The 143,095-nt window shown below is 48.7% G+C and overlaps 2 protein-coding genes across 6 annotated transcripts; one reads left to right on the top strand and one right to left on the bottom strand.

Annotated features, from left to right (window-relative positions):
* Positions 1–23,685: 23,685 nt before the first annotated feature.
* On the top strand, positions 23,686–101,638 carry PFKP (phosphofructokinase, platelet). Of its 4 annotated transcripts, none has more exons than XM_060293694.1 (24): positions 23,686–23,887; positions 37,865–37,938; positions 38,847–39,018; positions 43,237–43,283; positions 55,325–55,402; positions 58,190–58,379; positions 59,633–59,798; positions 60,819–60,863; positions 61,050–61,158; positions 64,866–64,961; positions 66,260–66,352; positions 66,965–67,090; positions 68,600–68,664; positions 69,173–69,242; positions 69,530–69,676; positions 71,903–71,973; positions 73,525–73,612; positions 74,228–74,380; positions 94,442–94,606; positions 95,748–95,809; positions 96,129–96,240; positions 97,240–97,339; positions 101,085–101,187; positions 101,281–101,638. In XM_060293694.1, exons 1-24 carry the CDS (start codon positions 23,773–23,775, stop codon positions 101,426–101,428), a joined length of 2,595 nt encoding a protein of 864 aa, XP_060149677.1. In that variant the 5' UTR covers positions 23,686–23,772; the 3' UTR covers positions 101,429–101,638. The 4 variants fall into 4 exon arrangements, with proteins under 4 accessions (XP_060149677.1, XP_060149676.1, XP_030734184.1 ...); XM_060293693.1 differs by having other exon boundaries at positions 43,177–43,283; XM_030878324.2 differs by lacking the exons at positions 38,847–39,018; positions 43,237–43,283 and having other exon boundaries at positions 23,687–23,887.
* Positions 101,639–102,252: 614 nt separating this feature from the next.
* PITRM1 (pitrilysin metallopeptidase 1) lies at positions 102,253–133,746 on the bottom strand. 2 transcript variants are annotated; one of them, XM_030878320.2, is made up of 27 exons: positions 133,658–133,746; positions 131,374–131,479; positions 129,286–129,392; positions 128,982–129,133; positions 128,318–128,432; positions 128,143–128,239; positions 127,323–127,483; positions 124,939–125,065; positions 124,598–124,686; positions 123,780–123,908; positions 123,080–123,193; positions 122,837–122,933; positions 122,189–122,323; positions 120,866–121,004; positions 110,774–110,890; positions 109,314–109,446; positions 108,466–108,586; positions 108,278–108,354; positions 107,874–108,039; positions 107,480–107,580; positions 106,077–106,197; positions 105,726–105,782; positions 105,173–105,285; positions 104,012–104,137; positions 103,071–103,216; positions 102,737–102,839; positions 102,253–102,654 (listed from the first exon to the last, which is right to left on the bottom strand). In XM_030878320.2, the coding sequence occupies exons 1-27, from the start codon at positions 133,708–133,710 to the stop codon at positions 102,561–102,563; spliced, it is 3,096 nt and encodes a 1,031-aa protein (XP_030734180.2). In that variant the 5' UTR covers positions 133,711–133,746; the 3' UTR covers positions 102,253–102,560. The 2 variants fall into 2 exon arrangements, 1 of the variants encoding a protein (XP_030734180.2); XR_004043989.2 differs by lacking the exons at positions 102,253–102,654; positions 102,737–102,839; positions 105,173–105,285 and having other exon boundaries at positions 103,077–103,216.
* Between the last annotated feature and the right edge of the window lie 9,349 nt (positions 133,747–143,095).

Below are 143,095 nucleotides of genomic sequence, written 5' to 3'. Positions count from 1 at the left end.
ACCTCCTAGAGTAATGGAAATAAAAACAAAAATAAACAAATGGGACCTAATGAAACTTCAAAGCTTTTGCACAGCAAAGGAAACCGTAAACAAGACCAAAAGACAACCCTCAGAATGGGAGAAAATATTTGCAAATGAAGCAACCGACAAAGGATTAATCTCCAAAATTTACAAGCAGCTCATGCAGCTCAATAACAAGAAAACAAACAACCCAATCCAAAAATGGGCAGAAGACCTAAATAGACATTTCTCCAAAGAAGATATACAGACTGCCAACAAACACATGAAAGAATGCTCAACATCATTAATCATTAGAGAAATGCAAATCAAAACTACAATGAGATATCATCTCACACCAGTCAGAATGGCCATCATCAAAAAATCTAGAAACAATAAATGCTGGAGAGGGTGTGGAGAAAAGGGAACACTCTTGCACTGCTGGTGGGAATGTGAATTGGTTCAGCCACTATGGAGAACAGTATGGAGGTTCCTTAAAAAACTACAAATAGAACTACCATATGACCCAGCAATCCCACTACTGGGCATATACCCTGAGAAAACCAAAATTCAAAAAGAGTCATGTACCAAAATGTTCATTGCAGCTCTATTTACAATAGCCCGGAGATGGAAACAACCTAAGTGCCCGTCATCGGATGAATGGATAAAGAAGATGTGGCACATATATACAATGGAATATTACTCAGCCATAAAAAGAAACGAAATTGAGCTATTTGTAATGAGGTGGATAGACCTAGAGTCTGTCATACAGAGTGAAGTAAGTCAGAAAGAAAAAGACAAATACCGTATGCTAACACATATATATGGAATTTAAGAAAAAAATGTCATGAAGAACCTAGGGGTAAAGCAGGAATAAAGACGCAGACCTCTTAGAGAACGGACTTGAGGTTATGGGGAGGGGGAAGGGTGAGCTGTGACAGGGCGAGAGAGAGTCATGGGCATATACACACTAACAAACGCAGTAAGGTAGATAGCTAGTGGGAAGCAGCCGCATGGCACAGGGATATTGGCTCGGTGCTTTGTGACAGCCTGGAGGGGTGGGATGGGGAGGGTGGGAGGGAGGGAGACGCAACAGGGAAGACATATGGGAACATAGGTTTATGTATGACTGATTCACTTTGTTATAAAGCAGAAACTAACACACCATTGTAAAGCAATTATACCCCAATAAAGATGTTAAAAAAAAAAAAAAAAAAAAAAAAAAACAAAAATAAACAAATGGGACCTAATGAAACTTAAAAGCTTTTGTAAAACAAGGGCAACTACAAACAAAATGAAAAGACAACCCTCAGATTGGGAGAAAATATTTGCCAACAAATCAATGGACAAAGGATTAATCTCCAAAATATATAAACAGCTCTGCAGCTCAATGTTAAAAAAACACAACCCAATTAAAAAATGTGCAGAAGACCTAAATAGACAGTTCTCCAAAGAAGACATACAGATGGCTAAGAAGCACATGAAAAGCTGTTCAACATCACTAATTATTAGAGAAATGCACATCAAAACTACAATGAGGCATCACCTCACACCAGTTAGAATGGGCATCATCAGAAAATCTGCAAACAATAAATGCTGGAGAGGGTGTGGAGAAAAGGGAACCCTCTTGCACTGTTGGTGGGAATGTAAATTGATACAGCCACTATGGAGAACAGTATGAAGTTTCCTTAAAAAACTAAAAATAGAATTACCATATGACCCAGCAATCCCAATACTGGGTATATACCCAGAGAAAACCATAATTCAAAATGACATATGCACCCCAATGTTCATTGCAGCACTATTTACAATAGCCAGGTCATGGAAGCAACCTAAATGCCCATCGAGAGATGAATGGATAAAGAAGATGTGGTACATATATACTATGGAATATTACTCAGCCATTAAAAGGAATGAAATTGCGTCATTTGTAGAGATGCGGATGGACCTAGAGACTGTCCTACAGAGTGAAGTAAGTCAGAAAGAGAAAAACAAATATTGTATATTAATGCATATATGTGGAACCTAGAGAAATGGTACAGATGCACCAGTTTGCAGGGAAGAAATAGAGACACCGATGTAGAGAACAAAAGTATGGACACCAAGGTGGGAAAGTGGCGGGGGGTGGGTTGTGGTGCTGTGATGAATTGGGAGATTGGGATTGACATATATATACTAATATGCATAAAATGGATAACTAATAAGAACCAGCTGTATAAAAAAGTAAATAAAATTCTAAAATTCAAAAAAAAAAACCAAACAAACAAAGCCTGGCAGATTTTTTTCCTAATTATCCTCATAATGGTGTTTCTGTCCAGCCGTTTGTACTGTAGCACTTCAGAAGCCGGCTCATGCCGTTTCACAGTCTGTTACTCAAGCCTCCCAAGCTCACCCAGGTGGTGAACAGGGGAGTGGACACTAAGCCTGGTCAGGTGGGATGAAGTCCTCTGCCCCTCCGATGACATCGCAGAGCTCTGATCGTGACACTCATTCTGTGCTTGTCATTCCTGCCCCTCCCAGCCCATGAAGTACCACCCCCGTCCTGTCTTCATAAACATGTTAAATGTTTGTGAAAAGGCCAGCGTGCTCCAGAGAAAGAGAAGCAACAGGATATACTGATATCTTTTTTTTTCTATATATATAGAAAGAGAGTTATTTTAAGAAATTGGCTCATGTTATTGTGGAGACTTGGTAAATCCCCCTCAGGATGGGGGAGGCCAGAGGGCTGGAGACAAGAGCAGAGTTGCAGCTGGAGCTCAAAGGCCATCTGCTGGACAATTCCCTCTTGGTCCAGGGAGCTCAGTCATTGTTCTATCCAGGCCTTCAACTGATTGGACAAGGCCCACCACACAAGGGGGTGCACCTGCACTACTCACGGTCCACCGATTTAAATGTTAACCTCATCCATAAACAGATTCACAGAAACATCAAGAATGTTTGACCACATTTCTGGGCACCATGGCCCAGCAAATGTGACACATGGCAATAACCATCATAGCCAGCTAAGGAAAGAGTCCCTTCAGAGAAACCACCTACAGCAAGGGGGAAAATGGAATGTAAAAGCAATGCCCACACAACGTGGCTACACTGAGTTGTCTTTATATATTCATCTATTTCTGCGGCCTCGGATTTTCTTAGCTGGACTGAATGACCACAAGGAAACAAGCAGAAGGGCATTTGAAAGGAAAGGAAAGCTCAGAGTTAGGAACCACCCAAAACCCACATCCTTCAGAGTGCGATCCAAGATGTTTTTCCATCTCGGAAATGAGTCTTGCCTCCCCTCCCCTCCCCATTTCTAATGTAATTTTCCACAGATTCAGGAAGGGGGAACTAGAAAGGGAAGCAGACAGTGCTGGCCCCTCACCCAGCTGCGTGGGACGAGACAGGAAAAAAAAACTCAGTTCTGTTCCCGGCTGCAGTGAGAAGTTGTGTAAGAACAGGAGGAACTGGGCAGTCCAGGATTGGGATGGATGCCCCCGCAGCGCCAGGCAAGGATGCTCATCTGGTTTAGTGCTCGCTCTCTGTGTAACATCGCTGCCTGAGCAGCCGGGGTGAGGGGAGACGGGGTCGGGAAGGGCAGGGAGAAAGGGACGGGCACTGCTCACCATTACACGCACCTCAGCGAAGAAATCCGCACAGTAAAGCCACATCTTGCCTTCGTAACATCTGGAAATGAGGGAAAGTCATTTTCAGCCCCTAAAAGGGGTGGGGTTACCCAGAGCTGTGTCTTGGTTGCAAAAATACACAAGCTCAGCGTTGACATCTCACTTGAATATTTATTTTTTTAACCCACTAAACCTATTTCTTTCATTTTCTGTCAGCTGCTCTAGAAGGAGAAGAAAAATGAGAAGGACATCCACAACTGAAAGCAAAAAAAAAGACATGGAAATTGGGCATGGACCAACCTTCCAGAGTCTTGTAGATTTTGTGTGGACCTAAGCTGTCTACAAACCATACCATGATAGAGTGATGCTACCCCCCAAAGATGTCCATGCCCTAATCCCTGGAGCCTGTGAGCACAGGACCCAAAGGCAGAAAGGACTTTATAGGCGTAATTGTGTTAAGGGTCATGAGATGGTGAAATTATCCCAGGGGATCAATGTGATCACAGGGGCCATCATGGGAGAGAAACCTGAGAGAAGCAGCTACACTCCCGGCTTTGGAGAGAGATGGGCCCTCAGCCACGGGAAGCAGGCGCCTTGATGCTGGGAAAGGGAAGGAACAGGCTCTCCCGGGGCCTCCAGAAGGAACCACCTGACGACTCCTTGGTTCTAGCCCCGTGAGACCCACTCTGGACATCTGACCCCCAGAACTGCAGGATGTGAAATGTATGCTGTTTTAAACCACTGAGTTTGTGGTCATGTGTTACAGCAGCAAATAGGAAACTGATACACTCACCTGATACCGAGGAGGAGCTAAACAGTTTCCCACGATGATCTGGGCACAAACTAGACCACTGCGAACACCTTGGAGTGAGCCTGGTGGTGACCTCCAGCCGCAGCAAGTGCTGGAAGTGACTTGGGCTGCGAGTAGACCGGACACAGTACCAGCTCCACCAGCTGCAATATAGCGGTACCCGTAATACCTGTCACGGTTCTGTGGCTGCTTACCTGCCTCCTGGAGACTCGCCCCTGCCTGAGAGGCAGTATTGTACTGTGGTTGACATCGCCAATCCGGGGCCAGATCTGAGTCCCAGACGCACCTGTTCCTAGCTGTGCAACCTTGGGGCTTATTACTTAACCTCTCTGTGCCACGATTTCATCTTCTGCAAAATGAGGAAATTAATGTGACCTGTTGTAGGGTCAAGTTTCATTTTCTATCGGGTAAAATTGCTCATTCCTCCAGGACTGGGAAAGTGGCTAAAGGCATCCTGGAAGTTTCCACCTCCCAGGCACTGGTTCCAGAAACAAAATGCAGAATAAACGTGACACTCCTCAGAGGAGTAGCTTCTCTTGAGCAAGCATCACTGACCCTATTTACAAGCTCCCTGGGTCAAAATGACACTTATCCCATCATCTCCCACAAGGGCCCTGGGAGGGAGCTGGGGTCAAAAATATTAATAATTGTAATAACGGAAACAGAGATTTTGTTCTTGCTACCAGATTTTAGTTGGCTCTACATTGCCATTGTATTACATTTAAAATGTAAAAATTGTAAATTGTTATAGTCCATCCTAAAATAGCTCCATCCACATGTTTCCCATTAAGCCAGAAGTGTAAGGTTTACTGGGCTTCACTCTCATTTAGAACATCAGATAATAGCAGTGAACAACAATGACCCAGAACACCAACATTTAAATAATTTAGAACCTAAGGGATTGCTTACAGAAAGATAATGGTATTGATTCTTCACAGACATGAAAGAAGTGCTTCTTGACTTGAAACATAACCTACTGCTTTGATTCCTTTACAGTCTTAACCACCAACATTAAGTTCTAGAAGAAACAAGAACACTCACCTTACTGGTTAATTGAACACTTACCTTACTGGTCAAATTGCTGAACGCGCATCCAAATGGAATGTGTTTCCTACCTGAAAACTAATGACACAACCGATAAACCATTAGTGCCTAAAACTCCGTGCTGGGTGATGGTAGAAAGTCAAGTTCGCGACGGCCCCGACCTTGGAAAGTAACTTACAAACTAGTATTGGATAAGATATGTGCATATTACAAAGTAAAATATAATCACCAAAAAGCTGCATAAATGTTAATGTGCTCCGGAAGAGGAAAACGGATCTTGGAGGATAAGGGGGAGGTAGACTTAAATCATCTTATAGAACCTAAGATGCAGTGACCTTTCCTTGGAACCTGTCAAAGAGTGAAAATATGAATTGCTGCCATCAATAAATAGTGTGTTATTCCACAAATACTTTGGAAGATATTTTGAACGTGATCAGTGGTGTGTCTGGGGAGAAAGAAGAGACCATCTATATGGTACCATTCCTGTTCATCCACACGCAAGAGTGTCTGTTGCCCAGAGATGCTGCCCCTGTCATTTACGGAGCCTGGTGGATTAGAAGAATGGAAATCTCATGGCTCAATTATTTATGTGCAAGAAGGTAGTTTCCAAAATTCCTTGCCTTTAGCCATACTTTTTTCCTACTCTTTTTGCCTTATTAATACTTAATCTGTTGTTAATTAATAGCTATTTCCAAAGGGCTACAAAAGCCCAGGTGCCATGCTGGATGGTTAGTGCACTTTCTCTAGTTATGTCAGTAGCCTGACAGGTTGGCTTATTCTTGCTTCAAAGACAAGAAGACACAGGGGAAAAGGCAGTTAAATCCATTTCTGAAGTTCACCCTGCTAGTAAGTGGCTCAGCTAGATGCCAACCAGAGTCTGACTCCAAAGCCCAAGCTCATTATCTCTAAATTATTATTATATTTAAAAATATGTTGGGCTTCCCTGGTGGTGCAGTGGTTAAGAATTCGCCTGCCAATGCAGGGGACATGGGTTCGAGCCCTGGTCCAGGAAGATCCCACATGCCGTGGAGCAACTGAGCCCGTGTGCCACAACTACTGACCCTGTGCTCTAGAGCCCATGCTCCGCAACAAGAGAAGCCACAGCAATGAGAAGCCCACGCATTGCAACGAAGAGTAACCCCTGCTCGCCACAACTAGAGAAAGTCCGCGGGCAGCAACGGAGACCCAACACAGCCAAAAATAAATAAAATTATTTAAAAAAATTAAAAATTAAAAAAATAAAAATATGTCATTGGTTGTATGGAGAGGTCCTTGAGAGCAGCAGCAGAGCGTGTAGCTGCTGCTCGGGCCAGACTGCCCACACCTGACCCTCCCAGCGGTAATTGTGGGCAGAGTCACAGAGGTCAGTCACTCAATGCCCTTGTCTAGTTAACGGGGACTAACAGGACCTTCCTCACAAGGTTATGAGGATGATCATAGGAGTTAGATATGCTTAAAGGGCTTGGCATAGCGCCTGGCCTGGAGCATCACAGTCGTTGGGAAACTACTCAGCACAGTGCATCCCAAGACCACACTTAAGTTGACATCATGTGACTGAGACCCAGGACTTGCTGTGCTGAGCTTCTTCAATAAAAGCTCCCCAAACGGGGCAATGTTATTCTGAATTGTATCATATTAGTATCTGCACAGTATCTGTTGGGTGTGACTTATAAACATAACCAACACAAGGGGAAAAAAAGATCGCAAAAGAGCAAACTCATGAGTTTGCTTTTTACCCTCGATAATGGATACAGCCCATGTCTCCCAGCACAATGTGGAGCCCTTTGGAAAAGACCCTTAAAGGACATAAATTCTTTCCTGGGTCAATAAGTATGACAGATATTTAGGAAAGACTCTCAATTATCTCAAGGTCAAATATATGAGGCATCTTCATTTAACAAAGTAGAAAAAAATGAAGATACAGTAAAGGGTTTTAGTCGGAAGTTCCTCTTTGTGTGTAATTTTAAAATAGCTTTGTTTTAATAAGAGAATTTGAGGAACGTGGAGGCATCGAGTGAGTCAAAGTGACCCTTTTCCTCTAAGGATTAGGAAAAGTAGTGAAGCTATCATTCTCCTGTCCTTTCTGTGTAACTCTGAATTCCATTTTGTCACTGTGACTAAAGTAGTAAAGCTGAGAGTGTGAACTTTCAATGTTGACATTCTCAGCTTCCCCTTCTAAAAAAATTTAAAAACTTGAAATTAATAAATAGCAAAATTCCCAATGTTCTCAATGATCACATCAGAACCCAACCACTCCTTTAAACATTAGACCGACTGTTCCTAAGATTTGGGGCATTTTGTGTGTGTGTAGTTTTAAATCAAATCATTCTTTTAGGACTCTTTCCCCTCCCCCCATTTTAATATTTAATAAATCAATTTTTCTATAAACATGGGAACTTCATGTCCAGAAGGAAAGCTCAGCTCCAAAAGGCATTCATCATGATTCAGCATCATCTTAAAAAGATTCCTCAGAGGACTCAGAGTAATAATTCATGTCTCTCTAAGGCAAATATTGCCATCATTAGACCCAGAGAAACACTTAGGGCTGAGTAATGATGGTTTGAAAAATAATGCAGTGTATTTATATAACACAACTTCCTCAGCCAGAAATTGTCTTGCTAAAGTCCAGATTCTTTAAGGGGGATGTTAACATGATGCTTTGCATTCCTTGGCACCAAATTCTTCACTGCCAACAGCCAATGTCAACCCAGGACATCTAGAGCAATTCATTTAAGTGGAACTTCATGAAAACAAAAAACAGCAAATTATTCACCATACTCAATAGAATACGAGCCATAGAGACGTTAAAGGGACTTTGGTTCTATTTACTCAGAACTTCTCGATAATCAGGGATCACCTTTATCTACTGTTACTCAGGAACATTCTCTCCTGGTCAAGGCTACATTTGCTCTGGGTCCCACTTAATTCTCAGACCCCATCAAACTGAGAAGTCTACTTCTTCAAGGTTTATATTCCAAAATGTAGTCTGTGCCAATAAACTTGTTCCAAGTATAATCTGTATATCCAATTGATTTATGCTAAACTGTACTCCTCTCTGATATGTTCTGGAAGATTTGGGACATGGCTTATAGGAATAATGCATCTCTCATCTGAGTGTGTGCCCTCTGTTCCCCTTGGAGGATTTGTTTTCTTCTTTCTTCTGTGGCAACGAGTGTGGGGTTTCAAGCTCATTTTTATTAGGAAACCACTTTTACCTAGAAGAGGAATTGAGAATGAGTCCTTCGTTTGAGTAGCACTGTGATGTGTCCTACGTGATAACACCAGACTCTCTCTCTCTCTGTCTCTCTCTCTCTCTCCACGCACACACACACACACACACACCAGTACTATTCAAGAACACCGCTGTTTATTTCAAGCTCAATGTCATGTGGGTTAAACACAATTATAAAGCATCTGAGACTTGATGATTATATTTACACTTTGGCTGACCAGATGTATAATGAGAACCATTCACTAGAGGACTCTCCATAACATTATCGCTTTAGCATTATAAAAGAGAGTTTCAACATAACCATGATGAATAACGACTTTTTTTAACAGAACAACACCATCTGTGCTGAGAAGCAGTCGACTTCTGAGTAAGGGAGATTTTTCAGCAAATTTGAAATTTAAGATTCTGAAATAAAATACCGTTTGTCTACATTTACAAGTGACTGATGCTATACATTTATTATAATAAATTCATGGTTGTGCAAGTTATTTCCTGCTAAGGGAAAATATTTTGTACAGATATATTATCTTATAAACACTTAAGCAATAATGAGCCATTTCATTCTCAAAGCAACTCTGTTGGAGCATAAGATGCAGAGTTCCATAGCCTCAGCCTTAAGCATTTCTCTTTGAATTTAACAGAATATCCGTATTTTCACACCTTACAGAATGCATTGCTTACATCTTTCTAGTCTCATTTGTACATATTTCCCTCGTGAAGAAAGAAATACTTTCTAGAGAAGTTTTAAAATGCAGGTTTTATTATTATTCAGGGATGGCGGGGCCAACAGGTCAGGAGACCCTGTCCTTGACAAGATGGTTTTCTCCTCACAGCTCCAAGAGGAGGGGGCAGGCCACACCAGCAGGGCCATGAGGGGGGGCACCAGGGTAGGTGGGGAGGCAGAGGGAGGGGGGATATGTGCATGAGAGCCAGGAGTGGGAAGGCAAGTAAGCTTAGGATTGGCTACTTTGAATAATTTCGATGGGTTCTGACCAGAAGGGGCCAATTGTTGGATACCTGGCCCTGGGTGACTAGGGCAGGGGGGGAGAGGCTGGATATCTAAGAGCTCAGGAAAGGGGAGGTTTGGGGTTTGGGCTCTGAGTTTGTTGGTTTGCAGACAAAAGGCACACTCCCAAGCAAATCCTTTCATACGTCTAGGAATCAGCTACGCTGGGGGGTGCCTGGGGTGGGCATTTCTTCCAGGTACCTAAAGCCCCATATGTCCAAGTATCGGGAAGAAAAGCATGCTTAACACAATAAGGAAGAATGAGTATATGAACCAATGCCGGTAAGGATTGCATCATTTTACAGCCTTGAGGAATAAGGCTTCCAGAAGAAAGCAGGAAATGGAATTTTAGTGAATGGTAAATGGCATTGATACACAAGCCCACAGCCATGGAGGTATTTGAGGGGGAAACAGAACAAATTAGCAATTCAGGATAGTGAAAGTATTTATATAATGCAGTTTAGAATCTCAGACTCTAGAACATTCATGTAGATTCATAATGAAGGTCAGTACATCAGAAGCCACAAATATCAAATAGTGAGGAATAAAAAATTTCGTTTTCTATCACTGTCTAATAAAAATAAAAGAAGTAGGTCATGAATACAAGATGGTAACCAAATACCATCTGTTCAAATATAGATAACTCTGAAATTATGGTTTATTTTTAAGGTTTTGTTTATCAGAAATTAAATGCTGGGGAAGGACTTTTCTAGAATTGCCAGCTAGATTCATCGGACCCAGGGTCCAGGGTCCAGGATGAAGGGCCTGGCTGGGATTGAGGGTGGACAGGGTGCCTGGTAGGTGAGGGCCCGGCTCTGCTGTCAGGCTGTGTGGGTTCTAGTCTTGGCTCCTTCATTACTGCTGTGTGGCCACCTGAAAGTTTGTAGCCTCTCTGAGACTCAGCTTCCAAAGTGATAAAATGTGGGTCCTGACATCCCTGCTTTATAAGAGGGTGATGAGGGTTAAATAAATTGTTCAAATTGTTCAAACCAGTGTCTTGCACACAGCATGTGCTAAATAAACTTCAGCTCTACTTATATGGCAATAACACAATTCTAAAACCCCTGGGAGATTGCCTGTGTGTTTTTAACTGTCCATCAGGTGATTCTATCCTGTGATGAGCAGATTAACTAATGAAGAAAGGGCCACGATGAAGGTTCCAAGGTCAGAGTGAAGGATGCTGCAAGATCTGAAACCAGAAAGAGGAGAGAAACCAGCAAATTTGTGCCCATGAGCCCAGCATTGTACGCGTGATCTCATCCAATGGTTTGGTTACTGCTGATAAAATCTAAAAATCTCCAAGGACCAAAAAAAAAAACCAGTGAAAGGTGGTCCCAGGGGTCTTCTATGGATGTTTTTGCCTAGATGTAAAGGCGCATTTTCTAGTTTTTGCTTCAATTATATTTTGACTGCATTGGATCTTCATTGCTGCATGCGGGCTTTCTCCAGTTGCAGCGAGCGAGGGCTACTCTTCGTTGCGGTGCACGGGCTTCTCATTGCGGAGACTTCTCTTGTCGTGGAGCACGGGCTCTAGGCGTGCGGGCTTCAGTAGTTGTAGCACGTAGGCTCTAGAGTGCACGGGCTTCAGTAGTTGCGGGGTGTGGGCTCAGTAGTTGTGACTCATGGGCTTAGTTGCTCCGCGGCATGTGGGATCTTCCCGGACCAGGGATCGAAACTGTTTGCCCTGCATTGGCAGGTGGAATCTTAACCACTGTGCCACCAGGGATGTCTCCATTTCCTAGTTTTTATGGAGAAGCAGAAGTGGTCACTTTCCAGGGAAGGAAATTCTGCTCGTTTGTGAAGTCAAGACAACTTTCCGCTTTCCTGGGGACTGTGCAACCATGATGAATTGTTCCTCTTTGTTATCAATTTCTAACAATTCTCTTTTCCCCTTTGTACCGTGAAACACATTTTTTAACATTTTAATATCTCCAACTCAGGATCCATAGTACAACCAGAGGGTTTTTTATTTGTTTGTTTGCGGTCAGTACACAAAATAGTGCTTCATTGTAGAGCAGATGGAAGTTAAGTTTCAGTGAAATGCAATTTGACTGTTGTGACCCCTAAATGAACAAAGTCAGTTTACAAAAATAAGAAACTGAAACTTCAGCCAAATTTCCTCAGAAAACTTGTATCGTGATGGTTTCAAAACATGCTATCATCCAGGGAAAAAGAGCAAAATAAGACTCACGCTGCTTCCTTTCATGTATCTCTATCAATCCTAAGACACCCCAGCAATGTGGCACTGGGGAAAGGACAGACACATGGATCAATGGTAGAGCACAGAAATAGAGTCACACTTATATGGCCAATGGATTTTCAACAGAGGTGAAAAGGTGATTCAATGTAAATGGTGAGTCTTTTCAACAAACGGCTCTGAAACAGTGCAGCATATTCACTGCACAGGAAATGAAAAAAGGATAAAACTCAACCCTTACCTCACACCACATACAAAAATTAATTGTGAAATGGGGTTAGATAAAAAAATATCTTAGAGATGGCACCAAAAGCACAATCATAAACCTTCTTAAAAATTTATGAACTGAACCTCATCAAAAGTCAACAGCTTTGACCTTCAAGGTAAAGGCTGGAAGAAATTATGTGTGAAAGATATACCTGACAGAGGACTTGTATCTACAGTTTATAAAGAGTTCTCACAATTCAATAATAAGAAAACAAACAACCCAATTGAAAAGTGGGCAAAAGATTTGAATAAACCCTTTGCTAAAGTGTGGCAGATAAGATGGCAGATGGCAGATAAGCATATGAAAAGATGCTGAACACCATTGGTGGTTAGGGAGATGCAGTTTAAAATCAGTAGGAGGTACTTCTACACACCCCCAGGAGGGCTAAAATGTCAAAGGCTGACTCTGCCAAGTGTTGGCGAGGATGTGGAGCAACTGGAACTTCACACGCTACTGGCGGGGCTGTAAAATGGTAACGTGGTGCGACCATTTCGACAAACAATTTGGCAGCGTGTTTAAAAATTAAACATACACGTCCATATAACCCAATCATTCCCCTCCCAGGTAATGACCCAAAAGAAATGATAGCAGATTCCCACACAAAGCCTTGTACACCAGTGCTTACGGCGGCTTTATTTGTAACAACCAAAGCCTGGAAATAACGCCAACGGCCATCAACAAGTGATGTCCATACGATGGAAAACTGTTCAGTAAATAAAAAGGAAAGAGCTATGGATCCATGCTACAGCATGGTCGGATCTCAAAATCACAATGCTCCAAAAGAACAGCCCACAAAAGTAAAGGACATAACACATTATTTCATTTGTATACAATTCTAAAAAATGGAAATAAGTCTACAGTGACAGAAGGCGCCTCTTTCTGTGAGGTTGGTGGGGGTGAAGGAGAGAGGGCTCAGGGAAACTCCTGGGGTGATGGCCACCCCATCATGTTCTTGATGCACACAGGTCCGAACTCATGAATTCATGTTATCAATAAGTGCAGTTTACTGTGCTTCAATGATGCCTCAACGAAGCAGCAAGAAAGGAGAAAAGGACAAATGCCATCAGAACAGCAAAGAATCAAACACACTTTGTCCTTTGGAAGCCTCCAAAATATATGATAAGGCTTTACCTTCGAATTTGAAGGTATGCAGATTCACTTAAAATACTGAGCTCAGAGGTACTTCTGTAAATCTTAGTGTCCTAAAAAAAAAAAAAGAATAAATTCTGAGTTGGTTACTATTTATTTCAAACCCACACTACGTCTGAGGAAGTGCTTTGTACTGAAGGGAGAAACACCACGTTATCTAACGGGGACCCATTAATCCCTGACGACGTGGGAAATAAATTCCTTGGAAATAAATGGATTTCAAGTCTATTCGTTAGGGAAATTATTCATTCTCTTCTCATGTTTTATTGAGGTATAATTGATGCACAGCTATAAGAGGAATACATTCTGGGGATCTAATGTATAGAATGGTGACTGTAGTTAAAACTGTATTGTGCACTTGAAATTTGTTATGAGGTACGCGGGCCTCTCACTGTCGTGGCCTCTCCCATTGCGGAGCACAGGCTCCGGACGCGCAGGCTCCGCGGCATGTGGGATCCTCCCGGACCAGGGCACGAACCCGTGTTCCCTGTATCGGCAGGCGGACTCTCAACCACTGCGCCACCAGGGAAGCCCTCCTCTAATTTTTTAATCAGGGGATCTATATGACTGTCAAAAGGGCTGACTAAGTCTCCACATCCACGGTTCTGGGGCCGTCATGTGGAGAGAAAGAAGAGCACAAACGTCAGAGGTTTGCATGTATCTCTGTTAGAGGAGGAACAGAGTAAAGATGGAAGAGGCTGTAGGGGATGGCGGGTGTCTAAAGCTTAGGGGTCTTCTATAAAAGCTTAGTGAGGAAATTGCTTCTCACAGTTTAATACTCATAAAATCACCTGGAGAATGAAGTCTTAGAATCCGCATCTCTAACAGGCCCCAGGGATATAGATTCCCAGGGCACAGACGACGCTTTGAGAAGCAAGGCAGTGAGGAGAGATGGAAACAAATTCCAAAGGTTTTTTAAATATCTTGAGATAAATCCAAAGAAGAATGTAGTATTACATCACACACACACACACACACACACACACACGCACACACACACAGTTTCTCTGACTGCAGTGAAAACTTTGGCTAAGCTTAGATCTCAGTGTTCCCAGCCAGACCGAGCTGGGTCAGGAGACAGAATCTTGCCAACTGTCCAGAAACCAATGAAATCCCGTCTGCTTGGTCAGGATTTTACTTTCTCAATATTCAGTCATGGTACCACTTACATAAAGCTTATTTATTTGAAACTGATTTTCAGGTATGTATATATTCTCTAAATTCCAACTTGAACTAGGGAACAGAGTAAAGATGACGTGTCTAGATTCCTGTTATTCCCAACAATAGAGATGGAAATGTACACGCAGCTCAGCTCCCATTCCAGAATGAAGGTTCAGGTCCAGCAGCGCCTGGGGTACTGGGTCCCTGTGGGACGCTGAGCAAGTACAGCCCCGTCCTCAAAGAGCCTGGCCCTGTGCTGGACAAAGGCCCTTAGGATGAAGGGGCATTTTCCCCTGTGGACACGGATGCCATGTCGTCCTGCTCTTTATCCTACTAAGTGGCCCTTTGGAGCCTGGTCCCAGACTTCAAGGAATAACAAGAAGACACCCAGTGGGAAAGAAGTCGGGGATGGGGGGAGGAGAGAGAAGGAGAACAGATGCACCATCTCCCACATCCGTGCGGGATTTCCAAGTGATATTTTTAACAGATTTACTGAAATATCATGCACTGAAACCATGTTTTACAAACCATGAATCCCACAAAGAAAGGAGTCTTATTTGACTGTCACACCTCTGGAGTGTTTCACAAAACAGCAGTTACTCTCGCTAAATGTGATGCCTTCATATATTTTCTATCTTCCTTCTTTGCATTAAAGGAAACACCCTGGTCGCCACCCCCCAAGCTGATTCCATCGCCCAGTTGCAGGGGTCCTACCACCTGCAGCAGACTTGCCAGCCCTTCCCTGCTGCCTGAAAAGAGGCCCCGAGTGTCCTGGCCTTGTGACCACAGGGACTGCAGCTCCAGCCTGTCTAAATGTTCTTCTTCTGCCCGTCCCAGCCTCTGGAATCTGCCCAACACTGCCCCAGACAGACTCCTCCAAAGGGGTCCAGGCCAGGCTCACAGCTCCAGGGTTTGGCCGTACAAGGAAGTCCTGGACAGGGAGGGCGGGGCGGACGGGGCAGACAAGGCCTCCTTGGCAGTACACACCATCTTGCTCCGGTATGTCTTTTGGTGGAAAGTCACAGGCCCTCACTGAGTGACACCTCCATCCCGCTTCTCCCCCACCCCTGAAAAGAGTAAAGGGAACCACAGGTCTGGAGAAAGGAGAGGGTGGTGTATTAATTTCAACACCTCACAGCCCAGTACTGCAGAGGTGACAGCCTGGGTCTGTCCTGGCCCCCAGGGTGAACAGCAGGGGTGTGGGGACAGCTCTGACTCCACACCCCCAGCGCGAGGACCCCAGGGGCAGCCCCCTGCAGTCTAGACGCTCAGGGCCCCTCCCCAGTCAGCACCTGCCCAGCTCTCCTCACCTGCTCTCCCCCCGCACCTGAGTTCTGCCCCCACCTGCCAGCTGCTTCTCCTCCAACTCTCCCGATACCCTTCCTGGCCACCGCGCAGCACAGTACCCACATCCTTCTTTCCTGTGGCCTCGGTCTAGAACATTCCCAGCCCTTACCTGTCCCTCTAGTCGCAGGTCATATCACCACTCGTGGAAGCCGGTTTGAAGGCCCTAGAGACTCTGCTGAACGCTCAAACACGCTGCCACACATTATGGCCATCCTCCCTGAGCTGCGGACCCGGTGCTGGCTCGGCGACAGTGGCAGAGATGGGGCATCAAAGACACAGCAGGTGAATAGGAGGCGGAGGACGCCAAGTCCCAGGAAAGGGGTGCAGGCCTGAGGCCGAGTCCTGGGGGAACGCCCCTGATCCCGCAAAAGAGGCGAGCGCATGGCTGGGAACAGAAGCAGGGTGGCAGCTGCCCCTGCTTCGCCTCCTGAAAGCTGGGGACGCAAAGAAAGCTTGTTTAATCACCTGGTGTGTGTGTGTGTGTGTGTGTGTGTGTGTGTGTGTGCACGTGTACCTTTGTCCACACATGCATTATAGCAATGCAGAGAACAAACAGGCGTCAGGGAACAACTGACTTGAAGGAGAGCTCAGGAGTCCATAAACACAGTCTAGAGTCAGCCGCCTCCAGGGAAGGCTTCCAGGAGCACGTTTCATGGAAAGAAATCTGAGGACCCATTTGCTAATAAAATTGGAGTCATTTCTGGACCGTCACCAGGACATAGCTAACGAGATGTGAAAACAAGCTCCAAACACAGGGCCTCATTTTCAAAATGGAGAGTGAAGGGCAGAACAAGAACAGCCAGAGGATGGCATGTTCTAGAAAGAGAGCAGCCCCAGCTGTACCAGCCTCTCTCCAGAATGCTTGTGGTGCAGGGGAGGTGGTCTGGATAATCGGCCCAGGGTCTTTGGGCAAGAGTGATGAATTGTTCTTCTCTCTCTCCCTCTCCCTCCCCACATTCTCCATTTCACATTTTGGTAGAAAATTCCCATCAGATAATCCATCATCCTTTGTACTCATTCCATTGATACAAACTGCCCTCTGGTCTGTACACCAGCTCTTAATTCTTCTGCCCACCGGGGAAGGCCCACACTGCTCGTAAGAGATCCTGTTGTATTATTTCTATGACTGCAAAACACTAGAATTTAAGAAAAAGACTGTAAAACCCATAAAATCTGACAGAGAATCTCAGCATTTCCTTATTTTTTATCTATTTTATTTGGTTCCAGGTGCCAGGAAGCTCACAGCCCAACAAGCCCCCAGTATGGTAGCCACACTGAGTGTTAATACACATGCATATTCCATTTCATCACCTAAACTTTCCACTTGCATCTGACTCACCTTACTTTGGTTGTGTCCTTTATTTTTTTTGGTTGCTTGACTTAAATAAAAGAAAAAAAGTCTGAGAATAAGTTGAAAAAGACAGTTCCTGAACCCTCCACTGAGGTCAAAATCTTGGAGACAGAGTGGAAGACCAGTAGTCAAGCAGCCTGAGACCAGCACCTCCTGGGCCAGAAGCGTGCAGCCAGTGGGGGACAAAGGTTTCTGTGTGCGGCTCCAGTGGAGAGTCTTGGGAAGTATTAATAAACGTGTTCTAGCCAAAGAGGCCGAGGTCAAGTGAGGCAATGACAGAATGGGCTCATTCCTTGCCCACCTGGGGGCTGGGTGTGAGGCCCACAGGGTGGGGGAGTGAGAGTGGGGATCCATTCGATTCCCTTCGTAGGAGAATCTGAGCCTCTGACCCACTGAGCAGGGCAGACCTTCATCCCCACATCCGCCCTGTGAGTGCTGGCATATTGAAGATGCTATTTTGAATATTGGTACTTAACCGAATCGTCAGTAACCCCCATAGCTAGAGAACTATCTTCGTGTGTCTAGTGTCTAGTTACATTGTTTCCAGAAGAATTTTGTCTTCCTTGCTAATAGCAGTCCTCCTTCAGGCTGTTTCCTGCCCTACTTACTGGGTCTAAACTCCAAGCCCACAGGTATTCTGAGTGAATCAGAACATGGCAGGGCAAGGTGCATCCCAGAAGGGGCTTCAAGTCCCGTGAATCAGTAATTCGGAGTTAGAATATGTTAAACACCATGGAACAGATTGCATGGGACTAACCAGCGTTTCCCAAATGTTCTTTCTTCCAGAATCTCTGGGACACAGGACACAGGAGGCACCAACCCAACGTAATGAAAATTAAAACAAAAAAATTTGGATGCAGGAGAAACCTTGAGATTCATGCTTATTATCTGGTATTTTATTCTCCACAGAGCAAGTCTACATGCTAAGGTTCTCATTGTAACTGTGAGGGAAGGAGACCCAACGCTTTCTAAAGAGCACAAGCCCACGAACAGAAATCATTCCTGAAATGCTTGATCTTCTCTTCACTTACATTGACCATCATTATTTATGTTCTATTTTAAGGTTAATTCATGTAAAATCACAACCAAAAAACAAACAAAAAAAATCCAACCTACAGAGGGTTTTAAGAGGAGGTATTAGGAAATAGCACCATAGAGTTTAGAAAAATATCAACAAGAAGCAACCGAGTAATTGGTTTCAAAAGCTGTTTTGTTGGCTGGTTGTTTGGACAGACAGTTGGTGACATTCAGAAGTTTCAGAGAAGCTGCAGTAGAGGAAAGAGGACTTCAGGGAGTCTGAGGGAGTGGGAAAGATGTGGAAGGGGGGAGTGGCAATTTTAAACATTTTTGGTGGTTATCGTGGCACAGAAGCAGGACAGCAGCTTGAGTGAGGGGCAAACTTAAGGAATGTTGTGATTTTGCTTTCTCTCTCTGGCTCTGTCTGCCTCTGTCTCTCTCCCCCCATCTCTCATGTCTCTGTCTTCGCTGTGCAAACTCTTTCCACCTGATGATCCAATGACCCCAGAAAGGGTCCTTCCCATGGGCTCTGGCACTAAAGGCTGGGGTGGCAGTGCCTGGAGGGCCTTCATCCTATGCCTCTCGGTGACCTGGACAGAGGAAAGGAGAGAGCCCCCTAAGTGACCTGGAGAGCAGCTCCAGTGACCGGCTGCCCCCAGGGCCCTGGGGGATGAGGGTGGAGCAGGGCCACGGACTCCAGGGCAGAAGGGACTCAGATCACCTCACATGACAACAAGATTAGCCCCGACTGCTGCAGAAAAGCCTCATGATTGTGGAAACACGGCTCTAAGTGAGTGGCCTATGCTGGTGAAAGGTCTTATAGACAAAAGAATGGTCTGCTCTTAAAGAGGATCAAAGGACCACGTAATCAGTGGAGACAGCGGGAGCTCTTAAAGTGATGCTCTCCAAACAGCATCACATGGGAGGGGAGGGGTGTTCCCCCCAGACTCAGGACTAAGACCCCAGCGCTTCCCCGGGAATGGGCCCCCGGTCCCCATCTGGCCTGGGGTCAGCTTGGGCTCTAAGATAAGACAAGGTCCCAATGGTGAACGGTGAGCAGCCAGAGGGAGGCTGCACGGGAGGACTCAGCTTTCCGCCGCTTGGACCTGTGACCAGGCTCCATCCTCTGTCCTCGGCTGTGGCCTGGTCAGTCACCAGACTCATGAGTTCCCTAAACTGTACGCTACATTCAGGGGATTGTGTGTGTGTATATGTGCACATTCGGGTAGAGGAAGACATCTGTGTCTTATATGGGAATCTTAGAAGTTTTACACCCAAAAACGTTCAAAACTCGGGCTACGTGCTGGCATTGCCAATCACACACGCGTGGTCCATGTGTGCCCATCTGCGAATTGCAAAAGCACTGTTGTTTGTAGCTTTGGTTTCGGATATTTCAGCATGTTTGCCCTTGAATGCTGGCCATGAAGCACTTTGATTCTGATACAGAAGTAAGGGAGCTTTGAGAACTTGTCATCAAATTCAAATGCAAACATGTAAATACCATCAGGGACACAGGACTCGGTATAGACCATATGCAAATTGGTATTCAGCTTTAGCATCTCACAACTAAAACATAGAATGAACATATTTAAACTGAATGTATGTACTAGTCAGGCTCCTCCAAAGAAGCAGAATCAGTGATATATATATATATATGTGTGTGTGTGTGTGTATATATATATATATATATACATATACACACACATATATATATATATATATATACACACATGGGGAGAGAGAAAGAGGACAAATTCACCCTTCCTCAGGCCCTCAGCAGGCTGGCTGAGCCTCACACCTCCATGTCAGGGAGGGGATCTGCTTCACTCAATTCACTGATGTTAATCTTAATGTTAAATGTTAAATGAGATGTTAAATGTTAATCTCATTGGAAACATCCTCACCATCCCATCCAGAGACAGGGTTTTGCCAGCTATCTGGGCACCCGTGATCCAGCCTAGTTGACACATAAAATTAACCATCACATGGCACACTGCTAAAATCATCATAATTTCCTTTCCTAACTGGGAAATTCCTGTATAACTCATTTTTCAACAGACAGTCCTCTCTCCTATCCTCTGTTTTCTGAAATAACCACAATTACGGAAGTTCCTCTGAAAGAACAGGTCAGTTTCTTCTGCCTTATCAGCACCTGTGCTCTCCTGTTACGAGAGAAGTGTTGGAATTTTGAGGAAGTCTCCATTAATCAACTTTCACCAACACAGGAGAAGGAAATAGTTGTGCTGTGAGAGGGTCCAGTGCACATCACCGATGACATTTCCTGGAGGGGTTAAAACTTTTAATGGCCACCTACTTTGCAGAAATAATGAGACGGGCTTTCATTCCATTTTTTTTGGAAAGTGTTTAAATATTGACTTTAATTGGTTCAGGACAACATGATTCTGCGTCAAGGTCTTGGAGGGCATCCAACTTTTTAATATATAATTTAAAGTGTAGCTGCTAGATATAAAGCAGAATTATTTCTCAGTTTGGACAAAGACACTGAAAGACAACTGGCGGGTGGGGGGAGTTGAAGGCGGCGTTTCCTTGTTTAGCAAGTGGTTGCATTTGTTCTTGGGCTTTGTAAAGTCTAGGGAAGAAGGACAGCGAAGATGAGGCACCAGGAAAAGGGAAGATCGTTATGGAGCTGTGGTTGTAGATTAGCTCAAAGTCAGCTCAGGGCTTGGGACGGAAGGAAACTGCCAAGATGAGGGATCAGATGAGACTTTGGACCCCGGCGGATACCTTGTTGCAGCTTCTGAGACAAGGAGCAGAGCGTCCAGCAAAGCCCTGGGACGATATTCCTGTGATGTAAATGGGTGCTCATATAAGCCACAAAAGCTCGGAGTAATTTTTTAGGCAGCAATGGAGAACTAAGGCACGTGGCATGTCCTGCTGGAGGTAAGCTGTACCCTCCACATGCCTTGCAATTCTCCCTCTTGTATCAGAGAAGCCTCTTCTAAGGCCAAAGTTAAAACAAACAAACAAACAACCCCACCACCAGTTGAAGAACTACTAAAATACATGTACTGCAAAAGAAAAACAAGGGAGAGATGGCCACGTCTTTCCATAGCTGCTGCAGCCATCTGTATTTTACACCCTGATAGACTGAGCGATGGGTCAGAGCTCATGGGCCTAACTGGAAAGAATAAGGAATTACCTGTCTGAACCACAATGCCACCTCAGCTTTCGCAAAACAGACATAACCTTGGCGGTCTGACAACTCTAAATTTTATTGTTTTTAATGAAGTATAATATTTTATTCCAAAAACAATACTTGTTCATTGGAGAAAAAGACAATACCTATAATAATAAGAAGAAAGGAAATTAAAATATCTAAATTTATTTACATCTAAATTTACGCGCACATGCGCGCACACACGCGCGCACACACACACACACACACAGGTTCAAGGTATTTCTGACCCTGCTTCTTCATTTATTAATATATCCTGAATATACTTCCATGTAAATGGATATTTATCTTCATAACCATACCAGCAATAGAAAACTACTCATATATTTGTATCAAAATTTACTTAACCCATTATTTGGACTCTTAGTTTGTATCTATTGTTTTCCATATGACAGACAACTCGAGGACAAATGGCCAATCCTCTAAATTACAAAAATATCAATTTTATAAGAAGATAAAGGCCTTTTGGCTAAAATAAAATTCAATGTGCACCAATTTTGGAAAGTGTAGAATGCCCTAGAAAGGGATGGATGATTCTACAGCACAAATCCTGGGCCGGGGACACCTCTGGGCGGAGCTGCACAGCCTGGCGCCACTCTCCTGCACCGGGAGAGTGAAGGGCACCCTGGGGACACCTTCAAGATGCCCAGTATCTTCTCAGCATCACTCGCTCAGGCTCAACCCGTTAGAACAGGTGCTCTCAGGTTCTGCAGTCATCAGAATGCGTTGGAACTTGTTAAAAATACACCTTTTCTGGCAGCACTCCCAGAAACTGGACTTCCGTGGTTCTGGTGGAGAGGGAAAAACCAGGCCAGGCGATTCAGATGACCACGGGTGTTTAGAAGTTGCTCCATTACCTCCGGCCCAGGGCAGAGATCAGATCTCTGGCCTTGTCCACAACAGGTATTTGTTCATCTATTGCAATACATTTTTGATGCTCAGAGGGATGAACAGGAGGATAAGGCAAGAAAGAGCCCGGCTTAAGTGCGCGCACCCCCTCCCCCTCCTCTGTCCAGGGTGGCCCGCAGTAAACAGCTGTCAGCCGACCACAGGCTGCTCCGGGTGGACGGGACAGCCTTGACTTAACCTATTTCCCCTCTGTATCCACCTGACGCAATCCGTCGCGCAGGTCGTAGGGGATACTGTGCCGTCCCCACCAGGAACTGCTGATGCGGCTGCTTATGAAACTCCTTCCTGGGGATGACCCTACCCCAAGCTCAGCGCTGTGTGCGCCGCAAGACTGCGCCCGAGGAAGCATCCGTCCGCACATCCGCGGCTGGAAACCAGCCTAGATTAAGCTCCCGGAAGAGTTGGCTTCTTGTTCATCCATCACCCAACGGACTGGACGTGAGCGCCTCAGTCCCGGAGCTCCCAGCGGAGCTGCGAGCATCTGGCTGGCGACACAGGACATCGCGGTTTCCTTCGCAAGCACTCGGGTCTTATCGCCCCGCCAGGACTTTCCTGCCCTTCTCCCGCCCCTTCCATTCTCAGCACCCGGCCTGGCGCCAGGTGTCGCCAGGGTCCCCGCGCGTCCTCTACGACCACGTTCCTTCTCCTCCTCATGCGGCCAGAGCCTCTCTGGGGACGGAACCGGCGCTTCGTCGTCGCCAGCCAGCGACGCCCACGTTCGCCCACCGACTGGAGGATCCGCTGGTGTGTCCTTCCTCCCTCACCTCAGGCCTGAGGAAAAGCTGGGGTGCCCGCGGCTCCGAATGCCGCCCCCAGAAGGAATCTTGCGGGAACGTGCGTGCGCCTGCGACGGTTCGGTCCCCCCAACCGCCGCGGGCCCGGCGCTCCCACCTGCGGCGCTCCGCACAACCTCCCCCCGCCCCGTTTACTGCGCTCCCCGCGCTTGATGCTGCCACGCTCCCACAACTACGGTGATCCAGCCCACCTGTAGCGCCCCGCCTTCCCCCTACTCCCCCCACCTGCTGCGCTCCCCAAAGATGCTACCACCTAGCTGCTGTGCTTTCCCCCGCCTGCCGCGCTTCCCCCTCTCGATGCTCCTCCCACCTTCGCTGCACACCCTCCTAGGGTGCTTTCCCCTCCCCCACCAGGGATGCTCCGCCCACCTGCGGTGATTTCCCCACCCACCTGCGGTGCTTCTCCTTCCCTCTGAGGTGCTTCCGGCTCGTAACGCTCCTCCCACCTGCGATGCAACCCCCCCCCTAGTGGTGCTCCCTCCAGGCCAAGCTCCCTGGCCCGCGCGGCTCCCTGAAAGCTGGCGACCCCGGTCCCGCCTGCCCCGCCTACCCGCGCCCCTGAGCCCGCCCTTGGCCGCCCATTGGCGCGCGCCGCGCGGGCGGGGCCGGCGGTTCCAGTGGCGGCGGCGCGGGAGGGGCGCAGTGCCTGCTGAGCACCCTACCGAGCGCGATCTCCGGCCTGCTCGCCATGGGCGACCACGACGTCTCCCCGAACCCCAAGGGCTCCTTCCGAAAGTTCCTGGAGCAGCTCTCCGGGGCCGGCAAAGCCATAGGCGTGCTGACCAGCGGCGGGGATGCCCAAGGTGCGCCACCGCCTCCCCGGATCCCGGGCCGGAGGCGAAGGGAGGGGACTAGGGAGAAGGGATGTGGGGGTAACCGGGAGAAAGGATGGGGGTACCTGGGAGAAAGGATGGGGGTACCTGGGAGAAAGGATGGGGAGCAGGGACCAGAGAGAAAGGATGAGGCTCCAGGGAGAAGAGATGGGGGAAGCAAAGAAGAGAGGAGAGCGGGTACCGGGGATAAGAGAAGGGTGGGGGAGAAGCCCCGCGCCCAGGAACCTCGGGGGTACCTTCCTGTGGCGGGAGCGGGTGCGGGCCGTGCAGCCTCAGAAGGAGTCACTGCGGAGTCGGTGGGGGGGCGGAGGGAGGGCTATGGCAGTAGGATCCCTTACCAGGAAGGTCAGTTTTCCACCTTCACGTTTATTTTTTAAATTGCGACTGGCTACGGGGCCGCCTGGACCGCGCTCGGTGGTCATTTCTCTTCCGAGTCGTAGGATGAAGCCGGACGCCCCTCCAAAGCTTGGCTACAGCGCGGCCACTTCCGATGCCGCGGCTCCCTCCCCAGCTCCGTCACCCACTCCCTACCCCCAATGTCTTGGAAAAATCCGCTGGGTCCCTGCGACGCGTCGGCAGCCTCGCGATCCCCGCGCCGCGCGGGCGGCGTCCCCGCTGCTCCGGCGGGACGCGGCGGGGGACGCACGGGGGTCCCTGCCCGGGGTTGCCCGGCGGCCCGGTACCACCTCGCGTTTCCGCTGGGAAATTTTAAAAACGGTTCTCCTCCGCTCTAATCTCTTGTCCCCTTCCGGCTCGTCACCAAACTGAAAGCTGAAACGGGTCACTGGGCCCTCCCCGCCAGCCTCCCCTGGATGGGAAGGAACAGGAAGCGGGGACTCCGGGGCGTCACCAGCCCCGCAAGTGCGGACTCCAGCAACCGCCCCCCACCCCCAAGCGTGGAAGCTGATTTCGGGGAGAAGGGGACCCAGGCTCGGTGCCCACGGACACACGGAGAGAATATTTCAATGTAAAGCGAGGGTGACACAGAACGTGCCCCGGGTCCCTAGCGCTGGGCGCACATGGGGACGCAGGGGTTCCCAGACGCTGGGGTTTCCTGATCCCGGTGAATACCTGGGTGGGGCGACTCAACCGCTAGAAAGTAGCAGGGCTGTGCTCAGGCGGCTGCGTCCTCGGAGCCCGAGGATCGCAGGCCGGAGACGCCTCTCGAGCTAGGTTTTGGTTTTTATTTTACCTTCTTCCTCCCGTCCCGGATGAGTTGAAAGGCCCTGATGCCTCATTTTCACCACACACGGTGCAGGGATGCTTAAGTGTTGGGCCCGGCGCCCTCGCCTGCCGCCCACCCTGCCCGTGACCTTCCCTTCGCCCTTGAGCCGGGCGGGGCCGGGGGGGGGGTGCGGCAGGTGGGGCGCTAAGGCTGCAGCCCCGCCCGCCGCGGGCGCGTACGTGGTGCCTGGCCAGTCACCGCCCGTGCGCCCCGCGCCCTCGACCCTGGGCACCCAGCCTGCGGTGGGCAGGAGACATGGGGGTCCCCGGCACGTGGGTCCCTTGGAAGCCCCTCCCTGTCCTACTGAAGGTGGCGCTCGCGACATCAGTCACTGTCGAAGCCCCACAAGCCTGCCTTTGCGTCAGCGCGAGGCAGGGCTGGTCTAATTTGGTATTCTAGTAAAGTGTGGCCCCTGGTATAAACATTGAAGAGAGAAAATGTTGTGATATAAACAAGGCTGGGGTTGGGGAAGTGGCAGAGTGAAATAGATGACATCGCCCAAGTTACTTAAATGATGTGCTGGATGGGGTCTGGCGGGGTCGGGGTGGGGCTGAGAGAGGCTTCCCCGTCAAAGGGCTTCAAAAGCACGTGCCTCTGGAGAAGTGGGCTAGCCCAAATTAGGAAGCATCTTGAGTGACTCTTACCCCGGTCTTGGAAAGAGAATAAATTGTTGGCACAGGAAGAGGAACTGGTCTCTTAACCCTCCAGGCTTCAAGGTCAGAGTTTCAAGGTCATTTTAGAATTAAGGTGCTCTGTCTGTTGAAAAAAATATAGGTCACTCTTTTGAGTTCCTGTCCAAAAGTCTTCTCAACTACCTGGTAGCTGGTGCAAAGGCAACTGAGGTAATGATGCAATAGACAGAACCAGCATTTTTTCTGCTACTGATACTTACCTGCTACTTATCTCTGCAGCTTGTGAGCAGTTATGAATAATAGAGGTCAGTAAGTCCACACCTCTTCTTGTCAGTGGAAAAGATACCTTGAGAATCAAAATTATATGAGAACGTGGCTTGGTCAGTGTATTGTCAGGTTAATGGGAGATCGCCTGATGCTCGGAACTGACACATCTGGGTCGTCCCTGGAGAGCCGACCATGGCCGGGCATCTGGGCATTTTTCCTCAGGCGGAGCTGAGGCTGTAGTCTCCATTTCTTCTTGGACTTCATGCCAAGAGCCACCTCCTCTTTTGATCCTACCTGAGACCTGACTGAACAGTTGAATGCATTTCTTTCCAAGAAAGTTCACCTTAAGATGTGCACCCAGGGGCCGGTCTCGGCAGGCAGCAGCAGACTTACAGCCCCTTGGAGGAGGTTATTCCTAGAGATGCTGTCATTTATACCCATATCCTTTTACCGTCTTATCTTGACTCTAAATGGTATCAGTGCTTGATTTTCCCTGGGATAAGAGAGTTTTGCTCACAGCTAATAAAGACCAAGGAGAATAATCACAAGTCTTAATTTCAGGATAGTTTTCTAATCAGATGTGAAATTACGGTAAAATTTCATGTTGAGATGACTATAGCTTCTAGTTATTGAGCTCACTTGATGTTCTAGGAGCTTTATTGTTCTTATCTCCAGGCCTGATTACCTGGCTCCAAGACACACACATCTTCATTTCAGAGGTGACAAGAGAGGCTCAAGGGGAGAGAAGTAATCTCATTAAGGTGGCAGGCTCATAGGTGGCCCATGGTAGGATTTAAATGAAATTCTGTGAGGTCTCAACCCCAAACACTTTTCAGTAAGCCCTGCTTTTACAGTTGTAACAACTAATTAATACTCAGAGGAGCAAAGCCTGGTTTGCTCAAAATTATGCAGATGATTTTTTTCCGCAACACCAGAACTTTATTTGGTAAGGCGGGTGGCATTTTCTTTCCATTTTTCAGATTAAAAAATCAAGAAGTATTTAAATAATTTGCCCCAAATCAAATATTTTTTTTATCAAATTAGAGACAAAAACCTTAAAATTTTTTAAAAACTCAAGTGGAATTTAAGATTGTGCTTTACAAATTACATTGGAAAACAGGACCACTGTGTGAAATTCCTCATACTAAAAATACATAAACTATTTAATTGGTATAAAATGCCTTAATGATTTCTTCACTAAGTTAATGAAGAGGTAAATTATAATCATCTAAACAAATAATGAACCTAAAATTTCAGATAGATATTTAAACATGAGACAATAGCTACCCTACTTACTAGTCAAAAGAAATGGAAGATATTACATAGATTATACAGATGATTTTTACACAGTTTTGATAACAGAAAACGCGTTTGTACAGTAAGAGCATTGGGGTGGCTAAATTGATGCAACACCTGATACCAAAGTGATGAAATGCTTGTTTTCCAGTGGAATTTGTATAATATGATTATTGAACAAAATGAAAATCCCCCAGCTATATTCCTGAATCCCCCAGCCCTGGCCATTAGGGAAGACTATTTCTAAGACTAATTATTGTTTTTTTCATTCTTTGGGTTGCTTCTATTGTCACAAGGAATGTCTGCAAGTTTAAATTGATTTTCACTTTAACTAAAAATAAGTTCCAGGTCACTGGACAAACTTACCATTACTAGGTATCCACCCCCAAGCAACACTACGTCATACGCCAAAAATGACTCATTGCCTTAGACACAAATTGAGGGCTTCTGGAGGGCCTGGTGCAGCTGAGAATGCACAGAAATGGACCCAGAGGGTAGACTGAAGAGGAAAGCTGAGTCCTGTTTGGCCTGTGGCAAAGTAAGCATGAAGACATTGTTTGCAGAAAGCTCATATAGATGGAGTCTGTATAAGCCTTTCCACTAATAGGAAGAATTAGCCATAGAAAAGAATGAAATAATGCCATTTGCAGCAACATGGATGGACCTAGAGAGTATCATACTAAGTACAGTAAGTCAGACAGAAAAAGATAAATATCATATGGTATCACTCATAAGTGGAATTAATTTTTTTTAAAAAATGACATAAATGAACTTATTTGCAAAACGGAAACAGACTCAGATTTAGAAAACAAACTTATGGTGACCAAAGGGAAAACGTGGAGGCGGGCGGAGGGATAAATTAGGAGTTTGGGATTAACACACCACTATATATAAAATAGAGAACCAACAGGAACCTGCTGTATAGCACAGGGAACTCTACTCAATACTCTGTAATAACCAGATGGGAAAAAGAATCTGAAAAAGAATGGATATATGTATAACTGATACACTTTTCTGTACACCTGAAACTAACACAACATTGTAAATCAACTATACTCCAATAAAATTTAAAAAAAAAAGAGTGACTAACATCGAGTGAACATTTGCTTAGCAGTAGGCACTAATGCTTCCACACAGTGGCTCATCTGCTTCACGCACAAGCAAGTGAGCTTTGAGATGAACTGGCCAGGCTACGGGCTGCAGTGAGAAGGGGTGGCCCAAGACATATGTCCATTCACCAGGGTGTGCCTCAGCACAGTACGGGGCACTCGGCAGGTACCCAGATGTTTGCTGAATGCCTCCCTCCTGGGATCTCACCGAGTGTGGACCACTTCCTTCTGTGAAATGGTGGGCGACTAGATGTTCTGGCTGTCTTTTCTCATGAAGTCTTTTTTTTTTAATATGCTTTATAAAAATTAATTAACTTATTATTTACTTTTGGTTGAATTGGGTCTTTTTTGCTGTGCGTGGGCTTTCTCTAGTTGCAGCGAGTGGGGGCTACTCTTCGTTACAGTGTGCGGGCTTCTCACTGCAGTGGCTTCTCTTGTGGAGCACAGGTTCTAAGCGCGTGGGCTTCAATGGTTGTGGCGCTCGGGCTTTGTTGTTCCGCGGCATGTGGGATCTTCCTGGACCAGGGCTCGAACCCGTGTCCCCTGCATTGGCAGGTGGGTTTTTAACCACTATGCCACCAGGGAAGCTCTCTCATGAAGTCATTTTAACGAATTAAACCTTCACTAATCAAAAGCGCTCTTTTTTTGTTTTTTTGGCTCTGCCAAGTGGCTTGCAGGATCTCAGTTCCCCGAGCAGAGATTGAACCCGGGCCAGGGCAGTGAAAGCCTGGAATCCTAACCTCTAGGCCACCAGGGAACTCCCACACAAAAGCACTCTTTTATCTGCAGAGCTGTATCTGGGAACAACTAATGTCTCAAGATAAGAACTTAAAAACCATCCTCAGAAATGTGAAGTACTAGTCAACCAGAGCTGGGTGCTGGTTGGTTCTCCCCTGAACACGTGTTTCTTGAACACAGCATCTGGGCCCTGCTTGGGTGGGTTCCTTCCATGCCCACCCAAAACTTTGAGGGCCTGAGAGCCCAGTAAGATGAGAACAGTGGGCATCTCACCTCACACAGCTCTGGGGCCCTTGAGAACAGTGGGCATCTCACCTCACACAGCTCTGGGGCCCTTCCTGCCCTGGCTCTGAGCGCTTACATTCTGTAATGGGAACTTTCCCACTGACAATGTAATCATTAATTTAGCAAAAATTATTGGGTCCAGGAGGCCGTGCACTAGAATGTTAGTGTTCACCCCATGGGTACCGTGGAAAATCCATGCAATTGCACCCTTTTCTAGGAGTGCAAATAGCGTTGTGTGACACACTTAGATGACCTTTAGAAACTAGACATTTTGTCATCTTTCCAAAAAAGCATGTTTTCCCCCTCGGTTCCAGAAAACTGAAAGCTTTGATACAGGACTCAAACCTTTTATCCGGGAGAATTGGGGCTGTGTGAACACGGATCTGATGGGGTGCCAGGAGCAGTTACAGTAGAAATATGGGGATAGGGTAGTGACATGTTACAGGCAGACATAAGGGCACAGATGTATACCCGCCACGACTGCAATCATGTTGGAAGGTGTCTTTGCGTAAAGAACAGATGGCTTTATGTTAAGAAAAGAGCTGAGTCACCTTTTCGAGTTATTCTTTGCAGCGAGCTCTGTATGGTGGTGTATTTTATTTGTGAGAAAGCATCTTCCGGGGCCCCAGTTTCCTCCCACCCTCTCTTCCACATGTCTTCACCACCACACGCTTAGGGTGTTGGGAATCACAGACGTTGTGCTGTCAGGACAAGAGGCAGCACAGTGTGTGGCCGAGCGGCATCCTGAGCGTGAAGGGACTTCCTTACAGGGTCTGGCTCTGCTCTCCAGTCCTGGTGGGACAGGGCCTGCGATTGTTGGTTTGCAACACGAAGTGGAATCACACAATCCCTGTCTTCTCCCCCCTCTTGTTTTCTCCCCTTCCCCTTCCCTGCCTTCCCCTGCCCCTAAGACAACCTTGAGTCTCAAGCAGGACCTGCTGGAGAGAAAAGGCAGCACTACTCAGGCCCAGGGAGGCCCCGCTGCCCCCGAGGGCCCTCAGCTTCCTTCTTTATCCTGGTTGCAGACAGCTGCCTGAGGATCTGGCTGAGATGTAGATTCTAATTCTGTGGGTCCAGGGAAGGCCTGACACCCGTAGCAACGGGTCCCTGTGGTCGGCCGAGGACCTCGCTGGAGTCCTGGGTCCAGGTGGCGGTTCAGACCATCTGATGTTTCCTGGGATGGTTTTATGGTGAGGATTCTGACGGGGAGATCAGTGAATGGAGGCCTCTTGTGTAAGGGTGTGAGCAAGTGGTCGGGCCAGGGTTCTTTTGATTACAAGTGTTGAAGGCTGGCCAGGGGGACCTCGAGCTGCCATCCCTCCTTATTTTTTCAGCTCTGGTCGAATATTCTCAGGCTTTGTTTTCTCTCTCGTTAAATCGTCCCCCAGATGAGTGACGGCCTCCTCGGCCTGCCTTAGGCTGACGGTGGAGCCCCTTCTCCCACGGACGGCCCCCCCACCTGCCATGGGAGGGGGAAGGAATGACCAGCAGGAAATAGCCAGGAGCAGGCAGGGCTGGGAGAGAGCGGCTGGGCCAGTGTGGGGGGCGGGGCCGGGGCCAGGGGGGGCCACGGGGAGGACTTTGGATTTACCTCGTGTGACCTGGAAGCCACCTGGGTGCCAGCTGCTTCTGATGAGGGCGGCTTTGTGGAGAGAGGAGGGGAGGGCTGTGGAGGGGGCCCCAGTGTCCTGAGGAGCCGGACTGGGCCTTGAGGGTGAGCTGGGGGTGGGCTGTGTCAGTGGAGCCTCAGGCTGGAGCTGGTCCATGCAGCGGGAAGAAAGGCCGAGCGAGGAGCCCAGGTGGGGACAGGCAGGCTGGCAGAAGGACATTCTTGACACAATGTTCATACCAGTGAATAGTGGGAAAACCAGTGGAAAATCATCACAGGGAATGAGCTGCATTAGGATTCCGGATGGAATATGCATCGCTTCGCGCTGGTAGGTGTGGCAAGGTAGACATGCGTTGTTGGGGGTTAAAAGCAGGTTCAAGATGGAGGGAAATGGCAGAGATGAGGCTTACGTGTGATTGTGTAATTTTAAACTAGTCACCACGTTTGGAAATGTAACAGCAACAGGTGAAATTAATTTAAGCCTCTGTTTTATTCAGTCCAATGTTTCAACCCATTGTCAATACAAAGGTGATTAATAAGCTGTTTCACATTCTTTTTTCCATCTTGAGCCTTTGAAATCCAGCGTGCGTCTGCCCCAGTGCGTGTTGGTGTGGTCAGTGGGGATCCCAGTGGATGGGGGTCTAGAGGGAGGGGTGTGTGAGGCGCTCAGGTTCAGACGGTCCCTCCTGCGTGTTCATGTCACAGTCAGGGGCCATGCAGGGGAGCTCTGGCAGTGGTCTGGTGCCTGCAGTGGCCCTGGGCCTGCTGTGGTCCTCCTTCCCAGACGTCCAGATGGCCACTTGGCCAGCCTCCATCACCGTCTTCCATTCTCTCCCAAATGGCACGTCTCAAGGCGGCTGTTGCCCCTCTGCACACCTCCATGGCAACCCCCAGCCCTGCTCTGCTTTCCTTCTTTCTCCTCCACCTCTGGGTGGAATGTGTGTGTGTGTTGTGTGTTGTTTACCGGCTGCAACAAGCCCCACCAGGGCCACGACCTTCCCCTCTTTTGTCACTGCATCGCCCGGCAGTGCCAGCAGAGAAAAGACACCCCATCCGTGTGTCCTGGATGGACGGACGGATGAATAAATGAATGATTGAACCCGCTCAGAGATTTATGTCACTGACATCTAAGACAAGACTCAGTGATTTGGACACTGCAGGATGATGAGAAACCCCCGGTTGGTAGCTTACTCACAGGGGATCCAGCATCCCGACACTTTCTCCTGAGGACGTTTTTTCCCCTCCCACACCTGAATTATTAAACAAGGAAGCTTTATGGAGAACGTCAGTAGCAAGAGCAAGATAAGGTGAGCTTTAAGTTTGTTTTCTGACCTATGCTAACATCCTCGCTTTGGTACAAAGGTGAAAACTCCATATAGCCAGGGAGAAACCAGTAAGAGGATTAAGCACCAGATCTTATTTTTCAAAAGGGAATTTAAATATTGAAATTAGTCAGGGAGTGGTTATGGGCACTGAGAAATATGCAGGGGAAACAGCTCCACACGGTCATAAAGGGCTAAGTAAGGACGTTTATTAGACTCTTCAGACCACATAGGAAGTAAAACAAAGCCCCAGTTATTTTATTGGAATCAACACAGTCCTTGTTTTTAACAAATTACTTGGAGTATAATTTTATCAGAGGGACTTCCCTGGTGGCGCAGTGATTAAGAATCCGCCTGCGAGGACAGGAATAAAGACACAGACATAGAGCATGGACTTGAGGACACAGGGAGGGGTAAGGGTAAGCTGAGACGAAGTGAGAGAGTAGCATGGACATATATATACTACCAAATGTAGAATAGATAGCTAGTGGGAAGCAGCTGCATAGCACAGGGAGATCAGCTCAGTGCTTTGCGACCACCTAGAGGGGTGGGATAAGGAGGGTGGGAGGGAGACGCAAGAGTGAGGGGATATGGGGATATACATATGCATATAGCTGATTCACTTTGTTATACAGCAGAAACTAACACAACAATGTAAAGCAATTATACTCCAATAAAGATGTTAAAAAAAAAAGAATCCGCCTGCCAGTGCAGGGGACACAGGTTTGAGCCCTGGTCCAGGAAGATCCCACATGCCGCGGAACAACTAAGCCCGTGTGCCACAACTACTAAGCCTGCACTCTACAGCCTGTGAGCCACAACTACTGAGCCCGCCTGCCACAACTACTGAAGCCCATGCTCCACAACAAGAGAAGCCACTGCAATGAGAAGCCCGTGCACTGCAATGAAGAGTAGGCCCCGCTCACTGCAACTAGGGAAAGCCCGCGTGCAGCAATGAAGACCCAACACAGCCAAAAATAAATAAATAAATAAATTTAAATAAATAAACGTTACCAGAACAGAATCTCAGGAAACCTTTGGGTCCACAGCCTCCCTGACCTCAAGGAAGAAGTTATCTTAATGACTATCTTACGTGCATGATGCTTTAGTAAGAACCTATTTGAGAATATGTCACATCAAGAAAACAATAAGTCTCTTCTTTCTAGCGCACCTAAAGTAATTTTCTCACATTTTCCACTTAGCTGCTCCTTGGTTCTTTCAAGATTTGTTTATTTTTGGTTCCCATAGCAAGTCTGCACATTCCCTGAGGACGAGGGTTTTAATTTTTGCAAGTGATGAAGAGGATACTTTCCAAATACTAAGATTCTTTCTTGGTGGCAGGATGATGGTTTCCCATGGAAACAATTATGGAAGTTGTTTGAACTCCAGAGCCTGGCTGCCAAAACAAAACCAAAAACAAAAGGAAGGAAGTCAACTATGTCTGAACGTTTATTTAAAACAGCAGCTGGAGTGCCCTGTGCTCTCTGTGGACAGTCCAGGACAGGACAGCATCCAACAGAACCAGAAAATCGGCACTGCTCACCCACAAGGCCCTCAGACCCCAAATCATATGTCTGAATCCCAGTTGCGTGTGTCAAAGAGGCTGTCGGTGAAAATTGGCCTTTCCTGTGTCCTTGGCTTCTGTCCCCTGGGCCCTTCCCTGAAGGCACCCACCTGTGGGCCCAGCACCAGATAGCAGCTCTGTCCTGTCCTTCCCAAATTCAAGTGGAGAGCCGGCCCCTCCCCAAACAATTACGCAAGAACTGGGGCCCCATGGGCATTGTTTTCTCCAAGTTTCCTTCCTACTAGAGGGAATTATAACGGCTTTTAAGTTAAAAGGAAGAGTAGGGTTTACACTCCAGCTTTGCCTTTTACAAGTTTTGTTCCCTCGGCTGTTAATTTATCCACTTAGAGCCCGACTTCCTCATCTCTCAGGAGGACCCAGGCCCCGCAGGCTTTCTGGGAGCATCAGCTCAGGTGCTCAGAGCACTCAGCCCTGGTTACCCTGGTTACCACTGAGCTGTTACCACAGCTCCTCTCAGGCCCCAATCAGAAGGCGGCCAGCTCCGGGCTGCACGGGAAAGGCAGCAGGTGTAGCCAAGTTACCTTAAGGACCCTGGTATAAAAGCCTTGGGGGGTTGGCGGTGAGGCTCAGACGCGCGGAGCCTCCTCTCCAGGGAACTTGGGAGAAGTACGGTGGTCAGGACCCTCCCTGACCTGGGACCCCACCCCCACCCCCACCCCCACCCCAGGCCTGCTGCGGGCTGAGGGGGGACCAGCCCCGAGGGCACGGGCCGCTTTCCCAGGTGAGTCCAGCTCAACCCCATGGGGCAGGGGAGGAGTTCAGGCCCCAGGCCTGCTGTGAAGGTGGTCAGAACTTTCAGGCAGGGGTCACCCTGGGCATGTTTTTCTTCCACACGGGGACCCCTGGGGTCACCTCTGGATAGTGTCCCACTTGTCGTTCCTTCTGCCATTTTTTCTCCACTTGCACTTTCTAAAATCCCCCAACTCCTCTTTATTCATGCTTTTATGAAAGCGTCCCCATCCCCCACCCGCCAGAAATGAGGTCTTCAGAAGCACATGGGGGAGGGCGGGGGCCAGGGAGCCGGCGTTAACCCGTGCGCTTGCGTCCTGGTGATGGAGGGTTGGTAGGGCTCCAGCGTTTGGTGGTCAGTCTCTCGATTCCGGGGCCACAGAATAAAGTCCTAGAATCGCGGGGTCTGTGGGAAGGGGCCGAGAGGAGCTCGTTTATCCGTTCGGTTCAGGCCTGAGAGCTGAGGCTGCCTGCATGAGATGCAGGTGTGTCGCCCAGGTGGGTGTAGTGAAGGCCGGTGGGGAAGCCTTCCTGGAGGTGCAGGAGCCCCGTCCCTCCTGGAGGTTGAGCGAGGGCCCCTCCGGGACGTGGTGGCAGTTCTGGGGGAGCTGCAGTCCTGACGTGTAGATGGGGCATCCAGGTGGGACTGAGCAGGTAGGAAGAGCCCGGGGGGCTGGAGATCTCACCTGAAGAGCTTGGTTTTATGAGCACAGGCCCTGGGGAATCCAGGGAGGAACCTGGGCGTTTTTGAGTTTGAGAAAGAGAATGCTGATGCTACCATAGAAAACATCTCAAAAAAGTGTGTGAGATTACAGCTAGCACAAGGGGAGTGTGTCTACAGGGTGTATGCACTGCGCTCCAAAGGGGCGGGCATGGGAAAGCAAGACACGGCCTCATCTGTGTTTTTTTTTTTTTTTTTTTTTTTTTTTGCGGTACGTGGGCCTCTCACTGTTGCGGCCACTCCTGTTGCGGAGCACAGGCTCCGGACGCCCAGGCTCAGCGGCCATGGCTCACGGGCCCAGCCGCTCCGCGGCATGTGGGATCTTCCCGGACCGGGGCACGAACCCGTGTCCCCTGCATCGGCAGGCGGACTCTCAACCACTGCGCCACCAGGGAAGCCCTGTGTTTGTTTTTTTAACCGTGTTTTTCAGTTTTAGATTTTAGAGCAAAACTGAGGCGAAGTTCCAGAGATTCCCCTCTATCTTCTGCCCCCACCCATGCAGACCCACCCCCACCCCATCAACATCCCCACCAGATGGTGCATTTGTTATAACTGATGACCCTACATGGACACATCATCCTCACCCAGAGTCCATAGTTGATATTTTAGGGTTCACTCTTGGTGTTGCCCGTTCTATGGGTTTGGACAAATGTATAACGAGGTGTATCCATTATTATAACGTCATACAGAGCAGTTTCACTGCACTAAAAATCCTCTGTGCCCCACCTGTTCATCCCCCCAACCCCCAACGACCACTGACTTTTATTTTTACTGTCTCCACAGCTTTGCCTTTTCCGACATATGTAATTTTTTTAATAAGAAGAATGTATTTATAAATTACTTGTATCATAACAAAAGAGGAAAAGCTGCTTTACTCATTCTGGCCATAACGTGAATAATGTTAGAGGGAGATGGTGGATTCAGGGGAAGTTTGGGGAGGGAAATGTCAGTTTTATGGGCAAGGAGCTGTGGAGGGTATCAGGAGTACCCAGCTTGTGCGAGAGTGAAAAGATTTGCTAATCTGAGAGAATACAGGAAACGGAGGAGAAGATGACACAGGTGAAATGATTTATTGCATCTTGAAATGCTGAGTTTGAGGTTATGAGAGACAGCCAGCAATGAGTCAGTAGGTCATTAAAATCCTTCGTGTAATAAACTAGGTTTGAACGTGAAGTGGTGAGACTACCAAATACATAATGTCTACCTGTGCGTAGATGTTAGATTTACATTTAACATGGATTTATTTCCAGCTTTTCCGGCTCTGTGAACACGGTAGCCTTGCAAAATTGTCACCTTTCAGAGGCAACGATCTCATTCCAGATTTCTAAACTGGCTCAATGTAATTTGTAAATTTGTAACCATCCTCTGAGCAGGTTTACCATCCAAATACATACAAATTTAATCTCCTTGTCTGTGGAGTATATTCCCTGGGACCCAAGGTGCCTTCGTTTGTTTATTTACTTACCAGAAGTACCACTTACTGTATGGTCCATGTTCTCCAACACCTTTAGTCCTGAAGTTTGTTCCCAAAATTTAAATTTACGAAGGAGGCAGATTGGAACTATTGGCCCAGGAGCAGTTAGGCTGGATGCCCAGGTGCTGCATATTCTGAGGCTCAGGGCTGCATCCTTAACGAGAGGAATGATCCTCCCTTCTCACTGCTCTCCTGATGATATGATGATATCATATCAGCTGATATGATGATACAGGGTTTTACAGATGTGAAATCCTGACCTGTTCACGTAGGTCTAGACTTATGGTCCATCGCACAGTTGGCTGCCCCAAAATGGGGCTTCAGTGGAAAGCAAAATGGGGTGTGGCTGTTTTATACAAGGATACATTGCACTTTTAACTTCCTTCAAGGCCCTCTGGGGAAGTGTGGAAAATGGCCTAGATTTATCTTGATTAGGTATTATTTATAGTATACTGGTTTAATTGGATCTTTCTTTTAATAAAATTGCATGATTTATATTTAAGGCCACTGACTAAATTACTTTCTTTTACACTAGTAGCTGGTAATAATTTTTCATCTCCTCCCCAGACCAATGGCCTTTTCAGGCCTATTTTCTTTGAAATTGGCTACCTATAAACAAACATCTCTCCTGTGTGTTGTTTTGCAATTGGATGGAATCAACCTACGAATTCACACCAAATTGAGGTCGCTCATATTCCGAATGTGTTTACAGCGATGTTCTAAACCAACAGTGCTCCAGGCTCTGTTCATCTGTGGACTAGGCCACAACATGCTGGCCCCTGCCTTGTACTTTTTTCTCTTCTCCCTGCACTAATCCTGGAGGTTTGTGTTGTGACCACTTTTCATAGGGGCCGTCCGAGAGGTTACACGGTTTTCCCACCATCACAGCCAATTAAATGGCATCACTAGATTCTCCCCAGCCTCCTCAGTAACTGCTGTCCCTATCCCTTTGCAGGTATGAATGCTGCTGTCCGAGCTGTCGTGCGCATGGGAATATACGTGGGGGCCAAAGTGTACTTTATCTACGAGGTCAGTGTCACGTCCCCTTCCCGCTTTCTCTGACTCTCAGGAACCGCTGCCTCGTACTCACTTGGGGGCCTCACGCTTGCCTGGGGCTGCTGACTGCAGGCAAGAGGCAGCAGGTGACGGGCAAACTTGGATACCAATAGGGGAGCCCAGGTACCAGGAGAGGTTACACCCCCGGTCTAGATGCACGTCTGTGAGATTTGTATTAGGGAACAAGGGGAGAAAGGTGATGAAACGGGGCTCAAAATGCCATTTTGATATCCACCTAGTGTTCTTGTAGGATTAATGATATCAAACTGGTTGTATTTATTTGCAGTTCTCATTCCTTACAGAAGTGATATAGTCACTAAAAATGGGGCCTGAATTTGAATAAACATTAAGCTGAATGGGGGGGAGAGTGGCCACTTTGGGCTTTTCATCATTAATGTAAAACCCAGACCACCTCCCTAGTATCTCTTTATGCCTTAACTTCAAAATGAAGCATCTGAAAGCAAACAGATGGCCCATTATCTCCTGCTTTTGAGGTCCTGGCAGCTTAGAAGTAAGTTGTGTTTGGAGGGAAGGCACCCATACAGCTTGGACCACATGATTTATTTCAAAAACTGTTAGAAAAAATAACATATTTAGTTTTTAAATTTATAAAACAGAATAAAGCTTAAAAATGGAAATAAGAGAATGGATTTTTTAATTGCTTAATTCTTCCGAAATCACTGTTAGTGTTTTATTGATTCTTCCCAGTGTAATACATGTGAAATACTGGAAGGAAATATATACATTATTAGCACCATAGCAAATGTATTTTGTATACTATGTTTTTTTTTTGTTTGTTTGTTTGTTTTCTTGTTTTTTTTTTTGTTTTTTGCGGTATGCGGGCCTCTCACTGCTGTGGCCTCTCCCATTGCGGAGCACAGGCTCCGGACGCGCAGGCCCAGCGGCCATGGCCCACGGGCCCAGCAGCTCCGCGGCATGTGGGATCTTCCCGGACCGGGGCACGAACCCGTGTACCCTGCATCGGCAGGCGGACTCTCAACCACTGCGCCACCAGGGAAGCCCTATTTTGTATACTATGTTTTTTACCTGCCAGTATGTTATGACAATTTTGTATGTGTTAACGTACATTCCACAACTATCGTGTAAATGTCTGTGTAAAATTCCATCAACCTGATGTCTCATCATTTACCTGACCCCTCAGCTACTTGATCCTTGCATTCCTATGCCACCGGCAACATTTAGGTCACTGCCCATTTTTCAACTATCCTAACACAGCAAGCTCTAGGTTAATATTTGAAGCTCTTCTATGCTTTGTATCGTTGCTGTGATCCCAGGATACGGCATCTGCCGAGCTAAAAGGGGTGGTCGTCCTAACGGGTCTCAGTGTGTCTTGCCAAAGTGATTTCTTTGTTCCATCCCAGGCCCACGCCGGGCACACAGGTGGCACCAACCCTGCCAGTTCTGTGTGTGCGGCCCACCTTGCTGAGAGCTGGCCGGGGCTCCAGAGTCTGTTTACTGAGTCATTTTCTCTACTTGAGAAGTAACTGCTCACAGGTTTTGCTCGTTGGTCCAAATGACCGTGTGTTTATCGTTTGCGGGAAAGATGTTTTTTCCTGGGCTTAGGTTTGTTTTTTATCTTTTTATTGATTTATTTTTATTCAAACAGAAAGTCACAAAAATTATAATCATCCTCTTCAGTTCACTCAGTCCCATGTAATTAATAATTATTTTTTCATGTTGATCTTTTGTTAGCACTTTTATGAAATCATCTAATGGAAAACCATTGGAGTTCTGAAAAAACATATAAGATTTTTAGAAATTTCAGGTAATGTCTGAAACATTTATATTAACATATACTAACATATTTCCATAGAAATAACCCAAAGAAAGTTTAGTATTAGTTGTTCTTTTGTTTGTTTTTTTATACTGCAGTTTCTTATTAGTCATCAATTTTATACACATCAGTGTATACATGTCAATCCCAATCGCCAATTCAGCACACCACCATCCCCACCCCACTGCGGTTTTCCCCCCTTGGTGTCCATACATTCACTACATCTGTGTCTCAACTTCTGCCCAGCAAACCAGTTCATCTATACCATTTTTCTAGCTTCCACATACATGAGTTAATATACGATATTTGTTTTTCTCTTTCTGACTTCACTCTGTATGACAGTCTCTAGATCCACCACGTCTCAACAAATGACTCAATTTCGTTCCTTTTTATGGCTGAGTAATATTCCATTGTATATATGTACCACATCTTCTTTATTCATTTGTCTGTTGATGGGCATTTAGGTTGCTTCCATGACCTGGCTATTGTAAATAGTTCTGCAATGGAACGTTAGGGTGCATGTGTCTTTTTGAATTCTGGTTTTCTGTGGGTATATGCTCAGTAGTGGGATTGCTGGATCATATGGTAATTCTATTTTTAGTTTTTTAAGGAAACTCCGTACTGTTCTCCATATTGACTGTATCAGTGCAAGAGGGTTCCCTTTTCTCCACACCCTCTCCAGCATTTGTTGTTTGTAGGTTTTCTGATGATGCCTATTCTAACTGGTGTGAGGAGAGACCTCATTGTACTTTTGATTTGCATTTCTCTAACAATTAGTGATGTTGAGCAGCTTTTCATGTGCTTCTTGGCCACCTGTATGTCTTTTTTGGAGAAATATCTATTTAGGTCTCCTGCCCATTTTTGGATTGGGTTGTTTGTTTCTTTAATATTGAGCTGCATGAGCTGTTTATATATTTTGGAGATTAATCCTTTGTCCATTGACTCGTTTGCAAATATTTTCTCCCATTCTGAGGGTTGTCTTTTCGTCTTGTTTGTGGTTTCCTTTGCTGTGCAAAAGCTTTGAAGTGTCATTAGGTCCCATTAGTTTATTTTTGTTTTTATTTCCATTACTCCAGGAGGTGGATCAAAAAAGATCTTGCTGTGATTTATGTCAGAGTGTTCTGCCTGTGTTTTCCTCTAAGAGTTTTATAGTGTCCATTCTTACATTTAGGTCTCTAATCCATTTTGAGTTTATTTTTGTGTATGGTGTTAGGGAGTGTTGTGATTTCATTCTTTTCTCCATTTTATATCTTTGCCTCCTTTGTCATAGATTAGTTGACCATAGGTGCGTGGGTTTATTTCTGTGCATTAATTTTGTATCCTGCAACTTTACCAAATTCATTGATTAGCTCTAGTAGTTTTCTGGTGGCATTTTTAGGATTCTCTATGTATAGTATCATGTCATCTGCAAAGAGTGACGGCTTTACTTCTTCTTTTCTGATTTGGATTCCTTTTAGATCTTTTTCTAGAACTTCCAAAACTATGTTGAATAATAGTGGTGAGAGTGGACATCCTTGTCTCGTTTCTGATCTTAGAGGAAATGCTTTCAGGTTTTCACCACTGAGAATGATGTTTCCTGTGGGTTTGTCATATATGGCCTTAATTAGGTTGAGGTAGGTTCCCTCTATGCCCACTTTCTGGAGAGTTTTTATCATAAATCGATGTTGGATTTTGTCAAAAGCTTTTTCTGCATCTATTCAGATGATCATATGGTTTTTCTGCTTCAATTTGTTAATATGGTGTATCACATTGATTGATTTCCATATATTGAAGAATCCTTGCATCCCTGGGATAAATCCCACTTGATCATGGTGTATGATCCTTTTAATGTGCTGTTGGTTTCTGTTTGCTAGTATTTTGTTGAGGATTTTTGCATCTATACTCATCAGTGATATTGGTCTGTAATTTTCTTTTTTTGTAGTATCTTTGTTTGGTTTTGGTATCAGGGTGATGGTGGCCTCATAGAATGAGTTTGGGAGTGTTCCTTCCTCTGCAATTTTTTGGAAGAGTTTGAGAAGGATAGGTGTTAGCTCCTCTCTAGATGTTTGATAGAAGTCACCTGTGAAGCCATCTGATCCTGGACTTTTGTTTGTTGGAAGATTTTTAAGCACAGTTCTAATTTCATTACTTATGATTGGTCTGTTCATATTTTCTGTTTCTTCCTGGTTCAGTCTTGGAAGGTTATACCTTTCCAAGAATTTGTCCATTTCGTCCAGGTTGTCCATTTTATTGGCATAGAGTTGCTTGTAGTAGTCTCTTAGGATGCTTTGTATTTCTGCGGTGTCTGTTGTAACTTCTCATTTTTCATCTCTTAATTTTATTGATTTGAGTCCTCTCCCTCTTTTTCCTGATGAGTCTGGCTAATGGTTTATCAATTTTGTTTATCTTCTCAAAGAACCAGCTTTTAGTTTTATTGATCTTTGCTGTTGTTTTCTTTGTTTCTATTTCATTTATTTCTGTTCTGATCTTTATGATTTCTTTCCTTCTACTAACTTTTGGTTTTGTTTGCTCTTCTTTCTCTAGTTCCTTTAGGTGTAAGGTTAGATTGTTTATTTGAGATTTTTCTTGTTTCTTGAGGTAGGCTTGTATAGCTATAAACGTCCCTCTTAGAGCTGCTTTTGCTGCATCCCATAGGTTTTGGATTGTCATGTTTTCATTGTCATTTGTCTCTAGGTAATTTTTGATTTCCTCTTTGATTTCTTCAGTGATCTCTTGGTTATTTAGTAACGTATTGTTTAGCCTCCATGTGTTTGTGTTTTTTACGTTCTTTTCCCTGTAATTGATTTCTAATCTCATAGTGTTGTGGTCAGAAAAGATGCTTGATATGATTTCAATTTTCTTAAATTTACTCAGGCTTGATTTGTGACTCAGGATGTGATCTATCCTGGAGAATGTTCTATGCACACTTAAGAAGAAAGTGTAATCTGCTGTTTTTGGATGGAAATATAAATAATTATATTATAAATAAAAATATTTATATTATAAATATAAATATTTATAAATATTTAAATATTTATAAATATCAGTTAAGTCTGTCTGGTCTATTGTGTCATTTAAAGCTTCTATTTCCTTTTTTATTTTCATTTTGGATGATCTGTCCATTGGTGTAAGTGAGGTGTTAAAGTCCCCCACTATTACTGTGTTACTGTCAGTTTCCTCTTTTATAGCTGTTAGCAGTTGCCTTATGTATTGGTGTGCTCCTATGTTGGGTGCATATATATTTATAATTGTTGTATCTTCTTCTTGGATTGATCCCTTGATCATTATGTAGTGTCCTTCCTTGTCTCTTGTAATATTCTTTATTTTAAAGTCTATTTTATCTGATATGAGTATTGCTACTCCAGCTTTCTTTTGATTTCCATTTGCATGGAATATCTTTTTCTATCCCCTCACTTCCAGTCTCTATGTGTCCCTAGGTCTGAAGTGCGTCTCCTGTAGACAGCATATATATGGATCTTGTTTTTGTATCCATTCAGCAAGGCTGTGTCTTTTGGTTGGAGCAATTAATCCATTCACGTTTAAGGTAATTATTGATATGTATGTCCCTATGACTATTTTCTTAATTGTTTTGGGTTTGTTTTGTAGATCCTTTTCTTCTCTTGTGTTTCCCACTTAGAGAAGATCCTTTAGCATTTGTTGAAGAGCTGGTTTGGTGGTACTGAATTCTCTTCTGGCTTGTAGAGTTTCTGCTGCAAAATCAGCTGTTAACCTTATGGGAGTTCCCTTGTATGTTATTTGTCATTTTTCCCTTGCTGCTTACAATAAGCTTTCTTTCTTTAATTTTTGTCTTTGTCTTTAATTTTTGTCTTTAATTTTGTCTTTAATTTTTGTCAATTTGTCTTTAATTTCTTTGTCTTTAATTTTTGTCAATTTGATTACTAGGTGTCTCGGCATGTTTCTCCTTGGGTTTATCCTGTATGGGACTTGCCCTGCTTCTTGGACTTGGGTGGCTGTTTCCTTTCCCATGTTAGGGACGTTTTCAGCTATAATCTCTTCAAGTATTTTCTCATGTCCTTTCTCTCTCTCTTCTCCTTCTGGGACCCATATAATGCAAATGTTGTTGCATTTAATGTTGTCCCAGAGGTCTCTTAGGTTTTCTTCATTTCTATTCAGTCTTTTTCTTTATTCTTTTCCTTGGCAGTGAATTCCACCATTCTGTCTTCCAGGTCACTTATCCGTTCTTCTGCCTCAGTTATTCTGCTATTGATTCCTTCTAGTGTAGTTTTCAGTTATTGTATTGTTCACCTGTTTGTTTGTTCTTTAATTCTTCTAGGTCTTTGGTAAACATTTCTTGCATCTTCTCGATCTTTGCTTCCATTGTTCCCCCCCACCCCCCGAGGTCCTGGATCATCTTCACTATCATTATTCTGAATTCTTTTTCTGGAAGGTTGCCTATCTCCACTTCATTTAGTTGTTTTTCTGGGGTTTTATCTTGTTCCTTCTTCTGGTACATAGCCCTCTATCTTTTCATCTTGTCTGTATTTCTGTGAATGTGGTTTTTGTTCCACAGGCTGCAGGATTGTAGTTCTTCTTGCTTCTGCTCTCTGTCCTCTGGTGGATGAGGCTATCTAAGAGGTTTGATGGGAGGGACTGGGGGTGGGTAGAGCTGACTGTTGCTCTGGTGGGCAGAGCTCAGTAAAACTTTAATCCACTTGACTATTGATGGGTGGGGCTGGGTTCCCTCCCTGTTGGTTGTTTGGCCTGAGACAGTCCAACATTGGAGCCTACCTGGGCTCTTTGTTGGGGCTAATGCTGGTCTCTGGGAGGGCTCACGCCAAGGATTACTTCCCAGAACTTCTGCTGCCAGTGTCCTTGTCCCCATGGTGAGCCACAAACTTCCCCCCCCTCCACCGCTGCCTCTGCAGGAGACCCTCCAACACTAGCAGGTAGGTCTGGTTCAGTCTCCCCTGGGGTCATTGCTCCTGCCCCTGGGTCCCAATGCACACACTACTTTGTGTGTGCCCTCCAAGAGTGGAGTCTCTGTTTCCCCCAATCCTGTCGAAGTCCTGCAATCAATTCCCACTAGGCCTCAAAGTCTGATTCTCTAGGAATTCCTCCTCCCGTTGCCGGACCCCCAGGTTGGGAAGCCTGACGTGGGGCTCAGAACCTTCACTCCAGTGGGTGGACTTCTGTGGTATAAGTGTTCTCCAGTCTGTGAGTCACCCACCCAGCAGTTATGGGATTTGATTTTACTGTGATTGCGCCGCTCCTACTGTCTCATTGTGGCTTCTCCTTTGTCTTTGGTTGTGGGGTATCTTTTTTGGTGAGTTCCAGTGTCTTTCTGTCGATGATTGTCCAGCAGCTAGTTGTGATTCTGGTGTTCTCGCAAGAGGGAGTCAGAGGACGTCCTTCTACTCCGCCATCTTGGTTCCTCCTCCCGGTTTGCTTTTTAAAACTGTGTTTCTGTGGGCTTGGGGTTTGTATTCACCTGATTTGGACAATGTTGAAACAGTGGGTCTTATCAAAGCCTTTATAGAGCTATAGTTTTGTTGTTTTCTATTGGGATATGTTTAGGGTCAAACTGCCCTCATGCCCGTCTGTCCTGGGCCTTGCCTGGCAGCCATGGCCCCACCATTAACATGGAGGGAGCACGTTAGCCACCGTGATGAACTCGCGTACCTTGCTTCTTCCCCTTCCTCTGACCTTGAAGCTGATTCTTTTCCTGCTGCTACTGGAGAGTGTGCCTGGCATACAGTTTCCTCTGCCTTTTTGTTTTATTTTACTTTGGGGAGGGGTTGCTCTGCCCTAGAAATTGAGAGAAGGCACCCCAGGCTGGCCTGATGAGTGAACGTGCTTTAAACATCTGAGGGTGGAGCACCCTTAGATCAGGCTTTTCTGTTCTGAGTAACAAAATGCTTTCAGACTTGCAGTAGACGAATATCCTTAGGCTTCCGGTTTGCAGCCTGTTCCCCAGGAAACCTTTGATCACCTAGCCCACTGCCCTTCTTGTTGCCTCCCTGGCGGGGATGCAGTTTCATCCCTACAGTGACTCATTTGATCTTCAAGACCAACTTGCAGGTCCAGGAAGGAAGGGAAGGAAGTCGGTTTAGTTACTTCATTGAGGAAGCGGACTGGTTGTGGGTGGTTCAGTTTCTCTGTGTCAGTCCTCGGTGCTGGCAGGGCTGAGATGGGAGCTCACACCCCCATCAAACCAGTGATGGGGGCATGTCTCACCCCCAGACATTGGTGCCTTGGAGACAGTCTTTGATCGTCCCGTTATTAGGGGGCTGGTGGTGCCACTGGCATCTCGTGGGCCAGGGATGCTGCTCAACATGCCACATCGCGTGGGATGCGTCAGGGATGCCGAGAGTCAGTGATGCCCTGCCTTAAACCAAGGGCCACATCTGTGTTTGGCATGAAAGTCGGTGAGAGGAGTCGGGGGGTGGGGCATCTGTGGGTACTGCAACCAATGTAGTGCCTGGTCAACTTTACATCATCTTTCTCAGATCAAAGGGTTTTGTTGTTTTTGATTTGTTTTGGTTTTAGTTTTTTATTGGCACTGTGTCCTGCGGCTGTGTCTGTATTCTGGGGACATTGTGGTATATTTTGACTTATACCTACCAGACTTTGTACATTTCAAAATGAAGGAATTGAAGGGGGATGTATCAGGTGGGACTGAGCCTACCAACACTTGGACTCCCTTTTAAGAACATTTGGGCTCACTTTGGAGAAATCTCGACACAGAGAAGCCAGACTTATTCCCACGTTGCCAACCAGAAAGGGCTCCTGGGCCCACTTTACTCATGGGTAACGGGGATCCTATTCCTGATGTCCTGGGGCTGCACTCTTCACGTCCTCTCAGGATGAGGGTGAGTGGGGGTGAGGGGACGGTCGGCCGGTGGGAGCCCCGCTTCCTGCCCACCCTCAGGTGGGCCGTAAGGCATCCTGAGTCTGAACAGATACACCTCCTTTAAGGGAGCAGGGAATTCTGTGGTTCCTCCATCAGGAAGATGCCAAAGAGAACCCTTGTGTGGAGCAGCATCGGAGTGAGTCTGATTCTCACGATAACCGCTTTACGGGCATCTCAGAGCATCCAACTGAGCACAGCCTTTGTGGGTCGGCCTTAGGAATGGTCAGAACTTTGAGGTCCGTATGTTCTGGAGGGAAATAGAAACAGCCTAGAGGTGGACACAATTGATCCGAAATCGCCTGTTAGGAGGTGATGCCGTGCTTCTCATGACACCCCCTCCCCACCCCAAAAAGAGTGATTCTAGTGAACAGGGCCTGTTGTTTACGTCCCCATGGAAGGGGGTCCTCAGTGTCAGCCTTGCCTCAGGGATCACTCAACCCAGGGCCTGGGCACTGACAGTATCAACATTATCTCCCTAAATCCAATCATCCCTTCACTACAGGTGTAACGACTCTGCATCTGTAATTCTGGAATCCAAAAATCTCTAAAACCTGCCAGTTTTTCCCGAACTCATTTGGGCAGCAATCCTTGGTGGAGCTGCATGTAACCCGGACTCGCCCTCTAGTGTGACTGTCCCCGGGGCGGTGGAGGGGGCAGGAGGGGAATGGGGAGGCTTGTTCACGCTGCTGACAGTGCCAGGTGACACGTAATGTCCATACTGCTTCTTAAAATCCCAGCCTTCAAAATTCTGGCACACTTCCCGCCCCTAGGGTTTGGGGAAGCGATTGTGGACCCACATATGTAGCCAATGGCTGGGAATCAACACGTTAACCTGGCCCTGCTTCCTCATCTGTCTGGTGAAAATCATATTTACCCTTCCTGCACTTGGAAAAAATCTGTGCACAAACCGGGCAAGGGGGCCATGATGCTACAGGTGCCTTCGACTCCTCTGGTTGTTACCAGGCACAGAACTAGGGGCTCAGGTGAATCACTTCCCTGTGGACCGTCTCAGGACTGTGGACGTCCACATGTCTGCAGTCTGGGTCACATCCCGTCGGGCATGGCTTCCTTCCTGGCCGCAGCAGTGTTGGCACCTGCAGCTGGAGGATCTGGGGGGGTGCAGGTGCTGGGCTGTGCACCCTGGTTAGAGCCTCTGCCCACCAGAAGCCAGGACCACCCCCAAGCCCACAGCAGTGACAGCCAGAAATGTCTCCAGATGTCAGCAGATGTCCTCTAGTTGGGGACCACCATCCTATACCCACTGGGGCTCAAATTTAGAAGACGTTTGGTTTTGTGTGGTTTTTTTTAAAGAATCATTTGGTAATTTATCCAACACATTTGTCCATGCCTAGTCTAGTTTCTAAGTTCAGCTAGAGCTTTCCAGGTTACCAACATCAAACCAGTTAAACAGGTCAGCATCAATTATTTAAATGGAGGTTTTTTGGCTTTTTCTTGAGTAGAAAGCATGTGGGAAGCATATTGATCGGAAAACACTGGTATTTCTGCTAAAGGTCTGGCACGGGATTTGTTCTGTCTGGCTGCCACTGGGCCTGCTGTAAATCTGGAACAAGTCTACGTGTGATACATGCCAGCCCTTGGGCGCCATTCCGGGGAGGGTTGGGGTGGGGTGTGGATTAACCCGTTCTTTCCACCTACCAAGCCACTTGTAGATTTATTTGTTTTTTCCTTTTAAGATAGGGGTTTTCCTTAGGTACAGGTGCCTTAAGCTTCTTGGAGACAGTGAGGGCGAGTACATCACATACCTTTTGCAGAAGACTGTGCTCAGGGTGGACTGTCCCAGGTTTAGGTGGATGAGAATCAGGGTGGGGAGAGTCCTTAAGTTACCTGCTCTGATCTCGGCTACAGAAATAGTCTAGATGTGTTTCATTTAATATGCAGGGTCAACATCCTATTAGGTGCAGATTTTCCTGCAGATTAAAAGAAGTCATTATTCTTATTATAGCTCTTTATCTATGACTAACTTAAAAGTCTTTCCTCTTTAAAAGAACTCGTAACGGCTTGGCCCTCCTCAAGCCCAGCATTTGTGAATATCAGGCCCACCCATCGTCACCCATTGAAGAAAGGTTAGGAGTAGAGCATCACTTTCAGCAGCTAATCTTCTTATTACAAACAACACATTCTAAATGGGTGAGGTGAGTCAGGACTTCCTACTGTAAAAGAACAGGGACATCAGAACAAGATTAGGAGCTAACGTTCTGGTCTCCTCGGCCATCACAGGAGGTCCAGTGAGCGGCTTTCTCACGGGAGCCCTGGGTCCCTCTCGGACCAGCCTGGAATCTGAGCTGTACTTGGTCAGGGCCCTGAGCATCCCGGCCTGGCATCCTATGATGATGAGCAAGCTTTAGCTGTCAGTTAATAGACTGGTACCCTGTCTCCCTTCCTTGCCTCTGTTTGCCACAAAGGCACATTATTTTTCTTCTTGTATATGGTGAGCTGCCCGCTTTCACAATTTTTCAAGTGAGAAATGTCACATTGTGACCAAAGGACAACAAAAACTCACTTTCCCAGCGAGGGCAGCATGGGCAGTCCTGCCCAGAAGCTGAGGTTCCGCTCTTTTTTTTTAAATTTTATTTTATTTTATTTATTTTTTATGCAGCAGGTTCTTATTAGTTATCTATTTTATACATATTAGTGCATATATCTCAATCCCAATCTCCCAGTTCATCCCACCACCACCTCCGCTCTTCTGTCGGAACCCCGGGCTCGTCCCTGCAGGGGATTCGAGCAGGAGGGAGGGAGGGAGGGAGACGCAGGTGGCTTTGCTGGGTGTCCTGTGATCCTGGGATGTGTGGGCAGGACAGATGGTAAAGCCACCCACCCGCACAGAGAGCAGGTTAGAAGGTCAACTTTGGGGACGTGTCTGGCTTTGTCACCCCTTTGCTCTCGCCTGCAGTCACCACCCTCACCTGTGCCCCAATAGTTCTGTGAAGGCCAAGAGAGGTGACCAGAATCAAGTTGTCTCATTTCCTTGAGGTTTTACACGTACCATTTCTGCATTTTAACTTGTTGAAAGACAGAACTCCTTAACCACTAACCGCCTGTCTAAAAATTGTAACGGCGATGCTGGAAGGTATAGGTAGAAGCTTCTCTGTGCAGCTGGGAGAGAGGCGGTGCCGCCTGGCCCTTTGGCTGACGTGCCCCTTGCTGGATTGGTTGAGTTCTTTAAATTAATTCACAAAAGGTGGATGACCTGGGGAATGCAGGGTGAGACCTACCTTCTTGGTGGCAGGCTGGCTTATGCACGCCTGGAAGAGTGAACTCTTACGGCCCTGAGCACCTTTTTTTTTTTTATAGATACTCTCTACTTGCTACCTTCCTTTCTTTTTTTTCTTTTTTTAAAAAATTAATTAATTTATTTATTTTTGGCTGTGTTGGGTCTTCCTTTCTGTGCAAGGGCTTTCTCTAGTTGTGGCAAGCGGGGGCCACACTTCATCGCAGTGCGCGGGCCTCTCACTGTCGTGGCCTCTCCTGTTATGGAGCACAGGCTCCAGACGCGCAGGCTCAGTAGTTGTGGCTCACGGGCCCAGTTGCTCCGTGGCATGTGGGATCCTCCCAGACCAGGGCCCGAACTCGTGTCCCCTGCATTAGCAGGCAGACTCTCAACCACTGCGCCACCAGGGAAGCCCCCTGAGCACCCTTTTTAACTGCATGCCTGCCCCCTGCCAGGTCCAGCTGAATCCTTCCCATGTGATCTGGCTTGATCCTCACACCGTCAACATCTGCCTTGGGCTTAGACCACCTAGTTCTAGGAACCATTTTAGTGCCCAAGTTGCAAAAAAGATCTCCTCCCTCCCTGCCTCTGCCCTGCCAGCTGATACCACTAATTAAGTACATAATTCACTGAGAGAAGAGGGCTGGCTTATGCGACTGGCTTTGTCCTGCTGTGACTTTTGGTTTATAACATACCAGGAACTGTGTATTATGAGCTTTGGCTTAAAGAAATCTAATAGCACCAGAGGGCTCAATAAATCATTGGGTTTCCAAAAGCACAAAGTTCAGGGCTGTACCATGACTCGTAGTGTTGTAACCTGTTCAGAAGTTTGGAGTTGACCACATCTCACCAAGGACAAACCCAAAGGCATTTTCCCCAAAGCTGTGAAATCAGCACGCAGGAGTGACCTGGTTCCCTGGACCAGGGCGTCTGTGCATTTAGAACCTAGTGGGGGCCGAGCAGGCTCTGGGTGAGGGAGGAAGTGTGTGATCTGAGGTTCTGTGCATGAGTCTCCTATGCGCTGAATAAACTCATGATTCCCAAACCTTGAAAACCATCAGCATGGAGAGCCGTCACCGCCTGTCTCTCCTGCACTCACACCTGGCTCGGCACAGTGCACTTACTAACCCTTGAGCAGGTCAGAGCCAACCCCTCTATGTGCTGGCTCTTAAATCCTATAAGCGAAAAGTTTATTTATTAAGGAATTAACTTGGAAAACCTTCATTCTGTAGGAAACAAACACAGGTATTTAGTTGGAACCCCTGGAGAAGTCTCTGAATGTCAGTGATAACACACTTCCAAAGTGTTTTCTAGATACTGTTATCTTTTTAGCGATTGTTTCCTCTGGTCCTTGGAATGCTTGACATTCAAACAGAGTTGCTGACTGAAGAATCCAGGATTCGGGAAAAGCATCACTAAGTTGAGAAGACATGGGGACCCATCCGACAGTTTTCTGAAACAAAAAGCCAAGACTGAACGGAGCAGAAGCATCTTACCTGGCTTCAGTGCAAGGACTGACCTTAAAGCTTCTGTATTTAATTCAACTAATTCAGTGGGCTATAAGTAGAAAGGACTAGAGGCGGGCTATTAGACTTCGTCTCTTTGAAAGTAATCAGAAAAATGAAGGCAAAGTTGCCATCAGGCAGAGTTAAAATACCAGTAATTTTCTTTCACCTTCACCTTTGTCTTCAATTGGTATATATTGCAAATATCTTTTTTAAGTTTTATTAAAGTATAATCAATATACAAGGGACTGTACATAGTAAATATGTACGGTTTGAGTCTGGACAAATGCAAACACTAGTGATACCATAATTATATATAGATGTATACCTCCCAGAAAAAATGAAAATAAGATAAATTAAAAATTTTTTAAAGCCAACTTTGTTATAGCATAAAACTGTAATTTTTCTCTCAGAATGAGATAAATTAAAAATAAATTTTTTTAAAAAGCCAACTTTGCCATAGCGCAAGATCGTAATTTCCCTCTGGGTCTTTAATTTTAAACAGTTCACCTGCGATTTCTTATAAGCGAAAGCCACCCTCAGGTGGACTAACTCTTACCCTATTTAGAACAGATTTAACAAATGCCTATAAATACCCCTACATGTGGCAGCGTCTCCTACATAATCCTTTGAGAGACTGTGCCTGTTTTGCTCAAAACAATCCCAGACAAGAAGTCAAGATGTTTTCAGAGCCTCTGGCATATTCTTAGACAGATCAGCGCTGGATTTGATACAACCAGCCGAGGGTCTCCTGGGGTCACCTTATGAACCAGGACCAACGAGACAATGTTACTTTTGGTCCAAAGCTAAGCGTGGCTGCCAGTGTCTTACGGTTTGCCTTTCTTGTGTGAATCGTAGAACTGGCTCGGAAGGCGGATCCTGAAACAGAATTTGAGAAAGTATTTTGGGCTCTGGCTGTGTCACAGTGAGTGTTCAGCCTTCTAAGGAGACTTGCAAAACCTCCTCTGAATTTGTAAATCATGGTACATTTGTGTAAAACTAGTCTCCCTCACTTAGTAACATCTTCTGTGTTAGCAAAAGACAACTTAAAACTGTAGTGGGTAGTTGTTATTCAGATGTTCCATGGGCCTAACAACTTCACAAACTACAGTGAGTGAGTCATTTCCTATGACCCAGCCCATGGGCACAATAGAGAGCTGCTTTGAGTGCAACACTCGCAAAATCATCCACTTTCTTAGTCACTTTCTTTATTGTATGTATTTAGGCTACACAAAATAAGCAGATTCTTTCTGGAGAACATTTTACTTCTCAGAATAAGCGTTCCGGTCTGGAGAACGGTTTGCCATGTTCTCACTGTAGGAGCAAAGGGATTTGCAGATGTTTTTTATTAGATCCGTATTTAAATTCTCAGAAATAATCAAGGGAAAGGAAATGTTTCCATTCCCCATTGGGCAGGTATTAAGCAGCTAACCGTCCCGGTGCTTGGCTAAGAAGCAGGTGCTGCAGGAATCATCTAAAAGTTGCTGCTGTCACCTGCACGGCTGACACGGCCCCATGGCAGTCCCTGACCCTGTAGCTATGTCGACGTCATCCTTGTAAGCATCCTTGTAAGAGACTAGGGGACTGGTTCCCTAGTCTCTTTATTTACCTAGGGCTGAGTGTGCAGAAATCTCCCCGGTGGCTATCAGTGTGAAGGCATTAGAAGATTTTCACTATCAGTTTTGTCAAGGCCTTCAGGTCAGCCCAGTTCCCCATCCTGCTCTGCCAGAGTTGGTCTGGTTTTGTGCCAGCTGTTCGGACTGAATTACCGTCAAGTTTCCTCTCATTCTCAGAAGCACTTGGGTTTGGATGATTAAACATCACCCCTCCCTCTAGGGTGCATGTCAGCACAGCAGCCGAAGGTCTGAAACTTGGCCCCAGGCCCCGGGGCTGCTCGCCTTCTCCTTCCCTGCCTCCCAGGCATCTTGGAAAGGACCGTCCACTGACTGTGGTTTGTTCAGTTGCCCTGTGCATGCAGGGTGAGCGTCATTCCCACCAGAGGCCTGGGAGTCTGGAGGAGGGAGAGGTTGTTGAAAGGGCAGCCCTAAGGCCACATTCTCCCTCTCTCTCCCGTCTATCCTCTGCCAGTATCTCTGATCCAAGTCACCTGTCACCTACTGTCGGTTATCTGTCCGCCACTGTCTAGCTGCCTATCATCTGCCTGTCTACCTATTTTTAATATTCTGTGGAAAGAAGCTCCCTGGGGGCCACTTAGAAGAGGAGAGGACCTTGTTTTGCTCCCACTCCTGGAGCGGCAGGGTGGTCTGCGGGCCAGCCTGTCCCAGGTAGCTTACATGCCGGGATGCAACTTAAACAACACCTCTGATAAGTGCTCCCTCTCGGGGGGATGGGGGTGCTGGATCACATCACACTCACGCTTGTCACCCTTGCCCTCCATGGTAACAGCCATACCAGGCTCAGTACTTTAAATGGAACAGGCTAAAAATGTACACTGTCTACGGTTTCCAGAAAGAAGGGAGATGGGGACAGAAAGATAAAAGCGATCTTAGAGTTGGACCGAGGTGTGTCTGGAGGAAGTTCCACTGCTTCTCCGTGAAGGCCAGGCTGTGGAAGTCCCTGTCCCAGCCCATCCTGAGGCCGAGGGAGCATCTGTCACGTGTGTAGCACTAGACTGTACACACACACATGGGTATAGATGTATTTCTATACAATATTGATATTATGTGTATTGTATTGTAATTAATATAATGTGTGTAATATAATTATACTGTATATAATGAATGATGTTTATTATATATAATGTATCAATATATAAATACATATGTGCATGTGTGTATAGTCTTGTGTTAATATGTGACAGCTAGGAAAGGGAACGAGCATGGAATCAAATAGAAAAGGGAGAAGCTGAGGCAGGTTCATTTACAAAAGTTTATGATATATAATATGTGTATATTATATATGAAATATATAAATAAATGTCTATAATCTAGTGTTAGATTTTATAACATAGTGCTATACATAAGAATTATAATGTCATATATCATATATAATATGTATTATATTTTGTTGGAAATTTTACACCTATAAATATGCAAATTGATCACCCATAAAGGTGGCTGCACTGTTGATTAATTTTTGCTCCATACTCCATGGGCTGTTTCATTTTTAAAAATCTATATTCCTTTTTTTCCTTCCCTCTTGACTTTCACTAGGCAGGAGATAGGAATCCACAACAATAATCTATTATGATAAACTTTTCTAAATGGCTAATGCCTATTCCTTTTCAGGGGTAAATGCCCTGGAAGGTGAGTCACATAGATAGAGATGCAAATGAACATTACTGTCATTCCTTTTTAAAAAAAAAAAAAAAAAGTATTTATTTGGCCGTGCCAAGTCTTAGCTGTGGCGCAGGATCCTTCTTGATCTTGGACAATCTGTGAGGAGAATGAGATGCATTTAGAGTTGAAATGTAATTGTCTTTGGTCAAATGTGCATCGTCGTCCAGATTCACTCAGGGTCTCCTCTCAGTGTAGTAAACTGGCACTAGTTGGAAGGTAAGGCAGATGAGGATGGGGTGACATCCAGCTGTGCTTTTAGACCCTATTTCACGTGTGTGGAGAGTCGTGGATTACCCGGCAGATGCTTTCCTGTACGCGGTGCGATTGACACCACTGCTCTCCGTGAGTTTGTGTTGAGTCACCAACAGTGTTAGGGTAAACACGTCCCTTTTCAATCTCTCAGGAGCCGGTAGACACCAGGCAAACTATCTGACTCCCTGTGCTACTCTGGAGGAGTCTGGGTGGAAATTCCCAGTGTTGGAGTTGAAACTTAAGAGTCTTTCCCACAGTGTAGGGCTTGGAAGGAGCACTAGTGTTACGCTGTGTTCTCTCACCATAGGGCTCTTAGGAATTTGGATTCATTGTCATCGGAGTTTCCATTTGACGTAACTCGTGGATCAGTTAATGTCTCAACACAGTTGAACCCAGTCTTAAAAAGATGTTCCTTCCCTCCCCCAGGGTTACCAGGGCATGGTGGATGGTGGCAGCAACATTGTGGAAGCCGACTGGGAAAGTGTCTCCAGCATCCTGCAAGTGGTACGTGCTGAGCTTCCATCCTGCTTCTCTCTCTGAGTAACTCTTCGGTTTGAAACCTCTTGCGCTTATGCTCCAGTAATACCTACAACAGATTAAAGTGCTGCCTGGCATCATTCTTAGCTACTCGCATGGAAAGATAACATTCTTAATTTGCCATTTAATTAAAATTTTTAAGAAGCTCTACGTCATGCACACTAAGGAATTATCCTTGCAAGAAAAAGTTACATGGGATGGCTAGTGGCACTTGAAGGGGGAGATCTGGTATCTTTTTAGAGCAGATTAACGTTGAGGCGGTTCTGGTGTGTTGGCGCTGTGTGTTTAGTGGCAAATCTCCTTGCCTGTTGGGTTTTGGGAGTCATTTGGCATCAGTGTGACAAAGCATGGGAGAGATCCCGACTGGCAGCCTCCAGGGGCTGTGGATTTAGTGGGAACACAGCATCCCTGTTCTGCCCTGACACAGACAGGGCTGATTTCCTTGGTGTGCACAAGGATGAAGTAATCACCACTTCAGGCGAAACAGTTGCTCACGTGGAACTTAAAGGAACCTCTTGCCTGAATATTTCATGCGTAATAAATTCCTGCAACAATGTAGCTTAGTGAAGACTCCAAGTCAGTTGAGAAATAAAGAGATTACATGGAAGGAATGCATTTCATGAAAAGCTCTTGCGATTTGATCTTTTGAAATGTATGTATTCATGTGTGACTCATGTTGAGTATTTTTTTAATTGAAAGAAAAGAGATCGGTCCCATTCCCTCTGAAGGTGCTAGTACAACAGAAGAAGGGATGAAAAAATATGGTATATAGATATAAACGGAATATTATTAGGCCGTAAAAGAGGAAGTCCAGCAATGTAGGACAACATTGAGGACATTATGTTACATGAAACAAGCCAGACACAGAGAGACAAACCCTGCATGATCTCACTGATACATAGATCTAAAAAAGGCAATCTCAAGAGAAACAGAGTAGAATGGTGATTGCCAGGGACTGAGGGGGTTGCAGAAGTGCTGGTCAAAGGACACAAGCTTCCAGTTATAAGATGAATAAGTTCTGGATCTAATGTACAGTGTGGTGACTGTAGTTAACACTACCGTATTATATACTTGCAAGTTGCTAAGAGACTAATGTTCTCAACACACACACACACATACACACACACACAGGTAACCAGATGAGGTGATGGAGGTGTTAATTAGTTTGATCATGGTGATCATTTCACAATGTGCACCAATATTGAGTTATCATGTTCTATAACTTTAAAAATATAACCATGCTGTATTATATATTCGAAGGTTCTCGCCACAGAAAGGTAGCTATGTGGATTGATAGAGGTATTAACTAATCTTATGGTGGTCATCATTTCACAATATATACATGTATCAAATCATCACAGTGTGCACCTTAAACTTACAAATGTTGTATGTCAGTTGCATCTCAGTAAAGCTGGGGGGGCGGGGGCGGATGCTAGTGGGGTGTGAGTTGAAATGCCGTCACAGACTCTTAAGTCTGCACTTGAGGCTTTTTGCTCTACTACTCCTGGGAAGAGGCTGAAGGAAAGTTGGACAACCATGGATACTTAGAGTAATATTTGCAAAAAGTCAGGACATTGTCATCTGAATTCCAGACAGGAAACCCACGTGTGAGGAGAGCATTTCCACTCTACTATGGTGATTGTGAAGAAAGATACGAAATACAAGTATGGTTGGGGTGTGTGTGTGTGTGAGTGAGAGTGAGTGTGAGAGACAGAGAGACTGGTATCCACTTCTTTGCAACCCACTCGGTCCTGGGTTTCATTCCTGGGGCCCTGTCCATGTTATCTCCTCAATGTTTATGGGTTGCTGACTTCCCGTTGATAGAAATTATGTGACCCTCTAATCGCTCTTGGTCAAATCAAAGTCCAGAGGACTGGCTTATCTTTGCTCTGCACCCTGCACCTTCTACCCAGGCTTCCCGGTGCTGTGCCAGGTCCTGACGTCACCCCTGTCACACTGACCGTCATCATTAACCCAGGATCACTTCTGCTGATGGGCACCTTGCTTTATGAAGCAGGCGTGCACTTGGAAGGTCATGCACAAACTGAAGTTTTATCAGTGTGTGCAGGGTTTGTGTAAAGGCATCCTGAATTTTTCTATATACAACTAGGGATCCTTTGCTTTTGAAAAACAAAGTATGAAAAATCATGATTTCTCTCTCCCAGAAGTTTGGATAATCCAGCTAAGATTTAAGCTTGAAAAGGGGTGTGGGCAGGGAGGGGTGGGGCAGATCTCATGCAAAAATAAATCCCTTTGGCTCACAGATTTCTACTTTGCTGGCACTTGTGGGGAGCCCTGACTAACAGAAGGGGAGTCTTATTACCTGGGGCCGCTGGACACAGTGCTTCTCTGGCTGTGGCTGTTGACCGGCCTTGGGCCCGTCTTAGGCTCAGAGAGTGTGCGGGGTCCAGCCCTCCCTGTGCTGGAGCAGCTTCCCCACGGGACAGCTGTTGTTACCTTGCAGACTCTTCAGCTCCACGCATTTAGCTGATGGCTGCCGTTCATCCTTGTTTCCGTCCCCTACTCTGTTTCCCTTGGGAATGATGCAGCGTCTTTAGCCATTGAATTCTGGGGTAGAGCTAAAAATGGGAAAACTCTAAACTTTCACAGTTGATCGATTCAAAAGATGAAAAGGAAGGAAACCTACGCCTTGAAAGTCCTGTGGTTTTACATCAGCACTCACATGCACCAATCTGTCCATCTTTCTGTCCAAATGGGAGGAAATAGATAAACACGGTTTTCTTTCTTTTCCAGGGAGGGACCATTATTGGCAGCGCCCGTTGCAAGGACTTCCGTTCTCGGGAAGGCCGCTTGAAGGCTGCTCATAACTTGCTTCAGCTGGGCATCACCAACCTGTGTGTGATCGGCGGGGACGGGAGCCTCACCGGGGCCAATATCTTCCGGAAGGAGTGGAGTGGGCTGCTGGAGGAGCTGGCCCGGGAGGGTGTGTCTCTGTCTGCACGCACATTACTCTCGTAGGGCTCTGTCTCCCCATCCCCTCAGAGAGCTTTGAGTTCATACATTCTGCCTGCTTAACTGTCCCAGAGGTATTTGCTGCTGGTGGCGATGCAGATCTTACAGTCGCCACCTCAGCACTTATATTCGTGCCTCAAATGATGACAGTAACGGTAATAAGAATAACATTCATTCCGCCACCCTACGTGCCAGGCATGGCTCCACTTTTGACATAGGCGGTTTTGTGCACTGCTCGTGACAACCATCTGAGAGGGTTTGTATCGATCCCCACTTTACAGAGGAGGGTCAGAGGCTCGAGGCGAAGCCAAACAGCCATGTGTGTGGCTCTGGCTCACACCTGTCCTCAGACGCCCATGGCTGCCCCCCCCCCAGCTCCCCTGGGGTCTTTCTATCAGTTGTTACAAGACTTAAATTTAGATGGTAACGACCTGCTGCTGGATGGTCCTTTATCATAGGAAGGGATTTTCAAGAAACCTATATATTCTGTGGTTTTTGTCTTTTAAACATGTTGTTACAAAATTCCACTTTAATATAAAATATGGCCAGTGGAAGCAAATTGAACTAATAGCAACCTTATGAAAAGCATAAACTTGAGCTAAAGCGATGACCCCAAGTTCTGTGACATCTGTTTGGGGAATGGAGAGGGGCTGTCAGACGCCAGCAGCAAAGGACCTAACGATGTCTCTGCACCGTGCTCTGGTGTAAGACAGGCGCCTGGGGTGGTAACTCAGGAGAGGGATAGCTGCCTCCCCCTTGACCTTGACCTTTCTGGTCCCATTTAAGCAGCTCTACCATCCCCAGTGGTCTTTCCTGAGAGCGCTAAGTAGATCTCTACCAACTAATTAGCCCCCATGGGCCTGTAAGGAGTCAATATACCAGTTGTACAATGTTCTTTCAGACTTAGGTCTGGGGTGGTGACATGTCTTATTCGGAGCCAGGCCGTTTTCCAAGGCCGTTGCCAGACAGAAGTCATTGTATCCACCGATCGCAGCGTGCGATCCTTCCTTCCTTTAATTTTTACGCCTGGGTCGGTGTTCTTGTCTGGGTGTCAAATGACTGCTCCTATCTTGTCCCCAGCTCCACCTTTGTGTGGCTTTTCTCTCCGTCAGTATGCAGGATCAGGTCGTGTACAGATCTGATGCAGTGGGTAGGAAACCCATGTCGAAGCGTGCATTCCCCCCTCCCCGTGTCATCCTGGGCATGCGGCTTGTCCCTCCACAGGCAAGATCAACACGGAGGAGGTGCAGAAGCACGGGTACCTCAACGTGGTGGGGATGGTGGGCTCCATTGACAACGACTTCTGCGGCACCGACATGACTATCGGCACGGACTCTGCCCTGCACCGCATCATCGAGGTGGTGGACGCCATCATGACAACTGCCCAGAGGTGGTGGCCATGGGGACCCGGTGGGCGGGCGGTCAGGCAGGCGGCCCTGGGCTTGAGACATGGGCTGCGGAGACCTCAGTGCTCACTCTGGAAGGTTCCACAAGCCTTGTCACTTGATATTAGAAACAATTTTGTATTGGTTTACTTTTTATTTTCAATTTTCAAAAGTCACTGCTTCCCAATTGTAAAAGAAAAAAGTGTTCATTGGAGAGAATTTAGAAAAAAGAAAAAGACAAAGCAGTACATAAAGTCCCACCCAAAGCTCTCCTGCAGGAATCACAGAAAGTAAAGCCCCGAGTTTGCACAGCTGTCATCAGAGCTGGGCGAGCATCCCACCTGTTCCGCTTCTCACCTGTGGGTTTCCCAGCATGTAGATGAGGCAGAGACCTTCTGTCCCTGTGCTGTGGACTCATGGCAGAACCTTTACCATAATGCCTTCTGTGGAGCCCTTGGGTTTCCGAAGCACTTTCACGAAAGCCACGTGAGAGAGGAAATGGAACACGTGCCTCCATTTCGTGGATGAGGCACTTGCCACTGTCTCAGGGCCACGCCCAGTGGAACTGCGACCGGTGGAAAACCATGTCCCCTTCGGGTTCCCAGGGTCACTGGTGGCGGTTAGTTTCCCATTTGTGGAAAGGCTGTGGTCCCCGGGTGTGGACCTGACTCTGTGACTGTCGTGTCCTGCCTTGCTGCGGGCGGTCTCCAGCCCACGGTTGTGGCCCAAGAAGCAGCTGACGCTGCCCAGCAGAGCCGTTGTCTTGGGAAGAGCACACACGTGTCCTGGTAGCATGAGCGTGTCTGGCACAAGCACACCTGCTATAAAACACAACCGGGAGGTGCTTCTCGCTGCTGCAGCCCCTTTGCTGGAAAGAGCTTGAAACACACTCACAATAGCATTTGCTTGTGTAGAAAGTGGGTCATTTGCGGGGCAGCTCAGGTACCTGCTGGAAACACAAAGCAGGCGTTTCTGTTTGCTTTCCCGGTGGTGCTAAGTGGATGTTTCCTTTATCTCTTTTCCAGCCACCAGAGGACCTTCGTCCTGGAAGTCATGGGGAGGCACTGCGGGTACGTACATGCGGATGTGACGGGGATGGAGAGGACCGATAGCACAGTCCCTGCGGGGCCCCGCACCCTTGCACGAAGGTGCCAGGAAGGGTTCCCGAGGAGCCAGCGGCGTCCTGTCTGCCGGGGCTGGCCCTGAGCTCAGGGTGCCCTGAGCAGCCCCACGAGGTCATTGCTGTCTCCGTGCAGGTACCTGGCCCTGGTGAGTGCGTTGGCCTGTGGGGCCGACTGGGTGTTCCTTCCAGAATCTCCACCAGAAGAAGGTTGGCAGGAAAACATGTGCATCAAACTCTCAGAGGTAAACCCACGTTTCGCCTCTCTTAACTGCCAGCGATTCTGGTTGCGCTGCCCCGGCCGTGATTTGCGGTGGCTGTTAGCATGTTCGGTTTGGATGGAGTTTTAGACAGGTGACAGCTTTCTGCTCAAAGTGGCTTCAGGCTGGTTGCTGGGGGCTTCGACCCCTCACGCATCCATCCACCTCCCACTGTTGCAAAGAGTGATTCGAGGGAAAACAGCTGAAGCTTTTGTGTTTCTCGTGCAAAGCAGCAGCTACAACTGTAAACAGAGGAGGTGATGTGAGAGTCCAGGGTCTGGGGAACATGCTGCCTCCCTGACCCCACGTGACAGGGACAGGAGACCTGTGTGTTGACTCCATCCGAATCCCCCATCTTGCAGTGTGGCACACGTGGTGACAGCTCCTTCCGCTGTGGGGTCCCCACCATGCTGGCCTTGCTGTGGGTTGGCCTGCTGTCTCCTCTGAGCCAGGCTTTTCCTTCCTTCTGTCTGCGGGTTGGGCTTGTGTTTCACCCCGTGGAATATCAGTGTCGGGCAGATTTCCTCTAGTTAAGGCTTCTAACTAAGGCATGCGAGGCCTCGTAGAAAACAACGGTTAGCATTCAGGACAGAAATCCCAAAGCGTATTGAATTTCCCTTCTCTTATTTTCATAACCATCTTATCGCTGTTCCATAGGCAATAAAGTAAACATATGGCAGAGGTTAATTATTGTTGCATTCAGCAAACACGTAAACATTGCATATAGCCAGGACCCACGTTTCTTCAGATATGGCCATTGCCTTCAAAGTGATGGGTTCCAAGAAAGGAATTCCAGCAACAAATCAAATAAGCTTTGCTGACCCAGAACCTCCGTAAGAAACTGTTGGTAAAGCTGTCCTTTTACTAGGAAGAATCATGCACCCTTTTGAGGCTGGAGCTCTAGGCTGCAGCAGGCCAGGGGCACGTCCCAGGGATGACTATGACCATTGAAGTAACAAACGAGTTCATTATCTCTTGGTTCTGACCTGGGGACCTGGGCGGCATGCTGTGCCGGCCAGCTGGTGTGGGAAGGTACGTGGCTGGTTGCAGGAGCCGAGCACTGGCCCTCCTGTTAGGCAGGTCCTTCATCGTGGCGCTGAGGACATCCACTTAATTGCCATTCCACGGGGCATTACTTGAGGGACGTGCCTGTCCCTGCATCTGTCCCTTCTCCTCCCGAGTCCCTGCCCTCGTTGACAGTGACACTACACAGGCCAAGGTCTAATGCCCTTAGAGAGCCGGAAGCACCCTGGCTGTGAGGAAGCGCCTGGCTGGTCAGAAGATCAGCAGTGAGGCCGTGGGGCTGATTTTTAGGTTTCTCCATTATTTCTGTAACTGTGTGGTCTGATCTGCAAACCTCCTTGAGTTTCGGACATTGTAAAGTGCCCTGTCAGCTAGGACGTGTTGGGATTCCCCCTTAAGCGCTGGCAGAGTTAGGACTAATGGCTTAAGCTCACTTGGGTGGAAACACTCGATGTTGTAGTGCCTGTCATTAATTTTTATTGGTTATCAGTGTAGCACTGTGAGAGTTTCTCTAAACACCTTACCAGATAATTGGCCCAGGAAGCAAGCCCCAGAGCATCCCCCAATCATGGGCATTTCGGTATAAAGTTGGAAAGGACTCAGGGGTATCAGAAGTCCCAGGGCTGGATCCTGGCTCTGCCAACCATGGAGCAAATGATGTTTGGTCAGACGACCTCCTCTTCATGTCCTAAGTTCCTCAGCTGTAACTCGTGGTCATGCTGCTGCTCCTTAGAGATTTTGTGAGGATTCAGTGAATGAGTGACTCCATCCGGGTGGGGGACCAGGAGGCAGTCAATGAACTACACAGACAAGCTGGCTGTCTTCCCACCTGAGTGGATAGGTGACCCCATTATTTTTTTATTTTTTTGTAAGTTTATTTATTTATCTTTGGCTGTGTTGGGTCTTCGTTGCTGTGCCGGGGCTTTCTCTAGTTGCAGCGAGCAGGGGCTACTCTTCGTTGCGGTGTGCGGGCTTCTCATTGCGGTGGCTTCTCTTGTTGCGGAGCATGGGCTCTAGGCGTGCGGGCTTCAGTAGTTGTAGCTCATGGGCTTCAGTAGTTGTGGCTCATGGGCTTCAGTAGTTGTGGCTCGCAGGCTCTAGAGTGCAGGCTCAGTAGTTGTGGCGCACGGGCTTAGTTGCTCCGTGGCATGTGGGAACTTCCTGGACCAGGGCTTGAACCCACGTCCCCTGCGTTGGCAGGCAGATTCTTAACCACTGCGCCACCAGGGATGACCCCGACCCCATTATTTTTTTTTTAGCCACTTTGGAATATTGTATTGTATGGATGAAGTATGGCTATTTGGCCAATTCCATATTTGTGGACCAGTCATTACTTCCATTTTTGCTCTTTCAAGTGATGCTAAAATAATCATTCTTGTTGGCATATCCTTATAACTTTTAGAAAGTACTCTGATTAATAAGTTCTTCAAAGTGTAGCACATTTTGGGACTTCCCTGGTGGTCTAGTGGTTAAGACTCTGACCTTTCACTGCAGGGGGCACTGGTTCGATCCCTGGTTGGGGAACTAAGATCCTGCATGCCACGCGGTATGGCCAATAAAAAAAAAAAGTGTAGCAAATTTAACATCTATCATAAACCAACAAGACAGCATGTGTGTTTGTGATGCAGGACGGGCCGAGCCCTCTTGGCTGACATTCTCAGGTGCTGCCCACTCTGGGCTCACTGCCCCACACAGCTCACACCCCCCAGAGGAGGGTCCTTGACTGGGGACTTGAGGGAGAACAGACTCACTGAGAGTGATTTGAGGCATCACAGGATGCTGTCCGTGAGCCTGGGAGCACTGCGGACCGCAGTGTTGGATGCTGCCAGCCTGGCTGTTCCTGCAGGGTGGCTCCGACCCCGCCTGAGCCCACATTCCCCTCTGTGCCCCTCCTGCCCAGGCCTGGGGCTGGCGCTGCCCATCACAAAGGCGAAAATCAGTTTTTAAGCACTGATTTTTTTTAAAAATAAATGTATTTATTTATTTTTGGCTGTGTTGGGTCTTTGTTTCTGTGGGAGGGCTTTCTCCAGTTGCGGTGAGTGGAGGCCACTCTTCATCACAGTGCGTGGGCCTCTCACTGTCACGGCCTCTCCCGTTATGGAGCACAGGCTCCAGACGCGCAGGCTCAGTAGTTGTGGCTCACAGGCTTAGTTGCTCCGCGGCGTGTGGGATCTTCCCAGACCAGGGCTCGAACCCGTGTCCCCTGCATTGGCAGGCAGATTCTTAACCACTGCACCACCAGGGAAGCCCTAAGCACTGATTTTTATTCCCCATTATTTCTGTAACTGTATGGTCTTATGTGCAAACCTCCTTGAGGTGAGGTGGCAGGAAGCTCTGCCTTCCGGGGGGAGTTCTCGGGCCTGGTTTGCAGTAGAGAGCCCCCTCCCCGGAGAGCCCAGCCTTGGAGCTCATCACCGTCCGTGGGTTGGGGTCAAAGGCAGCGGGGGCTGGCCTCTGCCTGTGGTGATGTCACAGCAGCTTCTGTGTCTGCAGTCCTGTCCCACCTGCTTACCTAGGGTACCTTGACCTGCCTGTGTCCTTAAGAACCACCTATGAAATCAGGTGACCATTTCTTCCTGGAGAGAGGCCAGTTCAGGTGGGGTAGAGGCCCCTGTTGTGTCGTTAAGAATGGTTTAGGCATTTGAGGATTTCATCTTTTGTTTCCTTAGAACCGTGCCCGGAAAAAAAGACTGAACATCATCATTGTGGCCGAAGGAGCCATTGACACCCAAAACAGAGCCATCACTTCTGAGCAAATCAAGGAGGTGAGTGTCTCAGGCTTCTCACCCCCCGAGCCTGTCTAGAAACGGGAGATTTAGACACCCCGGGCAGGGCGGGAGTCTGGAACCATGCGCTATTATTTAAAGTTTTTTTGTTCTTCTTGTTCATTAAAAATATTTTCGTAATGACTCATAACTTTATTGGCATCAGAATCATACAGCTCCTGGCTTCTGGTGAGCCCCTGCCTCTGGAATACTGTTGGGAATATTCCCAGAGGCCCCGGGCTCCCCCGACAGAGACAGAGGAAATGCAATCGGGTGGGGTTAGAAGGTTCCAGCTCTGGGTGGCGGCTGCCCAGGAGCTAGGAGGTCAGCAGAGTTCCGTCTCCCACTGGAGCATCAGCTGAGCATGGCCTTATTCACAGAGAAAGCCGCTCGGCTGGCCTTAGTCACTGCTCCTCCACCCTGCATGGAGGCCGACCCCGCAATCCTGTTGCCCGAGTCCTGTTGGGCTTGGTCGGCGGGTGCTGGCTTGTCTGGCCCAGGAGGGATCTGCTGTGCTCCCCGGTTGCCCAGGTAGCTGGGCAGGTTCTGGACACAGTGCTGGGGAGACAGACTCAGGCTCTGGTGGAAGCCGCCCATCAGGGCAAAGGACATCATCACCTTGGCTTTGCAAGTTGGTTTCTCTGATGCCTTTTACGTATTCCCTGACCAGCTTTTCACCTGATTATCAAAATATCTGTGAAAGTCATCTGCCAGTATTTACAGAAGTAATCAATACAGTCAGGGCAAAGATATTCCTTCCCACTTAACTGAAGTTGAGATTGGATTGTGGAATGTTAGAGCCAAAAGGGACCATGGAATTCCTGTGACCCAGCCCCATCATTTTTATAAAGTAAATGAGGGCCAGTCAAGGCAGGTAGCCTGTCCCGGCCACTGGCTGGGTTCACCTGGGCCCTGGACTGAGGGGACGCTTTGATTTTACTGTGTCATGCTTTTCAAATACAACCTTACAAATTCAAGGTGATTTCAGGGAAATGTTTAGATTTTTACAAAGTATATGCTTGAAATACAAGCTATAGAAACAGTGTTTTTTTTAAAATTGTGTTACTTATGTTCACTTGCGAGGTAGGAGCACAGAGGTTTTATTTGATGATAAAAGTATTCTTTAAAAAATATTAATTTCAGCAAGCCGTTAAACATTCTTTCAGGAAGTGAAATTTAGAAACTAGAACATTCTTCAACATAGATGTGTAGGAAGGGGAGAGAGACCTTCCCCTGCTCCCAGCCCCCAGCCCTAGAACAAGCTGATGTGCCCAGCCATGTCCTGTGTTTCCCCTCAGCTCGTGGTCACACAGCTGGGTTATGACACTCGGGTGACCATCCTTGGACACGTGCAGAGAGGTGGGACGCCTTCAGCCTTTGACAGGATTTTGGTAAGTGAGGCTGGAAATGGTCAGGCATCGTCACGAGGAAAGGAACACCTCTGGGATTGCAAAGGGACCAGTCTGCTACGAAGACTGGGTGATCTTGAGTAGAGCCATCGGTAAAGGGCATCTCTGCCCACAGCGCCGGCTGGCTTGTCCCTAGGGTGCTACGGCCCGTAGTCTCATAGGGAGACCTGCTGACCGAGGGGGGTTCCTAGGCCCCTGGTGACCCAGACACTGAGAGACCCTGCCAAATGTGGGGGACAAACCCAGAAGGTGGAAAGGGGGTGTCCACGGGCAGGTTTCTAGAAATGGACCCAGGGACCACAGAGACCCAGAGTCCAATTCTCGGTTTCCTGCTCCGCACGCCTCTGACCACCCCGCCCCCCAGCGCGCCAGTTCCTAGCGGAGTTGATCTCGTTGTTGGAGGTGGTTAGAAGTAAGCGGGAAGGGCTCTGAGTAACTAACGGGGACTCGGTGCAGGAGAAGCGAGGGGGCCTTGAGGACGGAGGAGCTGAGAACAGGGCTGGTCCTGTCTGAACGAGGGGAGCCTCTGTGGGCGCCGGGCTGGTCTCCGGGTCGGCCCGGGGCCAGCTCCAACCATCGTGATGTCATTACCAGGCCAGCCGCATGGGGGTGGAGGCCGTGGTCGCCCTCCTCCAGGCCACCCCCGAGACCCCGGCCTGCGTGGTGTCGCTGAGCGGGAACCAGGCGGTGCGGCTGCCACTGATGGAATGCGTGCAGATGGTGAGTGCGGGGCTGGGCCCTGCCCAGCACAGGGCGGACTGGGGGCGGGTACCTCCCCCAGCACAGGCGGACGGCCTTCCCCGGGACCCAGGGCCCCCTCCCCGGGCCCATGACACCGAGCACGCGGGCCCCCTCCGCGAGTCTAGTCTGTCGGGAGGGGGTGTCCTCGGGGTGCCCGAGCGCTTCCTGTGGGCAGGTCAGAGAGGCCGGAGACGGCTCTGCAGGGACCACGGGGAGATTCTCGGGGTGGGGAGGGCACCATCCAGCCTCTCCAGGGTCAGCTGCTCCTGCCCTCCCATCCCCGAGGCCCTCACACCTGTGATGTGACAGGGATGGCCGACTCGGGGGACCCCAACGTGCGCCACCTCCTCTGGGTGTGGAGCGCAGGCCAGTGGCTGCACGGAAGCAGGGGATGGTTTTCCAGTTGACCGTCCAGTAGCTGCAGCGGCCGTGGAGTTGCGTTAGGAATTGTTACTGTTTTTTATTTTGCAAAGTCTATTCACGACTCTCATTTTATTTGGTCTTCCCAGTGGCTCTGAGGTGTATGTATTTTATGACATGTACAGAGAGGTAATTAAGTCACAGGACTTGTTGAAAGTAACCCCTCAGAAACATACTTTCCAAAAGCCGATGGCAGTAGAGGAAGTCTGTGTGTGTGTGTGCATGTGTGTGCATGTGTGTATGAGGGTGTGTGCACGTGTGTGGACTCTGAGGCTGTGGCTCAAAAGAACAGAATGTGGAATGATGAGCAGCAGCTTATTGTGAGCACATTTCTTCTGTCCAGTGTCTCTGTCCGTTTTGAGACAGGCAGCCAGTAGGTACCACTAGCTTGTCCTTGAACGACCATACGTCTCAGCCAGACTGTTCACAAGGCCACAGCCAACCCCTCACTGACCACTGCTTGCCAGGTGTCTTCCTAAGGGCCTGGCAGCGTTGACCACCACAATGACAGTGGAAGTAGGGGCATTTTTCTCACCACACAGAGGAGGAAACTGAAGCTCAGAGTGATGGATGACTTGCCTGGGATCCTGAGGTTGAAGGGGGTGGGCGGGGGCGGTGCTGGTCCCAAAGCGCTCTGTTCCCCGGGACAGTCGGCCCCCCGCCCCTGCCACAGCGTCACCTGCGTCCTCCGCTCCCCGGGGACGGGGTGGTTCTGTTCGTTCTTCCCTCACCAGCGTCAAACGGGGATTTTTCAGAGCCTGGCCTGGGAGATCGGCTTCCTTCTGGCCTCGCTCTCATGGGCCGGAATCCCTAAGATTTCAGGCCTCGCTTACTCTGGCAAGGCCGGTGGTCCCACCTCGTCCTTTTCTACGAAGCAGCCTGGGTGGGCGGCCTAGGCTTCCCTCCCGTAGCCAGGCAGTGCAGGCTCGCTGACCAGAGGCTGCTGGCTACAAGGTTGGACGTGAAGGGACCTGGATGCAAGGACCAAGCTGGTTCCAGGTCCCTAGCCTGGATCTGAGGATGCACCGTCTTGACATGTTCTTTCTTCCTTTCGTTAATTCCTTAAAGACCCAGGAAGTACAAAAGGCGATGGATGAGAGGAGATTTAAGGACGCTGTGCAACTCCGAGGAAGGTGGGTCTTCCGGGAAAAAACCTGTTTTACTGGGAGCCTTTGTTCGTCAGGCCTGGTGTTAGAATGTACCTCCAGGCGGTGCTTGTTCTGTATCAACATAAGAAGTCAGAAATTAAGACAGTATGAAGTCAAGGCACTGTTCCTAAAGGTCAATGGCCCGGGTGACTAATTACAGAGAAATTTATTTTTGTGGGGGTGGGGGGATGGGGGTGGGGTTGTTTAGAAGCTGATGAAATTAGGATAGAGAGTGGCGTGTGGCTGCTAGCATTTGGGGAAAGAAACTTGCTGCATCCTAAACGCCCCATGCCCCTCAGCCCCTTATAGGACATCCATTCCAGTCACTGGGAACACCTGAGGCTGCCTTCCCTGCGAGCCCGAACACAAAGCTGGCACCTGCGGGCCATCTGCCTCCGGCACAAGCGTCCTCTGAGGCCCCTTCTCCCCAGATGAGCCCATACTGCTCCGTCTACATTCTAACCTTTGGTCTGACACCGTCCTTTTCTTCTAGGAGCTTTGAGAACAACCTGAACACCTACAAGCGGCTCGCCATCAAGCTGCCAGACTCCCAGATCCGTAAGGTAGGAAACGCTGCGCTGCGCCACGTCCCCGCCTCCGGCAATGCCTGGGTCCTACTCTGGCCTGGGTGTCCTTCTGCCCTGGCCAGTTCGGGTCTTGCCTCCCAGGAGACCATACCGCGCCCCGTCGACCCTTTCCTCCTGCCCCCTCCCACCTGGGTGATTAGGCTTTTCAGTTCCGGCGCCTGGGCCCCGCGCTCAGCCCATACGCTCCGGCTCCAGGGTGCAGCGGTGCAAGCCGTATCTGCTGCGACCCGCACACACCCACACGCCCCCCCTCCGACTTACAGAGCAACTGCAATGTGGGCATCGTGAACGTGGGTGCGCCCGCCGCCGGCATGAACGCGGCCGTGCGCGCGGCCGTGCGCGTGGGCATCTCCGACGGACACAAGGTGTTCGCTGTGTACGACGGCTTTGAGGGCTTCGCCAAAGGCCAGGTGAGTCCCGGGGGCGCCTGGCGAGGGAGGTCCTTGCTGAGAAGGCAGATTCCGGATTTCTCAAAGGTGGTAGGGAGGGCCTCTCTGGGGTCCAAGGACCCGGGCATTAGGTGGAAAGGGGAGCACGTGCGCACGAGGCAGCAGTCAGGTGTGCATGGGATGCCGTGGGTGATGCACAAGGCCAGCGCGCTGAGCACCCACTCCGATAAAAACCTAGGGAAGAGATTAGCTGCTTGAGTGCTTACTGAATACACTTACTGCTCCTCCGCGATTTACTTACTGTGTTAACCCATTTAAATCTCTCAAAAATCTAAGATATTACCCCATTTTCCTAATGAGAAAGCTGGGGCACCGAGACTTAATTCACAAGACCAAGGTCATAGGATGCAGGGTGCTAAACACGTGGGGAGGCTACAGACGCTACGCTCTTAGCCGGGTGTTTCCTGGTTCCCTCTCATCCGAGGTTTCAGTTCTGCGGTTTGTTACCTGTGGTCCAGGAATATTAAATGGAAAATTCCAGAATAGACAGTTTGTAAGTTTTAAATTACGTGTCGTCGTGAGTAGCGTGATGAAATCTCCAACTGTCAGCTCTGTCCTCCCGGGACATGAATCGTCCTCTCGTCCAGGGTATCTGCCCGTTAGTCACTTGGTGATCAGATCAACCCTCGTGGTATGGCAGTGCTTAAGTTCAGGTGATCCTTACTTTACTTAATAATGTCCCCAAAGTGCAAGACGGGTGGTGCTGGCAATTTGGATATTCTCTTACTGCGCCTGTTTATAAATTAAATTTTATCCTAGGCGTGTATGTATAGGGAAAGGTGGATATGTAGGGTTCCAGCATCGCTGGGGGTCTTGGAACATACTCCCTGCAGATAAGGGGGCGGCTGTGTTTATTCACCCAGTGACTCAGCAGCTACTTACTGAGTTCTTAGGCTGTGGAACCAAATTGGTGAAGAACGCAGACAAGACTCCCTGCATCTCAGGGAGGGAGATGACAGAGGTAAAAATCAGTGGAGTGAACTCTCCAGCATATCAGAACGTGACTGGGGCTAAAAAAACGCAGGGGAGGAGGTTGGAGTGCCATGGGCATCTTCACTGAGGCCCTCCAGCCAGTGATGCTGGGAGGTGACCCCAGACCAACGTGTGAAGGGCTGAGCAAGTGCCCTCGGGGACACCGGATCTTGGTCCCAGGCAGGGCGGGCGGTGCAAAGGCCCTGAGCTGTTGGGGGGTGGGGCGGGAGGGGCTCACGTGACTGCGAGGGGGAAGGAGGAAGGGGGTGAGGGAAAAGGAGGAGAGGGCCGGATGGTTTGTAGGTGATCCTAAGGGGTCTGGCCTTTGCTTTGAAAAGACAGGAGGGTTTGGAGCAGGGGCGTGGTGCATTCTGACAGGTTTCCGTAAGAGGCAGGAGTAGGGAAGCAGGAGAGTACTTGGGGGACTATCTGCAATAGCCCAGGCAGGATGCAGGCGGCTTGGTCCAATCTGGTGATGGCAGAGTCCGTGGGAAGTCTTCCATGGTCTGGGTGCATTTTGAAGGCCTGGCCAATAAGATTTGCTCTAGTACTAAGTATGCACAGGTGTGAAGAAAGGAGGCAGGAATGAGTTGCAACTGACGGACATGGGAGATCTGAGAGGCGCTGGGACTTGGATGGAGTGGGAGGTGCCCAGTGAGCAGGTGGCACCCCGTGCAGGGTCTTCAGGAGACCTGGGCGAAGATGCGTGTTTGGAGGCCGGTGATATTCCAAACTGTGGCCGCCCCGAGTGTGTGTGTGTGGGGGAAAGGAAAGCGTTTTGCTGTTATGGCTGTGGGGTGTTGTGCAAACACCTAGTGGGCATTTATTGGTGCTCGTAGGTGGTTCTCAATTTTTAAGAAGCATTTTTTTAATCTTAGTTTAATTAAGAAAACTGTAATATTAATTTTTCTTTTACTTCGCAATGGTGGGATTTGGCTAACTAAAGCATGCCTCTGATAGGCATGGCGGGGAATAAGATGCAGGGTCCTTCCTACATGCGGGGGGCTTTGCCTGTCCGTGTTCCTAATTGTTGAGCCTTAGAATCTGGTTCAGGCTGCAGCTCATTCAGCCTTGAAATGAAAGCCGTTTCCTAACATTTCTCAAATCCTTACAGACACAAAGCCTGTCAGAGGTGCAGACATCTGAGCTGTTTTTAAAGCTCTCTAATTCCTTTTTCTTTTTCGCTACAGCTGTTTCTTTCTGTTTGCACATTAGGTAAAGGAATTTGGCTGGGCAGATGTCGGCGGCTGGACCGGCCAAGGCGGCTCCATTCTTGGGACAAAACGGTAATTCTCCTGTCTTGATTCTGACCTGAATGTTCTTGCGGGGAGCAGCTGGTGCAGATGCTGCTGCTTTAAGTTCCCGTAAAGGAACCCAGGAGGAATTGGTTCACGTCCTGGCTCCGGTCCGGGAGGGACCTGGGTTGTGTTATGGGGAGTTGATGAGATGTGGCCTGAAAAAGAGACAAAGCAGGGGACCTGGGAATGGCTTCCTCTGATAATTCCTTGTTTCCATTGATTGGAAGAACCCAATGGTGGCAGAAACCCCTCATCTCGCTTGAGGTGATGCAGACAGGGATGTCTGAGCTGCGGCGACCTTGCTGTGTAGACAGGATTGATGTTGGCTCAGTGGCGTGGGGACTGCAGGCCTGAGCCGCCAGGTCCCCACAGCCGGAGGGAGGACCTGGGGGGCTCCACACAGAACCACACGTTTCTGAAGTGCAGCCGCTTCTGTTCTCGGGCACAGCCGGGGATGGGGTGTGTTCCCGAGGCGCTGATTTAATACGAAGCTGTTTCTTCTCTGGCCTCAGGTGCAGCCATCATTAAGTGGCACATTTTAATGAGGAAAGGAAGTAGTTGGTACTTAAGCCTAACGAGTGTTGCACTCCATATGAGTGTCAGCCTGTTTGTTGTCCAGGGGAGTCGTCCCAGCCTCTGTCCTGCTGTAAAGCTGGGTGCCCGCGTCACCCAGGAATCTGTGGAGCTGGCCTAGTTCTCCAAAGCTCTTTTGGTCCCGTCACCCCCCAGCGCCCTCAGGGGATGGTGTTCTGACAGCAGAGCTCCAGTTAGGAGCCAGGGCCCTACCGGCTGCCTCCTAGGCCCCTTCCAGCCAACTGTAATGCCTCAGCACAGTCGGCTTCACGAGCCCCACCCCGGGGCTGCTCTGGGGTGGCTGGAGGGGCCAGCTGGCAGTGTATTCTCACGGTGCTCGGACGCTGGGAGGGATCCTGTAGTCGACATCATGACCACTCATGTGCCCTGGCCACCCAGGCCCTATGACTTCTCTACATCCACCCCAACTATAAATCCCTGATACTCCAGACAGCACAAGGGAGAGATCGGGGTGGGTGCTGGTCTCAGGATGGGGCACGGCTGACTATCGTTTGTCTCTTCCACTTGCTGGCCGTGTTTGAACAGGTGGTAAAACGGGACGACATGAGCAGGTGTGCGTGGAGGTGACTTTAAATGAGCTTAGATGGGGTAGGGTACATGTACTCTGTACGTGACTCAAAAACTGGAAGTTTCCATCCAATTATCGTTGTGAACACTTGAAAGCTTTTGTGGTTCATTTTTTTTCCTAACCAGGCAGCAGGGTTCTTTGAGATCCAGGTGTTGGACAGCTGCAAAGTTTCTTCCCCTTTTCTTTTGAAAAGACCCTCTTTTGAGACCTGACTGCTGGCCGCTCTGCCGCGTGTGGTTCCCCAGCCCCTCTGTCCACCAGCAGCGTGGACGAGGGAGCGGACATCCCCCTGCCGCTCAGTGCCGTGCAGCTCAGCCTCGGAGGGTGGGGCACCAAGGGGGTCCTGCCTGACCACTCCTCCCTTGAACCGTCCCCAGCACCCTCCCCGGGAAGTACCTGGAGGACATTGCTGCTCAGATGCACACCCATGGCATCAACGCGCTCTTGATCATCGGTGGATTCGAGGTACATTCTGCTCCCCTGCTGGCTGGCTAGCGCTGTTGGTTTGAATGGGGACTCCGTGCCGGCTCCTGTAAACATTGTGCCGTCTGTCCCTCGGTGTGACCGGGGGTCATGCAGCCTCGGGCTCAGCGGCCACTCAGTAATGGTGATGCAGAGAATGAGGGGTGGCAGCACTCGGGGACAGACACTGGCCCAGCTATGTAAAGGGACTCGATCGAGAAGCGAAAGCTTGACTCCATGTCTGGGGTCTGTCCGCTCAGGGAGTTCTCACCTCTGTCGAGTCTGTAGAGATGACCTTCTCTCTTGAACTGGAAGCCCATTGGCTATTCAGAGAGGAGGGCAGTGATGGGGCCAGATCATTATCTTTTAACTACATGTTGGACTGTCCACCTTCATTTTTGATATTCAGCCAAGATCAGTCCCATGATGACCTTTCTGTTTCCTTTAAAGAAAATGTGAGAGCCTCAAACAGTCAGACTCTCACCCGTGAGCGGCTTAGTCTCACCCCAACGGGACGATGCCCGCAGCCTCACCTTGGGTGCAGCGCTGCCCGTGATGGCGATGCATTTCCCTCCCCACCCCTGTCCCATCCCCACAACCGCACACACCCACCTGCAGGCCTACCTGGGACTGTTGGAGCTGTCGGCCGCCCGGGAGAAGCACAAGGAGTTCTGCGTCCCCATGGTCATGGTTCCCGCCACCGTCTCCAACAACGTGCCCGGCTCCGATTTCAGCATCGGGGCAGACACCGCCCTCAACACCATCACCGACGTGAGTGCTGACAGCAGAGCAGGTGCCGCGGACACTAACCCAGGGCGCCTGGTCCGCTTTTATCTACCTGTGCACTCGAGGCAGAACCAGGGCACTAGGGTGGTTTGCTGAAAAGTTAAAAAAAAAGAAAAAAAAAAAGGTCCAGTGGTTAAGACTCTGCGCTTCCAATGCAGGGAATGCGGGTTCGATCCCTGGTGGGGAGCTAAGATCCCACATGCTGATGCAGCCAAAAAAAAAAAAAAAAAAGAGTCTGACAATCACCGATTCGACTTCCAAAGATCTTTTGCCACCGTTTTCCTGTGCCACGGCCAGGGTGACATCATCTGTAGTGCAGGTAGTTTTGGGTCACAGTGACGTGGATATTCATTTAAATGCCTGTTTTTTTTTTTGGCTGAGCTAAATTTACCAAAAGCCTAAAACACATTATTGTGATAAATCCTGGGTCCACTGGCCCGTGCTTTGATATTCGAGGGTAGAAGCTGGACTAAAGATTTTATAATTTTATTCATTGACCTGAATCCTCTTTTAAACAATCGTATTATTTTTGGTTTCGGCCGATAGCCTCATCCTCATCTTCCCCTTTGTGGACTGGGACAATAAAGCACATCTAAAATAATACTGATGTTATTTGAATGTGGGGTTTTTTTTTTGTTTTTTTTTTTTAGCCAAATGGCCATAACAAAACACAGAAATACCTCTTAATCATTGTATTTGTAAATCACGCTTGGGAAATCACATTGGAGTTTGAAGGTCAGTATCTAACACAGAATGCATCACTCCCTTTTTTCAAAAAATTCGGCATCTAAAATTTTTCAGTAAATTCTAACATTTTATTTTCCTTGCAAGACGTAGATCTTGTGACTGTTTTTCTAAGCATTTTTCCTTAAACCCATGGCATCAAATCTGTCTCTATAGTGCTGGTAGATAAAAGAAAAGCTTTTTGGATAGAATTCTCTATTGGATAGAATTTACCTTGTAAGCAATGCTTGTTTCTTGCTTTCCTGAGCCTCTTAAACTTTCCGCAGTTTCTTTACTGAAAAGCCCTCCAGTGTCGCCTGTGTCCCCACGCTGGACCTCCTGACCCACGTCCCTGCCCGCTTGCCTGCCGCTGCTTGTGCCTCCCCAGTGACACCATCTGTGCTTTCGCTGCTGTGGGACTAATTCAGCTCCTGATCGATGCTCAAGCTCTGAGTTGAAAGGTCATGTCTGTCGCAAAATGAATGTCATCACTGTGTCGCTGCTTCTCCTGCATAGCTGGATCTGAATCTGCTCACTCCACGCTTGCAGTAGAGCAACGGAAGTTCATTTCCTAGCTGTCACCTAACTAGACCCCCTTGGGGTGGCAGGGACCCTGGGAGTGGTCGTTGGTGGGTCCTGACCGAGGTCGGTGCTGCCACCCTGTGATGTTTCACGCGCCCTCAGGCAGGACGGGATTCTCCCACTTTATAATTCCAGGCCACTTTGCTACAAAGCATGATTTTTCCAGGTGATAAAGATTTCTTACGTGTGTTGTTGAAAATTTGAAAACCAGAATAAGTCCAGGGAAAATTCCAAATGATCCATCCTGCTTCCCTTCGAGGGGTTTTGAGATTATTACGCGACCCTTTACGTTCAGGATTTTATTCATTCAAGTTTCTCGGAGCCAGGCTCACAGTTGTAAAGTGGGCAATGCCTGTCCGTGACTGGGCCAGGGCTGTCCTTACAAGGTAGGTGGAAGTGATGCTCTGAGGGCCTAAGTAGGGTGTCTTGTTCTGGTTCATGAAGGATGGTCAGGGGGCCTGCCCCTCCCCAGGCCTGCTCAGTGGATCCTGGAGCTGGGGTGACAGAAGGCCGGGCTGGCGTGTTGAATTCGCTGGGTTTCTCCCAGGGTTGTGTGTGTTAAGCCACAGTGAGGCTGAGTCTCTTAGGAGGCCTGGGTTCGGGCCTCGGCTGGGCCAGACGCTTGCAAGAAGTGGGGCAGCAGGCAGGACCGTGCTGGGGGAGGGGCCTGAGGTGGCCAGAATGTCCCCAGGGCCTAGGGTGAGGACCCCGAGGTGGCCTCATGTGGTCAGCTGTCACATCCTCTGGACCCTTAACCACTGTCCTCATGTCACCTCCTTGTCAGCCTGTGTGCTGAGCTTACAGACATGTCACCCGAAACATCCCCAGGGGATTTAATGTCTCTAAGGTCACGGCGTCTCTGGGGCAGAGTTAATGCCTCAGGGCAGGTTTTTAGGGACTCCACAGGGTGAGGCTGTGCATCGCATCTACTCCTAGAACCAGCTCACTCGTCCCCTTCAGAACCGCAGCTGAAGCGACCTCGGGGCTGCCCGGGCCCCGGGAGGTGGCCGTGGCTACAGCTCTGCTGGTGGCCCTGAATTACGTCGGTGTGGGTGGCTCAGCGTCGGCCCCAGGACCTCGGGCTCGCGTCCTGGACAGGGTTTTCCCCAGGCCCCCAGTGTCCCTCCCGTTTTCTTGGAGATCAGAGGAAAAGCAGGGGAGCGATGGTGACCAGAGGGTGGAGAGTACCTGCAGGTGTAGAACCGCCGTCAGATTTCAAGGTGCCGGCGCCCCTGTCCACCCCCTACGTCGTGCGCCCCCTGACCCAGAGTATCCCGGGGGGGGGGTTCACATAGCCCAGGAGTCCGTCTAACTGTGGGGCTCACGTCCGGATCCGGCGGCCCTGCAGTGGTCCTGAGCTGCGCTGGGCAGAGGAGGGTCCGTGTGGGGTGTGGGAGCCAGGCCGGGTGGAGGGAGCAAGAGGCAGGTGAGCAACCCCCTGGAGCCCCTCACCTTCCTCCCGGCCACTCCCTGGACTAACCCACCGCGGGTGTCCCATCCTCGCGTCCTTGGGCTGCAGCCCCCTGAAACCCGGCCTGTTTGGGACTCTAGGGAATGGATGGGGGGAGGAGTAGGGGGTGGGCAGAGAGCACAGCCCTCCGGGAGGCCTGGATCCATCCTGCCTGTGAATTTTCCTGCAGAAGGCACCCCAAGGTGGTTTTAGGCGGGAGGAATGAAGATGGACGGGGCAGACGCCCATCGGGCGCACGTTCTGCTGCGCATCGGGCTGTGTTTGGAGCTGTGGCTTCAGGGACCCGGGTCACTAATGAGCCACTTTGACTAACACTGAGGCAGGGGATCTGGACCCCAGACCTGTGCTTGAGAAGGCCTGCTTCTCTGACACCTGAGCCCAACAGTTTCACTGGGATCCCAACCAACTCGGGGCTCAGGGCACCCAGCGCTGCTCGGTGTGAGATTCACAGGGCCCCGAGGGGAGGGGGCTTCCCACGCTCTGCCTTCAGAGCTGTGGCAGCTGGCACTGCGTCTCTGATGTGGGACCCAGCGCACTGGCCCAGCCCCTAAGCTCTCCCCAGGCGCCCACCCCCAGTGGTGGCCCTCACCTCCTCCCAGATGCCAAGAAGAGACAGGTTGTTTCTCCAGCCCTGTCCCAGCGCCGCCAGGCCCCGCTCTGCTGCCCGCCTGCCTGGCACAGTGGTGTGCCTGGTCCTGAGGCCTTGCCTGAGCCTGCACCCCGAGGCCCCCAATTCTGAGTCTCCCCCATGCACCCCATGTCCCCCCACTGCTGGATCCCCGAACTGCTGAGTCCCCCCTCCTGCACCCCATGTCGCCAAACTTCTAGGTCCCCCTCCTGCACCCCATAGCCCCCCACTGCTGAGTCCCCCCGCCTGCACCCCAGGCCCCCACTTCTGAGTCACCCCTCCTGCACTCCATGTCCCCCCACTGCTGGGTCACCCCTCCTGCAAAGCAGGTCCCCCGCTTCTCAGTCTCCCCTCCTGCACCCATGTTCTCTCACTACTGGGACCCCCTCCTGCACTCCATAGCCCACCACCGCTGCGTTCCACCTCCTGTACCTCAGGCCCCCCACGTCTAAGTCTCCCCTCCTGCACCTCATGTCCCCTCACTTCTAAGTCTCCCTTCCTGCACTCCATGTCCCCCCACTGCTGGGTCCCACCTCCAGCACCCCAGGAGCCACACTCTGAGTCTCCCGTACTGCACCCCATGTGCCTCAACTTCTGAGTCTCCCCTCCTGCACCCCATGTCCCCCCACTAAGTCTCCCCTCCTGCACCCCAAGAACCCCCACTTCTAGGTCCGCCCTCATGCACACGAGGTGCCCTAATTCTGAGTCTCCCATCCTGCACTCCATACCCCCCACTGCTGGGTCCCCCTCCCTCAAACCAGGTCCCCCACTTCTGAGTCTCCCCGCCCGCACCCCATGTTCTCCCAATGCTGGGTCCCTCCTGAAACCCAGGCCCCCCACCTCTGAGTCTCCCCTCCTGCACCCCATGTCCCCCCACTTCTGAGTCTCCCCTCCTGCACCCCATTTCCGCCTAATGCTGGGTCCAACTCCTGCACCCCGTTTCCCCCCACTTCTGAGTCTCCCCTCGTGTACCCCTGGCCCCACACTTCTGAGTCTCTCCGCCTGCACCCCATGTCCTCCCACTTCTGAGTCTCTCCTGCACCCCATGTCCCCCCACTTCTGAGGCTCCCCTCCTGTACTCCATGTTCCCCCACTGCTGTGTCCACCCTCCACCGCAGGCACCCCACATCCGAATCTCCCCTTCTATCCCGTCCTCCTACTTCTGAGGCTCACCTCCTGCCCCCGTTGTCCCCCCACTTCTGTCTCCCCTCCTGCACCCCATATCCCCCCAGTTATGAGTCACCCCACCTTCACCCCTTGTACGCCCAGTACTGAGTACCCCTCCTGCACCCCATGTCTTCCAGCTTCTGAGTCACCCCTCCTGTACCCCATGTCTCACCACTACTGAGTCTTCCCTCCTGCACCCAATGTCACGCCCACTTCTGAGACTCCCCTGCTGCACCCCATGTCCTCCCATTACTGAGACTCCCCTCCTGCACCCGTTATCCCCCATTTCTGTCTCCCCTCCTGTACGCTATGTAACCCTTCTGAGTCTCCCCACCTGCACCCCATGTCCCCCCACTTCTGAGTCTCCCTCCTGCACTCTAGGCCCCAAACTTCTGTATCTCCCCTCCTGTACCCCATGTTCCCCTACTGCTGTGTCCCCCCTCCTGCACCCCAGGCACCCCAATTCTTACTCTGTCTTCACCTAGGTGATTCAGTCCCCTGCCTCAATTAATCTACTGATGATTCCTCTTAGTGTATTTTTCATTTCGGTTGTATTCTTCACCTGTGTTTGGTTTTCTTTATATTTTCGAACTCCGTGTTAAAACCTTGAACTTCCTTGCTCTGTTCATCAGTTCTTACCCGAGTTCTTTGATCATCTTTATGATCATTACCTTAAACTCTCTATCGGATAGATTGCCGATCTCTACTTCACTTAGTTTTTCTCCTGGGGTTTTCATCTTATTCCTTCCACATGGTCCTCTATCACCTAATTTTGCCTAATTTTCAGTTTTCATTTCTGTGCATTTGGTAGGTTGGTTACATTTCCTGACCTTGGAGAAGTGGCCTTTTGCAGGAGATGTCCTGTACATCCCAGCTGCACACTTGCCTCTGGTCACCAGAGCTGTATGCTTTAGGGGTGTCCCCTATGTGAGCTATGTGGCTCCTTCTGTTTTGGTGAGCTGACTGCTGAGGGCAGTCTTGTAGGTATGGTCGGCCCCTGGTCTGGTTGGTTGTGAGCCCCTGCTTTATGCCCAGGCTGCCAGCTACGGTTGGAGGGGTCAGGTCACAAGGCAGCTGGCTGTGGAACCCTGGGTGGTCTCGGGGCTAGTGCTGGCTCACTGGTGGGCAGAGCCAGGTTCTGGGGTGTGTGTTTGCAGGGTTCCCAGATCCAGTGTCAGCCTGCTGGTGGATTGGGCCAGTTCCTGACACAGCTGGCTGCAGCTTCTGGGGTGTCCCAAAGCTAGTACTGGTCTGAAGGTGGGTGGGGCTGACTGAGGAGTCCAGAACTCTCAGAGCTGGTGTCAGCCTGCTGGTGGTGGGTTTAGGACCCAGGGGTCCTGGAGTTTGTGCCAGCCTGCCTGTATGTTGGCTGGGTCCCGACAAGTCAGGGTGTGGTGCTGAAGTGGTTCTGCAGTGGGTGTCCACCTGCTGGTGGGTGAAGCCAGGTCCTGGTGCTAGTTCTGTACCCTGTTGTGTGGACCAGGTCCCGAGTCTCTGGCTGCAGGGCTCGGTGTCCCAGAGTCTGTGTCAGAACACTAGTTGGTGGGGTCAAAGCTCAGGGGGACCTAGGGCTGGTGCTGCCCCACTTCTGAGTCTCCCCTCCTGCACCCCATGTCACCCCGCTTCTGAGTCTCCCCTCCTGCACTCCATGTCCCCCCACTGCTGGGTCCCCCCTGCAACCCGGTACCCCACCTTCTGAGTCTACCCTCCTGCACCCCATGTCCCCCCAGGTCTGAGTCACCCCACCTTCACCCCTTGTCCCTGCAGTTCTGAGTGTGCACCCTATGTGCCCCACTTCTGAATCTCCCCTCCTGCACCCCAGGTCCCCCCACTTCTGAGTCTCCCCTCCTGCACCCTCTGTCCCCCCACTACTGAGTCTCCCCTCCTGTACCCCATGTCCCCCCACTTCTGAGTCTGCACCCCATGTGCCCCACTTCTGAGTCTCCCCTCCTGCACCCCATGTCCCCCTACTTCTGGGTCTCCCCTCCTGCACCCCATGTCCCCCCACTTCTGAGTCACCCCAACTTCACCCCTTGTCCCCCCAGTTCTGAGTCTCCCCTCCTGCACCCCATGTCCCCCTACTGCTGCTGTGTCCCCCCTCCTGCACCCCAGGCACCCCAGTTCTTACTCTGTCTTCACCTAGCTGATTCATTCCCCTGCCTCAGTTAATCTACTGTTGATTGCTCGTAGTGTATTTTTCATTTCAGTTGTATACATTCTTCACCTGTGTTTGGTTTCTCCTTTATATTTTCTAACTCCGTGTGAAAACCTTGAAATTTCTTGCTCCGTTCATCAGTTCTTACCCGAGTTCTTTGATCGTCTTTATGATCATTACCTTAAACTCTCTATCGGATAGATTGCCGATCTCTACTTCACTTAGTTTTTCTCCTGGGGTTTTCATCTTATTCCTTCCACATGGTCCTCTATCACCTAATTTTGCCTAATTTTCAGTTTTCATTTCTGTGCATTTGGTAGGTTGGTTACATTTCCTGACCTTGGAGAAGTTGCCTTTTGCAGGAGATGTCCTATACATCCCAGCTGCACACTTGCCTCTGGTCACCAGAGCTGTATGCTTTAGGGGTGTCCCCTATGTGAGCTATGTGGTTCCTTCTGTTTTGGTGAGCTGACTGCTGAGGGCAGTCTTGTAGGTATGGTCGGCCCCTGGTCTGGTTGGTTGTGAGCCCCTGCTTTATGCCCAGGCTGCCAGCTACGGTTGGAGGGGTCAGGTCACAAGGCAGCTGGCTGTGGAACCCTGGGTGGTCTCGGGGCTAGTGCTGGCTCACTGGGGGGCAGAGCCAGGTTCTGGGGTGTGTGTTTGCAGGGTTCCCAGATCCAGTGTCAGCCTGCTGGTGGATCGGGCCAGTTCCTGACACAGCTGGCTGCAGCTTCTGGGGTGTCCCAAAGCTAGTACTGGTCTGAAGGTGGGTGGGGCTGACTGAGGAGTCCAGAACTCTCAGAGCTGGTGTCAGCCTGCTGGTGGTGGGTTTAGGACCCAGGGGTCCTGGAGTTTGTGCCAGCCTGCCTGTATGTTGGCTGGGTCCCGACAAGTCAGGGTGTGGTGCTGAAGTGGTTCTGCAGTGGGTGTCCACCTGCTGGTGGGTGAAGCCAGGTCCTGGTGCTAGTTCTGTACCCTGTTGTGTGGACCAGGTCCCGAGTCTCTGGCTGCAGGGCTCGGTGTCCCAGAGTCTGTGTCAGAACACTAGTTGGTGGGGTCAAAGCTCAGGGGGACCTAGGGCTGGTGCTGCCCCACTTCTGAGTCTCCCCTCCTGCACCCCATGTCACCCCGCTTCTGAGTCTCCCCTCCTGCACTCCATGTCCCCCCACTGCTGGGCCCCCCCTGCAACCTGGTACCCCACCTTCTGAGTCTCCCCTCCTGCACCCCATGTCTCCCCAGGTCTGAGTCACCCCACCTTCACCCCTTGTCCCCGCAGTTCTGAGTGTGCACCCTATGTGCCCCACTTCTGAATCTCCCCTCCTGCACCCCAGGTCCCCCCACTTCTGAGTCTCCCCTCCTGCACCCTCTGTCCCCCCACTACTGAGTCTCCCCTCCTGTACCCCATGTCCCCCCACTTCTGAGTCTGCACCCCATGTGCCCCACTTCTGAGTCTCCCCTCCTGCACCCCATGTCCCCCTACTTCTGGGTCTCCCCTCCTGCACCCCATGTCCCCCCACTTCTGAGTCACCCCAACTTCACCCCTTGTCCCCCCAGTTCTGAGTCTCCCCTCCTGCACCCCATGTCCCCCTACTGCTGCTGTGTCCCCCCTCCTGCACCCCAGGCACCCCAGTTCTTACTCTGTCTTCACCTAGCTGATTCATTCCCCTGCCTCAGTTAATCTACTGTTGATTGCTCGTAGTGTATTTTTCATTTCAGTTGTATACATTCTTCACCTGTGTTTGGTTTCTCCTTTATATTTTCTAACTCCGTGTGAAAACCTTGAAATTTCTTGCTCCGTTCATCAGTTCTTAACCGAGTTCTTTGATCGTCTTTATGATCATTACCTTAAACTCTCTATCGGATAGATTGCCGATCTCTACTTCACTTAGTTTTTCTCCTGGGGTTTTCATCTTATTCCTTCCACATGGTCCTCTATCACCTAATTTTGCCTAATTTTCAGTTTTCATTTCTGTGCATTTGGTAGGTTGGTTACATTTCCTGATCTTGGAGAAGTTGCCTTTTGCAGGAGATGTCCTATACATCCCAGCTGCACACTTGCCTCTGGTCACCAGAGCTGTATGCTTTAGGGGTGTCCCCTATGTGAGCTATGTGGCTCCTTCTGTTTTGGTGAGCTGACTGCTGAGGGCAGTCTTGTAGGTATGGTCGGCCCCTGGTCTGGTTGGTTGTGAGCCCCTGCTTTATGCCCAGGCTGCCAGCTACGGTTGGAGGGGTCAGGTCACAAGGCAGCTGGCTGTGGAACCCTAGGTGGTCTCGGGGCTAGTGCTGGCTCACTGGTGGGCAGAGCCAGGTTCTGGGGTGTGTGTTTGCAGGGTTCCCAGATCCAGTGTCAGCCTGCTGGTGGATTGGGCCAGTTCCTGACACAGCTGGCTGCAGCTTCTGGGGTGTCCCAAAGCTAGTACTGGTCTGAAGATGGGTGGGGCTGACTGAGGAGTCCAGAACTCTCAGAGCTGGTGTCAGCCTGCTGGTGGTGGGTTTAGGACCCAGGGGTCCTGGAGTTTGTGCCAGCCTGCCTGTATGTTGGCTGGGTCCCGACAAGTCAGGGTGTGGTGCTGAAGTGGTTCTGCAGTGGGTGTCCACCGGCTAGTTGGTGAAGCCAGGTCCTGGTGCTAGTTCTGTACCCTGTTGTGTGGACCAGGTCCCGAGTCTCTGGCTGCAGGGCTCGGTGTCCCAGAGTCTGTGTCAGAACACTAGTTGGTGGGGTCAAAGCTCAGGGGGACCTAGGGCTGGTGCTGCCCCACTTCTGAGTCTCCCCTCCTGCACCCCATGTCACCCCGCTTCTGAGTCTCCCCTCCTGCACTCCATGTCCCCCCACTGCTGGGTCCCCCTGCAACCCAGTACCCCACCTTCTGAGTCTCCCCTCCTGCACCCCATGTCCCCCCAGGTCTGAGACACCCCACCTTCACCCCTTGTCCCCCCAGTTCTGAGTGTGCACCCTATGTGTCCCACTTCAGAGTCACCCCAACTTCACCCCTTGTCCCCCCACTTCTGAGTCTCCCCTCCTGCACCCTCTGTCCCCCCACTACTGAGTCTCCCCTCCTGTACCCCATGTCCCCCCACTTCTGAGTCTGCACCCCATGTGCCCCACTTCTGAGTCTCCCCTCCTGCACCCCATGTCCCCCCACTTCTGAGTCACCCCAACTTCACCCCTTGTCCCCCCAGTTCTGAGTCTCCCCTCCTGCACCCCATGTCCCCCTACTGCTGCTGTGTCCCCCCTCCTGCACCCCAGGCACCCCAGTTCTTACTCTGTCTTCACCTAGCTGATTCATTCCCCTGCCTCAGTTAATCTACTGTTGATTGCTTGTAGTGTATTTTTCATTTCAGTTGTATACATTCTTCACCTGTGTTTGGTTTCTCCTTTATATTTTCTAACTCCGTGTGAAAACCTTGAAATTTCTTGCTCCGTTCATCAGTTCTTACCCGAGTTCTTTGATCGTCTTTATGATCATTACCTTAAACTCTCTATCGGATAGATTGCCGATCTCTACTTCACTTAGTTTTTCTCCTGGGGTTTTCATCTTATTCCTTCCACATGGTCCTCTATCACCTAATTTTGCCTAATTTTCAGTTTTCATTTCTGTGCATTTGGTAGGTTGGTTACATTTCCTGATCTTGGAGAAGTTGCCTTTTGCAGGAGATGTCCTATACATCCCAGCTGCACACTTGCCTCTGGTCACCAGAGCTGTATGCTTTAGGGGTGTCCCCTATGTGAGCTATGTGGCTCCTTCTGTTTTGGTGAGCTGACTGCTGAGGGCAGTCTTGTAGGTATGGTCGGCCCCTGGTCTGGTTGGTTGTGAGCCCCTGCTTTATGCCCAGGCTGCCAGCTACGGTTGGAGGGGTCAGGTCACAAGGCAGCTGGCTGTGGAACCCTAGGTGGTCTCGGGGCTAGTGCTGGCTCACTGGTGGGCAGAGCCAGGTTCTGGGGTGTGTGTTTGCAGGGTTCCCAGATCCAGTGTCAGCCTGCTGGTGGATTGGGCCAGTTCCTGACACAGCTGGCTGCAGCTTCTGGGGTGTCCCAAAGCTAGTACTGGTCTGAAGATGGGTGGGGCTGACTGAGGAGTCCAGAACTCTCAGAGCTGGTGTCAGCCTGCTGGTGGTGGGTTTAGGACCCAGGGGTCCTGGAGTTTGTGCCAGCCTGCCTGTATGTTGGCTGGGTCCCGACAAGTCAGGGTGTGGTGCTGAAGTGGTTCTGCAGTGGGTGTCCACCGGCTAGTTGGTGAAGCCAGGTCCTGGTGCTAGTTCTGTACCCTGTTGTGTGGACCAGGTCCCGAGTCTCTGGCTGCAGGGCTCGGTGTCCCAGAGTCTGTGTCAGAACACTAGTTGGTGGGGTCAAAGCTCAGGGGGACCTAGGGCTGGTGCTGCCCCACTTCTGAGTCTCCCCTCCTGCACCCCATGTCACCCCGCTTCTGAGTCTCCCCTCCTGCACTCCATGTCCCCCCACTGCTGGGTCCCCCCTGCAACCCGGTACCCCACCTTCTGAGTCTCCCCTCCTGCACCCCATGTCCCCCAGGTCTGAGACACCCCACCTTCACCCCTTGTCCCCCCAGTTCTGAGTGTGCACCCTATGTGTCCCACTTCAGAGTCACCCCAACTTCACCCCTTGTCCCCCCACTTCTGAGTCTCCCCTCCTGCACCCTCTGTCCCCCCACTACTGAGTCTCCCCTCCTGTACCCCATGTCCCCCCACTTCTGAGTCTGCACCCCATGTGCCCCACTTCTGAGTCTCCCCTCCTGCACCCCATGTCCCCCCACTTCTGAGTCACCCCAACTTCACCCCTTGTCCCCCCAGTTCTGAGTCTCCCCTCCTGCACCCCATGTCCCCCTACTGCTGCTGTGTCCCCCCTCCTGCACCCCAGGCACCCCAGTTCTTACTCTGTCTTCACCTAGCTGATTCATTCCCCTGCCTCAGTTAATCTACTGTTGATTGCTCGTAGTGTATTTTTCATTTCAGTTGTATACATTCTTCACCTGTGTTTGGTTTCTCCTTTATATTTTCTAACTCCGTGTGAAAACCTTGAAATTTCTTGCTCCGTTCATCAGTTCTTACCCGAGTTCTTTGATCGTCTTTATGATCATTACCTTAAACTCTCTATCGGATAGATTGCCGATCTCTACTTCACTTAGTTTTTCTCCTGGGGTTTTCATCTTATTCCTTCCGCATGGTCCTCTATCACCTAATTTTGCCTAATTTTCAGTTTTCATTTCTGTGCATTTGGTAGGTTGGTTACATTTCCTGATCTTGGAGAAGTTGCCTTTTGCAGGAGATGTCCTATACATCCCAGCTGCACACTTGCCTCTGGTCACCAGAGCTGTATGCTTTAGGGGTGTCCCCTATGTGAGCTATGTGGCTCCTTCTGTTTTGGTGAGCTGACTGCTGAGGGCAGTCTTGTAGGTATGGTCGGCCCCTGGTCTGGTTGGTTGTGAGCCCCTGCTTTATGCCCAGGCTGCCAGCTACGGTTGGAGGGGTCAGGTCACAAGGCAGCTGGCTGTGGAACCCTGGGTGGTCTCGGGGCTAGTGCTGGCTCACTGGTGGGCAGAGCCAGGTTCTGGGGTGTGTGTTTGCAGGGTTCCCAGATCCAGTGTCAGCCTGCTGGTGGATTGGGCCAGTTCCTGACACAGCTGGCTGCAGCTTCTGGGGTGTCCCAAAGCTAGTACTGGTCTGAAGGTGGGTGGGGCTGACTGAGGAGTCCAGAACTCTCAGAGCTGGTGTCAGCCTGCTGGTGGTGGGTTTAGGACCCAGGGGTCCTGGAGTTTGTGCCAGCCTGCCTGTATGTTGGCTGGGTCCCGACAAGTCAGGGTGTGGTGCTGAAGTGGTTCTGCAGTGGGTGTCCACCTGCTGGTGGGTGAAGCCAGGTCCTGGTGCTAGTTCTGTACCCTGTTGTGTGGACCAGGTCCCGAGTCTCTGGCTGCAGGGCTCGGTGTCCCAGAGTCTGTGTCAGAACACTAGTTGGTGGGGTCAAAGCTCAGGGGGACCTAGGGCTGGTGCTGCCCCACTTCTGAGTCTCCCCTCCTGCACCCCATGTCACCCCGCTTCTGAGTCTCCCCTCCTGCACTCAATGTCCCCCCACTGCTGGACCCCCCGTGCAACCTGGTACCCCACCTTCTGAGTCTCCCCTCCTGCACCCCATGTCTCCCCAGGTCTGAGTCACCCCACCTTCACCCCTTGTCCCCGCAGTTCTGAGTGTGCACCCTATGTGCCCCACTTCTGAATCTCCCATCCTGCACCCCAGGTCCCCCCACTTCTGAGTCTCCCCTCCTGCACCCTCTGTCCCCCCACTACTGAGCCTCCCCTCCTGTACCCCATGTCCCCCCACTTCTGAGTCTGCACCCCATGTTCCCCACTTCTGAGTCTCCCCTCCTGCACCCCATGTCCCGCTACTTCTGGGTCTCCCCTCCTGCACCCCATGTCCCCCCACTTCTGAGTCACCCCAACTTCACCCCTTGTCCCCCCACTTCTGAGTCTCCCCTCCTGCACCCTCTGTCCCCCCACTACTGAGTCTCCCCTCCTGTACCCCATGTCCCCCCACTTCTGAGTCTGCACCCCATGTGCCCCACTTCTGAGTCTCCCCTCCTGCACCCCATGTCCCCCCACTTCTGAGTCACCCCAACTTCACCCCTTGTCCCCCCAGTTCTGAGTCTCCCCTCCTGCACCCCATGTCCCCCTACTGCTGCTGTGTCCCCCCTCCTGCACCCCAGGCACCCCAGTTCTTACTCTGTCTTCACCTAGCTGATTCATTCCCCTGCCTCAGTTAATCTACTGTTGATTGCTCGTAGTGTATTTTTCATTTCAGTTGTATACATTCTTCACCTGTGTTTGGTTTCTCCTTTATATTTTCTAACTCCGTGTGAAAACCTTGAAATTTCTTGCTCCGTTCATCAGTTCTTACCCGAGTTCTTTGATCGTCTTTATGATCATTACCTTAAACTCTCTATCGGATAGATTGCCGATCTCTACTTCACTTAGTTTTTCTCCTGGGGTTTTCATCTTATTCCTTCCGCATGGTCCTCTATCACCTAATTTTGCCTAATTTTCAGTTTTCATTTCTGTGCATTTGGTAGGTTGGTTACATTTCCTGATCTTGGAGAAGTTGCCTTTTGCAGGAGATGTCCTATACATCCCAGCTGCACACTTGCCTCTGGTCACCAGAGCTGTATGCTTTAGGGGTGTCCCCTATGTGAGCTATGTGGCTCCTTCTGTTTTGGTGAGCTGACTGCTGAGGGCAGTCTTGTAGGTATGGTCGGCCCCTGGTCTGGTTGGTTGTGAGCCCCTGCTTTATGCCCAGGCTGCCAGCTACGGTTGGAGGGGTCAGGTCACAAGGCAGCTGGCTGTGGAACCCTGGGTGGTCTCGGGGCTAGTGCTGGCTCACTGGTGGGCAGAGCCAGGTTCTGGGGTGTGTGTTTGCAGGGTTCCCAGATCCAGTGTCAGCCTGCTGGTGGATTGGGCCAGTTCCTGACACAGCTGGCTGCAGCTTCTGGGGTGTCCCAAAGCTAGTACTGGTCTGAAGGTGGGTGGGGCTGACTGAGGAGTCCAGAACTCTCAGAGCTGGTGTCAGCCTGCTGGTGGTGGGTTTAGGACCCAGGGGTCCTGGAGTTTGTGCCAGCCTGCCTGTATGTTGGCTGGGTCCCGACAAGTCAGGGTGTGGTGCTGAAGTGGTTCTGCAGTGGGTGTCCACCTGCTGGTGGGTGAAGCCAGGTCCTGGTGCTAGTTCTGTACCCTGTTGTGTGGACCAGGTCCCGAGTCTCTGGCTGCAGGGCTCGGTGTCCCAGAGTCTGTGTCAGAACACTAGTTGGTGGGGTCAAAGCTCAGGGGGACCTAGGGCTGGTGCTGCCCCACTTCTGAATCTCCCCTCCTGCACCCCAGGTCCCCCCACTTCTGAGTCTCCCCTCCTGCACCCTCTGTCCCCCCACTACTGAGTCTCCCCTCCTGCACTCCATGTCCCCCCACTGCTGGGTCCCCCCTACAACCCGGTACCCCACCTTCTGAGTCTCCCCTCCTGCACCCCATGTCCCCCCAGGTCTGAGTCACCCCACCTTCACCCCTTGTCCCCCCAGTTCTGAGTGTGCACCCTATGTGCCCCACTTCTGAATCTCCCCTCCTGCACCCCAGGTCCCCCCACTTCTGAGTCTCCCCTCCTGCACCCTCTGTCCCCCCACTACTGAGTCTCCCCTCCTGTACCCCATGTCCCCCCACTTCTGAGTCTGCACCCCATGTGCCCCACTTCTGAGTCTCCCCTCCTGCACCCCATGTCCCCCTACTTCTGGGTCTCCCCTCCTGCACCCCATGTCCCCCCACTTCTGAGTCACCCCAACTTCACCCCTTGTCCCCCCAGTTCTGAGTCTCCCCTCCTGCACCCCATGTCCCCCTACTGCTGCTGTGTCCCCCCTCCTGCACCCCAGGCACCCCAGTTCTTACTCTGTCTTCACCTAGCTGATTCATTCCCCTGCCTCAGTTAATCTACTGTTGATTGCTCGTAGTGTATTTTTCATTTCAGTTGTATACATTCTTCACCTGTGTTTGGTTTCTCCTTTATATTTTCTAACTCCGTGTGAAAACCGTGAAATTTCTTGCTCCGTTCATCAGTTCTTACCCTAGTTCTTTGATCGTCTTTATGATCATTACCTTAAACTCTCTATGGATAGATTGCCGATCTCTACTTCACTTAGTTTTTCTCCTGGGGTTTTCATCTTATTCCTTCCACATGGTCCTCTATCACCTAATTTTGCCTAATTTTCAGTTTTCATTTCTGTGCATTTGGTAGGTTGGTTACATTTCCTGATCTTGGAGAAGTTGCCTTTTGCAGGAGATGTCCTATACATCCCAGCTGCACACTTGCCTCTGGTCACCAGAGCTGTATGCTTTAGGGGTGTCCCCTATGTGAGCTATGTGGCTCCTTCTGTTTTGGTGAGCTGACTGCTGAGGGCAGTCTTGTAGGTATGGTCGGCCCCTGGTCTGGTTGGTTGTGAGCCCCTGCTTTATGCCCAGGCTGCCAGCTACGGTTGGAGGGGTCAGGTCACAAGGCAGCTGGCTGTGGAACCCTGGGTGGTCTCGGGGCTAGTGCTGGCTCACTGGTGGGCAGAGCCAGGTTCTGGGGTGTGTGTTTGCAGGGTTCCCAGATCCAGTGTCAGCCTGCTGGTGGATTGGGCCAGTTCCTGACACAGCTGGCTGCAGCTTCTGGGGTGTCCCAAAGCTAGTACTGGTCTGAAGGTGGGTGGGGCTGACTGAGGAGTCCAGAACTCTCAGAGCTGGTGTCAGCCTGCTGGTGGTGGGTTTAGGACCCAGGGGTCCTGGAGTTTGTGCCAGCCTGCCTGTATGTTGGCTGGGTCCCGACAAGTCAGGGTGTGGTGCTGAAGTGGTTCTGCAGTGGGTGTCCACCTGCTGGTGGGTGAAGCCAGGTCCTGGTGCTAGTTCTGTACCCTGTTGTGTGGACCAGGTCCCGAGTCTCTGGCTGCAGGGCTCGGTGTCCCAGAGTCTGTGTCAGAACACTAGTTGGTGGGGTCAAAGCTCAGGGGGACCTAGGGCTGGTGCTGCCCCACTTCTGAGTCTCCCCTCCTGCACCCCATGTCACCCCGCTTCTGAGTCTCCCCTCCTGCACTCCATGTCCCCCCACTGCTGGGTCCCCCCTGCAACCCGGTACCCCACCTTCTGAGTCTCCCCTCCTGCACCCCATGTCCCCCCAGGTCTGAGTCACCCCACCTTCACCCCTTGTCCCCCCAGTTCTGAGTGTGCACCCTATGTGCCCCACTTCTGAATCTCCCCTCCTGCACCCCATGTCCCCACTGCTGGGTCCCCCATCCTACACCCCAGGCCCCCTAATTCTCAGTCTCTCATCCTGCACCCCATGTCCCTTGCTGTTGGGTCCCCCCTCTTGCACCCAATGCCCCCCACTTTTCAGTCTCCCCTCCTGCACTCTGTGTTCCCCCACTGGTGGGTCCCCCCTCCTGCACTCCAGGCCCCCCATTTCTGAGTGTCCCCTCCTGCCCCCCATGTCTCTCCACTGCTGGGTCCCCCCTCCTGCACCCCAGGTGCCCCTTCTGATTGTCCCCTCCTGCACCCCATGTCGCCCCACTGCTGGGTCACCCCTCCTCCATCCCATATACCCCCACTACTGGGTTCCCCCTCCTGCACCTCATGTCCCCCCACTTGTTAATCTCCTCTCTTGCACCCCATGTTCCCCACTTCTTAGTCTGCATTGACCACATCCATGCAGGTTCCCTCTGACCGTGTGCCCACCTTGGTTCAGGCTCTCCATAGCTCGCTGGTGCTGTTGAAGGAGAGCAATAGTTACCTTGAGTTTTGTGTCCCCATTTATGTGGTGCCCGCCACCATTAGCAACAACATCCCAGGCACAGACCTGAGTGTGGGCTGTGACACCTTCCTGAATGCGGTCATGGAGGTAAGAGCTTCTCTGTTTCCCTTCGTGGTTTGTTTCTTTGCTGCAAGAAGACAGCCCATCAGGTGGAACCCGTAGGGTCTGTTTTTCCCCCTCCAGGAGAAACGGAAGGGGGACCCCATCCGATCTTCCAGGACAAATGAACCCAGTTTACCATCAGCTCAAGTTTGCGTCACTTCACACCCAGCTTCTCTGTCTCTGGGTCGGAGAGGTCAGCCTCCCCGTGCTGACTAAAAATAGGCTGTTCCATGGGTGCTCTGGGTGATCCCTGTTCCTGCACCCCCTGGACCAGAGGCCTGAGGTGCCTCCCACTGTGGTGAGGCTGCTGCCTGGTCCCCAGGTGACGAGCTGGCTGCGTGGTCCACTGGAGGAGACGGAACATGGAGCAGGTTGGGGCGGGGGAGTCCAGCGGACTACGGGCCATGGGGAGGAGACGCCCTTCCTTGTGGTGTGAGGGCACTGCCCTCGGGGGCTTCACCTGCAGCCCCTCCCCTCCGCATCCAAGTGGGGGTCCAGCAGCTCAGGTGTCACCCGCGCTCTGTCTGCGGGGCCAGCGCCTCCGAGCCCCGCCCACCCGGCTTCTGCTCTGGGGCGTGTCCTGCCCCATCGAGACCCCACCCCCGCAGAGGTTCAGAGCCCCCTGTGCTGAAGGGTTCTCGCGCTCAGCTGGGCACAGACCCCTGGAAATGAGCAGTTCAGTGCAGGCTCTGACTGCAAGGTGGGGAGGCCGTCACCAGGATCTCCGCCGTCCAGGCCGACGGGCACGTCTGGGGCATTCTGCTCCCCAAGATGGGGGCTCTGTGGGCCCAACACGTAGCCTCTCCACTTCCATCAGGTAGCACATTGGGCTTTATGTTTACAACACCCATGTGGCAAAATGTGAGCAGTTCTGGGACTTGGAATAACTTGAGGATTTTCCTACAGTGGAGAATTCCCGGGGATTTTTCTTGGGGAATCCTCTGTCCCCACCAGAGGGCGCCAGCGCTGGACGAGAGGGGATGTTCCCGCAGTGGCCATGGAGTCAGGGCTGGTCCGCGCCGGGCAGGGGCGTCGGCCCTCCTGGATGCCCTCCTCTCACCCCAGAAATCAGAGCCAGCCGGCCCTGTACCACCCACCAGGGACTGGGGGGCACGGTCCTGCAGCCTCTTCCGTGCCAGCCCTGCTCTCAACAATTGGATGAGACGCTGCCGGGACGATTTGCTATTTTTAGATCAAGTGAACTCAAGTCTCAGACACAACCTGGGTGAATGAGAGAGTTGACAGGGGTTTAAGCGCCTGCCTCCCCGGGGCTCCCAGCTGCCCAGGCCGGGTCAGCTGCCAGGCGCCCGCGGTGGCTCCCTCTTCACCGTCCCCGAGTCGGGGCCAAGACGCAGGTACTTGCCTCAGAGGAGAGGGGCTTTGCCGTCAGGTGGTTACAGTGCTGCTCTCTGCGATAGTGACAGTGACTCTCCGCCTTCAGTGTCAGGATGGGTCAGGAAAGGAACCCACATGACCTGCAGCTTGGGAGGGGCCTGTGCACCCCCCAGCCCTGAATTCCTCTGAGACAAAGACCAGGCAGGAAGGTTTAAGTGCTCGAAGGCCACGTAAAGGAGCCCGTGGAAACCCTCCCGCCCCCTGTGACCCCTGCACTGCCAGGAACCTACATCCCCGCCTAAGTACCGGGAAGACAAGATGGGTCGTGTTGATGCGACTTCTTCTTCCTATCTTGGCTCCTGGAGAACACAGAGCTGCCCACCGGCTGAAGCGCGCACTGAATTTTGATTAAATCAATCTAACTATTTGGGGAGGGTGACGATCCATCAAACACATTGAAAGTATAGTAAGGAATAGATGGAAGGGAGCCTGTGTTTGTTCATCAAAACGCTCCTTCTCGTTTAACCCGAAGCACTGGAGTGAGGACCTCCACATGGGTGGTGTTATACTTTGGTGCACAAACCTCTTTTCCCCGAAACGTGACCCCTGGTCTCCCAAGCCCCCACCCCCCATTTAAGATTTCATTCTGGACTCAGAGCTGTTCGGACTGATTTAGGGAACCCTGTACGGTTACCCGTGACTGGTTGATGGATGGGGCAGGATGCTGCCTGCTTTTCTTTCTTTCATTGTCAGACACTTACTGAGCACTGACTGTGTGATTCCCGTCTTCATGGGATTTGCAGTCTAGCGAGGAAGGCACCCCACCCCCGAATCAGAGAATTACTGAGTTGCAGAAACCTGTGCTGTGGTGACTCCTGTGGAGAGAGGCCTCGAGGTGTCACCAGAGCCCCTGGCAGAGGGGACCTGCAGTCCTGGCGACCATGCATCCTGAATTTCATTCCCACATAAGGGCTCAGTCTCAGGTTCTAGGCACGAGGCCCTGGGTGTCTTTGGGGGCCGCAGTCCAGCCCCAATGAGCAGGCTGTGAGAGGCCCCTGGGGCAGGCGGCGGGGGAGACTGGTGTGATGCTCCTGAAGGGCTGAGCGAGGCCAGATCTAGACACGAGCGTGTGTGGTGGACAGACCAGGGCAGGGGTCTTGCAGGCTCCCCCGAGAGAGGACGGTGGCTGGACGGGTTTCTGTGTCCCCGAGGGCCCGGTGCAGGCGTTTCCTTGGGGTGGGGGCGTGGGGGGGATGACCATCTGCGTATCGGCGAGTCTTCCGGGGGCAGGTCTAGAACCATCGTCTGGCTCTGGGGAGAGATGCCCCACGGGAAGTAGTCCAGGGATAGACTGAGGACAGCCAGGTCCAAGCGTCCACGGGGCTTTCCAGGAGAAAATAAAGCAAGGGATTTGCCCGCTGCCCGAGCCCGACAAGCCCGGCAGCGCAGCCCCGCGAGGCCGCGGGCAGAGGGCGCAGGGGCCCCAGCGCACCGACCGAGGTCAGGGCCGGGCTGTAGGATGATGTCCCACGTGGGCCTGACCGTGTTCTTCTGTGCAGACGTGTGACCGCATCAAGCAGTCGGCCAGCGGGACCAAGCGCCGCGTCTTCATCATCGAGACCATGGGGGGCTACTGCGGCTACCTGGCCAACATGGGGGCGCTGGCTGCCGGCGCCGATGCCGCCTACATCTTCGAGGAGCCTTTCGACATCCGGGACCTGCAGGTACGCGGACACAGGGCTGGGGGCGCTGCCGCCTGATGGGTCGACAGAGGCGTTGGTGATGTGCCAGGTTCGGGCACCCGCCCGCCCCCCGTCCTCTGACGGCGCTCACGCCAGTGACGCGTTAGGGCTCTGTCCGCGGTGACAGGGTAACAGCAGGAACAGACACATTTCAGGGCACCTGCTGCTCTTTAACCCCAGCTTGTAAGTTTCTGTCTCTTACACTCTTGTCTACTAAGCAGTTATCGCCCTTCCTGGGAAGGCCCCACACCCACAGGGATGCGGACGTGTTCAGGGGGCCCGGTGCTTTGCCGGCTGATGGCTACGGATGTCCAGGCTGTGGGGTACACACAAGGCCAGAGCTCGGGTGTCCCTGTGGGGCTGAGTGGGGCGAAATGTGCAGCAGCTGGAGGACAGCACCTCTGCCCAGAGGAGCCCCTCGTCCCCTGGGACCGCAGGACATAATGAGGGCTGCCCGGCGCCCACCGGGGAGGCTTGACCAGGCAGGGACGCAGCAAAGTAGGTGTTTTCAGCTAAAACCAGGACAGGAAATACACTCACTACCTGCAGCGTGCTTCTTTCTAAAAATGTTTGCTTTTGTGTCACTCTCTCCCTTTCTTGCACATTTCCTTTCTCAAGACACAACAGTCCTTCCTTAGAAAATTTGTGCACCGATTTGAGTCTCTAGCTTTCTCCTGGCCTGAAAATGCTTGGTAGGCAGTTTCACGAGTTTCTGTATAAAGTCAGGTAACAGGTATTTTCCTCTGAGATAGAAAACACTGTCATGGAAATGGATCAGGAGCCGTGGAGGAAAGTAGCAGCTCTAGGCGAGTACATGGAATACACACACTGATGTGTTCAAGGGAAACCGTTCATCTGGGCAAGCGTCTCCCATGGACGCCATGCGTGGCACTGACTCAGTGACACCCCCCTCCCCCTGCCGTGGCCGTGGGCTGCTGGGTTACAGGTTCCCTGGCGTTTGTCACTAGCTGATACGTCACGCGTCTGCTGTCCTCTCCGCCACGAGGTGAACTCGGAGCAGCTGCCCCGACTTCCCCGCTGCCACTGTCACAGGGCCGGACAGTACCCGGCACACAGTAGGCGCTTAATGAAAGTGTCCTAAGGGAACAACACTCTTTCCTAGTCCAACGTGGAGCACCTGACGGAGAAGATGAAGACCACCATCCAGAGGGGACTCGTGCTCAGGTAAGGGGCCTCTGGCTGCCCCCAGTTGCGCCCCGGCTGCTCAGAAAGAACCCGCTTCGCCTAACCCACCGCGAGCGGCCACTTCTCTGCACAATATCGCTCTGAATCCTGGAGAAATGAGCGGAGTCACTGTGCTGCTTTGTGTTCAGAATTGCAGGCATTTAAATAATTGGACGGTGATTTTTAAAAATTCATTTTTGCTGTGTAGTCAGTTTTCTTGTTTAAGATTCTGCAAGTCATTTCTTTAAGCCACTGACCTTGATAGAGAAGGCCATGTGCAGCGGCGGGCAGGATGGGAGCGAGCTGCCATGTGTTTCAGGAACGAGAGCTGCAGTGAGAACTACACCACCGACTTCATCTACCAGCTCTACTCAGAGGAGGGCAAGGGGGTGTTCGACTGCAGGAAGAACGTGCTGGGTCACATGCAGCAGGTGGGCCGTGGGCTAGGGAGGCGGCCAGATGCTTGTGACTTTTCTCAGATGGGTGTCCTACTTTAGCCATTTTGGAAAAGAATGTGTATTCATGGGTAAATTCCAAGATGATTAAAATCAACATCTGAACTGTGTTATTGTTACACCAGATATCACCAGCCTCAGGAATCCTTTCCACTGTTTGTGATATCTGGGCAGATGGGCTTTTTAAGGAAAACCATCCACTTTCATATAAATAGTGACACCAGTTGAGTGGATAGACATTCAAATTAAGTACTTGATCCAGTTTCAGGCCTTATTACCCATTTAAATTGGAATCTCAGACAGATGATACTTCTTTGAGATTTCCATCAAATTGGAGCGATTTGGGAAGAATCTTGGGGTACACATATAAATGCACCCAGACGACAAGGCAGGCGGTGGGTGTGGAGGGACCCGGTCCCCTGACAGCAGGCCTGTCCATCACCACCACTCAGTCCTGTGTCTTAGGAACTTGTAGCTCAGGGCCCATTAATGCACTGAATCCCCTGAAACTACATAATGGACTGGTGGGCGTGTGTGCGCCTTTGTGAAAGCGAGCCCACAGAGTTGATCAGATTCTTAAAGGAACCGTGACCACCCCTCCCCACCCCCGTAACCTACCCCAAAACAAGGTTAAGGAATCCTGCTAAAGATTCTAAAATAACAGAGATGTTCCTTGACCGGTTGGTTGATTAAAAGCCTCCTCCTTCGGGGAAGCACTGAGATGCCTGATGGGCTGGGCTTTGGCTGCAGGAGTTATGGGGTTTGTTTTGGTTTGTTTGGTCCCAGCCATATACAAGGAGATAGAAATATGCAACAAAACCCCCCCAAAACCCATATTTACAAATTTGAGTCTCTCAGAAATGTGATGTGAATTTTGTTAAATAGTCATTTTAATTTCTATTCCATTTTAAAAAACTAACAGCCAGAAAGGTGTCGCTGTGTAACTAACATTCAGGTAATTCTAACCACCAACAGGGTGGGGCGCCTTCTCCATTTGATAGAAACTTTGGAACCAAAATCTCCGCCAGAGCCATGCAGTGGATCAGCGCGAAGCTGAAGGAGCCGGCGGGGAGAGGTACCAAGTGGGCAGCGGGGCGGCCGCAGCGCTGGGGGGGCCGTGCTCTGGGTCCCCGTTTCTCCCTGGCTTCCACCCAGCCTTGGACTGCATGGGACAGAATCAGCTCTCACTCAACTCTGTGGCTGCTGCTTAAGACTCAGGTTATAATTAGGAATAAAAGTAATTAATGAAACAAAATGCTCATTACTGAGGGAGGTGTTCCAGTCACGTGGCAACATCTGTCTTCCTTTAATGGAAAACTGCCAGCTCGTGAGCGTAAGGTCAGATCTTAACAAAGGGCACCGTGAAACAGAGGAAAGCTTCAAGGGAGCTTCATTAGGGAGCGCTCCCGGGCGAGGTTCACTGGTCCGAGAGAAAGGGGCCAGAGAAGTCGCACCCGGGCGAGGGTTGGGCAAGACTTTATAGGGGAAGGGAAAGGGGTGTGGTGAATCTGGGAGAGCGCAGGGTATTCCTTATTTGGTGGTCTTTTGGGGTATCCTGGGGGACCGTTAGTCCCGCCCCTCGAAAGGCGGGAAGGCTGGGCTGGGTGCAAAGTCCCCAGGTCAGTTCCTGGAACTGGGTGGTCCGGAATGTCTCCAGGGCAGTTTCTGGAACTGGGTGGTCCGGAGAGTTTCGGTCTGATGCAACCTGTGAATCTGCTTGTGTTCCCCTGCCTCGGGCCAGTTGGCCTTACGGTGAGGGCTCCGCTAGCAAGACCCCAGATGGGAGCTTTCCTGGCTGTGTTTCTTTGCCTCGTGGACGCTCTGAACTGGCTTTTACTTAAGATACTTGGCTTCTTCATTGATTCCTTATGGCCTCTCTTTTTGGAGAAAATGACGGAGGATGGGGAGGTGCCTGGACTATGTCCTCCTTGGTGGGTCCTCTCTCCACGTTTGACTCCGTCCTGTCCCACTGGCAGCAAGCTCGGGATTTGGTGATGTCATTCCCCGGCTCTCCTTCAGGGTTTGACCTCGTAGGATTAAACCTTCCAAGGCTCTGGTTTTGTGGTTTAGGTGAGAGAAGCACAGAGTGCGTTTCCCTGTAGGGCCGGCTTCTGAGACCATTGCTGTGGCCCACCCTGGCCCCTCCGGCCACCCGGCCCAACCAGGGCCTCTGGATCCTGCCCTGACCCTGGGCCGGGTTCTCCAGACCAGTCTCACCCACCCCAGGCTCGCCTGCAGGACGAGATCCCCTCCCTCCCTGGGCCACACCCGATGGATCCGTCACCTTTGAAGTATTGCTGTGATGCTGGGTGGGACTTGGGTGGGACTGAGACAGGCCCCACCCCCACCCCCACCGTGGCTGTAAGTGGCTAAACCTCTAGGTTATGAGGGAAATGCCAGGACCTTCCTGCCTATGGATCATTCTTGTTTATTCTGTTACTGCTTCATGTTATCCGACGATTTCTTGTTTGTCTATATCATCTTAGGATTTAAAAATACTTTGATTTTAGAGGAATTTTTAATATTTTATAAGTCCGTATTTTATATTGTTAAAGTCACATGTTGCAGACGTGTGTCTCCCATTTGTGGCATACCCTGTCATTTTCTGCAAGGTTATCTTTTAATGAGGCGCTCTTAATTTTTTTAACATTCATTTTATTTTTAATTTTGGCCACACTGGGTCTTAGCTGCGGCACATGGGATCTCTCGTTGTGGCATGCGGGCTTCTTTCTAGTTGTGGCATGTGGGTTCCAGGGTGCGTGGGCTGTAGTTTGCGGCACGCGGCACAAGCTCGGAAGTTGTGGCGCCTGGGCTTAGCTGCCCTGTGGCGTGTGGGAACCTAGTTCCCCAACCAGGGATCGAACCCATGTCCCCTGCATTGGAAGGCGGATTCTCTACCACTGGACCACCAGGGAAGTCCCAAGTGCTCTTCATCTTAATGTACCCAATTTTTTTAACTTTGTCCTTGAAAATTTGAGCTTTTTGTGTTACTAAAATATTCACCTTTTACATTTAGCTATCTAATCCACTTGAACTGATATGCAGTTTAAGGTGTAATATTTTCCATGTGTACAGTTATTTGCGTGCCAGTCATTGAAAAATCCGTTTTTTCCCCCTACCCTGCAATATAAACTCCATCATAGACCAGGTATCCAAAAACTTAAGGCACTATTTTTGGATTGTTAGGTTGATGTTTTGGCATTCAGTTACCGATCTGTGTCAATGTTCCAGTTTTGTGAACAATTACTAATATCTAGTAGGGCAAGTCCTACCTGGGCCTTCTTCCAGTTTTGGCTATTCCTGGCCCTTTGTGTCAAGGTCCATCAATTCTGTTGGATTTTTTGTTTTGGGGGTGGTGGTGGTTACATTTAAATAACAAATCATTTGGAGGAAGAACTGACATTTTTAAAGTATTGAACTGCTAACTCATGAACATTTAATCTCCATATATTTAGGCCTTTTGTTATCTTATTAAAGCATCGTTTTACATAAAGATCTTGCATATCTTTTGATAAGTTTATTCCTGACTTAGTGATTTTAAAAATAAATTATTGTATGGGACTTCCCTGGTGGTGCAGTGGTTAAGAATCCCCCTACCAATGCAGGGGACACGGGTTCAATCCCTGGTCTGGGAAGTTCCCACATGCTGCGGAGCAACTAAGCCTGTGCACCACGACTACTGAGCCCGTGCGCCTACAGCATTGTGCTTTGCAACAACAGAAGCCACCGCAATGAGAAGCCCACGTGCCACAACAAAGAGTAGCCCCCGCTCACCACAACTAGGGAAAGCCTGCGAGCAGCAATGAAGGCCCAATGCAGCCAAAAATAAATAAATTTATTAAAAAAATATATTATTGCAAATGGTATTAGTTTCTTATAGCTGGTGTACAGAAACAACTCATTTTTGTACACTGATTTTTGCAATCTGTAACTTTCTACACACTCAATTCTAGTAATTTGTAGATAGTTTTTTGGTTCTTATTATCCACACATATGGCATCTGTATACAACCTTTTAGTTTTTTCCTTGATACTTTTTGTGGGTGTTTGTGTTCCCTCCAGAGAAATCCTGACATAGTGACAGCAGAACTCCTGTCTTGTTCTCGACCCTAATGGCACAAGGAACGCCTTCAATGTTTCATGACTGAGAATTCTTACTAATATTTAACTGAAGTCTTTCTTTCTGCAACTTACTATTTGCTGATGGTCTTTAATAGTTACTGGATACCTCTGATGTTAAGTAGTTTTTCAGTTGTGAAGGCTATGATAATAACACTTGCGTCGAATGAGACGGTCACTTGAACTTCCTTCAGCCGACTTGCTAGTGCTAAGGCCACCTCGCCTTCCTGGGGTGCGCCCCTGACACCCCCGGCTGTGCATGCTCTTCTCATTGCAGGCTGGCCCCATCCGCTCTGTCCATTGTGGTGGGGGTGGGCAGCCTTGTTTTAGCATCTAAGAGGCTGGGGTGGGGGGATTCCCCGGGCAGAGCATTTCTAAGGCAAGTTTTGTTTTGATTTTTGGATGTTTGCTAAACCTCTACCTGCATCCCAGCTCTGCTTTCTGTGCAGGGAAAGCTGACAGCTGAATTTCTTCAGTGTTTATAGACCTGCTGGTGTCTGTTCCTTGAATCTGTCTTTTATCTTCCACGAAGTTCTAAATTTATCTAAATTTTCAGAAAATTTAGCATGAAAATCTTTGTAATACCCTCTTCTTTTCAGTGCCCGCAGCACTTCGTCCTCCCTTCACTCCAGACGTTGGTTATTTGTGTCGATACCTTGACTTCACCCCCTCATTTTCTTACATCATTTTTCTGTCTTATAGGAAAAAGATTTGTAAGTGACGATTCCGTCTGTGTGCTGGGAATAAGCAAAAGAAACCTGCTCTTCCAGCCCGTGGCCGAGCTGAAGGAGGAGACGGACTTCGTGTAAGTGCACGGGGCCCTGTGGGAAGGAGCGGGAGGGAGGCCTGCTGGGTGGGGGGCCCAGGCCCTGCTCAGCTGCCCCTCCCCCTCCCACAGGCACAGGATCCCCAAGGAGCAGTGGTGGCTGAAGCTGCGGCCCCTCATGAAGATCCTGGCCAAGTACAAGGCCAGCTTCGAGGTGTCGGACGCGGGCCAGCTGGAGCCCATGCAGCCTCGTGGGCCCGAGGAGCCTGCCACCATCTAGACGCCCCACCTGCCCATTTTGTAACGTTTAAGTTATTTATGAGCACTTTACGTGAGCATCGTCCAAGTGAACCCTGAGCGCGGCCCACCTTCCCCGTCCCCTGGCCCCCGGCACGGGGTGTCAGCTGTGCCGTCTTGTGTGTCCTGCTTCACAAACTGTGGCTCCCGCAGAATTAAATGTTTGCAGAATTAAATGTTTGCTAAAAGCCAACCACAGTGCCCGGTTTCTTTGTTTTCTAAGTGGGAGTTGAAAACCTCAGGGTGTGAGTGGCTCTCAGGGTTTTGTCGGCAGATACAGGCACATGTTTTCTAGAGAACTGGGGAGCCAGGAGACAGGCAAGGACAGAGGCACCCGGAGGAAAGAGGTGGCACTCTTGACTGGCAGGCGCGTGGGTGACTCACCAAGTGCACCGGGAGGGCCCTGGACCAGGGCGCCAGGTAAGGTGATACCCCCCGGGGGGAGGGGGGCAGGGGTGGATGCGCACCTGAGTCTTTAGACATGAGCTGAGTCTGCCCCTGCTGTGCACCTGCAGGAGGCGGAGGAGGGGATTCAGTTCCTTTCAAGGCAGGGCCGGCAGTTTCCTTTCTGTCCGACAGCCTGACGGGGTGGAGGAGTCAGATCCCGGAGTCAGAGTTGATGGTGTTCCCCAGCCCCACGTCCTCCAGGCCTGTCCACCGCAGCCGCGGCCTTGGTGCAGCCCCGCCGCCAGGGTGAGTGGAGAGCAGACATCGGGACACCTCTGTCCCTTTGCTCGTGCATTTCCATAAAGGCCCTAAAAACTGCTTTAACAAAAAGTGATTTAAAATAATAATGACTATAAATCATAGGTAGGTCAGTCACCTTTTATTTTTAAAATACATGTTCTAGGATTAACAGGTAAAATAAGCATTCATAGCATTAGAAAGTCTTAAAAACTATAATCTGTGCATCTCTGGCACTTATTTCCTTCTTCAAGACAAGAGTTTTCGTCTGACTTGCCAGGCAAAATCATAAGAATGATAAATACATATATATGATCACATATACATATGATCAAGAGTTTTGCAAAAAAATAATAAAGGTCAGAAAAGCACAGAGCTCAGTGTCAGGAGGCCTAAGGCTGGGCCAAGTCCCATGGAGTCAGGGTCATCTGCTATCTAACTATCCACGACGGGTCCTTGGCGATGCTCTCATTGTCTGGTCCGAGCAGAGCCATGCCATGTGTGCTCCTCCCGGCGCCCAGGTACCTGCAGGTGGATGGGTGGGGGTCACCCAGGCAGCAGCAGGGGGCGCAGGGTGTGGGCACTAAACCACCTGGCCCCTACTCACCTGTTGCTCACGTCAACCAGATCTTCGTGGCTGACAGCGAAGAGCTGCTCGCGGTGCGCCTGCTTCGCCTCATCTGAGAGGCCATACAGGAAGCAGTCCAGGCCTGAGTGAGCACAAGCGATATGATGGAGGGGCATGTGGCCACCTTGGCCCTTTACAGCCTGTTTCCACCAAAGGTCACACCGCTGCCCGTCACGCGCCCGCAGCACGCTCTCCTCCCGACTTGGCTGAGACGCACGGTCTCGTGGAGGCTGGGAGGGCGCGAGCCCGGGGAGCAGCGTGGGGTCCCGGCTGTTGACACCACGGCTCGAGGCACGTTACCTACGCCAGATACCTTTGTCTGAAGGAGCCACCGGAGCGTCCACGGCGGCGAAGACAGAGAGCTTTGCCTCATTGATGTCCTGCTGCGTGAACCTCCCAGACTTGGCCCAGTCGACGGCCTTCAGGAAGGACTGCAGCGTCTCCGTGGAATGCGGGTCCCTGGAGACCCAAGGAGTCAGACTCACATGTTTGGCAGAAAAAGTATAGGGGACACCCAGGCATGACTTCAGTTCTTCCATGCTTCGGGGTTGTTAATGCTGTTTTAACAGTCCAGACAACCCAGCACTCTGGAAATTAACATGTGGCCACACAAGCCACCGACACTCTCCGTGCAGACCTCACCTGTCACCCGCACTTCGCCACCTGATCACTGACTACACCACTGTGACCCAGGACAGGAGAGCCGGGGGACCGGCCGGAAGGAACAGAAGACGCTCATAACATGCACCCAGACGGCGCAATGATCACCTCAGAGGCGAGTTTCCGGGGTCCTCCCCTGAACAGAAAGAGCTCCAAGGCCCCTCATTCTCACGTGCATGTCCTGAGGGCATCTTGTGGGAAACGCCTCATTTTTCATGTCCCTCAAGACCCGCAGCCCCCGCATGACCACATCAGTCCATGTCACGGGACATGAAGCAGTCGGGGCCAGAGAGAAACCCTCCATCTCGGACGTGCCAGAGAGGCAGCAGGGCCACAGAACAGAGACGTAAAAGGGCGGAACAGTCTGGGCCTGAAGACCTAGCCCAGCCCCGGAGAGCTTCCAGGTCATCTCCTTACACACCCTGGTTACCAAACCCCAGAGCTATTTTCTGTCCCCTCCCGCTGTCCCTAAGGCCTGCAGCCTAAACGACCTTGCTGGGTGGGGTTACACGCCGGCCCAGCGACGACAGGCGAAGCGTTTTTCTGAAGTTCACTCCGCGTGTGAGAACACTGGGGCCAGACGGCCCGACTCACCTGTACGAGTAGAGCGTGAAGATCCCGCCGTAGCTGAGTCTGGCGCCTCCACCATAAGCACCGCCTTTTTCTCGAATTTCCGTGTGCAAGAATTTAGCTGTCATCAAGCGTGCCAGAATCTTGAGACTGAAAAGATGAAAAAAACCTGAGTTAAAAACAACACAGCTGGCAGGGCAGTACTAAATATATAACACACAGTAACCCAAGACAATGGCAAGTGTGTCTGAGAACAAAATTAGAACCAAGTAAAGTGATACATACATCATGACCCTTTTTAAATTTTAAAATAGGAGAAAAACGTGAGGAAGATGAACTTTCAGACGCTTGGGTGACAGGGGTGGGACAGGAACGTCCCTCCTGCTCGACCTGCCGCGGCACACGGAACGTTTAGCAGTGAGTGGTTTCCATGATGCAGGCGAACGTGTGGCCCATCACTTACTTAAACCCCTGCATCAGCTGTGCACTCACGCGTGTACACACGAGGCGTCCCTCCCTCAGAAAACACTCCAACAGCGTGAGCTTCTATCAGGGGTCCCACGTCCCCATGACTTCCATCGTAAGCAGTGACAGCTGCTGCCCCAGCACAGCCGAGGTGGTTCCGGAAGGACAGCAGCCAGGCCGACCCGACGGGGGCCTTGCCCACTCATGCCCCCCAGCCCCCCGACTGGTCTTTTCTACAACAGAGCAGTCGACGCAGGCAGAGGGGACGCGGGTGGAGGAGTGAACCCGAGGCTCCAGGAGAGGGTGGAGACCCCATGCAGATAGGCCCTGATCCCCAACAGGGATGGGGGGGTCCACCCTCCACGCATTTTTTCAGAAACTTATTTCTGTTACGTAAGGGAAATTATAAAATACAGAAGAATGGAAAAAACACCTATAATCCCAGCACCCAGGAGTAGGTACCTCTTGTTTTTGTTTCTGAACCTACATCTTTCTATTCAACTACATCTTTCTATTCAACATTGAAACACACGTTCCTACTCCTGATGGCCTGGCAGAGTGTCTGATTCCTGTAAACACGGAAACAAGCCGATGGAAAAGCGGAGCTGTGATGACACTTCCCACAGACACACTTTCCCGTGAGCCCGGCGGCAGCGCCGCGCTCCACACCTGCTCTGCACCCACCATTAAGCGTCCCGGCGGTGCCCCACACCCTCGCACCTGGCGTGGGCCGGGGCCGCGTACGGGGCAGTCCGGATACACTCGGCTACGTAGTTGACCGGGAACGGGAGCTGGAAGTGCGTCTTCAGCGGGCAGGGCTTGAAGGTGGGGTCCTAGGGGCAGAGGCCGTCACCACGTGTGGCCCAGGGGCCAGCTGGGCAGGTGACCCGAGTACCCAGCCACATCCCCACATGTAACAGCCAGGCACTGATGACCTCGTCCTGCACCACCTCACCTCACAGCTGAATGAGGTATCCTACCCCCAACCCAGACTCCCCTGGGACCATCTCATGCCACGCCATTCCCAGGGCAGTGTGTGTGATCTTGCTCGGTCACTCCCCAAGGACAAGCCAGGCCAGCCACCAGAGCTCAGGGGCAGCAGGGCGCACAGGAGGGGAGGTGACCCCTATGTGGCAGTGACGTTTAAACACAGGTGGACTGAACACAAGGCGTCCACAGACAGCACCTAGCGGTCCTACCCGACACCGCCCAGCTGGTGACGGAAGGGCCCACGGATGCGCAGCGGGCAGGGCATTAAGCAGAAGGGACTCACCGTCACCAGCTTCCTCGTGAATGGGGAGTGCCTGCCAGGTCCCTTAGGTGCAGGTTTCTGAAAGTAAAGTTTCCCAGAGAAATGAGTAAATACCTAAGCTCACGTGGGCAGGTAAGGTACGTTCCAGGAAGTGCACAGAGCTCACGACAAGCGTCAGGGCACATCTGCTCAAGGCTTCAAGCTCTGAGGCTGCTGCATCCCCAGCCCAAGTGGTCCTCCAATCAGGAGACTTCACTGCAAGGCTCAAGTGGCTACAGGGGAGCACAGCATCGAAGGCCAGACTACAGGGTTTGGATTCACTGGGGTTCCTGGCCCCACGGGCAGGCGGGCGGGCAGGGGGCACAGCCTCACCTCCACCACGTGTGGGTGCGCAGGCTTCCGCTCCTTCTTACTCCGGCTGAGGGTCCTGAGGAAGTTGTCCACCGAATTCTCCACCTGAGACATTTGCTGGGGAGTAGCATTCACGGAACATCTGTTTAAAAAAGTCTATGTGCAGAAAACCATTACTATGAAAAATAAAAATGTTACATTTTGCATAATTAAAACAAAAATGAATCACATACAAAATAATGCTCAAAAACAAAAACCGAATAAAAGAGCAGCCAAACAAGGCAACACTACAGCCGTCTTCCTTCACCACATGTTTTCCAGGTACAAAAAAGCCTGTCCCTTATCTCAGTGTGTTACAGACAATAAGCAGCCAGCTCCGCTAAACTCTGTGCTCTCCTGAGAACAAGGAGGACGCAGAGACTAGATCTCCAACAGTGCCTTCAGGGCTGCAGCATCAGAGGACTGAAAACGTAATTACTGTCTGGAACAGAATGAACCGGTCATTAGGCAAAGAACTGCCACGCTCCCCAAAAACATTTCTCTGTGGCTCTTCTGAACTCTACAGAATCACAGACACCATCATACATACTGACAAATTGTATCCTTTCTGGTTTTGGCCATAAATACTAAGTCTATTTTCGTTGAAATAACAGGTACTATGACAACGTGTTCTAGGCTCTAGACCAACTGCTTTGCAAACATGCTCTCTTTCCTTGCCCTAAACCTGCAAAGGACTATTTCATGGAGGAAACAGAGAAGGTCCCCGTGGTTAAGTTCCCTGAGACTCCAGCCGTGAGTGCACGGGCGGCCCAGGAACTAACTGGGCACCAGCTCTGCTGGCCAGAGGCCCCAACCTCCTGCTGCCCAGATGGTCCGGGAGAGCCTGCTAGTGACTCCCAAGAACTGCCGGGCCAACGTCCTGGGGCGTGTTCCAGGGAGGGAGCTGCAAGCTCATCTAAGGCAGCGGCGCTGGTGGTGAGGCGGGTGCTGCCACCCCAACAGCTGTCGTCCCCTTTAAGTCTCGTTCGTGTCACAACCTGAGCTGAAGGCCGACCACGTGCAGAGGCTGGTGTTCACCCCAAACTGGTGCACAATTACTCTCACAAGAACCTCTGCGCTTTCACCGTGGCCTCGGGCAAGAGGACCTCGGCGGGGTCTCGCTGAGGCTCATTTACGGAACATCGGCTGTTGATTGTGCAGCAGGGAGTCCACCTGTGGCTCCAGGTTAAAGCAGCCTGCCCTACTCCCCACCTCCCAAGACACTTGTTCAAATTCTGTATAAAACAGCTCTTTCATGGTTAGAACATCTGGAGTCTAGAACGGTTCTGTAGTCTCCCAAGCGTTTTCTAAAAAGCATCTAAAACTACACGTGGTGACACAGGATGAGGATGGAGTCTCTGCTTAGAAACAAACTGCAACCCCACCTGAAGTTATCACAGTTCAAAAGATGCTTCCTGATGTGCGGGAGCTTCCTCAGGATGGGCTTGATGTCCGTCATCTCTGCGATTCTCTTCATGAGCCTCACCTAAGCCAGAGAACTGACAGGTAGAGATAGACGCGCCCTTGGCCTGGACCAGACTTCCCTGATACGGGGTCCCGCGGGGATACGGGGTGGGGCAGCGGCAGGGCCAGGTTCTGTGCTTGTGGGGGACGCGTACTTGTTCGGCTGGGGGGTGCGGGAGGGGCTGCAGGCTGGAAGGAGGAGGGTGAGCGAAAAAACTTTTTCCCCATGAAACTTGGCCAGTTTGAGTGAGACTTCCTGAGACACGAACAATCTATTACGAGCCCCGGAGACCCAGCCGCCCCTGAGCGCGTCACCTGGTCCATCCCCCCGAAGGTCTCCTGCAGGTCCCCCGCGGGTGCCAGCATCCTGCCTGCCCTGATGGACGCGTAGAGGTGGCCTGCGTCGGGGACCCCGTTGGACAGCTCCTGAGCTGTCATCTTCACCAGCACTCGGAAGTGCTCCTCGGCCTCAAAGCAGGGGCTGCAGAGAAAGAAAAGGTAGTAAATGAGACCCAGCCATGCCCCCTTCAACAGCAGGGAAATTTGCTAAGTGTAGGCTCTTAGATGATGTAAACCGCCCCTGGAGATGTCACGAGTCCATAGGAGTCACAGGGGGAAAGAAACCAACAACCAACAAAGGCATGCAGCTTCCGCTCTCAGGACCCGGCAGACTTGGGTCTCTGGCATGTCTGGGGATTTACGTCTTTGCAAATACTTACTTGTTAAAGATTTCACTCCACAGATGCATCATGTCTGGTAGGTTTCTATCAAGGCAGAAAGATGAAAAGAGCACACCCTAAATCATGACAGAAGAAAAAGAATAAGAAATTAATTATGATGTAATTTAAAAGAAAAAAAGATGCAGGAGAAGCCAACCCTCACCACCCTGTGCTGAGGAAACGGCTACCTGCTCGTAAGTATCGAGGTGTGAGTCGTCAGGGAGCACGTGGGGGGTGGCAGCCAGGCCCCCCGTCTTCAGGTCCACCTGCTGGGCCAGCTCCCTGTAGTCGAGGGCACCGCAGCCCAGCCTGTGCAGGGAGAGCGTGGAGTCACCGGGGAGGGCCGGGTTCCCATGCAGCATGTCCCCCCAACCACCGCCTGCCAGCCCAGCAGCTGCTCCCGCCCCCACCCCCAAACTCTGCAGGCTGCAGCCGCTCTGGTCAGGTAGTCTTGGGGGTGAAATGTGAAGAACGAGCCTTAAGAAAAGAAAGTCACTTCGACTTCTTTTGTAAGAAACTTTCTAATCGCTGTTCCTAATGTAAGAACTAATTCAAGCCGAGGCGATGACTGAGTTTTCCTGAATCCACGCCGCCGTGGAAGGGCAGGCGGTGGGAGCCATACTGATAAAAGGGCAGAGAACTCGGGAAAGGTTCACCTCCTCCGGGGGTGACCCCAGGCCTACACGTCATAGTTAAAGGCTTACATTTTCTGATGAAAATTATCATCTCTTCATAATCTTAAAAAGAACTCAGTTGTTGAGATATAGCTATATCTGTAATACCTTGTGCTCTACATTTATAAATATTTTAATGTACTGTATTTTAGTAAGAAAGTATGATTACCATAAGGAAAATTCTCAACAAATACACCATCCATCTTTCTGTAACACTACGGGATTTGAAAATTAAAATGACTCACTGAAAATTGATTACTGATACACTGAAACAACACACACAGAAAACATCCACTAATAAATATGAGATGACGTGCAGAGTTCTATAAATGCGTGTCTCCGCCCCAGAAGGAGCCCCTTACTTGGTGAGGACGTTGCAGAAGAGGGGCACATAGGGCCGGAGCTCCTCGGGCAGGGTGTTCAGACTCGAGAAGGCTCTGAAGTAGACCACGCCATTGGTGGGCTGCGTGCAGTACTGGACGGGTATGTCCCCAGCTGCAGGAGCAAAGGCACTTCTTTATAATTTTTACCAGTAAAGTTTTAACCATGTAACCATCATTTAATATTTTTTAAATGCTAAAGCTTTTCAAGGATGATGGTTTACATTTTATATTAGCAAAAAAACACTATTCATTTGCCATAATTGAGACAAATTTCCCTCTTGGACTTTCATTACAACAAAAGCTGAAAGTCTTCAACGCTAAGTAATCCTTGCGCTTTGAACGTTCTTGGGGTTTTCTAAACACCCCACAGTCCAGCTGCAGTCCAGCCGCCCTCCCCGCCTGCACCCAGACCCTCCTGGGTATCGGCAGGGACTCTGGCAGGCCACTCCCACAACAGGTGACCTCACTTTCACCCACCCCAAACGCAACTCACCCCCTAACAAGTCCTGTCCCCAAACCTGAGGACCCTCATGACCCACAGCACACTGGAACCCACCACGCTCGACACCCCAGGCCTCTGTGGCCCCAGGTCCCTCACAACTGTGTGTTCTACTTTTTACATCCCAAGCGCAGTGCCCTGAACCAGCGGAGGATCTAAGGCATCTACTGACGACAAATTACTTCACTGATTCCTTCCTTGAACACAATGAACTTCACTGATAAACCTAACCTGAGGGGGTTAAACGATCAGTGGCACATGAACCCCACTTCCCAGAAGCCTGGGCCGGAGAGGAGGCCTCATGTACATGCGCAAATGAATGCATCAGGTGTGGTAAACGGGACGGGCCCCAGGACGACGACAACAGGCATGTCACACAAGTCAAAGGGATGCTCGCGCACAGCCTGAATCCTAAACTAGACGCGGGAACCAGTGAAGGTGTAAGGCTGTTGTCAGACCTGCTCGGGAAGGAGCAGCAAAGTCACATCACAGCCATGTGGAGAAGTGTCAGCACCACAGGGCATGTCTGTGTCCAGCAGAAGCAAGTGATGCGCGCAGACGTGGGGGGATGCCAGGAAGGAGCGGCTGCCACCCCCTCCGTGCCCCACAATGCGACACCTAGTGCTGTGGGCCCCTGGACCCCGGCTGGGCTAAGGAGTGGGCGTGGGCAAGGGGCCCAGAGCATGCCTGTGCCCTTGAGAACTGCATGAACACACACACAGCGGAACCTGAGGCCTCCCCGCCCCCAGAGGCAGCTCGGCCCTGTCGGACCCACCCGGGGAAAAACACACGCAGGCCCTCGAGTCCACATCTGCCATCGCTGAGCTGGACTAGGAACAGGGCTTGAACGTCCTATGAAGACACCCACTGGTGACTCTCCCCCTGTGGACGCTGAGACGCAGCCTAAACCCCAGCCGGGGCACCAAGACCCCCCACTGACCTGCCAGAGCCACCTCCACCTCAGTGAACGGGATGCGGGGCTCGATGTCCGACACCTTCAACGCGGGCAGACACGACGCGTCCTGAGGTTGGCTTTGCTGCGCCTGTAATTCCAAACCTAAGAGGGGAATAAACATCCAGGATGATACTCAGAAGCTCTTACTCAGTTCAGCTATTTATTAACTTCCATTAAGACTCAGCCTCTCCCATGCCAAGTGTGGGGAGCCTGTCAGCACTGGGGTTCAGGTTTCCCAGGAAACCAGATTTAGAAGCATAATAACCAGCTCGGCAGGCAGCTCTCTTCCTAATTCTCATTCTCAGCAATTTAAGAGAACGATTTTGCTGGGGGAAGGGGGGAGCAGTTTGCTCAAGCAGTTTCCCCTCTGCCCCCAACCAAAATTTTCTACTAGAGACTGAACTAGTGGATTGAAACTTACTAACTTTTGTGCTTGTTTATTCTTATGTCATTTTCACAAACCTCAGCAATATGCTTCTGTAATTACATAAAGTTCACAAATTACAAAAATGGGTAAAATACATTTTCTGGGCCTGATCAGAGGGTAGATGCCCCTTTTGTACAGACTGGGCAGCCCATGGGGAGGGGCCCCAGGCTGTAGCTGGGGGACGTCACGGGGTAAAGTCAGTGCTCCCGCTGTCACCTCACCCCCCACGCCTACCTCCCCGAGTCCCCAGCACTGGGTCCCCGGGCCCGCGGAGGGGTTTCGGCGCAGCTGCTCCCAGGCACCCACCTGTGCCCCGTGGAAGCCCGAGGACCTGGCTCCCCATGCTCTGAGGAACCCCCTGCACTTTCAAGGCCCCCCGACCTGGCCGTCTCCCCACAGTCAAGCAGAGCACCCCAACACCACCCCTCAGACGCTTCCTCATTCTCTGCGTTTGGCCTCCTGTCCTTGTCCTGGAGAACACACCTACCGGCCCCAGCTCAGCTGCTCCCGTCTGGATGCTGCTCCTCTGTGGGGGGAATGCATCAGGGCAGCAGAGGCTGCGAGCACTCTCCTCCACCAGACACAGGCTCCCAACGGTCCAGCCACGGCCCTTCACACGATACACACAGACCCCCAAACTGGAAGATTGTCTGATGTTTCCAATAAATTAATCTCCCGTTCCCACTTCTCATTGGTGTTCATCTCCAGATTGGACCCTGACTCACTGATTCTTTGCACTGAAGTCCACACTCAAGACTTACTATCCTAACAGTAAATGCTCTAGCACTGTGTCCTCCCTAAGGGACTGTGCAGTGATCTGGAAGACAGAAACACGCTCTTTAACCAGGCCCTGCATCCCTTCACACGTACCTCCACGGCCAGGCCAGACGCCTGACAACTCAGGGAACGCACAGTCTGTGCTGAGGCATGGAATTACCTTCTGTGCCACAAATGGCTATAAGCACAGACAGAAGATGGGTGGGACCACATCAAACTAAAAAGCTTCTGACAGCAAAGGAATCTGTCAACATGAAAAGGCATGTACACAGCAGGAGGGAAAACTTGCAAATCAAATATTATCTGGTAAGGGGCTAATATCCAAAATATTTAATGAACTCAATAGCAAAATACAAACGATCCAATTAAAAAATGGGCTGAGGACCTAAATAGGCATTTCTCCAAAGAAGCACACAGATGGCCAACAGCTATAAGAAAAGGTACTCAACATCACTCTTCAGGGAAATGCAAATCAAAACACATGAGACATCACCTCACACCTGTCAGAATAGCTATAATAAAAAAGACAAGAGATAACAAGTGTTGGTGAGGATGTGGAGAAAAGGGAACCATTGTGCACTGCTCGTGGGGATGTAAATTGGTACAGCCACTATGGAAAACAGTATGGCAGTTCCTCAAAATATTAAAACTAGAACTACCATATGACCCAGCACTCCTACTCCTGGTTATTTATCTGAAGAAAATAAAAACACTAATTTGAAAAGATATATGCACACCAATGTTCACAGCAGTACTATTTACAACAGCCAAGATATGGAAGCAAACTAAATGTCCACTGACGGATGAATGGGTAAAAAAAGATGTGATACACACACACAGTGGAACACTACTCAGTCACAAAGGAGGAAATGCTGCAATTTGCAACAATGTGGATGAACCTTGAGAGTATTATGCTTAGTGAAATAAGTCAGATAGAGAAAAATAAATACCTATGAACTCACTTATAGGTGCAATCTACAAAATAAAAACACAAAAAAGCAAGCTCATATATACAGAGAACAGACTGGTGGTTGTGGGGCGGGGGGGGGGGGGGGGGCGGGGAATGGATGAAGGGGTCAAAGCTACAAGTTTGCAGTTCTAAGTAAGCCCTGAGGGTGTAATGTACAGCACTGTTACTGAAGTCAGTAATACTGTATTGAGATTTGAAAACTGCTAAGATGATAAAATTTAAAAGTTCTCATCACAAGACAAAAAACTACATGTGGTGACAGATGTTAACTAGACTAATTGTGATGACCATCTCACAATATACAAATGTATCATATCAGTATGTCGTACATCTGAAACTAATACATTATGTCAGTTATTCCTCAATTAAAAAAAAAGGAAGATGGAACTTGTCAATTGGCACTCACAAGGCAGAAGTTTATCATATTAATCACAATTAGCATGTTAAATTTATGGAAGACATTTGTAGCAACATGGATGGACTTCGAGATTATCATATTAAGTGAAGTCAGACAAAGAAAGACAAGTATCATGATATTACTTATATGTGCAATCTAAAATATGATACAAATGAACTTATTTACAAAACAGACACACATAGAAAACAAACGTCTGGTTACCAAAGGGAAAGGGAAGAGGGATAAATTAGGAGTTTGTGATTAGCATACACACTACTATATATATATATAAAATAGATAAACAACAAGGTCCTACTGTATAGCACAGGGAACTATATTCAATATTTCACAATAGACTGGTTCAAGATGGCAGAGTACAAGGACATGCGCTTACTCCCTCTTGTGAGAGCACGGGAATCACAACTAACTGCTGAACAATCATTGACAGGGAGACCCTGGAACTCAACAAAAAAGATACCCCACATCCAAAGACAAAGGAGAAGTCACAATGAAATGGTAGGAGGGGTGCAATCACAGTAAAATCAAATCCCATAACTGCTAAGTGGGTGACTCACAGACTGGAGAACACTTATACCACAGAAGTCCACCCACTGGAGTGAAGGTTCTGAGCCCCACGTCAGGCTTCCCAACCTGGGGGTCTGGCAACGGGAGGAGGAATTCCTAGACAATCAGACTTTGAAAGCTAGCAGGATTTGACTGCAGGACTTCGACAGGACTGGGAGAAACGAGACTCCACTCTTGGAGGGCACACACAAAGTAGTGTGTGCATCAGGACCCAGGGGAAGGAGCAGTGACCCTACAGGAGACTGAACCAGACCTACCTGCTAGTGTTGGAGGGTCTCCTGCAGAGGCGGGCGATGGCTGTGTCTCACCATGGGGACAAGGACACTGGCAGCAGAATTTCTGGTAAGTACTCCTTGGCGTGAGCCCTCCCAGAGTCTGCCATTAGCCCCACCAAAGAGCCAGCAGGCTCCAGTGTTGGGTCAGGCTCCAGTGTTGGGTCGCCTCAGGCCAAACAACCAACAGGGAGGGAACCCAGTCCCACCCATCAGCAGACAAGCAGATTAAAGTTTTACAGAGCTGTGCACACCAGGGCAACAGCCAGCAGTACTCACCACCAGTCCCTCCCATCAGGAAACTTGCACAAGCCTCTAGATAGCCTCATTCACCAGAGGGCAGAAAGCAGAAGCAAGAAGAACTACAATCCTGCAGCCTGTGGAACAAAAACCACATCCACAGAAAGACAGACAAGATGAAAAGGTAGAGGACTATGTACCAGATGAAGGAACAAGATAAAACCCCAGAAAAACAGCTAAATGAAGTGGAGATAGGCAACCTTCCAGAAAAAGAATTCAGAATAATGATAGTGAAGATGATCCAGGACCTTGGGAAAAAGAATGGAGACAAAGATCGAGAAGATGCAAGAAATGTTTAAAAAACACCTAGAAGAATTAAAGATCAAACAGATGAACAATACAATAACTGAAATGAAAACTACACTGGAAGGAATCAATAGCAGAATAACTGAGGCAGAAGAACGGATAAGTGACCTGGAAGACAGAATAGTGGAATTCACTGCCGAGGAACAGAATAAAGAAAAAAGAATGAAAAGAAATAAAGACAGCCTAAGAGGCCTCTGGGACAACATTAAATGCAACAACATTTGCATTATAGGGGTCCCAGAAGGAGGAGAGAGAGAAAGGACATGAGAAAATATCTGAAGAGATTATAGTCGAAACTTCCCTAACACGGGAAAGGAAACGGCCACCCAAGTCCAGGAAGTGCGGAGAGTCCCAGGCAGGATAAACCCAAGGAGAAACACACCGAGACACATAGTAATGAAATTGACAAAAATTAAAGACAAAGAAAAATTATTGAAACCAACAGGGAAAAACCGACAAATAACATACAAGGGAACTCCCATAAGGTTAACAGCTGATTTCTCAGCAGAAACTCTACAACCCAGAAGGCAGTGGCATGATATATTTAAAGTCATGAAAGGGAAGAACCTACAACCAAGGTTACTCTACCCGGCAAGGATCTCATTCAGATTCAATGGAGAAATCAAAAGCTTTAGAGACAAGCAAAAGCTAAGAGAATTCAGCACCACCAAACCAGCTCTACAACAAATGCTAAAGGAACTTCTCTAAGTGGGAAACACAAGAGAAGAAAAGGATCTACAAAAAAAACCCCAAAACAATTAAGAAAATGGTCATAGGAACATACATATCGATAATTACCTTAAAAGTGAATGGACTAAATGCTCCAAGCAAAAGACACACGCTCGCTGAATGGATACAAAAACAAGACACATATATATGCTGTCTACAAGAGACCCACTTCAGACCCAGGGACACATAAAGACTGAAAGTGAGGGGATGGAAAAAGATATTCCATGCAAATGGAAATCAAAAGAAAGCTGGAGTAGCAATACTCATATCAGATAAAACAGACTTTGAAATAAAGAATATTACAAGAGACAAAGAAGGACTCTACATAATGATCAAGGGATCAATCCAAGAAGACATAATAATTAGAAATATATATGCACCCAACATAGGAGGACCTCAACACATAAGGCAACTGCTAATTAAAAGAGGAAATCGACAGTAACACAATAATAGTGGGGGACTTTAACACCTCACTTACCCCAACGGACAGATCATCCAAACAGAAAATTAATAAGGAACATGAGCTTAAAATGACACAATAGACCAGATAGATTTAATTGATATTTATAGTACAGTCCATCCAACAGCAGATTACACTTTCTTCTCAAGTGCGCATGCAACATTCTCCAGGATAGATCACATCTTGGGTCACAAATCAAGCCTCAGTAAATTTAAGAAAATTGAAATCATATCAAGCATCTTTTCTGACCACAACGCTATGAGGTTAGAGATCAATTTCAGGGAACAAAACCATAAAAAACACAAACACATGGAGGTTAAACAATATGTTACTAAATAACCAAGAGATCACTGAAGAAATCAAAGAGGAAATCAAAAAATGCCTAGAGAGAAATTACGACGAAAACACAATGAGCCAAAACCTATGAGATGCAGCAAAAGCAGTTCTAAGAAGGAAGTTTATAGCAATACAAGCTTACCTCAGGAAACAAGAAAAATTTCAAAAACACCATCTAACGTTACACCTAAAGGAAACAGCAAAAACAATAGCAAAGATCAATAAAACTAAAAGCTGTTCTTTGAGAAGATAAACAAAATTGACAAACCATTAGCTAGACTCATCAAGAAAAAGAGGGAGAGGACTCAAATCAATAAAATTAGAAATGAAAAGGAGAAGTCACAACAGACACCGCAAAAATACAAAGCATCCTAAGAGACTACTACAAGCAACTCTATGCCAATAAAATGGACAGCCTAGAAGAAACAGACAAATTCTTAGAAAGGTATAACCTTCCAAGACTGAAGCAGGAAGAAAAAGAAAATATCAACAGACCAATCACAAGTAATGAAATTGAAACTGTGATTAAAAATCTTCCAACAAACAGAAGTCCAGGACCAGATGCCTTCACAGGTGAATTCTACCAAACATTTAGAGAAGAGCTAACACCCATCCTTCTCAAACTTCCAATACACTGCAGAGGAAGGAACACTCCCAAACTCATTCTATGAGGCCACCACCACCCTGATAGCAAAACCGGGCAAAGATACTACAAAAAAATAGAATTACAGGCTAGTATCACTGATGAATATAGATGCAAAATTCCTCACAAAATACTAGGAAACAGAATCCAACAACACATTAAAAGGATCATACACCATGATCAAGTGGGATTTATCCCAGGGACGCAAGGATTCCTCAATACATGCAAATCAATCAATGTGATACACCATATTAACAAATTGAAGAATAAAAACCATATGATCATCTCAATAGATGCAGAAAAAGCTTCTGACAAAATTCAACACCCATTTATGATAAAAAAAAACTCTCCAGAAAGTGGGCATAGAGGGAACCTACCTCAACATAATTAAGGCCATATGTGACAAACCTACAGCAAACATCATTCTCAATGGTGAAAACCTGAAAGCATCTCCTCTAAGATCAGGAACAAGACAAGGAAGGATGTCCACTCTCGCCACTATTATTCAACATAGTTTTGGAAGTCCTAGCCATGGCAGTCAGAGAAGTAAAAGAAATAAAAGGAATACAAATTGGAAAAGAAGAAGTAAAACTGTCACTGTTTGTAGATGACATGATACTCTACACAGAGAATCCTAAAGATGCCACCAGAAAACTACTAGAGCTAATCAATGAATCTGGTAAAGTTGCAGGATACAAAATTAATGCACAGAAGTCTCTTGCATTTGTATACACTAAAGATGAAAAATGGCAAAGAGAAATTAAGGAAACACTCCCATTTACCATTGCAACAAAAAGAATAAAATACCCAGGAATAAACCTACCTAGGGAGACAAAAGACCTGTATGCAGGAAACTGTAAGACACTGATGAAAGAAATTAAAAATGACACAAAACTTTAGTTTAGTGGAGGGATATACCATGGAGGGATGGAGGGATATACCATGTTCTTGGAATGGAAGAATCAATATTGTGAAAATGACTATACTACCCAAAGCAATCTACAGATTCAATGCAATCCCTATCAAACTACCAATGGCTTTTTTTTTTTTTTTTACAGAACTAGAATAAAAAATCTTAAAATTTGTACGGAGATACAAAAGACCGTGAATAGCCAAAGCAGTCTTGAGGGAAAAAAACGGAGCTGGAGGAATCAGACTCCCTGACTTCAGACTATACTAAGAAGCTACAGTAATCAAGACTATACGGTACTGGCACAAAAACAGAAATACAGATCAATGAAACAGAATAGAAAGCCCAGAGGCAAACCCACGCACCTATGGTCAACTATTCTATGACAAAGGAGGCAAGGATATACAATGGAGAAAAGACAGTCTCTTCAATAAGTGGTGCTGGGAAAACTGGAGAGCTACATGTAAAAGAATGAAATTAGGACACTCTCTAACACCATACACAAAAATAAACTCAAAATGGATTAGAGACCTAAATGTAAGACTGGACACTTAAAACTCTTAGAGGAAAACATAGGAAGAACACTCTTTGACATAAATCACAGCAAGATCTTTTTTGATGCAGCTCCTAGAGTAAAGGAAATAAAAACAAAAAGAAAGGAGACCTAATGAAACTTAAAAGCTTTTGGAAAGCAAAGGAAACTGCAAACAAGATGAAAAGAAAACCCTCAGAATGGGAGAAAATATTTGCAAACGAATCAACGGACAAAGGATTAATCTCCAAAATATATAAATAGCTCATGCAACTCAATATTAAAGAAACAAACAACCCAATCCAAAAATGGGCAGAAGACCTACATAGACATTTCTCCAAAGAAGATATACAGATGGCCAAGAAGCACATGAAAAGCTGCTCAACATCACTAATTATTAGAGAAATGCAAATCAAAACTACAGTGACATTATCACCTCACACCAGTTAGAATGGGCATCATCAGAAAATCTACGAACAACAAATGCTGGAGAGGGTGTGGAGAAAAGCAAACCCTCTTGAACTGTTGGTGGAAATGTAAATTGATACAGCCACAATGGAGAACAGTATGGAGGTTCCTTAAAAAACTAAAAATAGAATTACCATATGACCCAGCAATCCCACTACTAGGCATATACCTAGAGAAAACCATAATTCAAAAAGACACATGCACCCCAATGTGCATTGCAGCACTATTTACAATAGCCAGGTCATGGAAGCAACCTAAATGCCCGTCGACAGACAAATGGATAAAGAAGATGTGGTGCACATATACAATGGAGTATTACTCAGCCATAAAAAGGAACGAAATCTGTAGAGACGTGGAGGGATCTAGAGACTGTCATACAGAGTGAAGTCAGTCAGAAAGAGAAAAACAAATACTGTATATTAACGCATATATGTGGAGCCTAGAAAAATGGTACAGATGAACCAGTTTGCAGGGAAGAAATAGAGACACAGATGTGGAGAACAAACGTATGGACACCAAGGTGCGAATGTGGCAGAGGGGTATGGAGTGACGTGACGAACTGGGAGATTGGGATTGACATATGTACACCAATATGTATAAAATGGATAACTAATAAGAACCTGCTGTATAAAAAATAATATTTTATAATAAACTATAATGGAAAAAAGTCTGAAAAAGAATCTATAGCTATATCTGAATCACTTTGCTGTACACCAGAAACTAACACAACATTGTAAATCAACTATACTTCAATTAAAAAAAAAATTTATGCAAGAGCTTAAAGTAACTAACTCTTTGTATGTCTAAAGAATTCAGAGATTATAAATAGGTTATAAGTTGACATTGTCTTTACAAAATTATATCACCTCCAACTTAGCATGATCAAATGGAATTACTTTTCACTTAAAGTCAAATCCACCTCCTGACAAGCCTGATAAATTCATGTAATCCCAGCCAACTTTTTTTTTTTCAGCAGGGGGGGTTGGGGGGTGTATATGTATTTGTGTGCACTGTGTGTATGCATATATATATATTAATAGACTTCATTAATATAAAGTCTCATATGATAAAATTCACAACTTTAAAGATACAACCCAATGGATTCTGACAAAGGTATCACGATACGGAAGGTGCCGCCACCCCCAGAAGGTTCCCCGCAGGTGATCCCTGCTGTGCTCCTGGACTCACCAGCCTCTGGCACTAGAGCATCGCCATTTCTAGGGCTTCAAGTAAATGAACCTGTTCCACAGGTGTTCCTTTGTGCCCCTAACTTCACTTAGCACAATGCTTTGCGACTCACGGATATTGAGTGTATCAGTATTTTGGTCCCCTTTATGGCTGAGCAGCATTTCACTGTGTGGATATTTCACAGTATTTCCCTGTGTGGACACCACGTGGGTGGAAATGAGGCTGGCTCAAGTTCTGTGTGGACCGATGCTTTCACTTCTCTTGGGTAAACGCTCAGGAGTAGGACCACCGGGCTTTACAGGCAGTGCAGGTTAGCACTGGAAGATACCACAGACCCGTTTCTGTGCTCATAGCGCCTGCACCACAGGGACCGGGGTGGGGGGTTCCATGAGAAGCTCAAGGCCTGTGTCGCCCCCGAGACCTGCCTCTCCTGAACCCACAGCTCACACTGTCCACAGGGCCCGTTTGCAGTTAACTATGTACTGCAGCACAACACACATTTAGTGGCCTATTACAGCCCCTGGTATAGAAAAGGCATTTGTAAAATCTGTGAATGCATAAACCTTATAAAGCCACCTCTCTTCCAGTATGCCTGCCTTTCCTGCTGAATCACAGGGTGGATTTTCTAAAAACAGGGTCAATCCTACTGGGGTTGAACCCACTGCACCAAACAGAGAACTCCATAGGCACCCAACAGAGGATTGTTGGCTGAAACGACACTTATCCCTAAACAGCACAGTGGGGTTGGGCGAAGGCGAGGGAATTACCAGGCCTGACCTTTTTCATAGATCTGCTGCTTGTCTTCCGGGGAAAGAGAGTTGACCTTTTGCTTCAGTTTTTCTGCTTCCAGCTGCATTTGTTTCTCGGAATACTTGTCGTCTGGTTTCATTGATAAAGTCAACTTATGCTGATTATTCTGCAACAAAAAAGCCAAATTAAAACAAGATTTTATCATGTCCAGCACCAAGCCAGCCTCGCCCGTTTCACACAGTCACGACGACAGAACTCGCCCCGAAGGGCTGTGTGCGGAAAGCCTGTGCGCCACACGCAATCCTTGAGGTCCACACGCAATCCTCGAGGTCCATGTGCTCTGCGGGGACCACGTACTCCACACAGGCCGGTGCTGTGACATGACCACTGTGGTTACTACGTCTTAACCACAAACGCGTTGACATTCAACATTCCCTTTACACGTTGGTTGTACAAAGAAACCGCTTGCACTTTTTAATATTATAAACCTTTGGCTTTAGTCTAAATCGAAAATAACGTACAATGAAGTAATTTAATTTTTACCTAGTCTTCATTATACTGTTAACTTCTCAAAGGCTGGGACTAAATTCTGCACTCAGTATTTTTATAAATTATGAGGACAAAACAGATGTTGCCCTAACGTGAAAATAAATGTTAGGTGACTTAATGTGCCCGATTTACGCAGCCACTAGAAACACACGCACGCAAAAGGTTCACCTGTGACACTACACAGAGTGGGAGAAGTACAGCACGACAAGCACCTCATGCAAAATAACTCGTAACTCAAGAGAGACTGCTGGCTGAATGGTCCCAAATGCTGGTGCACAGGAACGTGGCTCCCACTCATGGCAGGACGGTGTCGTTCCCCCACCCCCCGGGGAAAGGGAGGTAGATGACATTCTGTCCTATTAATGACCATCCACCAAGGAACACACACCAAGCACAAAAGCCCACAAATCTGTGGAGACAAACAAGCGAGCACCAGAAGACGCCTTGGTAAAAACAACCAGAACATTTACACTTTTAGGCGACTCTTCTCGTATTCTATATATCCTATTACCAAAACACGACAAAAACACAGGCAGATGTTTTGTTATACACATACCTACACAATTCACATGTAAAAAAACACATGCACATATTCATATAAAAACCAACCTGCCTAAGAATCTGGAAAATTGAATTTTTAAAGCTAATATGACCATTTACAATTTTAATTAGTAAGTAAGAAATTATGTCACCTATTAGCAGAAATGGACTTACACAATGTAAATTATATTCCTAATGTTCCCTTCATTGTTATAAAATTCCACTTCAAAACTACAGATATAAATCCTCCAAGTTTCTTACCTTAAAATACTGTTTTACTTTTTCTTGCAAAAATTTTGGATTTTCCTCCAGGCACTTCCGGAACTGGGCCACCTGACTCCCGAGCTTGAGGAGCTCCACGGGGTCCCCGTCGTGATTCCAGCAGGAAGCTACGTACTGCAACGGGGGTCACAACATGTGGCACGTTACCTGTGAACTCTGCGTCGGTTCAGCCAACATCCAAGCCTGCCTTTTCATTAAGACTCAGTTTCTATATTTAAAAATATCACAGATGACTGTTCATGACAAAAATTAAGTCATTCTTTGGCTAGAAGAAGGAAAACTAAACTCATTTTATGTGAGTTTTTTTCCTAACAAATTAAAAAGCACAGGTTCAAAAATTACTTTTTGGAAAATATAATTACTAATAGTTATCATAAATCCCTATCCGTTTAAAGCACTCTGCATAAATCTATTAAAAAATAAGACATCGGAAAGCTAATGAATTAAGCTAGTAAAAAGACAAGCAACGTATTACTAAAATTAACAGTAATTTTATATCCGATCTGAAACACCGTTAACTTTCAAGGTTCAAATGAAAGGTGCTGTGAATAACAATCTGTATTTTCGAGAACCACTAATTATAAAGGTAACAAAAAAAGAGAAATGAGGCATTTGAGCAATACACACAGACGTCAGGGCGAGTCCAAAGCTGACAGACTGGTGCTTCATCTGTATCTCAATTTTATGAAGTAAGGCTTCGATTCGATCATCTTCAAATCCTTTCCTATAGAAACACCAAGAACTCAGATGTTAAGAAATCCATGTTTCTGAACAAGGCAGCTCCCATGAAGGAGTATGTGTTCTGTGACGTAAAGTGCCCCCTACACTCAGGAGGGGGCACTTCAGCCCAGCCCCAGACACCTCACGTACTCGATGATGTCATCCAGTGTCCTATCCACGAGGTCCTGGACTGTCCGAATGTCCTTCTCTGCGATACCCTGCAGGCCCACGCTGAAGTAGGCCTCCCGTGTGCAGCCATTGTACCTGGGATACAAAAGCAGGTAATGCGTTAGAATCTGTACAGCCTCCATCACTCGTTTATAAGATGCTTTACTGAGATCAAATCCTCTACAGGACACAGGCAAGGACTCCCCCATGAGAAAGCCAGTAAAGCAGCATCCTCGGGTATTTGCTGCTCAGATACAACTAGTCACATTTACATTCATGTCCTTTTAACATTTCTAAAAATCACAATTTAAATTTTAGATTTAAAGCAGAATAAATCTAGAGAGTTTTAACAAAATCTTAAGATTTCAAAGAATATTTAATGGCCTGATTTTTAAAACAGGCAGCAGTATGCCATTCTGAGATCTTGGAAGAGCTACCTTGTTGGGTTTTGTTTGGGTTTTTTTGCCAAATGTCCCCTGCAGGGGACACAAACAGCTTGTCCTGGAACCATAGCTGGGGCGGGAAGAGGGCCGTCCTGTGACTATGGAATGTGGAGCATCTACACCCCTGATCCCCGCCCATGAGCTGCCAGTTGTGACAACCTAAAATGTGTCCAGACATTGTGAGATGTCAAAATTGCCCCTATCGTGGACTAATGATCTGATCTGATAATAAAACGTACCCAACGTCAGGGGAAAAGTCTGTGCCGAGTCCAGATTCAATGAGGGCTTTGTAGAAGGGCGAGTTGGGGCCACTGATCAAGAGTGAAGACAGAAGGCTCAACGTGAAGGCTTCAAATGTGTCAGTGATGCTTCATTTATAAACACGGGAGGGGGGAGAAAAAAAGGGAAACGGTTGGCCCTTATAAATGTTTTCAAAATTATTAAAATCACTAATAAATTGACACTTATTTCCCCCAAAAACTGAAATTCTACTAGAAATTCTTGCATTTCAACTTCTATTTTAACAGTTACACGGGTAAAGAGAGTATTTTTTGATATTCAAAGCTCTCATATGCTGGGATTCTGGGGCTCCCAAACCCTGAGGCTAACAGAGCTGCACATCGCACGCTATCATACAACAGGGTGCCCAGCACTCTGACATGCACTGTTTCAGTATAACCGCACCGCCCACACGCAGATGAGAGACACACAGGAAACGGGGCCATTCGGTCAGGCTGTGCAGCTGCAGAGGGCAGACACAGACAGGACCCCTTCCTGCCCACACACCCTGCGGGCCCAGGCCTCTGGGATTAGTCTCGTGTGAACAAATGTTCTTTCAAGGCCACAGTTCACAGTGCTCTTCTCACACACAGAGGCATCCCCGACCCCCAACACTAAACCCAAACCATCCCAGACGTTGTTAAAAACACCCCACAGCTAACACTGCTGGACTCCTGAATTCTTACTGTCCACTCACTTACGCCCAAGTGGAGCGTCCCCCGCCCCCGACCTCCCAGCTACCCCGTCCCCACTGGGTCAGCAGCGTGAGCACACTCACTCTGGCAGGAGGAAGCTGACACTGATGGTCGTCTGCTCTGAGGAGCCCGCGGCCAGCGAGTCCGGGGCACACGTGATCTGGAACTCCCTCTGGAAGAGGACAGAGCGTGTGTGAAGGGGTTCAACCAAGCACAGGTTACCTGATGTATAAAACGGTCCACAGGATACTTTTCACTAGATTAACTTTCCTCCCAAACAAGTAACTGCTCTTCAGGCTTGAGAAGCTGTTACGTACACAGCACAGTCCACGGCATCTGAAAACCCTATTAACATATGCCCGTGCCTCCGTAGCATGTATCTCACAGGCCTGGTGACACTTATGACTCTGGACCCGGCACTTACAGGCTTATCCCAAGGCTTCTGGGCTGGCACTGTGGTATGTGGCTTGATTCTCTGAAATTTACTCAGTGCTTCTTCATGAATTTGTTTCAGATGCTGTTCTAGCGGAAAATTACCATAAGTGAAGAACCTGAAATTTTGAGAGAATACCTTAGTTTATTTTAGGTTAAAAGATTAGAAATCAACACAGACGGCTTTGTATGAACTGGAGGGTGTGCAGGACATGACAGCCGATAACAAGCCAATTTCCAGGCTGAAGTGAACTTCACACAGGAACACCTTTTTTCACTTAATTTAACCACAAACACTGAAGAGGCTTTTGCTCTTTTTACAAGATATGGTTCAAACAAAACACAAACTGTACAAAAGGTATTAATTAAATGTACTCTGGCAAAAATTGCTCTTCATTTTGAATCTACTATTAAAGGTGTTTCAAAAACCAAATAAGTTGCACATTAACATACTTAAGACCTTAGCTACAGTAACACAATAATCCACCTAAGACTACCAAACAAAATTTAATTCACAAACTTCAAATTTAGGCTACAAGTTTCAGGTCACACATGTTTTTAAGACAACATATTATTCATCGGGGATAAAGAAGACAATGACAGACTTCATCTTTGTAACAGAATGCTGTGTGAGCTACGCTTAAGGGCTAGGGAAGTAGCATCCTCAAGATCCCGTCACATCTCCCACTCGGAATATAGAATGTGATAATCCAGGGCAACAAGCACCCCCGGTGCCATCTAAACACAGTCTCTATATGCCCGTCTGCATTTAGCTCCAGAACTCCCCGAAAAAAGGCCAGCTATGGACTGGGGGCAGGATGAGCCTGGATTTGGGGCTGGGGCAGAAATCAGTGAAGTTACTGAAGACTAAAGACCTTCAGAAAGACAGGATGACTGTCAAGGAACTTCCTTAGGCCACAGTGGGGCAAATTTGAGCATTAAAAAAATTTATTTTAATTTCACTTGATCACACCTTAAATATACACATATATGAAAACGTTTCCATGAGGTTGTAATAATATTTTAAAAAATGAAATAATTCAAACAAGACTAAAAAAAAGTCCTTTCTGTCGTCACTGGAGGAGTGCCAGCCCCCAAAACTGGACAGCCAAGGGAAACCTCACTCCCACTGCCCACCCACCGCCTTTCCCGAGAGAACAGTACTTCAGGGTAAATTCTTCTTTACAGAAACCCAGCCAATAAATATAGAAGAAATTACAGAATTCTTTAGAAAATTTGCAAATCCTATCACAGGAACTGCTCCAGGCAACAATTATCACTGAACATGAGAGCCACTCCCAGGCCGTGAGGAGTGTGAATATTCTTGGGGCCAGCACGCCACCCCAGCAGACGGCCTGGGTCCGCAGGGGGAGCGGGCTTTCAGTGGAGCGAGGTCGCCATCACCATCCCACCAGCCCTGGCATCCCCGCTGGGTGCCGCAGGCATGCAGGCATCACCTACGAGGGTGCAGGCAGTCTATGGACCCACGTCCAGCTCTCAGGAAACGCAGAAGCACGTCCGCCAATACCAGAGAAGCGGCGAGACACCCCAGAAGGCGAGAAAGTCAAGAGGGGGCCTGGCCTAACGTCTTCAACTGGTCCATGAGAATGAGGAGGGGGCATTGTCCCACTAGAAAGGGTGCTTAGGAGACACGGCAGGGAAAGGCAGTTTGTGGGCCTCCTCTGATCAAACATTTCAGGGACAACTGGAAAATCAATTTGGGCTGAGGTATAGGTGGTTTTAATCAGTTTTAATCAATTATTTTTTATTTTGTTAAACGTGAAAATGCTATTATCTTATGTAAAAGAACATCCTCGAACATATCTGCATGTATCTACGTATACCTATGTACACGTCCAAAGGATGAAGCTACGTGCTAAGTGTACAGAGTTCGTTGTTCTACTCTTTACACTCTCCTGGATGCTTTAGACTTTTCATAATTTAAATTTTAAAATTTTGCACTTAAAATAATCTTGCAAGTATGACTTTACATGAACGCTTAATGTATTTGCAAACACGGCTATTAGCGTTTTATTATTAACAGTATCTTACACAAGCAATCTAATAGGAAGTAAATCTCTGAGGTTTACTGATGCAGCTGCCACTTTGGGGGCACCTCTCCAGGGCCCATGTCAGCCTGCAAGGAGGACCTGCCAGCCTCCCCTGTCACCCCCTCAGCACAAAGCTGAGCTGCAGAGGAGGCAGGCGGGCAGGCCAGGCCCTCACCTTGCTGGGCGTGTGAGAGTTACCGCTGCAGACCCGAAGGAGTGTCTAAACGCACACATTATTAAGCAAACCTTTCCAAGCCGAACTGGAGAAAAGCATGACAGTGCAAGGAAAGCAAACACCTGGCACCGAGCTTCACAAGGCAGTCACCTGGCGTTGCTGGGGTGGTAGTGTGTGGCGTGGAACTGTCTGAGCTGCTCCCACGTGAGGTCCGGGATGCACAAGGGGTCCCCTCCAGAGACCACTGAGTATGTGTGGTCGGGAAGCAGGTGGCTCTGAACGTGCTGCGAGAACATCCTCTCGTTATCTGTCTTCAAGTAAAAGTACACGTGTACGTGAAAACCAACGCAGGCACTGTTCGTGTAATTCAACAAATGAGCCACGTCCTGGGAGCACACCCACCAACATCCCGCAAGGACAACTGTTCTCGTGGTACATGAGGACGCCCACCGATGCATCTTTCAGCCATGAAGTGATGTTAATTAAGCTATGTATGGTTTTTTCAGGCGTGGTGCTACCGCACACTTTTAAGCCCTACAGTAAAGTGTACACATAACTTTTACACGCACCGGGAGCCAAAAAACCCCGCGACCCGCCTTACTGAGACATTCCCTTTATGCAGTGGTCTTTACCAATAACTTGATATGTAATTAGATCTGTAAACTCCACCATACACTCGGGCAAGAGAGAGTGGAAAAGACACGGTCTCGGGATCGTCAGAAACGCGGTCTTCACCTGGCTGACGCCCTGCAGGTCACAGGTCACAGTGGCTCCCACACCACAGCTGGGAACTGCTGTCCAGCTCACCGTCCTGCGGTCCCTGCTCACAGCACTGTGCCCGCTAATTCCAGTTCTCATAGTGAGAAAACTGGGACATGGCATGACGCCAACTAGCTACCGAGCCTATTTGTACTTCAACACTTTATACAGTAAGATAATTTAGCCCAACATGAAAAAGGAAAACACTCACAAACGCTCCCTTCATTTCGTTAAAGACGACTCCTTTAAAGACCAGCGGCGTCTGGGGGTCATTGGGATCCTCATGTTCTAGTCGCCATCCTTCCTGCCTAAAGAGTAGCAAACAATTACATGGGGACGGTGACTCTATCACTAAGGTAAAGATCAATTAACCAATCACAACATACCAGAAATCCAGTTCCCGTAAGCAGGGAAAGAAGGCTGCGTCCAAATACACGGATAGGAGGTTCCGGAAGTCCTTGGGGTTTTGTGTGGAAAATGGGTACAGGGTGTAATCACTAGCTGGACACAATGAAGAGGGCGATTTTAAATACAGCAGTAGTTCCCGCAGGACTCCTCCACCTCAGCCCCGTCTCAGCCTCACGGCAGGCCTGACCTGGCAGGGGCACAGAGGCAGCAGCGCCCACTCTGGGGGGCAGGTCTGGCGCCGGGGTCACCGCGGGCCCAGAGGACGGCCTGGCCCACGGAGCGCCCACTGTGTGTGCCCAGCCGCCCCCGTCGCCAGTCCGTCACTGCCCAGCTTCCTGCAGTCACCACCCAGACACCAGCACCATCACCGCTAACCTAAGCTCCAGAGGCCGAGCTTTATAACATTACTTCCCAAAGAAAATGGCTGTCACCTTTTCCAGACAAAACTCAGACACATTTTTCCTAAAACTCCAGGTTTTATAATCAACCACAATTTGGCTTTCCCAAATGATTAAGCTTCTAACGTCCTCCAGACAGGGAATGGGAAATCTACCCCAGTCTCCTGAGTGCCAACACCCCACCCCCTCCCGCCATCTCAGAAACTGCGGGAAGGCAGGGCTGTGTCCCGAGACCGCGTCTCACCCGTGAAGGCGTTCATGAACGTAGACAGCGACCTGTTCAGCATCTTGAAGAAGGGGTCCCGGCAGGGGTACCTCTGAGAGCCGCACAGGACCGTGTGCTCCAGGACGTGCGGGGCACCGCTGCTGTCCATGGGGGTGGTGCGGAACTGCACACTGCGGGGACAGGGTCCACACCTGGTCAGCCACCGCCTGGCCGTGGGGAGCGGAGGAGGGAAACTCCTCTACTCTCCCTGTTAAACTGCTGAAGGTGCAGGAGATGCTCCAAGCAGAGCATCCGGATCGTGACCTCAGGACGCAGCACACACCTGAACAGGTTATTTCTGTCCTCTCTGGCCAGGTGCAAGTGCTGTGCTCCCGTGCTGTCATGGCTGAGTTTCACGGCGGTCAGGGACAGCTCAGGAACAGATGTTACCTGAACCAACAAGGAAAACAGGAAGAACTCAACTCGGCTGGGAAGGCATCCAGGGCTGCAGGACCAGCTCACCTGCCTGAGGCTAAGGCAGTACTGGCAGGAACCACCACGTCCAGAGCCCACAGACCAGGAAGACAGGACCCGGGGCTGAGTACAAGGCACACCTTCTCTCCTCAATGCTCACTGTTGGCTAGGGATTTCTTGACTGCGCCACAGGTAACGCTGGGAAGCAAGCATTCCCACCCCATCAGGGTGATGAGACAGTTTGCTAAGACCACAGAGCCTGGATTGAGACCCCTTCCGTCACACCAGGCTGCCCCGAAGGAGATCAGGCTTTCGCCTGGAATGTCTGTGGTGTCTCTTGCACACTTCATCTCCGGGGGTGCTCAGAACAGCCCTGCCAGGAGGTAAACACGGGGATGGACCTGAGCCTGGGGCAGCTGAAGGATGCTCTTGGGACTAAACTTTGCTTCTACTGGTTTGAGTTCCTGGGTGAGCTGGGGCTATCACCAGTTACTTGTTCCTAGTGGGAGGGTCCATGAGGGTACAGATCACTCCCCACAGAGGCAAACCCGTTCTCACCCCTGGTAGAGGTTGTGTGTGCGGGCGTGCTTCCGTAACTTCCACTGTCCTTGGTACTAAAGCAAATGTGTCAAGGCCCCTCTCCTTCAACCGCAGCACCGCATCATCGTAACCACCACACAGCCGTGAGAGTGACTTGTCTTCGCTGACAACTTACTGGCAGGGCAGAGATTAGAACTCGGGTGTCCTGAGCCTGCTCTGGGGGGCCCTGCCACAAAAGCTATGTGCTTCAAGTGCTCTACTGATGCCCACGTAAGCTATACCTATGAAATCACTTGTCTCAAAATCATTTACACCTCAGAGTTCACAACTATACTTTATAAGATGCGATCAATGAATTTAAAACCAGTCTGCCTCATAAACAGCTTTCACAGTAACTGTTTCTAAAAAGCATGACAGCTTATCATAAACTAAGTTTCTGATAGCTTATCATAAGTAAGTTTCTACAAAACTTGAAACATAAAGGAAAAGAATCAGCCTCTGAACAAGGCATTATTAACCACAACTGTATTAGAAATCCCAAGTCCCCTGAGAAGTCTTTAGGGGCCTCACAAAAGGCCCCTAAACGGGAGTCTTTAGGGGCTCTCTCCCACAGCCATGAACCCCTCTAAGTGGCTCAAAGCTCCTGGACCCTGCCTTGAACACTCCCTGCCCCTGCGCTGGGCCCGCTCCCACTTCCTGGAGACAGATGGCAGCTCTCCTCTCATGCTCTACAAACCCGTCCCCACCCAGCGCCCAGCAGCCCCCTCTCCTGCGTCTTCCTCTTGCTCTCTGCACCTCAGCAAGCTGTTCCTTGTCCTGAAGCTGCACACGTGTCCTTCTGACTGTGAGCTGCTTGCTTTTGTTTTCATTAGAGTGTCAAGCACAGTGTGACACCAGCAACCAGTCAATTATATGATGTGCATTGTTTTCAGTTATAGCATTAAAGAAAAAAACAATGTGAAAGTTTAAACCAAACAAAGCAATAACAAAATAAAATCCATTTTTACATAAACTTAAGTACCTATAGGCCCACAATCTCTTTTCTATAATCCTGAAACCCAAGTGGCTCAAAACCAGAAAGATTTTGCCCAAGTTTGGAGCAAACTCAGCCGATGGTGAAACTTGACCTGAATAGATGTGGGGCCTTCAGTCTTCATTACCGGTCACGACTGATGCAGAAACAAAAATGAGTTCATTTACTTTCTGAGCTCTGAAAAGATGTTAGACGTCTAGGGATTCAGGGAAGGCGTTAGGGATTTGTACTCATTTAAGAGTCAGAAAATCCCTTCATTTGCAAAACTACGCTCCTTTGAGCACCTGCTGTGAAACAGGAGGAAGCCAGGGCCTGGAGACAAAGATGAAAACCCCTGCGGTCTCTGCTCTGGGACCTGACACAGGAAGAGCACACAGGACCTACCTGGCTGACAGTGAAGCCATGGATCTTCTCTCCGACCCGGTACCGCAGCAGCGCCCTCTCACAGGCCATGGTGCTCGCCCACCTCCATGCTCCGAGGCTGGCGGTGCTATGTTTAAGGAAAATAATCAAAGTTACATGATTTGCAGGGAGATTGGCTAACATAATTCAGCAACATAATGAAAACGTTGTCATGGGATAAAGAATTCAAAGAAAAATGAAAACCTGCATCTTCTAAACAAACACATTCCAGGAAATTTCCATTAAAGTTCTTTCAGTTTTATCTCAACTCATGCAACGTCAACTAATAAATAAATGCTGAAAACCTTTTATTTGTACATGTCCATAAATAACTATAATACAATTACGACACCCACTTCCCTTGTGTAAAAAACAACTCATGTCAAAATCACAGTATGCCAATAAACTGAGTCTACAATAAAGTCCCATTACGTACCTACCAAATGGGTGAAAACCAGGAAGTCTAGTTATTACCAGGGAGTCACACACAGCCACTGGGTGTGCACACTGAATGGAGACTGCGGAAGAGCACTGGCCTTATTCAGATTAGCAGTTCATTCCCCTGGATGTATGTGCCCTGGAGACCTGCGCTCATGCCCTGGCGCGCGCGCGCCCGTACGCGCATGCACACACACACACCCACACCCACACCCACCCACCCACCCACCCACCCACACACCCACATACACCATTCCCAAGAGCCCCAAACCCCAGCGGCCCAGATGTCCAGCAACAGAGAACACATAAATTGTGGACTATTTAGTTGATAAACTTAGTCCTAAGAATTAATGGACTACAACTACATGTATCAAAGATGTGGGCACATGATGCTAAACCAAAAAAAATTACAAAGGACAGACACAATATTAGTCTAAACAGGTACTGTTCAATCAGGTAACGCTATAGCGTGGGAGTATTGATGGATGGTAAAAACACAAAGAAAAATAAGGAGGTTATTTCTGTAAACCAGAAGGGCAATTTCATTTAAGAGGGAGGAGAATTATGATGTATGACGGGTAAGGAGCAATCTTAAACTGGGTAATGGTGACACAGCTTATTTTTAAATAATTTTTGTCTCACCTGCATTATACGTTTTATGGTGTTTTCTACATTAACGGTGTATCCCAAAAATATTTCTTTTATATAAGATAAGCACACAATACACTGACTCATTCAATATCAGGCAATAGTACGGGGATGTTCTATAAACAACCAACATTTCCCTCCCCGATTTAGCCACTCTTAGAATTATGAGATAGAGGATTTTAACCCAAAACACCAATAAGGGCAGCCCAACAACAGACACCCCCCTGCTCCCTCCCCTGGGCTAACAGCAACTAAACTCCACCACAAACTCAACAAGATTCTGTGAATTAGCGTGACACTAAACAACTCATCTTTCTTTAAAACGTAAAATGTTGCAATATTTTACAAACTCAACAAGATTCTGTGAATTAGCATGAAACTAAACAATTCATCTTTGTTTAAAAAGTAAAATATTGTCCTATTTTACAAACTCAAAAGACATGATACTTATTCATGGTTTGCAGCTAAACACACTCTTTTTCCATAAACCTTCTCATTAAACACAATGCTCCTCCACTCCCGGAGGCGCCACTCTCATCAAGGCCGCAGGTAAGTAAGCGCAGGTGCGGAGCCTGAGGCCTCCCTGCCCACAACTACACACAGGGGAATGGAGCTAACGCCTAATGAGACCCGTAACTGCCGCCTACTTTCATTCTCGCGTTAAAATCCACACCAACGACAGTCTTCACCTCAAAAGCCCCGACAGCCTGCACGCAGGGCCACCGCTCTGGGAGGCCCGGAGTGAGAGGGGTCAGGCCGGGTCCTCCACGGCTGTACCCCAGTCTTTCCTGGCTGCAGCACCCCAACCCTGGTAACTGGACAGGAACTCCCTTCCTCTGGGGGAGGCGACTGGAAGGGATGCTCTGCCATCCCGACGGGCTCTCGGAGCGAGAGGTCCCGGGCGAGGGGCCCCGGGGTGCACGAGCCACCAGACGAGGGGGCCGGGGGTGCAGGAGGCCGCAGCAGAGGAGTCCCGAGGCGGAGGGACCCCGGGAGCCCCAGAACAAGGAGGTGAGGTGCGGCACCCCGGACCAGAGAGAGACCCCGAGGCCTCCAGCACCCGCCCGCCCGCCGGGCTCCCGGCGCCCTCGCCGCCCACCTTCCCTCCCCGCTTCACTTTCCCTTCCGTTTCCTCGCTCCCCATAAACTTCCCCCTCTCCTCCCCCCCGCCGCCTCTCACCGGCCGTTCAGCCTCCGCAGCAAAACCCTGGCTGTGCACCCGCTGCGCCACATGGCTTGTGACCGGCGCACCGCCGGCCGTGACCCCACTTAACCCGACGCACGGCGCGGGGCGGGACGAGCCGGCCGCCACCGTATTGGTCAGTGCGCAAGGCGACGGCTCCTTCAATAGGCTGGCGAGGAAGGGGGCGGGCCCCGCTAGGCTGGGCGGGACTCGAGGGCGGGGAGGGCGAGGCGACGGAGAGGCGGGGCTGAGAGCCACGGGCAGGCGTAGGGAGGGGCGGGCGTGTGCAGGGGAGGGGCGGGCGTGTGCAGGGGAGGGGCGGACTTACGCTGAGCCAGGTGAATTGCGTGGTCCTCTGGCCACAGGTGGGCGCTGGTCTCCGGAATGGAGGTTGTGCGTACTCAGGCGTCCGTTAGCAGGTCTCGGGCAGTGAAGTCAGAAGGGCGTCCAGCTTCAGGCTCCTTTCGGGTGTCCTAGCCCCGGGCTGTGTAGCTTCGTGGATAAGGTTCGAGGACTGCATCACCTGCTTTCCACGGCCACAATTCCACGATGTCATGCTCTTACTTACGAACGGTCCCAACCAGAATACCCACAGCAAACCGCAGGGCAGCTCCCCACCGGCATTTCGTGCCTGGGGGGACTACACACGTGGCCTACTCGAACCTAAGGGAGTGGCTCCAGGAGGGCAGAGCATGAGTGGGTGGGCCGGCAGGCGGCTGTGGGCTGTCAAGGGCATTTGGGATTAAACACACCTGGGCACGGTATGGGAGGGACTTGGAAGAAGGCAGGACCCGAGTCCGACCTCAGAGCTTTTGTTTCCTCCATTCTCTGGACTTCCGCATCCCACCCACCCCCTCCCCCATCCCGGGACTTCAAAGGGACTCATATCTCCCTGACCTTTCCTCCAGGTTCTAAAGAAAGAACGCTAAGTAGCCAGGTGCAATTGATTTGAACACGAAACGCGTTGACAGCAACGTAAAGGGTAATAAGGCAAGGAAAAGTCACCAAAGCCTACAAAAACCTCTCCACGATGCAGAGGAGTCTGCAGTTAACCACTTATTCAGAGGAGAATCCAGCTGAACCAGGACAAACAAGGGTAATGATGAGAAGGTACGGACACAAACATACTCCGTGCAAATACCTTTCCTCTGATGAGAATTTGGGTGATAAATGTTAGACCCACAACATCTCTGTGATCTTGGGGGAGACAGTTGGGTGTTATTAACCCTGATGTGATTGTGCAGGAAACTGAGGCACTGGAAGGTTCTAGAATTTTGATCTCTGAAGAATAAATGCTACATAAATCCAGTAATTGCCACTTAGTAGAATGTTTCCACAGGATAAACCTCACTGATGGCTGACCCACACATACACACTAAGAATTTATACATAATTATGTTTAGCAGCACCAACATAATATTAACATTCATATGTAATCTCAATTTACATTAACACAAATCTTTGCAAGGTAGAAAAGAAACATCAAAAATTGTCTATGCAATATCTTGTTACAAAAACAAATCCTATGTTATAATGAAACGTTGTGTTAGTAAGATTAGCAAGTGAGCATTCTCAGAATAGACTGTGCCTGGGACATAGAAAGGCAATCAAGCGAATGTCGGAGTGTCATGTGTAGAATTGTGTCTCCCCAAAAAGATATGTTGAAGTCTGAACCCCCAGAACCTCAGAATGTGGCCTCATTCAGAAATAGGGTTTGTACTGAGGTAAACGAGTTAAAATGATAATCCAATATGACTGGTGTCCTTTTAAAAGGGGATAGTTAAGCACCTTGACACACACAGGAAAAGACCACGTGAAGATGAAGGCAAAGATTGAGGTGATGCTTCTACAAGCCAAGGTACCTAAGGATTACCAGCAACACCAGAAGCTGGGAGAGAGCTATGAACAGATTCTCCCTCACAGCCTCAAAATGAACCAATCTGCCAATACCTTGATCTCCAAATTCTGGACTCCGGAATGATGAGACAGTAAATTTCTGCTGTGCTAAGCCACCCAGTTTGTGGTACTTTGTTACAAATCCCTAGCAAACTAATACCAAGATGTCATGGTTCTTTTACCTCCAGAAGAAAAATATGAAGTAGTTTAACTGAATATGTTGTTTTCAGGATTTCATGTCATCGATAAAATGCATGCTTTTGCAAATTCCTTATTTCTGAATCCTTCATAAACAGCAATCAAGTGATGACTGCTGGAAATGCAAAGTAAGTGTCTCCAAAGTTGGCATGAAGGAAAGGTATAAAATGTTAACGGACTCAGTGCTGATAACATGAAATAAGGGGAAACAGCCTCAGACTAAAACCCAAACTGCAATCCTAGCACTCTTTTATTTTTTTTCACTCAATAAATGTTTATTCTGTGTCACCTGTTTGCAGCCACTGAATATTTCTACCGATAAGTTTGCATAAAGCATTTCATCTTTCTGTTGAGCTTGTAAAACCGGGATTGTCTGTAGAGAAAGAGGTCCCAATTTTCTCTCAGTTGACTTTCAACCCTAAGGTCCTATAGTTTTGTCATCTTAGGTCTTAATTTTGACGTTGGTCACACACTGACTTCAGTCTTCTGTTTTGTCTGTTTAAAATGACCCATTCAGAAATTCACATAATTTCGCAGATTTTGATTTCATTTCTACTTCTAGGTACATTCCCTGATGTCCACCTCTGATGCACATCACCTCTTCCCCTGAAATTAGTTTAACTTTGGGTGTTTTAAGTAGTTGTTTTAGAAAACCTAAGATGTTGTTGAGATTCCTCTTGGCTAAAATCCTTAATAATAATACTTAAAAAAAAAACTTTACAAATTTACATATAACTATGGGACAAAAAGGCCAGGATTAATGGTTAAGAAAAGGTACATTAAAATAACAATGAGATATTATCTATCAAATGTAACAGTTTGATAAAACTCAAGGCTAGTGAGGTCTGTGAAATTACAGGGATCAGGTATTTTTATGCTCTGGGAGCTATACTATATATATTTACCTTTTGGAAAGCACTTTGGCATCATTTATGCATATTTTAAATGCATGTACTCATTCACCAGAAATTTCACTTCATGAAAATTACCCTACAGCTATATTCTCACATGGGCACAATGATGTATAAATAATGTTCCCTCAGCACTTTCTGACTACAACAAATATTGAACAACATACAAGTCTACCAAGAGGGGTTTTCTTAAATAAAATGTAACACATTTATATAATTAAATACTACACAGATAGTAGAAATAGTGATATGTATTATCTTTCATATATCTATATCTACATCTATGTCTATCTATCCAGCACAAATTAGTAAAAAAAAAAAAAAAATCCGGATGCACGCTGAAGCTCTCACTTGAGTGGGGAAAATACACTTGCATTTGAGTGGAATGAGTCAAAAAGGAGATCTTAATTTTGAACCTAATATAACACTTTAGCAAAAGGCATTTAACAAAGACCTAAATAAAGGGCAAGGGGTTCTGTTTCCATGGACAGGAAGCTCAGTATGATAAGGATGTCATTCCCCTCCAAAAATGCAATGCAATTCTGATAAAAATCCCAACAGATTAGGAGCACAAGGTGATCCTAAGACAGAGATGAAGGAGAAAAGACTAAAGAACAGGCAAAGCAATTTTGAAGCACAGTGTGGGAAACTTATTTTAGCAGGAATTTTAAAAAGTCTTATCAAGGACTTTTAGACTTATTAAGTCTACAAAGCTATAGCAAATAAGATAGTGTGTATTAACACAGAGGGAGAGAGAGGCAAAGAGGCTGAAAGAATCTAGAAAAAGCCAGGAATAGACACCTAGGGCACTGGAGAACAGATTCAATAAATCTTGTAAATTACATGGGAAAAAAGTGGAATTGCTACTTCAAATCACTTTGTACATACCTCAAGGCCACAATGATATTATACTTCTTCTAAGGGCTTAAAAGTTTTACTTTTCTCACTTATGCTTTTAATACATGTAGTTTGAATTTTGTTTCTGCTCCCTGTAATAGAAAAATCCTGAAGATTAAAATGCCCGCAGAATGAGTCATTAGGTTGGCCCCCTGACTCATGGTACAATTTTAAGTTGGAGTCGAGGCAGAGGAAGGACCTTCCCTCCCACCCCATCGTCCTCAGCATGCAAGCACTGATGCCTGAAATACCGCAGTGGGAGAAAATTATGTGCCAAATTCAGCAAAATGCTTGAAATGCAACACCCATTTTCTTAAAATCACACTGAGAGTGAATGACTTTTCTTGACCATGTGTAAGGAACATGACTGACAGGGGATACAGAAAGAATGTCAAAGGATATGGGCAAAGGGTTCATCGCCAGGTGGAAATGAGAAAATGAAGAGGGAAAAAAATATAACCTAGAAACTTCCAAAGACAACATTTATTCTCTTCAAATGTTTCTTTTCTAAGGGTAGCCATTACTCAACTTTTAATCATTTTATATGTTTCAGATGTTTTAACAGCAACTCAAAAGCTACTGTTTCCTTGTGAACGATTTGTTAACTTGTAAAACTAAACCACGGTTTACTCAGTTGGTTACAACACAGAACCATCCAGTTCAAGGCTCCATGTCTGACCTTTTTTCTGCTCCATGGTCATGAATTACTTGCTTTATGTGATAAATCATTTTACAATACTTGTAACACTTTATAATAATTTTGTAATCGCTTTCCAAGGTAGGAGTGCAATGTGTTCATAATCACTCTCTTGTTGGATAAAATTTTTTTGAGCTCCTAGGACAGGCTGCATACTTTTCTGCTGCTAAATTTTGGGTAAATTTTTACAAATTACCTCTTCAGGCAGAGATTAAAGACATGACCCCTACTTTTATGGGATCTTTGGTCTAGCTGGGCTAAAATCAGGGTGTCAGCAGGGGCGTGTTTCTTCTGGAGGCTTTGGGGAGAATCCTTTTTCTTGCCTGTTCCAGCTTCTAGAGGATGCCCACATTCCTTGACTCATGGCACCTTCTTTTCAACTTCAAAGGCAGCAATGGCTGGTCCAAGTCTTTCTTCCGATGCCATTTCTCTGGATCTGATGCTTCTGCCTCCCTTTTCCCTATCTAAAGACCCTTGTAATTACACTGGGCCCACCCAGACAATCCAAAATAATCTCCTTATTTTAAGGTCATCTGATTGACAACCTTAATTCCCCTTTGCCACAAATCACAACAGACTCACAGGTTCCAGGGATTGGGAAGTGGCATGTTTTGGGGCCATTATGCTACCTACTACAATGTTAAAATAAATCACCTCCTATATTATGAAATGCCAGAAGTCTTTAAAAAAAAATTTAGTTGTAAAAATTAATGTCTTACTAATCTGTTGTTGATATGTGAGAACAAAATTGTCGGGTTTCTATTCCTAAAAAGAGGCAGTCTGTTGATATCCATTCACTTTTTTGTTTTTCCACGGAGCTTCTTTCCTGACTTTATTTACTGGTCAAAATCATTATTTCATGAAACAAATGTGAAGTTTATTCCAAAATTGTTGTTTTTCTCAGCAAAACATTCTACAATATTCTACCTTACTTGTATGAAGGGGGAACTTTAACACACCAGAAATAGAAAAAAATATATTGTAATTGAATTTTCACACATCACTTTTTGGAGCTTTGACACAAATATCTGTCAGAGAAAGAATAGATGAGTACTATTGCAGGTAGGAGGATGGAAAAGAATACACATGATAGCATTTATACAACATTTTAATGTATTATTGTTTGTGTCAGTGAAATAAATATTCATTAGTGAGATGGCTTTTTACTGGAAACAAGCCAGAGGCAACAGCATACTTATACAATAAAAAGCTCAATGGGGGAAAAGCTGTTTTTAATTAATTCTCAATTGGTCCTGTTTTAAACTCAGAGACCATATCATCATTCAAATAGATTGATTTCAACAGATCTCTTAACGTACTAATCATTAAAATTACTTTTGTATCAATAATATTGATAATGTTATCTATATTATCAATTGGGGAACTGATAATTATCAAATATTAAATAATATCAAATTTGGGGAATACTGATAATATTCCCAGAGTGGGAAGAGCAGAACTGGTCTTATTTCTATTGTGAGGGTCTTGAGGGCACCTGACTTTGAAAATACAAAGTTGGGAAGGACTACATTCCAATGTGAAATCCACGTCCAAGGAGAGAGAGAACTAAGGTTCAGTGACTGGAGCAGAAAGAAGTTGGTCAGAGGCAAAGCACAGGCTGCTGAGGGATTTTGGCACGTCCTTCTCCACTGTGCTGCTTCCCCGCAAGTGTATGGTGTGCAGGGGGGGAATCTGGTCCTAAGAGATAAGCTGGAAGCCGATTCTGTCTGCTGTGACTCATGGGCCCATTGCTACCCTTGTGTTCTTGTCCAATGTATTTCTAGGGAAACTAAAAGTTGGACTATCTATTTGTGATCATTTAGTAGTGCTTTGAAAGTGGAAAATGACCCAAGTCACCACGGATTAAACAGACAGGAATTTATATTCTAACTGATTTTAGCTTCTGCTGGACCCATCTTTTGTCTATGGTTATGAGATGCTGTTAGAAGCTGAATTGTGTCCCCCCCACCCATGCATATTGTAAAGCCCTGACGCCCCGGGACCTCAGTATGTAACTGTGCTTAGAGATGGGGTCTTTAATGAGGTGATTAACATAAAATTGTTTAGGGTGAGTGGGACCTAATCCAAGTTGACTGGTACCCTTAAAAGATGAAAACACAGACACACACAGAGGGACGACCATGTGAGGACACAGGGAGAAAGCGTCTACAGGCCAAGAAGAGAGGCCTCCAGAGAATCCAGCCCTGCCGACACCTTGATCTCGAACTTCCAGCCTCCAGGACTGAGACACAATGAATGACTGTTGTTTAAGACCCCAGGGTGTTGTATTTGTCCCCCTGCGACCCTAGAAAACCAGCATAGATGGCTACTGCTCAAGAGGGGAAAGACAGATTGATCTCAGGGACCCAGAATACTGTGTCCAGAAACAGACCCAGAACATATGGAATTTCATATACGATAAAGGAAGCATTTTAAATCATTGAGGAAAAGATTGTTTAAGAAACGAAGTTGAGATAAATCAGTTCAATACTGACCCATTCTTTACACCAAAAGAGATTCCAGATAGATCAATGCGTTTCATATAAAATGGGCTCATAAAAACATAAAAGATGAGTAAATGTAAAACATAATTTATGAATTATTTATAAGTATGGTATAAAAATCTAGAATCCGTAAAGAAAAAAACTGGTATATTTGTCAGTAAAAATTCTCAAATATGTGTGCAACAAAAGTATCATTACAAACAAAAGACCAACAAACCATAAAAAAAATTTACAAATCTCATGACAGAAAAAGGCCTTAGTATACAAATAATTCTTACAAATCTCTTAGAAAAATGCCAATCAAAAAATTAGGAGAGTTGGTTCAAAAACAGAATTACAAATGACCAACAAAAAAGAAAGACCCTCAGCCTCAGAACTAAGAAAATTAAAATGTGAAACCATTTTTAACCAATCCAGTTGGCAAAGATTTAAGGTTTGAAAACGGTTGCTGTCTCGAGTAACTACTCCCACATAATTTGGTGGGAATATCAATTGCTAGGAATATTTTAGAGCAGTACTTGGCATGTTACTCAAATGGTAAAATAATACACATTCCTGAGAGTGGCAGTTTTACCTCTCACAGCTTACCACGTGCATATATTCACAAAAGATTGCAGAAAAATATACGTGCAGGGAAGCTGTAAATGCAGATACGCCTAAATGTCCTCCAACAGGTTATTTTATGTTCCTCTAATGGAACCTCCATCAAGCTCCTGCTGGGGGGAGGGGGGGCGTGTCGTCTCCCTGACATGGGATAGACACTCTCCTACAGATTCTCAGGAGACAAAACCCGTTCAATATCCTCCTACAATAACAATGGGACAGGGCTCCCTGTGCCCACACGACAAGATGGCCAATCCACTGTGTTATGTAAACATTGCAACTTGCGAAAAGTATCTTTACTTTTTTAAATTAACTTTTTTTTTTTTTGCGGTACGCGGGCCTCTCACTGTTGTGGCCTCTCCTGTTGCGGAGGACAGGCTCCAGACGCGCAGGATCAGCGGCCGTGGCTCATGGGCCCAGCCACTCCGCGGCATGTGGGATCTTCCCGGACTGGGGCACAAACCCGTGTCCCCTGCATCGACAGGCGGACTCTCAACCTCTGTGCCACCAGGGAAGCCCTAAATTAACTTTTAATTGTGACACAATATACATAACCTAAAATTGACCATTTTAACCACTTTTAAGTGTACATTATGTGGCATTAAGTACACGCACACTGTGTGTAACCATCACCACCATCCATCTCCAGGACTTTTTCATCTTCCCCCAACTGAAACTCTGTCCCCATTAAATAGCGACTCCTGATTCTCCCTCCCCCAGCCTCTGGTACCCACCATCTGCTTCTGTCTCTATGATCTTGATGACTCTATGAGTACCTGATACGAATGAAATCATACAATACTCATCCCTCTGCATCTGGCTTATTGTAATTAGCATTATGTCCTCAGGGTTCATCCATGTTGTAGAATGTCATGATTTCCTTCCTTTTTAAGGCTAATAATTGTCTGTATTTACTTTATTTTGTTTATCCACTACCCTGTCCATGGATACTTGGGTTGCTTCCACCTTTGGTTATTGTGAATAACACTGCTGTGAACATGGGTATGCAAATATCTGTTTGAGTCTCTGCTCTCAATTCTTTGGGGTACGTGCCCAGAAGTAGAATTGCTGGATTGTATGGTAATTCTATTTTTACTTTTCTGAGAAACCATCAGTATGATCCTTTATAAAAATAAAAATGGTTAAAATAAAAATATAGGAACAGACACAGACCTCACAGCAATCAAAAACGTCTGGAAGGGCTTACCTGGTGGCGTGGTGGTTGAGAGTCTGCCTGCCGATGCAGGGGACGCGGGTTCGTGCCCCGGTCCGGGAAGATCCCACTTGCCGCGGAGTGGCTGGGCCCGTGAGCCATGGCCGCTGAGCCTGCGCGTCCGGAGCCTGTGCTCCGCAATGGGAGAGGCCACAACAGTGAGAGGCACGCGTACCGCTAAAAAAAAAAAAAAAAAAAAAGTAAAAAAAAATCTGGAAACATACAAATCCATGAATAATGGTTATCTAAAAGGAGTAGACGTGAAATGTGGGGATCAGAGAACATTTTCCTTTCACTTTACACCTTTCTGAACTGGTTATTTTTTTCAGAACTGTATATTACTTCAGTAATAACAATGAATAAGAATGTGTACAATTGCCATCGATATGCTTTCCAACAGATTAATAGAAAACATCAAACAGAAAAGCCTCAGGCTTCTACCCAGTTCCTTTCCTGGATGAATTTAAGGTGTGCTACTCACAGTTTCTGATTTTCTGCATTAATTTTCCCGGGAAA

This window comes from Globicephala melas, chromosome 2, assembly GCF_963455315.2.
Source record: "Globicephala melas chromosome 2, mGloMel1.2, whole genome shotgun sequence".
Classification (NCBI taxonomy): Eukaryota; Metazoa; Chordata; class Mammalia; order Artiodactyla; family Delphinidae; genus Globicephala; species Globicephala melas.
This window is presented reverse-complemented; position numbering and strand designations above follow the sequence as displayed.

What these genes read in the sequence shown, in the direction of transcription:
- PFKP (XM_060293693.1), top strand. Translation starts at nt 23,773, where the DNA reads ATGGGCGACCACGACGTCTCCCCGAACCCCAAGGGCTCCTTCCGAAAG. An exon ending in TCTCCAGCATCCTGCAAGTG is followed by an intron (nt 55,403 to 58,189) that starts GTACGTGCTGAG and finishes TTTCTTTTCCAG; the next exon opens with GGAGGGACCATTATTGGCAG. An exon ending in TGTGCATCAAACTCTCAGAG is followed by an intron (nt 61,159 to 64,865) that starts GTAAACCCACGT and finishes TTGTTTCCTTAG; the next exon opens with AACCGTGCCCGGAAAAAAAG.
- PITRM1 (XM_030878320.2), bottom strand. Translation starts at nt 133,710, where the DNA reads ATGTGGCGCAGCGGGTGCACAGCCAGGGTTTTGCTGCGGAGGCTGAAC. An exon ending in GACTTTTCCCCTGACGTTGG is followed by an intron (nt 123,194 to 123,779) that starts GTACGTTTTATT and finishes TTTGTATCCCAG; the next exon opens with GTACAATGGCTGCACACGGG. An exon ending in AAGTAAAACAGTATTTTAAG is followed by an intron (nt 121,005 to 122,188) that starts GTAAGAAACTTG and finishes TTTTTGTTGCAG; the next exon opens with AATAATCAGCATAAGTTGAC.